General features: G+C 40.0%; 4 protein-coding genes and 1 long non-coding RNA gene across 6 annotated transcripts in view; 3 read left to right on the forward strand and 2 right to left on the reverse strand.

The window, feature by feature from the left end:
* LOC145478758 (centrosomal protein of 290 kDa-like) overlaps window positions 1–33,326 on the forward strand; it is a 40,620-nt gene extending 7,294 nt beyond the window's left edge. The window contains exons 11-69 of the mRNA XM_081456880.1: window positions 91–159; window positions 518–607; window positions 799–921; window positions 1,239–1,292; window positions 1,613–1,676; window positions 2,566–2,666; window positions 3,273–3,344; window positions 3,978–4,048; window positions 4,589–4,781; window positions 5,106–5,179; window positions 5,431–5,548; window positions 5,912–6,001; window positions 6,501–6,579; window positions 6,857–6,912; window positions 7,041–7,100; window positions 7,667–7,771; window positions 8,048–8,090; window positions 8,183–8,289; window positions 8,970–9,059; window positions 9,739–9,867; window positions 10,666–10,896; window positions 11,687–11,860; window positions 11,990–12,101; window positions 12,430–12,518; window positions 14,106–14,219; window positions 14,306–14,366; window positions 14,489–14,719; window positions 15,344–15,591; window positions 16,001–16,264; window positions 16,771–17,094; window positions 17,384–17,446; window positions 17,930–18,076; window positions 18,721–18,786; window positions 18,862–18,969; window positions 20,291–20,335; window positions 20,610–20,764; window positions 21,146–21,233; window positions 21,491–21,616; window positions 21,791–21,856; window positions 22,223–22,294; window positions 22,442–22,549; window positions 23,061–23,177; window positions 23,419–23,574; window positions 24,298–24,491; window positions 24,583–24,673; window positions 25,111–25,242; window positions 25,617–25,706; window positions 26,124–26,183; window positions 26,454–26,537; window positions 27,321–27,494; window positions 28,115–28,234; window positions 28,339–28,422; window positions 28,659–28,781; window positions 29,635–29,727; window positions 30,671–30,744; window positions 30,895–30,994; window positions 31,782–31,849; window positions 32,205–32,262; window positions 32,637–33,326. Coding sequence (XP_081313006.1) covers window positions 91–159; window positions 518–607; window positions 799–921; window positions 1,239–1,292; window positions 1,613–1,676; window positions 2,566–2,666; window positions 3,273–3,344; window positions 3,978–4,048; window positions 4,589–4,781; window positions 5,106–5,179; window positions 5,431–5,548; window positions 5,912–6,001; window positions 6,501–6,579; window positions 6,857–6,912; window positions 7,041–7,100; window positions 7,667–7,771; window positions 8,048–8,090; window positions 8,183–8,289; window positions 8,970–9,059; window positions 9,739–9,867; window positions 10,666–10,896; window positions 11,687–11,860; window positions 11,990–12,101; window positions 12,430–12,518; window positions 14,106–14,219; window positions 14,306–14,366; window positions 14,489–14,719; window positions 15,344–15,591; window positions 16,001–16,264; window positions 16,771–17,094; window positions 17,384–17,446; window positions 17,930–18,076; window positions 18,721–18,786; window positions 18,862–18,969; window positions 20,291–20,335; window positions 20,610–20,764; window positions 21,146–21,233; window positions 21,491–21,616; window positions 21,791–21,856; window positions 22,223–22,294; window positions 22,442–22,549; window positions 23,061–23,177; window positions 23,419–23,574; window positions 24,298–24,491; window positions 24,583–24,673; window positions 25,111–25,242; window positions 25,617–25,706; window positions 26,124–26,183; window positions 26,454–26,537; window positions 27,321–27,494; window positions 28,115–28,234; window positions 28,339–28,422; window positions 28,659–28,781; window positions 29,635–29,727; window positions 30,671–30,744; window positions 30,895–30,994; window positions 31,782–31,849; window positions 32,205–32,262; window positions 32,637–32,801 — 6,663 coding nt within the window. The 3' untranslated portion in view covers window positions 32,802–33,326. The remainder of the gene's footprint in view (window positions 1–90; window positions 160–517; window positions 608–798; window positions 922–1,238; window positions 1,293–1,612; window positions 1,677–2,565; window positions 2,667–3,272; window positions 3,345–3,977; window positions 4,049–4,588; window positions 4,782–5,105; window positions 5,180–5,430; window positions 5,549–5,911; window positions 6,002–6,500; window positions 6,580–6,856; window positions 6,913–7,040; window positions 7,101–7,666; window positions 7,772–8,047; window positions 8,091–8,182; window positions 8,290–8,969; window positions 9,060–9,738; window positions 9,868–10,665; window positions 10,897–11,686; window positions 11,861–11,989; window positions 12,102–12,429; window positions 12,519–14,105; window positions 14,220–14,305; window positions 14,367–14,488; window positions 14,720–15,343; window positions 15,592–16,000; window positions 16,265–16,770; window positions 17,095–17,383; window positions 17,447–17,929; window positions 18,077–18,720; window positions 18,787–18,861; window positions 18,970–20,290; window positions 20,336–20,609; window positions 20,765–21,145; window positions 21,234–21,490; window positions 21,617–21,790; window positions 21,857–22,222; window positions 22,295–22,441; window positions 22,550–23,060; window positions 23,178–23,418; window positions 23,575–24,297; window positions 24,492–24,582; window positions 24,674–25,110; window positions 25,243–25,616; window positions 25,707–26,123; window positions 26,184–26,453; window positions 26,538–27,320; window positions 27,495–28,114; window positions 28,235–28,338; window positions 28,423–28,658; window positions 28,782–29,634; window positions 29,728–30,670; window positions 30,745–30,894; window positions 30,995–31,781; window positions 31,850–32,204; window positions 32,263–32,636) is intronic.
* Window positions 33,327–53,942: 20,616 nt separating this feature from the next.
* On the reverse strand, window positions 53,943–80,474 carry LOC145478762 (transportin-3-like). 2 transcript variants are annotated; one of them, XM_081456885.1, is made up of 31 exons: window positions 80,294–80,474; window positions 78,851–78,940; window positions 78,204–78,245; window positions 75,919–75,987; window positions 75,414–75,487; window positions 71,322–71,385; window positions 70,330–70,422; window positions 69,560–69,607; window positions 68,863–68,958; window positions 68,357–68,431; window positions 67,646–67,746; window positions 66,999–67,074; window positions 66,855–66,917; window positions 66,349–66,495; window positions 64,538–64,645; window positions 63,897–63,994; window positions 62,919–63,055; window positions 61,209–61,339; window positions 60,717–60,777; window positions 60,474–60,565; window positions 60,141–60,211; window positions 59,983–60,043; window positions 59,809–59,879; window positions 59,386–59,455; window positions 59,163–59,279; window positions 58,525–58,619; window positions 57,694–57,847; window positions 57,024–57,099; window positions 56,855–56,946; window positions 56,238–56,350; window positions 53,943–55,683 (listed from the first exon to the last, which is right to left on the reverse strand). In XM_081456885.1, the coding sequence occupies exons 1-31, from the start codon at window positions 80,405–80,407 to the stop codon at window positions 55,623–55,625; spliced, it is 2,760 nt and encodes a 919-aa protein (XP_081313011.1). In that variant the 5' UTR covers window positions 80,408–80,474; the 3' UTR covers window positions 53,943–55,622. The 2 variants fall into 2 exon arrangements, with proteins under 2 accessions (XP_081313011.1, XP_081313010.1); XM_081456884.1 differs by having other exon boundaries at window positions 57,685–57,847.
* A 264-nt stretch (window positions 80,475–80,738) lies between these two features.
* Window positions 80,739–85,950, forward strand: LOC145478759 (uncharacterized). The gene is made up of 5 exons (XM_081456881.1): window positions 80,739–80,881; window positions 81,835–81,890; window positions 82,387–82,534; window positions 83,495–83,589; window positions 84,699–85,950. Exons 1-5 carry the CDS (start codon window positions 80,797–80,799, stop codon window positions 84,849–84,851), a joined length of 537 nt encoding a protein of 178 aa, XP_081313007.1. The 5' UTR covers window positions 80,739–80,796; the 3' UTR covers window positions 84,852–85,950.
* Window positions 85,951–86,383: 433 nt separating this feature from the next.
* LOC145478760 (EF-hand calcium-binding domain-containing protein 6-like) lies at window positions 86,384–110,576 on the forward strand. Its single transcript, XM_081456882.1, has 37 exons — window positions 86,384–87,378; window positions 87,864–87,958; window positions 88,582–88,701; window positions 89,329–89,435; window positions 89,815–89,884; window positions 90,300–90,436; window positions 90,740–90,849; window positions 94,042–94,169; window positions 94,491–94,639; window positions 95,148–95,258; window positions 95,634–95,754; window positions 95,969–96,139; window positions 96,610–96,684; window positions 96,787–96,947; window positions 97,122–97,188; window positions 97,359–97,459; window positions 97,709–97,784; window positions 97,997–98,092; window positions 98,269–98,327; window positions 98,639–98,746; window positions 98,863–98,950; window positions 99,180–99,418; window positions 100,319–100,534; window positions 100,939–101,089; window positions 101,203–101,282; window positions 101,797–101,952; window positions 102,695–102,908; window positions 103,166–103,270; window positions 104,011–104,097; window positions 105,076–105,231; window positions 105,820–106,056; window positions 106,737–106,850; window positions 107,291–107,378; window positions 107,779–107,863; window positions 108,280–108,379; window positions 109,120–109,218; window positions 110,141–110,576. The coding sequence occupies exons 1-37, from the start codon at window positions 87,126–87,128 to the stop codon at window positions 110,312–110,314; spliced, it is 4,704 nt and encodes a 1,567-aa protein (XP_081313008.1). The 5' UTR covers window positions 86,384–87,125; the 3' UTR covers window positions 110,315–110,576.
* Window positions 110,577–113,688: 3,112 nt separating this feature from the next.
* On the reverse strand, window positions 113,689–116,831 carry LOC145478761 (uncharacterized). Its single transcript, XR_014048325.1, has 3 exons — window positions 116,003–116,831; window positions 114,972–115,120; window positions 113,689–113,844 (listed from the first exon to the last, which is right to left on the reverse strand). It is a non-coding gene; the product is annotated as an uncharacterized LOC145478761 (long non-coding RNA).
* Between the last annotated feature and the right edge of the window lie 4,461 nt (window positions 116,832–121,292).

A 121,292-nucleotide genomic window follows, 5' to 3' on the forward strand; every position in this document is an offset into this window, starting at 1 on the left:
GTTAGCTACATGCCAGTATTTAAAGTATAGCAAAAAGTGTAATTAAAACTGTGTGATTCCAAAAGTCATGTGCCTGTTATTGCCCTGCAGACCATTCTACAACAATCAGACATGATCATTGATGATATGAGAAAAGAAAGGGATGCCCTGAGAGCACAGGTCACTACATGTACTTGCTAATTGACAGTGTATTGTGCAAGCAGCAGATAACTGAATCTAAATAGATTTTATGATGTTGAAGGTTGAATGGTGATCAGATGATTCCTTGTATTGTTGTTAAAACATAAATAGCATGTTTATTTGTGTATTGACTTACATGTTGTATTAACCTATTACCCCTCTTACTTTTGATTAATGACCCCAACTACATGTATGTTGAAATATATTGCACCCATATCCCCTCATGCCTTTGCACCTCTCTTCAAAGTGAAAATATGTCCCTAGTGCTTGGTTATATAATCAAATTTGATAAATGCATGCAATGTCAGGAAGTGATTTCATTTGCTTTTTTGAGTAGGTTCAAGACTTGAGAATGCAGTTTGCCACAAAAACAGACACTGATGATCAAATTATGGTGGCTGTTAATGCTAAAGTTGATGAGTGGAAGGTTTGTGGAAATAGAGCATACAATTAAACAAATGACTGATGTTTAGAGATCAATTATTTACTGTGTTAACAATCTTCTCATTCTGTATTTTGAAATATGAAAGAACTTTTAGAAATTGCCAAAAGGTCGTTGAATTATTTATAGAAGTACATGTAATACTTACTGACTATTTAAATTGATCCTCTTAACAGGCTGTACTTGCAGCTAAAGAGATTGAACTGGAGCAATACAAGTCTTTAGTGCAGGATCTACAACAGCAGGTTACAGGTCTGCAACTGGACACAGACAAAACATCTCTGGCCATGCTACATCAGGTAAAATAAAGTAATGTTTCTAATTTTGTTACTCATCTTTGGCTCTTTTCATTCTGACTATTTTCTTCCTCCACGTTGGTCTTCTTCCAGTCGTGCCACGCCTACAGAACTTAAAATTTACAATATTATTAACAACTGAGGTGACCTTTGCTATAAGCCTTTTTTTTTTTTTTTGAGGTCTTCTCACTGCTTTATGTTGTTATTATTTTTTATTATTATTTACGGTGTGGCAAGTCAAAGATGGTGACGATGATGATACTGTCAATTAACTTAATCACAATACATTCTGTTACTGTTATATGATATATTCTTTACAGGCAATGATTGAAAAAGATGAACAAATTGAAAAGCTCAAAAAGGAATTGGAAAAGGTACCCTTTGCAGTTATGAGTCCATAAGAAAAATTATAAGGAGCCCATAAGTTCCTAATCATGAAATCCTGGGTGCCCAGCACTTATTGTTTATATGTAATGAAAAAAGCAATAAAATTTTTCCACTCACCTAAAGGAAAAAGTTAGTTGCCTTTGGCACCTGGGCTCTTCTAGAGCATAGCCCTGACAATGCATTGAATCAGCGACATCTACGTGAGAAAATATAGTATTGCCAGAGAATTATATGTATATTCTACGTGAATTCTAGATCTTCCAATCTTCTGCTGATTGTTCTTCTGCTGGTCTTTGTTTGGCTTTAGGCATCAAGTGAGATGCATGGAGTAGCTTCATATGCAGAAGAAGTCAAAGCCTTATCAGAAAAAGGTGCATGTTGTAAATAAACATTATATCTGCAACTTACAGCTTTTAATAGAAGATATATGTGTACGTTTCCATGTGAAAAGGGGTCTTGAGGTGATTTCAACAAATCTGTTTGTAGATGCTAGAAACTGGAACATCAGGTGAGGAGAAACCAGACAAGAAAGAGCTGCAAGACCAATAGAAATAGTAATTAGGCAGTATCATATACTTAGATACACAGCCTCTGCTCACATTGTGGCCTATCCTATACTGTTATATTCTGATTTCAAGTTACGACCCCATTACTTTTGGATTTAGAACTTTTTATTGCTGCCTGTACTTTTTGAAGGTTACAACTTTTGAAGAGCTGCTACTTTGAATAGCTAAAATGTGTACCGTTTATGAGCCAATCCATCAAAATAGCCTTTTTTGATTGTGTAGAGACATGAAACATATATTAACTGAAATTAAAAATAATCTTTGTATAGTTGCCTTCTGAATAAGGGTCAGTTAAAGAAACATAAGGTCATTTTGTGACAGCTTCTTGTATCCTGTTACATCTTGTTTCTTTTTCACAAAAAGTTCTTTTTTAAAGTTACATCTGAGGCCATTACTTTTGAGGGTTGTTGGTTTTGGAGGGTCTGTGTTTTTGGGAATTTCTGATGACTGTGATAGTGATATTTTATTGTTTCTTTTGGAAGGTTGCTACTTTCAGAGGGTATTATGTTAAAACTTTATAGTATAAATTTGAAGCTTCTAGTACTAGAGAGTCTGCAAGTAGTGAGTAAAATGAGAGCAAAATTTTTTAGATGTTGCAGTCCTTTATACAATTTATTGAATGCAAATTGTTATAAACAAACTCTATACATTACTGTTATTCTTCACTGATCATGAATCAAAATTATTTTATTAGGTGTTCCATCAGCATACCAACAGAAGAGAATCAAGGAACTAAATAGTACATTGCATAGGGAACAGTTAGAAGTGATGCAAACCAAAGACAGAATGATAATGGTAACAAAACCCCTGGTTGTTTGAAAGCCAGTTGACACTAACAAGTCAACCAAAGTATTAATTTTTCTTGTATAAAAATTGTTTTTGACTGCTTGAGTTTTGATTAGTTTGGGACAACTTTAGCTCAAAACTGAAAAACAAACAATATTTAAACAGAAAACCTGACTGAAAAGTTGCAAAACTAAAATCAAAATTCTGGCTAATCCTGGTTTAGGTAAATTGTCTTGTTGATTTACATGTTACCATGTTGTGGAGGCAGATGTGCACAGATCATGCAACAATTTTCCACTGGCCTTTTTTTTTTCACATAGGAAGAGAGACGCACTGTGACAATTACGTATCTTGTCTACATGTACTGTAAAAACACAATAATACAACAATAGCTAGGCGTGACGTGATCTGAGATCCAGTAAGCTACTGTAGGTATTGACAGAAATATTTAATTACCAAATATTTGCAGTGCTGAAAAGATCACCCTTTTAACGCAGTTCAAGAGTGGCCAGTGCTTATTAAGATGAAGATTAACAGTTGTAGCAATTTTAAGGGTCTGTTGTTGGTCTTTCTTTCAATAAAGCTTTCAACTGATTCATTGTTTGTCGTGAACAGGCAGAAAAGGCTGCAGCCATGAAGGACAAGCAGTTGAATGATCTGTTGGCTCGAATGATGCAATACGAAAGGGTGAGAGTTGCTCTCAGTGGATTAAAAAGTCATGCATTTACAAATTTTACTGAGTAGGTAAAATTGTTATTTTGTTAGCCCTACTTGTGTCATTCTGTCACAAAACAGCCTTATGCATCGTATATATTCACAGATACCATTCTCAAACCACGTGAGTTAAAAATTTCTGGAGTTACATCTTTTATGAACGTGGTAAACATTGGAAATCCGGCGCCGGCGCTCGCAAGCGAAGCTTCGTCAGATCGCGCAAAGTTTTGCGGCGTTATTGCTGCATTGTTAGCTTTACAATAGGCTATTAAAATCTCGCGAGAAGTTCAGGCAGCCGTACAAACAGTTTTTTAAAGCTCTCGCGAGGCGAGAGTCTCTCGAGACGGGAGTCTCGTCTCTCGAGACGAGGGTCTCGTCTCGTCTCGCGAGAAGGTGGTAACTTACTTTTGAGCGGTACTGTACACTCATTAAAGCCACTTACACAGGGTTGTTTACAGTTTTTGTAGAGGCATACAGTACACGCTAAAACAACAATAATCTTTGATGTAGAGGACATGACTGAGGGAAACTGTTATTCATCGTTTGTACATGTAGAGTTAAAAGTTTAAGCAAATGTCATGACATTTTTTATGTATGTCCTTTCAGGGAGAGTACGGTTTGAGTGAAGCAGTACAAGAAATCAAAGACTGCAAGGCTCAGATTCGCATTAGAGATCAGTAAGAAAAACAGCTGTTTATTTTGAACTCTAAATAAAATATTTTCTCAGATAATTGCAGGTATCAAAGGTTCTGCTATGAACTGGAAATTAATCTATTATGTGGTATAGACCCTATTCATAAATGGCTGCCAATTTGAAATTATTTTGTATGCATTTCAATTAGCCCAAACTAACCTCGTTTGAGAGTAAAAATTCTTTTGAATGATCAACCCAAAAACGAGGTTTGGTACTTTCGAAATAATTTTTAATTGGCAGCCATTTATTAATAAGGTCTATAGGTGTTAACAGAATGTTTCATTATATAGACAATTGCTCCAAGTAACAAAAAGTAATCCCATTCTGGAATTTACTATTGTCTAACTGACAACATTTTGTTGGTGACCAACAAGAACTTTCAATAGCAGCTCTTAGTCAGTCTTATATTAGCCTCTTCCAGGTATTCATTTAGTTGGGAACGCCTGGAAGAGGCTAGTGTTATGTGTGCTTTAGGAATTGGTTTTCATTTTTGGCTGAATCTCTTGCATTTCGTGCACTTTAGGAACATTGAAGACTTGACCAGCCAAGTGAACAACTTGGAGATTAAAGTAAATGACAGTGAGCTGGAGAATGAGGAGCTGCGAGAACGACTTGGAATGGATCCAAAAGAAAAGCTGGACATTGAAGATGTCAGAACCAAGAAGAAAGTGAAAGCTGAACAGGCAGTGGCACTAAACAGGGCATTAACTAAAGAGGTGACCCAAACATGGTCCAGTTTCCGCATCTTTAACAATTAAATGGGAATGCTGATATTCCACCCTGCGTGGGATACTAGTTCTTCATTGTTACTTGGTTGCCTTAGCAACTCGCCCAGTCTAGTTCCTGTTTGAGTCTTGATACAACGCAGGGAGGATTTGTGATGGATCAGTGCCTTGCCGTGTTTGTGGTACCTAACTCCTACGTGATAAGAGCCGCAATATGATCTGTATTCAAGTTTTTTAAATTAGCTCCCTTTTATGGCAGAGTCTTGCAAGATACAAATTATTTAATCTATTTTCTTCTCTTTTTTTTCTGTGCAGGTTGAAAGATTAGAGGAAGAACGGCTTCAACTCAAGAGACAGCTCAGAAAACAGGCTTTGCACAGAGGTGCTAGGTAAGTTAAAGAAGAGACAATTTTGAGTGGTTCACCGGCTTGCCTGTGTCCGTTGGTTGGGGTTTTTCGGTAGTCGACTACAAACTGCGCGAACAGACTATGGCAAAATTGAACAATTAAAGCTAATCTTGTATCACTCGTGACATACTTCTTTGAAGTAATGTGCATCAACCTCTTTCTGCAAAACGTGTGAAAGAGACTTTTTAGTAACGTGAGAATTCATAACTAGCATATAATGCTTTTTACTCCAGAGCTGTGGAGTTAGGAATCACGGCAGAAGACTTGATCATGGCAGAAGAACAGGATGTGGTCTCTTCACCCAGACGACTTCCTGTGGTGGATTCCGACAGTGAAGTCACCAAGGCTTTGGTATGTTTGTCATGTACATGAAGTGTCGCGTAGATATTACATGTTAATGACTGTAAACAGTGTCATAAAACAGGGTTTGTGCAGTGCTGTTTCAAGGTCAGTAAGCCTTCTGAAAATTTAGTGTCTGATCACGGAAATTCTAGAGTTCTTACCAAATTGAGGGATTCTTCATGTTTGTCAACCATATATTTTCACTGGCGTATAGGGCTAAACATTGCAATGGGAGTGATACTTGATATGAAGACGCCTTTGATACCCACTAGTAAGTACAGCTTAGATTTTATAGATAGTGCAACTTAACATCATAGTACACCATATGACCATATTATGAATATAAAAATGTTTGTTCGTTTGTTGTTTTAGAACAAGAGGCTTGAAGGCGAAGCGGAGAAGAATGAACAACAAATTGAAAAGTACAAGTCTAACATGAAGAAGGTTGAAACAGAAAATAAGGTGCATGTATACCATGTTTGACGTATGACGATTTTAGTATTGTGATAGAAAGCTAACATAGCCTTTGTAAAAGGCCTTGGAGGGGTGTAAAGGAGGTTCACTGTCTATTCTCACCACAGTCTATCAATCAAGAAAGCAAACAAGGACCTGTTACGATTGTTATTGATGAGATTTTTTTAAATTGCTTTTTCGAACAATTTCCTATAAATAAGGTTAGAATTACTACAATGTGATGTTTGGGTTTCAGCATGTCTATGCCCGAATGGTGGAAAACGAACGTCTTGTACTAAAGTTTGTTAGACCAACTCCCCAACCCCCTTCCTCGCCTCTACTACTTCAAAATTAAAACTCAAATTACTGCTGTGAAGTACATCCTTTTTTTCTTTCCATAAAGTTTGCTACTTAATTAGCAACCTGAAATAGCTAAACAATAAAGGACACTTTGTTTATTTGTATATTTGTTTTTTTCTCATTACTTTGACTGATTCCTTTCATGTAGGAACTTAAAGATGAGAATAAACAGCTGGAAGTAGGAATGAGAGAGATTTTAGCGCAGCTGAGAGAACACGCACAGAAAGGTTTGCTTATCTGCTGCCGATGTCTTCCTAGTGATGGTCATTCTTGTTCAATCTGTGGCACATTTTTTGTTTGCCCTGCTAGCAAGGCCTCAGTGATAGTTCAGCCAAGTTGTATTCCTCCATTAGCCTGCGAAATCAGCCGTCCTTCTTCGCTCCCGGCACACTCGGGTCGGTCGCGAAGAAGGACGGCTGTTTTCGCAGGCTGGTCCTCTATAATCAGCGTACAGTTCCTGCTTAGTGTACTGGATATTGATTTGTGTACTTTGTTGTGTTTTAGGGCCAGAAGAAAGAAGTCAATTAATTCAAGTGCCAGCTTTAGAAAAACTAATGGCTGTAAGTGTCTACCATTACCTGTTGTTTGTTTGAAATTCTCCCAATGTTCAGACCCGTTGCATATGAGACATTTTTTGCTGCTTAAAATTTGATATTCTAAAACATTTTCTTTTTTGTGTTCGTTAAAGATGATCGAGTCAAGAAATGCAGTTGGCCAGTATGATACCACATTACAGTTAAAAGCACAGGTACTTTATTGTGATTACACAGTAACAGCCACTCTTGACAAAAATGTATACATGTCTCAGGCAACTATCACATATATGTATTTTGTAATATTATATAGGGTTAAGTATACTCAACGTCAATTTGGGCCGAAGAATGCTTTGTTATTACAATATAATCTTGTAGCGATAACTCTATGCGTCAGTATTTGTTCAGACGCAACGTGAAGCTCGGCCAAGTCTGTAAATACAAAATAATACAGTCATTCATTCCATATACGTTTCAAAGAAAAAATGATTTACTACATGTACGTATAAACAATTCGCTCAGGTACACTAGCACCGTTTGTGTGAAATCCCTCCAGAGTTGACCAAGGAAAAAGAAAAAAACAGAACTCTTGATCGCTTTGATCGCGTATTATTAAAGTAGCAACAGCTATCGGGATTTATTGCTGGGCATGCTATCAGACAATATAACCTCGCAGTCAAACACTGTCTCTTCAGTAAAGTCCTCAAGCGGGACAAGTGCAAATCAGTTGGACTGTGATTGCTGAGTATTCTGTCGTCCTTGCGACGTATTTTACTTGTAGATTGAACAACTGAGCGGGCGGAACGAGGAACTGCGACATGAACTACATAACGCAAGAGAAGAAACGGCTAAAGCTATCATGCAGTTAGAAAGGAAAAATACCAAGGTGATCGTGGATTGTAAGACAAATCTAGCTAAGCAGAAAGTTCGGGATACGCTGAGACAAACATATTTTCTTTCGTGTTTTGCCTTTTTTGTGATTTTTCTGTGATTTTGTTTGTGTTCTGCCTAGATTAACCTAATGCTACAAGCTATATTTGTATTAATTTAGGATCTTGAAGAAGACAAAACTAGGTAATCAGAAAGTTCGGGATATGCTTAGACAAACATATTTTCTTGTTGTGTTTTAACTTTTTTTCTGTGGTTTTGTTTCTGATGTAAGATTGAGGATCTGGAAAAAGATGTGAAAGTGTTAAAAGAGATCGGTAAGTTTTATCGTGTGACCGAGAGGATTGAAGAGACAGTATGCAGGCAGAAGGTGTACGAGTGGATAATTCTTTTCTGTTTGTAATTGTAGGCGAAGGAGCAGTGAAGTTACAACCAATGCCTCTGCCACAAGGAATGACACCGTCATCAACTGAAATCATTGCTAGTCTGAATGAACATCTTGTACAAGTACTTCAAGTAAGCGAGGAATATTGATAACAGTTACATTAGCCATGGCCATGTGGACCTTAGTTACGGGACAACAGGAAACATTTTCTATGGTCCTTGCCACCAGGAAGTAAATCTGTAATAACGGCAAGAAAGAAAGGAAAACCTGAATGGGGACATGTTACGGAAGCGACAGAATACATTTTTTGGTTTTAATTTTCAAGTGTACTTTAATTACTGGCTTCACTTTAGAGAAAAAAACTAGCAGGAAGCAGTAATGGCGCAGTGTTGAGAGTGCTCGCCTCCCACCAATGTGGCCTGGGTTCGATTCAGGCCTGGTGCCATATGTGGGTGGTGGATTTTTGTGTCGGTTCTCGCCTTGCTTCAAGGGTTTTTTTCCGGGTTCTCCGGTTTTCTTCCCGCCACAAAAACCAACATCTCCAAATTCCAATTCGATCAGGACAGAAGACCCGCATGAAAATCAGCTAAGGCTAATGTAGCTTCCTTTCTAAAAAATAATCATAAAATTGTAATTTTATTTTATTAAGTTTATTAATTGTTTTATTTTAAGTATATGTTGTGTATCTCTTTATATTTCTTTTTTATTTAGCGACAATACATACCATCCATTTCCCCAACACGTCTATAGTTGGAGCTTCGGTTTCCATAGAAAGTTAATGGTGTTCCTTCTTTTTTTGTTTGTTTTCAAGGAAATATCACTAAAGGAACGATTGCTAGAGAAAATGGAAAAGGACCTTGACGTGTTCAAGAGGAAGTTCTCAGTGATTCTGCACCAAAAGGTTGCTACGACACTAGTCTCTATCAATACGTTTTTGTTTGTCTTTTACTCTAGAAACTCCACATAGTATGATCTACCATTGTTGTTCGGTAATAATCAGAAAGAAAGGGAATTGGATGAAGTCCAGAAAGGAAGACATGCTTTTTTCCTTTATAACTTCAGCGGGGAGCGGGTGCTTCCGAAAATAATCCCCCGTACTGTAAAAGATGGCGGCTCTCACATTTACTCATAATTCTTAACAAACGAAAACCCTAAAAACGCTCATAAGTCTAAAAGGTTTAAGCTATAGCGTACACAATTTGGTTATTACGGAGATACATTTCACAGAAAATAAGACTTTTTACGTGCTTAATGGCTGTGTTAGGTTCGCACGCTATTATGGTAAAATGTACAGCTGCCCGGCATCGTTTTCCATACGTTAAATTGTAAAAAGGAAACTCAATGGTGGAATGATGAAACAAGTTTTTCGTTTGAATGATACAACAATTATTGAATCCGGTTTTGGCAAAACATGCTAATTTGTCATTGTTTGCTAACTAGTTTAGAAATCGCGATAATTTGCTCGACCTCGTCTAGTAAATTTGTTTTATTGGTCTGTCTGGCAAATAGAGCAGAGGTTTCTTCAAATCTCAAAAATGACATGTTAACGCTCGAAGGACTATTGATATTGTTATTTGTAGGGGCTTCTATATAATGACTTTCTGAAAGAAAAAGAGAAATGGGAAGAGGAGAAGAAAGCGATTGAAGAAGACAAAGCTGCAACTGAACTGGCCAGAGAACATGATAAAATCAGGCTCTTAGAGTTTGAGGTACTGAGGGATAATCTGGTTAAGTAACCAGCTTGCTGTCTATTTGCTTATGGAGCACGATCGCGCTCGTGTTGCCCTTAAAAAAAAATTTTCTTTGGTTTTGGGGCTTAAAATACGTAACATTGTAAGTTTCGCATTTCAGAGTGTCTACAAAAACATTTAGACTGTTCGCCTGTTCGACTGTTTTCTCTGGGCGATTTTGGACATAGAAAACTAAGGCTCGTAGTCTAATTGTAAGTAGCAGATGAAGTGAAGTATTTCTTGGGTACGAAACAACAAAAACAACAACAATAGCAATCTTTATTTTTCAATCAAGTATAAGCAGAAATTAAACGGAGTGTAAAGTAATTAATTTGATAAATCCGTTTTTCAACCGTTTACAATCTTATTTACTGCGTCTTTCAATAATATGCGGACTCTAAAATTCAGAGCTCAAATGACAAATGCGTTTTTCGCTACCGTCAATCAAATGTTCGGCTGCTCCTCCCAGCTTCCGACTACTGCCGAGCGCGCGGTAATCAAATCGTTGAGCAGAGTTCAGACAACGAAACAGTGCTCGACAGTAGTCGGAAGCTGGAAGGAGCCGCCGAACATTTGATTGACGGTAGCGAAAGACGCATTTGTCAGTTGAGCTTTGAATTTTAGAGTCCGCATGTTATTGAAAGGCGCAGTAAGACAACGAAATCAAATTTCTTGTTTGCAATTGAAATGTCCTCTTACCAGCTATGCTATGTCCTCTTACCAGTGTATTAATATTGTTAGGAGAAATAAGATATTGGTCGCACTATTTTCTAACAGCGGTTGCTCGATACACTTGAAAAAGACGAGGATAAACAGAAAAAGAGACTGGGCGAAATGACCAGAAAGATAACTGTGCTGCGAGTCAATGAGAAGTCGCTATCCAGGAGATACACAGCTATGCAGGAAGTAGAAGCTGCTCTCAGGAAAGAAAACAAGAAATACAAGAATGATGTTGTTGCTATGGAGACCGCCATTACGGAACGTTTAGGTTATCTTCAGAGACACAAGGTACGCAGTTTGTTTACGTTTAGACGCGTTTGGTAAATGTTTTGCTTCATTTTAAGTTCGTGTACAATTTTTCTGTCACGCCTTTTAGACAGCGCCTTTTGGACAGGTCCTTATATCTGGAGAGGTGCGGTGGTCTAATATTTAGTGAATTGGGCTCCAGGTGGAGCAGTCTGGTCTGCTTTACCTTTTTTTTATTTATTTTTTTAATTTTTTTATTGCAACACAAAGGACACTACTAACGAAACAAGACAGACACTACTTACAATACCACTAACGATAAGTTACTTCTACTACTTACTATACAATACTTCCGTAGAGTACCTTACCTTAGAATAGAATAGAATAGACCAGACTAGACTAGACAAGACTAGACTAGACTAGAAAGCCTTTATTTTAACACGATAAGTTTTAAAGCTAAAAGTTTGTGGGGTCGTGTATAAGATAAAAGAAAGACCTAATAACAATGTAATAATAAGTAAGAATTTAAATACTACTGACCTTGTAAGAACCTGATCTATAATACAATATTTACACGTCATAAAACGTTCAAATATAAATAACCTTACCTTACTTTTTAATGTCACGGTTGTTTGAACATGATTACCTGTACTGTCGAGCAACGGTCTCGGGAGTGAACAATTGTTTTCGTGCTCTCTTTTAGCTGTTCGATCTCTTTTTATTCGTGCTACTAGAAGTGTTTCTCATTTAGTAACAAACAACGCCTCTCCCCTCTGTTTTGTGCAACAATTTATCAATAAAATATTCTGACCTTTATTGGCATTTGTATTAGGAAATGTCGACTTACAAGATAGGAGTATTACAGCAGGCATTGGATGAGAGTGTTCCAGCAACAGAACTCGAGGCAGCAAACAAACAGTACAACGAACTCACAGCCAAGTACCGTGACATTATACAAAGGGAGAATAGCCTTGTTGCCCGTTCAGCCATAGTTGACAATCTCGAGGTAGGATTTGTATACCAAAATCATAGTTTGTTTTGTGTTTTCTTGTTTCAGAAGGAACTCTATATTTGGCAAGTCTTTTATTAACTTGCCTTTCTCGGAATGTGTTAGAAATGTACGGTTTCCCAACAGGCTGACAAGAAGGCCTTGGAAGAGAAAGAAACCGAGCTGAAGAAAGAGATGACTTCGTTAAAAGAACGAAACCACAGCTTGGAACAGATGGTGAATGAACTGTTATCAAAAGGTGATCGAGAGTTAATTTTGTTATGTTTCTTTGAACCTCGACGAGCTGTTTCTTTGAGTTGACATGCAAGGAAGTAAAGATAGTTTATTAACAGCACAGATGTTGTCGAATCCGTTCGAAAAATTAACAAGAAAATTAGAAGGTACAAAGTTTGATGTGGAGCAAGTCTTTGACCTTCAAGTTATACTCGTCCACAGTCTCCAGGACTATCTTCCATTTTTCTACTGTCTGAGCTATGAAGCAGGAGTAAAATATACGATTACATATCACAGACATTGAATTATTAATTACGCATTACTTACTGTATGGTGTATTTCGTGTTGTTCAGAGGGTGGGGAGGGTGGAGGAGATAATGGCATCGTGAGACAGGAGGAGATTGATAGAATATCAAGAAAGCTGGCCACACTGGAAATGAAGGTAAATCTTAACAGAACTCTAGTTACTAAATATGGCTTAAATAAGCCAAGAAATAAATGTTTTTTTGAGACAAAATGTCACCGTTTCGTCCTCGTATGATTTAAATTATAGATTTTCTGCCTATCGTGTTAAGAAATCGTGAGGGTTTTTCTTGGATTTGAGTAATAAAACTTACGTGAAATTATCTACAGTTTTCGCAAGACAGTGGCCGTTTTAGGCATAAGACGTATAATCCGTTTGGGCGAACTTATTATGCGTGATCTTAGTGTTAAGATTTTACTTGTAAGTCAAGACGAACTATTTGCTTTGATACGAGTTGAACGACGAACTAAAACACTAGAATTAGCTGAGACGGAAAATCTTCCTGTGTGTAGAGACTGGCGGACGGACATCAGACGAATTCTGCGTCTGCCTGGTGATACGTATCTGTATACGGGCACCAGTGAAACTAAAGGTCCGGTAATATGGGCAACATTTTGCTTCAACTTGTCTCGCAACATTGTTGCATTGCAAGTTGAAACACATTGTTGCGCGTATTACCACGTTTGTGACCTACTTGTCTCGCAGCAAAATACATTGTTGCAACTTGAGGCAACATGTTGCACAAAGTAGACTCGAGTTCTACTTTCTGCAACAAATTTTAGTTTTGCTGCTCGTATTACCACTGAAGCTACAACTTGTCTCGCAACAAATTTGGATTCAACACTTGTGATTGGCTGTCAAGAAGCGCGGCAAATAATAATAATAATAATAATAATAATAATAATAATAATAATAATAATAATAATAATAATAAACAAACAAGGCGGACGGTGAAGGCGAGCCTGAATTTGAAGTAGACCAGTAACTCTCGGAAAGTCATAACTTTGTCCTTTACAAAGACCTCGAGGGCTATCATAGTCTTTGGGACACCTCGTTTGTCCCTTCAAAACAAGCAGGAAAAAAGACAAAAGGTTTGGAAGAACTGTCGCAAAAATGCAACTTTTCGCCTAGCTACCTGAAACGACACTGAGCTTCATACTGAGAGGACTTCGCTGGCACGAAAATTAAGAAGAAAATGACGGCCAGAAGTCGAAGTGGAACTTCGTCGAAATGCTAAATTATATTAGAGAAGGCGCCATCTTTATTTACACGCGGTTAAGCAATTATAACTGTAGAATTCTGCAGACTTGCAACACCGTATTTTGCTGCGAGATAAGTTGGTCACAAACGTGGTAATACGCGCAACAATGTGTTTCAACTTGCAATGCAACAATGTTGCGAGACAGGTTGATGGAAAGTGTTGCCCGTATTACCGGACCTTAACTGATTTTGTGCATCTTGAACCGAACGACTTCTCGCGTTAACCCTAGTCGCATAAAACAGTAGACAAATCATTCCTCTGGATGTATTTTGCGTCTCCAGTCTGGAAAGAGTAAATTGCAGACTGACTGTCGGGGTTGATGCCAACTGACAACTTATTAAACAACCATTTGTGTAACAAATAAACAGTATCAATAAGTAAACCGTTCCCTGAGCTGTGTTCTTAAGAATACCGTGAAAGGCACATGTATTCCATGTTTTTGTTATTCTTTCAAACCTCACCAGGAACTGAATGAAAGAGAGCGGGCAGAACACGCTACCAGGAAATATGACCAATTACAGTCTCTAGTCAAGCAACTGGAGGACAGGAATGTTGAGTTAGAACAGAAATTTGCAGAGGTTTGTTCTGTTTGTTAATGGAGAAAAACTGTTATTTATTTGGAAAGACGACAGATCGTAAAAGTACTCTATTTTTCACCTTACAGATCAGTAAGCTGAATCTTGAATCGCAGCGAATAGAGCGGCAGCTTAGGGATGAAATCTCCAGTAAGTGCTGCTATTAGTCGAAGTTACTCGATATACACGACTTTTTTAATGAAGAAAAAGCATTACTACTGGGAGCAATAAACGGTTCATAACGAGAATTTTGTGTCACGCGTTTCATCTAGATTCTGTCACGCAAGAGACGCACATGGCGGTCACGCGTCGTATCCAGTCCCTAGAGGAGTCCGAGTCCAAGCTGAAGGTGGAAGTGTCACGACTGAAGGAAGTGGCGGAAGTGGCGTCACACCAGACAGAAGCCATCAAAGCACAACAAGAATCACAGGACAGGGAGCTGACGTCTCTCAGAAAACAGCTCTACGACATGCAGATGGAGAGCGATGACAAGACAATTATAGGTCAGTGTGTTTAGTGGATTCACTTGAGTGTGAACAGTCTTGTGAGGTAGCTCAGTTGCTATTGAAACCGTTGTTTACTGAGGTTGCTGTATGGTTGCGGAATTTAAGTTTCTAAGGAAACTGATTTACTGTGTAGGTAGGTGTCCAGGCGCAAAATAAATTGCCTTGCCGATGACAGCATTTTTATTCTTTTGTTAAGTCTTAGGTATCTTTAAGCCTTATTGGCTTCCCTGGGCTTCCTTGCCTTATGGATTGATATTTTGTAACAATATGGCATAAATAATGATGAACTAATTTAATAAACTAAGTCGGTGAAATTGTTCGGTGGCTGGTATTAGAATCAACTTCTACTCAGGTTGCTTGTCTTTTAGTAGATCATTTTTACGATTTGTTACAGTTCTTAGCTAGGATGTGGAGGAATTTCGAGCGTTTTACAGTGAAGCGCTTTCTTTTTGTTTCCATTAGTTGCTCGTTAAACCCATCTGGATCATCTAAAACCAATTAGTCCATTTTCAAATTGTTAATTTTAACCAAAACCTCGCCTTCCCTATATACATCTGTATATTTTTTGCCTGTTCTATACAATGTCAAGTTTTCTGAAAAAATATGTGTAATTGTTTTCAGGTAAGTTGCATCACCATATCGTGGCCCTTCAAGTGAGTGAGGGTACAGCCGTGAGGAAACTGGAGGCGGCCACACAGAAGTTGTCCAAACAAGAAGCTCACTTGTTGCGTCTGGAGAGGAAAATAGATGAAAAGGACCAGGCTCTTTACCACGCAAAGATGGAAGCTAGAAACAAGGCAAAGTTCCTTAAGAGGACCATTCAAGATCTACGGAGGCAGTATAGCGGAGCCTTACCTCTAATGAAACAGGTACAATAACATGCGTATTACCTTCTCAAGTGAACTTAAATCATGCTTTTTTCACGCTCGGAACGGATAGATCTGAAGTTGGCAAATGTGCACAAAGTTGCTTTGATGCGAAACTCCTCGACTTACCTATCGTTGTGATTGAACAAAATAAAACCGCGTTTCTTATTGAAGGAGATAATAGCTGGTAGGTTTGCGAAAATCGAGCATCTGATTTGAATTTTGTGTCTTCATTTGCGTGCTTTTTTCTAACTGGCAATATCTAGTTTTCATACGTAGTAGAAGAGAAGACAAAACAATTGTTGGACTGTTTCCCGTCAGTTACAAAGGAGGTAGAACATGGAAATCAAAACGAATTCTATAAAGCGGGACGTTTTGCTAAACAGTGATTGTGATTACTCTTTATTTGCAGGAAAAATTTGCAGACACCATGCGCTCGCTACACGAAGACAAACGTAAGCTTGAAGGAGAGTTAAAGAAAGCCAGGACTGACAGAGAAGCTGCAGAAGATAAGCTTGCTGAGCTCAAACTTCAGCATGACAGCTTACAAGAACTCATGGCCACGTTAAAGGACGGCAAAGGAGCTGCTAAAGTCACTGAGTGGCATGCAAAGATGGGAGAGATAAGACTACAGGACCTTAAATTGAATCGCGCGATTTCAAGGCTACAGGAAGAGGTAATGACTTAGCGAGTTATGTTCGTGCCCCCGAATTGGTTGAAATAGATCACGTGGAACATAGAATGGGAATCGGCTGGATGACAATTTCTATCCTGTGGTTGAGAGACACTGGGTTTTGGTCAAGCTAATATTTTAGCGTTATTCTCCATTTTACTGTTTAAATCAGATTGTTACTCGCGATTTTAACGTGAAGTTTACATACGACGTCAAGAGGTAGAGCACCAAACAGTTATTAATATTGAAGGGGTTGCATGCAAAAGGAATCTTCATTGAACTTTGGAACACTGAAGTAAGGATGAACTTGGGCAGGGTTGTCACTAGGAAATAATGAGTGGTCACGGTAGCGGCCAAGCACTGGAGGCGGAAGCCTCCAAGTGGGAGGGTAGGTTGCCGGCCACTGATTAGCGGTATTCGTACTACGTTCTAGTGTTGGCAAATCAGTGTAGATTTTCACTCAATACTAGTGGTCAAGTGTTCAAAGTTCGTTTTGTTTCTTCTTCCAGCTGAAATACCTGGAGAACATCACGAAAGTCCATGAACGTACAATCTCCGACTTGGAAGATGAAAATGTCCAGCTTTCTAAGGAGCACGAAGAGCGGCAGTTGCTATGGGAACAGAGGGAGGTGGAGCTAGAGCGCATGATTGACAAATTAGAAAAGCAACAAGAACAACTAGCAGACGCGGCTGCTAAGTTCGAGGAGGCTACAGGCTCGATCCCAGACCCCAATCTGCCGGTGGCCAATCAATTGGAGATGGCCATAACAAAGATTAAGGAACATATCAGGATCATCGTGGGAACGAGGGAAGAAAATAAAGTTCTTAAAAAGGTGTGTTGTAGGCTTGGGAGAGTAGTCTTTAAGGTGGGGTGAGAGACAATGATAACAAGCGGAATCTAAAAGGAATCCGGCTCCAAATTGATAGATCATACATGTCAGAATGTATGTGTGATTGGATTTGGAGAATGAAACGTTTTGCAGAATTTTTACATAAGCAAAGTTGAAATATTTTGTGGATGAAATCGTACACTTGTGTCCATATTACTTTTGGAAAATTAGGAATTTATTTGACCCATCCAACACCAGAGGTAACAAATGAAAAAATGTATTTTGATTACAGAAACACGAGGAGCTGGATCAAGCGTTCAAACAGTCTGAAGAAAGGCTAACTCAAAAGGACAAGGTGATGCTTTTGTTTGTCTTGTTAAAGAAAGAGTCACCGTAGTGGTATGTGGCATATACATAACTAAACTGTTTCTTCTTTCGCGGGGCTTAATTTTGGTGATTTTAACTAGAACTCTGAAATAACGCCATTTTCTTCATTTTTTGACATATAAAAAGAATGCCATTTAATCGAGTTACCGTTCATGCTGATTTGAGTTTTTGGTCGCCCTCACTTAATTCACAAATGTGTGTTTAAGGTAGTCTTTTTCAAGAGGAAAAATGGCGGATATAATGAGATAAAGAATTTTCTCTATATCCAGAGTTACGATCATAACAAGCATGTACTGAAAGCGGAGAAAAAATTCTCACGACATTTCGAGAGCGAGCTTGTTCAAATCGTGATTGCAACGTATGAAAACAACGTTGGAAATTCTTTTCTACTGACTTCGGCTGTTGTTAGAGACAACAATGTAATATTTGACTCTTTTTCATTTTGTTGTAGCTTATCAATGAGCTCCGGTTGCGCCTTCCTCTGTCGGAGCGTGAAGAGATCACATCAGAAGCTAAGAAGGCGGCTGGGTTAATAGAGGAGGATTATGAAGCCAAACGAGCTCTCAAAGTGGCGCAGGCAACAGTCTCCAGTCTGCAGGTATGAAGAAACTCGTCGCAAGATGAGCCTGGTAAAGGTGCTTGTCTCATAAATTTGGTGGGACATGTAAGATTCAGAGCAAACACAGGTCTTTGGATGCTTTGAGAGGCAGTCAGCAGATTGTTTGTCACTAAAAAGAACGAATCAAATTTGAAACTGTTCAAGAGGAAATGTTCGAAGTCTCCCATCACGAAGACGCTAGGTCACCGTTTCGCACCTTGAAGATTAAAGCTTAAATTTTTCGAGTTCTTCGTTTGTAATCCGTGTCGATCTTTTCCATCCTTAAACATCCTTGTTCTCTTATGGTATATTATAATCTCTTTGGTGTTTTTCTATCTTACGAAACTATTATTTTCAGGTTTCCTTCAGCTTAAAGGTAATTTTGTCCATGGCCAAAATAACTCATAATGCCGTGACTGAGCTCCTCTAAAAAGTGTTACCCACACTTTTGTTTGCCTAATAGTAAACAGCTGATGGAAAACGTGCAAAGTAGACAAATTTGAAGGGAATACTTCTCGTTTCTAAACTTTCCATTTAACACAAACGCTCTTTGCAGTGATTTGTTACTTGATCTTTGTATACATTCAGCTAATCAATTTTCCGTTTGTGAGTGTTTATTGTTTGGTTTCTGTTAATAATTACAGCAAATGCTGGCTCGTAAAGAAGAATCACTGACCAAGTACCAAGAAATGTTGAAAGAAGCACGAGAGGTGAGATCAGAGTGAGGTGCAGTTATTGTACATGTCACGACGTTTCTGTAATATGTTCTTGTTTATTAATTGCAGGAGGCCAAGTCTGAAACAGAGCAACACAAAGCAGAAATCCAGCTCCTTCAAGACCGATTACATTTAGAGACAGACGAGACGTTTAAAAGGAAGAAAATCTTCCATATGGTCAGTCTCTTACGAGGTTTTTGTTTTGTGCTTGAAATAGCACACAAGTGGGAGGCGTGGTGGATGGAAGCTTGTGTCGGGTTGGATCTCGTGTCTAACAGACCGGGCTTTAGGACGTTCGCGCTGATTGTTTCTGCGCATCGTTACTGCGCACGCAAATTCACACGCCACGTCATGCATGAGCGCACGCTAAGTAATAAAATGAACAATGATAGGGCAGCTGGCCATTGCTACAGCTTTGCCTGGATTTAACGATCTTGGACGTTCGGTGACCCCTACTTTTCTTTCCAGAAACAGATTTTATTTACAATTATTTCCACATTGTCCAAAAATGAACAAAATATCAGTGTGGGAAGTTAAAAAAACAAAATTCAAGATTTCTGTCCATGGGACATCGAATCCTGCCATCTTGCGGCTGCAAGGCGCGTGAAACTAAGGTCGCTAAATGTGAAGTTGTTCTTTAAGGAAACTCACCAGTTGACTAGATTAACTTAATAGGTCCACTTAAACAATATTTGGCAGAGAACATTTCACTTCAAAGATCTGCTTGCAATATTTTTGGGCTTACAAACACTGCGGTGACCCCCCATTTTTTTTTTTTTTTTTTTACACTTTTGACATAACTAACTCATCATCTTAAAGTGGTGAAATCTCAGAAAAAAATCAAGTTTGGAAAATTTTCGCGCGAACGTCCTTAAGTCTGTCCAGGGACATTGTTAAAAAAAATTTATACTATCGAATGTTTTTAGAGTTCTATAGGCTTAGCTACACCTAGCTAGTTCTCAGGCATGCCACTTAAACTGAAAAAAAAAAGTATTCAAATATTTCAAATAAACATAATAGGCTTTAAAATTGTGTGGTGTTCTCGGTGAAGACACTTTACTCTCATTGTGCTTCTCACCACCCGGAAGTGTAAATGTGCAATCTGACTCAATGCTTAGGGTAGAGGGGGGGGGGGGGGGGGGATGGGTATGAATTATCAACCTGTCCAAGGAGAGTTGCAATAATCGTAGTTGCAGCGGTGAACATTTTGGTGAGTGTAAGACACCCTTTGTTTCCGGTATTTACTCATGTACAAATGAATCTAACATAGGCGCGGAACTGGAAAGAAATGGCTTCGTCCTTCAATTACGAAAGCGTAAGCTAAGATTTGTCTCTTAAACGCCATTTCCTTCTTTGCTGCGTTAAGGATTGTAGAGAGTCCGCCCATTGTCTATAAGACACTGACCTGTTTTCCTCACATATCTGATTTACGCGTTTTCTGATGTTCTCCTGTCAAATTATTATTATTATCGAACTTTCTGTTTTCCTTGTTTATCAGGATTCAGTGAATGCTGCTGGTCCGCCAGTCCCTACTCACAAGCAGGTTTGTTATAATACTGCGCATTACTTGTATTTCGGTCAATAGGGAAGCTTAAAGGGTTGTAGTCTAAGCAACGCATTGATGCTTAGGAAAAGTGCAAAGACACTTGCTACACACTTCCTAATTTCACTACGTTTGGTAACAATTCACTAAATACTTAAAATGTGATGCATAGCCGTTAATGACAGTTCTCCATGGAAAGCTGACTAAAGTCAATTAAAATGCGATGATTTTACAGTTCATTGTAGTTTTGTTATTTTATATTTTTTTTCTACAGTTGTCACGTTTGTCTGAGCTGGAGGAAATGGTAGCAGAGCAGGACAATGCTTTAGCTGTAGCAGCTGAGAAATACAAGAAATCACGAAATGAGATCAGTAAAATGAAAAAAGATCATGAAGAGGAACTTAACAATCTCAAACAACAAATGGCCAGGTGAACAAAAGAGTTTTATTCAATGTGAAGCCTAGTAGTCATGTTTGTTTGTTTATTTGTTTGTTTATTTGTTTGTTTATTTGTTTGTTTGTTTGTTTGTTTGGGTGGCTTGGGTGGCTTAAGGAAAACATCACTGATGTTACTGATTATTTTTTAACTTTGCTTATGGCGTTTTTAGTTCTCAGAGTGAATCAGAGGAAATCGGTGTCCTTTCTTTCTCCTTATCCACTTAACTTGTAATTTAGTTATTTCTAATCATCACCGCTCATGGAGACGACAAAAAGGACTTGAAACCCAAGACAAAAATGTTCCATAGTTTCAGCGAGTTTCAAGACTAGTACACATATACGTATTGCATACCTGTTTTTACTCACCTATCAGGAAGAAGGAGGCGCATTCCAACGAAGTGAAGAAACTAAACAGCGAGAAACTGGAGCAAGATGACAGAATAATGGAACAGAGTAAAGCGGTGAGCTGTGAGATTTTTTGTTCATTTTTAATTGCTCACTTCCTTCTCTGCTGTGTGACACATCATATCACAGGCTGTGTGCAGTCGCCTACCACTTCGTCTGCTTCATACGACTGTTATAGAGACTTGAGAGATCATCACAATTAGGTACGCAACGAAGGTGGTTACGAAAATGAAGCCTGAAAACATTATATTTATTCACTTGCACATCATATCGTTTGTTGTTTTATATGTTTTTATGTCATATTGACCTGTAGATTGAAGTGCTAAAGGATGAACTGGAGACAGCGAAAGAGGCTGCACAGCGTGCGCCAAGTAAAACCATGAAGCATTTGGTGGAGAGACTTCGCAATCAACTGGCCCTCAAGGAAAAACAACAGAAGGTAGATTTGAAATATAGAGACTGCAAAATAATTGCACTACAAAATAGCTCCTTATTGAATGCAGGTCCTCCTAAATTTATCCCAACCCTTTTATAAAGTATGCGTGTGTTTCTTTGGCAAATATTCTTCATTGTGCTATTGACTGATTAATGATGTGTTCTGTTCGCTCTGCAGTCCCTGAGTCAAGCTCTCCTGCAGCTCAGAGCTGACATGGTATCAACTGCAGAGGAAAACGTTCAGGTAGGTCAATTCCATTCAAATGTGTAGCGCAGACTTATCATTTTTCTGCTTGCCAAACGACGTTTTTCTTTCCCCTCCCCTCCACCTTACAACCTTCTCTTCTCCCACCCTCACTACCTTTTTTCTCCCCCCCCCCGCCAATGCCTTCCCTCTCTTCCCCCCACAACCTTTTCTCCATCCCCTCACTATTCTCTCTTCCTGCCCTCCCAGCCTTTCCTTTCTTGCCAGTCCCATTTAAATCAAAGGTAAAAACATCCGAATTGATGATACTGTGCTGTACCACGTCTAAAATCAAATATGTCAATAAGAAACTTAATCTTGGACGTCCTATCGCTTCACACTGATTACATATTTGTTTTTTCGTAGGCTCATGCAAGAAAAGCCGAACAGCAGGCCAATGTACAACACATTGTAGAAAAAGAGACTGCTGGATTACAGGTTTGTCGTGTGATTGTCCAACTTTGTCTAAAACAAAACTAGCTTGATACTATGTGATGCTTGTCCATCTTTCTTCAAATTTTAGGCTTTCTTTGTGTATCACTGAGCCGCACTAATTTGTCTTTCGCAATTTTTGTGAATTTTAAGGCGCGTATTGAGGAACTTCAAGAGAGAATGGAGAAACTCAAAAAGGAGCTCAAGAAACAGAGAGATAAGGAATCATCGTTGTTAGAAGAAAAGGACAGATTAAAGCAGGTACAATCATATTATTTAAGAGTAAAGGGCAAAGAGAATGAAGTATCAGACTTCTTAGCCTTACTTTACTCTTTGTCCGTCCTGAACAGTTTGTGATTAGTAGTAATTTTCTGTCCTGCGGATTGTAGCATTTCTAGCTTTTCATAACGTGTATGGCACGTTGTGTACGGGGCCAAAGAACGAACAACAACAACAACACTGTGAAGGAAAGAAGGGCAATAACAATGGGCCTTGTCCGGTTTCACTAGTTATAACCGCTCCCCAAATGTATAGGATTTGTAGTCACCCAATAAAGCTGAAGAACATCAGCCGTTAGTGATATACGATAAAAGAAATGACGAGATTAGGGAGACTGGTCACGGGTGTAAGAGTTCTAGTCATTCCTGTTTCCATGCTATTTTGCGGACTATTTCCTTCTAGGCGCTAAGCATTCCACAGCGACTTAACTTTGTCAAATTGACAAAAAAATGTCTTGATTTAGTGTTAAGTTTTCAATTTATTCCTTTTCTAGGATCTTTCTAAAAAGGACTCTGCATTGTTGAAACTTGGCAGTGAACTGAAAGAGTTGGAGACAGTTCAAGAGGAGCTTGAGAAAAAAGAGCAGGAATTAAGATCTGAAAGGAATACGGTAATGGATCACCTAAAAACGTCTTGGATACAAACTGTATGCAACAGCATAATTCTGTAATTTTTTTTTTTACCTCTCAGAGACTTAAACTGTAGGCGAAGTTGACTCTTGATCTAGGCTCTTTTTGAAGAAAATTGTAGCTAGAAGATACTCGAGTTGGAAACTTAAATAAAACTTTAATAGAAGGTATAATTTGATATTTCTTGGAAGGTTTAATTTGGTATTTTATCGCTGTCACCAGCTTGCTCAAGAACGTTCTGAATTAGAAAAACTACGAGAGAAGGTGAAAACGCTTCAAGAAAAACTAAAGCAACAGAAACAGAAGACTGTGGAGGGTGGTGAAGAAGGGACTGGTACCGAAAAACCTGTTGTTGAGGAGATGATCTCGCAAGACAGAGTAAGTGTAATAACACTGAGTTTACAGGTCCTGCGTGACAAGTTTTACGTTGTTTTGTTACGGTTGAACTCCGCTTTGCGGTCGCCCACTTGAGTTTTCAGTGTGGAGGTCATGGTTTTGGTCCCCAAGTCACTCGCCTCGTTGATACGGAGACTCTTTGTGGTCCTGTAGTGTTCGTATTGTTTGGCGACCATGAGATCTTCTTGTATATAGTGCTTCTTTTTTTAACAGTCACAACCAACTCAAATAATGGAGTTGACCAATGAGAATTCAAAGCAAAAACGTGCAATTAGTACTAAGAGTGGTTCAGTCAAAGGAACACAGCTCTGTGGTTCTGTTGTACTTTCCTAGTCCACATGTGACAGATAGTAAAAACAAAGGTAAAGTCTGCATGCGAGCCAAGTGGCCCATCAGGCCGGAGCTTATCCCGGTTTCTGTAGCATGAAGCGACTAGGAGTATTTCTACTCCCCCCCTGGATGGGATGCTAGTCCATCGCAGCATTACCCCCAGCATTAAGTTCGCCGGTACCCATTTATACACCTGGGTGGAGAGAGGCACAGTCTGTGAGAGTAAAGTGTCTTGCCCAAGAACACAACGCAATGTCCCCGGCCAGGGCTCGAACCCGGACCGCTCGATCCGGAGACGGGCGCACTAACCATGATGCCACCGCGCGGACCGTTAAATTGTTTGCAAAGCTAAATCTGAACCTGTTCATTTTGCAGGCGGCTGTGGTTACTGAGGGCGTGGCTCGATGGGAAGATAACAAGAAATGGCAACAGAAAGTGGAAACGCTGCGAGGAAAACTAGCAGAGAAAACACGCGAGCTGGAGAAAGCAGAAAAGACCATCACCATGTTACGAGATGCGGTCAGTAGGGCTGAGAAGGATAAGGCCGGGCTCCACAACAGGTTAAAAAGGTACTATTTCAATGAAACGAATTTCAGTGAACGCTTCACATGTGATACAAGTTTGTTTTTTTCATTGCACTGATGTCGTTGTTGGTTACAGTTCTGCCAAATCAGTGGTTGGTGGTCCGCCTATGGTCACAAACGAAGTTGTACAGGACCTTAAACAGAACATCTACAAGCTGGAAGAAGAGGTATCAAAGTTATTACAACTTAAAATAAATATACTTCTGGTTGTATGTTGTTTCTATCTACAACAACTAGGTTTTTCAAACAGCCCATGAAGCAAAGTTGTTAACAACAACTTCCTCATAAAAAGAGGAGTTTCCATTTGATTGTTGGTGATAGCTGGAGTTGGCTTGATTTTGCCATTTAACCTGTCCTATGTGAGGCAATGTAACTCTCTAGAGTTATTCCTCGGTCGTTCTTGTGAAAGCAAATTCAAGTTGGCTATGTGCTTAAAAATGTTCAATCCGGTTTCAAGATGCGAATTTTTCGCAGTAACCAGCACACAAATGGACAACAACCTTAGCAAGGAAATCATGAGTTACTTTCTTAGTTCTTCCTCTCTATTATTGGAAATTTACTCTGATCATGTTGTTGTTGACTTTGCACTGTTTTGTCGAGTCAGAATCAGATGTTAAGGCGACAGAAAGTTCTTGGTCATGACAGACAAATGGAAGCGTTGGAGGTTCGGAACAAACAACTAATGGAGTATATTGAAGGTTTAGAGCGAGACCTTGCTGGCCGCACGGCTGAACAGGTATTACTGAGAACTGTATCACATTTTCCCTTGTTCAAAGCAGTTTTCACTTGAGTGTCAAAAGTAATTCGCATTGCTTTGGTTTTGCATTACCACACTTAGCGATTGCTCTAAATGATATCTAAACCTGATAATCTTGTTATTAGGTAAGGGAAGGTCTGTTCACTGAACTTTGTAACTTTCTCTAATTAATTTTGACGTTCAGCTTAGTGACGTAAAAAAAGACCGACAGGGAATAAAACGCGAAGGAGGATTTTTTGCTTTTACTTGTGAAACAAGTTGACTTTTGCTGGCTGTCTATGAACCCTCGACTGAGCTCTCTCACGGTGAACTCTCTCTCTCTCTCTCTCTCTCTCTCTTCTTTTCAACAACAGCGTTCAGTGGATCATGCAGACGCTGACATGTATCGTGAATTATACCAGAGAAACCAATCCCTTCAGAAACAGCTCTTGGAAGCTAAGGAGGTTCGTCGAGGTTTATTTTTAATTTTTAATGGCAGTATTTTGAATGTCCGTTCAATTACAACTTCTCTTCTTGTTTCAGTTTACAAGACAACTTTCTAATGATACTTGTCACAGTGTAATTTTGGTCAAAACCGACGGTGTTACAAGAGATATTTCATTGTGGTTGTTACCAGCTTCCTTCCTGCCAAAACTAAACAATGCAACAATGGAATAAAAATAATACTCCTTTTTCATTGAATTCATGAAAAAGAATCTTGTCACATGAGTTTAACAATAGGAGATTGAAGGCCTGTGACGAAGTCAGTTATTGCCAGTTATTCATTTAGGCTTTTCATCTACAAGTTATCGATTGCAAGAGCAGAAATCCAATATGTATCTGCCAAAAAAGAAACAATCACTTATTTCTCTTACTTGCAGGAAAATATGGAGTTACGTTTCGACTACGAGCAAGCTAGAAAGGAAAACCCTCGCCTCAAGGTAAAAAAACGGACGGCCGTAACCATTTAAACCGAGCGTCATTTTTACCGACGAAGTATGTTTTCAACAACTCTTTTCAAAATGGAAGCTTTGTTGACTTCGTGTGGGAAGGCAAAAATGTAGGATTTTGAAATAACCACATCCACGTCATTTCTCTGCATGCTATGAGAATCTTGTATGTTGTTCAGTTAATAGGCAGTATCAAACCTTTTTTTGCTCCCTTTAAGTGTTATGTCTGGGTGCGTAAATGTACTCTGGTTATTATTTCAGGCCCGTGTGGAAGACTTGCAAGAGTACGTGGAAATTTTAAAAGCGGAACTGGAAGCAAGCAAAAAGAGAGAAAAAGCTCGAAAAGTGAGTTATTCGGATTCGCATAACGTATTTAAAGAGTGTTTAGCTAATAAGAGAACTTTATAGAAGCGCGATAGCGAGATGGTACTCTGGAAAACATATTACGCTGTCTGGCTTCGAACCCTGGTCGGAGTCATTGTGTTATGTTTTTACACTCACAATGTCTCCCACCACCCAATTGGGTACCGACGAATTTCATGCTGGTTACCTTGCGATAGACCTGCATCCCGTCCCCATGGGAAAGCGGCAACATCCTTGTCGCTTTGATCTAGCGCCAGTGTGAGGAGCCAAAAGGCTGGGGATTGCACAAGCGAGAGACAGGAATACAACGCTGCCAAACACTTCAAGAAACTCCAAGCCTTATACTCTCTAACCACTCGCGTTGTAAATTTGGTGCATAAGTGATAAGACGCAGGAGCGAAAATTTTAAACTCTTGGTCTTTAGTCACCATGTCTTTTTGGAACGTTTTGCTAACAGAGGGCTGACGAGGGGAAAAACCGTTTATCGCAACTTGCTTAAGAGAATAATGGATAGTCGCATATCTTTCTCCTGTTGTAACTAACTGAAGTTCGCGACTCTCTGGATAATTTCACGGGCTTCACTTTCATGGTTCGTTGGCGACTCTTGAATTTACTAGTCTTGACGATCAATTTCTACTGGAATGTATCGTCAGGTTTAATGTAATACAAAGCTGGAAAATGATGGTGTAAATGAAGGCAGTTTTCTCAAACTCTTGTGTGAGAACATTTCTGAAACCTCTTGGTACTGCCATTTTATCTCATCAGAAGAGCCTGGGTACTGGTATGGGTGGTCAGAGTGTAGAGGACCTGGAGCGAGTGATAGCAGCCATGAGGCGAGTGGTGGAAAGACTTCAAGGAGAGAATGATCACTTAAAGAAAACTGTTGGAGCAGGAGGACCTCAGTATGGCGAGGTGTTAAAAGAAAACAAACGACTCAAGGTTCGTCGCTTACTGTAGCTGTTATTAGCGTTTGTTGTCCGACGTTTATTATAGATGCCATTCAAATGTCAATGTAGGCCAATGTAGGTCAATGTTGCCTTTTGCCTCTGTGTCAAAACGAGTCTGTGTGAAACCATTCATATGGAATTGTGTTCCGTCTACAGGTTCATTTTCATGCAAATCAAACTCATTTTCATTAGAAAGGTTTTGCATCAAGACTCGTTGTGAAACAGAGGCACAAGGTAACTCGGAAATGGCCCATTCGCAAGTCAAACACAAGAAAGAGAGGAAGCCCGATGCAGATATTCTGAACAAAATTATATTCTAATGATTGCTTTTGTTACTTTCAGAAAACAGGTAATGAATCCTTATTTGTCTTAGCGGAAACTCCGACAACACACTCTCTTTTATCGGACATCCCCTTGCTTTTCACAGCCAAGCAAACAAATGAACATTGCGATTGTAACCTCTCATAAGTAAACACGTCCATAAGAAGAGGACGAGTAATTGAGTAGAGCTATACACTCACAAGACCTGCCTCCCTGAGCCATGTTTTGTGCTCATTTCTTTAGTCTCCAGATTCAATCCTTACTTGAATATAATGTTCTTGTTTATACCAGCATGAATTAGAGAAAGCAAAGACCAGTGACAAGACCCAGTCCATGCGCGGAGCTAGCGGTCAAGGCAACACAGCCAAACTGATGACTGAAAACGAAAAACTACTCAAAGATTTGAAAAAGGTAAGAATCATTGCAGTCATCAGTCGTGCGTTTATGATTACTTAAACATGGTACGCCTTTTCAGCCTGTGTGTTATTCCACTTGATTTGTTTTTTTCTTCTTAGGAAATGGAGGAGGTAGAAAAACTAAAAACAGCAAACGCTAATCTGGAACAAAGAAAAGAAGAGCTGGTGAAAGAATTAGAACAGGTAACTAACGGTTAGCATAACTTATCACTTGTGCAAGATAAGCCTGAAGACGAATAGTAAAACTATTTGAAACGTCACTTTAAAAAATGTCCCGTTGGAACGCAAGAACTTTAATTTTTTATATATATCTCACGATGAGAGGTAAAAATCTCAGATACGTTAATTAGGTAAAGTGACGGTGGGAGAAGAGACTTTCAAACAGCTTTTTAAACACTTTGTCGTTCACTTTTTTAAAGCTACAGCAGAAACTGTCCGATTCAAACTTGGAAGGGCTTGACAGTAAGGAATGGAAATCAGTCGTGTTACCAAAGATATACGAGGAAAAGATGCAAAAACTGGAAGCAGAATTGGAGAAAAAGGTAAGGGTCCTTAAGTGTGCTTCATAACTTAACCATCTTTTAATTAGACGTTAGGGGCAACATTTATAGGTGCTACGTCACGCTTTGCGCATCTTGAAAAGTTTAGCCTAAATGTCTCAAGTTCGTCGTTTGTAATTCGTGTCAATCTTTTCCATCCTTAACCACCCTTGTTCCTTTATGGTTTATTATTATTTCTTTGGTGTTTTTCTATCTTAGTAAACTACTGTTTTCAGGTTTCCTTCCATTTACAGGTAATTTTGTAAGTGACCAAAAAAGAAAGACAAAACACCGTGACTAAGTTCCTTTAAACATTGGATTAAGGTCATTCCACTGAAATAGAACCTGCACTGAGATTTTTGTGAGACTTTGCCTATTGATTGTTTATATTATAGGAACTTAAATTTTGAAATAAAAATGAGGGGTCCCCATGTTCGTTTAGGAGCAACAGCACCTTGTTTACACCCATATAAATCCTTATAATAGAACCATGATTGTAGTCACGATTGCTTGCTAAATTCACGTTTCCGACGATTGCTTTTTGTTCTACACTGAGAATTGGTCCATATTTATTTTACACAGAGAAATTTATTACTCAATTTAAAACAACAGAAAAAAATGATAGGTCACCATACTCGTTTGCGAGAAAATGACGATTTACCTCTATGGCGAGGTCCAGCTGTAAAGAAAAAGCCGCCATTTTTTAATGCGCGCGCTAATCACGCGTGAAATCATGCGCAGTAGGGATGCGCAATGCAATACTGGGGAATAACCTTAAATGATCAATGGTTTCATCTGTGATATATTTGCTTCGATTTTCATCACGGGATAACTGACGCTCGTTTATCTTATTTAGACAAATCTTTTGAAAGATATCAAAACGTATTTAAAAGCTGCTGCTAACAGAGAAACCGAATTGATGAAGAAACAACAAGAGCTAGAGGAAAAGGTAGGTTATTAATTTTGAGAAGAAAAAAAACATTAAGACGTTGTACAATAAATAGCACTAGTTTGATGCACAGCAGATCAGAAAACATCTAGCCCTCTACGGACGACAAGAAATTACGACCGTAAATTTACTTTGTGCCAAAAGGCTAACACGTTGTCATTGGCTGAATGGGGCTAGTTAAGCGTGGTAGTCATAATGCCATGTACAGTAACCCCCATTTTATGAGCATTTGTGGTCTTCCATGACTATTACCCGCAACAACATTTATAACATTTTATAAGTTTTTTTTTCTCAAATATGAGTCGGTTATAATTGTTGAAAAATAGCAACAAATTATCTTTGCAAGATGTCTGTAGTTAGAGGTTTGTTCTGTGTTCAGCAACTTCGAGTGAGTTATATTTAACAATCCATTTTATTTGATTTGGCCAAAGAATCGCGGGAATTTATGATACCAGGCGTGAACAAACTGAACGCCGTCTGGTCATCTTACAAATGGTCACTTTGACGAGTTCGTTTCTTATTATGTAAGCTCGTACTATCAGGGTCCTATCCCTAAGCCCTGTCCAAAAGGGGTAATGTTTAGCGATCAAACATTGGTCTGGTGACCAAACATTTTCCCGTTTGGACACCTTGTTTGATCATGTTTAATCGTGTTTGATAAAATTTGAACGACAACAAACATTTGATCAAACATTGTCAAACATTTTGTTTGTTTGAACGGTGGTCAAACATGTTTGATACCGTTTGGCCACTCTGTACAACATCAACATGTTTGATCGTGTTTGGTCACCAAACATTTCCCGTTTTGACAGGGCTTTAGAGTGGATTTGGTGGCTTTTTTTCTGAGGCTTCAACACTGTGGAAGCAACCTTTATCGTTTACTGATTTTATCCGTATTGTTTCTCATTTATAGTGCGTAAAGGTCAAATTTTCTTGTTTGCAGGTTGCAATCTTGAAGAGATTTCCCACAAATATTAAGACCGATAGTGATGTAGTCAAAGAACTTCAACAAACAAGGCAAGAAAACTGTTCCTTATTTGCATAAGCCTCTGGAAATTCGGCCTCCATTTTACTTTCAAGTTGATTTCAGCTGTTTGTACTTATTTTTTTTTCTTTGGGATTGACTGTATAGTAATTTAAGCTGATGGTAAACTTGTTGTTACTCAGGTTAAGGTTAGCAACTCTTGAGTCGGAGAAAGAAGAGATGTTACACGAGGTGCGACAGCTGAGAAAAATGGGTCAGGCTGGTGATCTACCACGTGACTTGGTATGTTGTCTGCTGGTAAATCCTGAGAAAATGATACACTTTAAAATGCTCTGCTGGCCTGGCATTGCCGGATGAACTCAAGAAAAAACTCTCTTCAGTTGAGTCTGATGTCGTAAATCAGCACTCTTCAATTTCAAGTTTGTCCATATGGGAATCCCGTTGCAATCTCTGACGTCACCCAAACTTCCAGTCCTAATGCCAATTTCAGGTGCCTACAAAGGAAGATTAAACGAGTACGACATTACGAGATATGAGCCAGTACCCGTAGAACACGATAAGCCTTAATTCAATTCAATTCAATTCTTTAGTTACGCCATATGGGGCATTTAGATACATTTTATACGGTAAAGTAATGAAAATAGTAAAAAAAAAAAAAAAAGAAAGAAATAAGAAACATGAAGCCGTAAGAAAATAAAACATATATGTGAGCGGTGACCAAAAATTAACCTGGGTTAAATTAACCTAATAAGAAGACGCAGCAAGATACCTTCTGTTGTCTAGAAGGCTGCATTTTTGAGCGGACAGGAGAAAAAGTTTGACGATGAGTACCCAGTCCAACTAAAATGTAAAACTCGTTACATTTGCTGATAACGGTAACTTGTCTTAATCTTAGTATTTAAATTTCGATTTCGCGCCGTGTCCTAAACTGTGTTATTTCACAGGTTACTTAAAGACAGTTTATCCTTCGAACATTCTGGCATCCCTTGAAAATTTTAAACATTCACAGTAAGGTTTCCTCACTCTTAGAAATGAAATTTGTTAAGGGTTTAATTATATTCCATATTAGGAAAATGAAGAAGTTCTTGAAAAGTTACGAAATTATGACAGAATGATGTCTGATGATGTGGAACTTAGGTAAGTTTATTAACACTCTATCCATGCCCGAAAAGTGAAGTAAGGAGTGAGGAATAAAAGAGAGAGAAACAAAGGTAAAACAGTAGTAGGCGCGGTTACCAGCCGCTGTTTTGGGAAATAAACCCGCGCTCACCCTCCCCCCACCCCTCTTGAAAAGTCCCTTCTCGATGAGGAACACGACTGGTCCTGAGAGAGTGGGGGAAATTGAGCCTAAAACAGAAAACGCGCGTACAGGGTGAATTCTAGCAAATTTTTCTCAGTTAATTGGTACTTTTAGAGAATTTTTTTCTCCAACACTGTTTGCTTCTACTTTGTTTCTTGGGTTTACTAATGTCTATTTGGATTTTTCTTGTAGAACAAGGTTAAAAACTGTGGAACTAGAGCGGGATAGAATGTCACACGAAGTCACAAAGGTACACCTTTCTTGAGAGAGTCGTGATATTTTTTTACATTGGAAGAATCAGTTTATAGCTGGAAGCATTGACTGCGCACGAGAAAATTAGGAAAAGATCATACAGTACGCCATTATACAGGGCGGGGCGGAGCAAAGTGTCCCATGCAGCCAAGTGTTGCGTCGATTATACTTTGATCCACATGCTTCTTTTTTTATGAAGCTCTGGTTTAATTACTTTGGGTGAAAGGGACGCGAAGAGAAGCGGGAAAATGGGAGGGGGTGAAGGAGGCCCGTTCCTCTACACACCCTCCCCGCCAGTAATAGTCTTCCATTTAAACGCGTTTTAGTAGTGTATGTCTTGACGTAGGAATTGTTTTTTACCATTTATTGCAGTTACGAAAGGAACTCGGAGCCTTTGATCCTGCATTCTTTGAAGAGATTGAAGACTTGAAGTACAATTATCAGAAATCTGTGGAAAGGAATGTGTTGTATGAGCGACAGTTGAGACAGTTTTCCCGACAGTTTGGAGTCGATGTTAATATACCCACAGAGGATTAACCAACGTCGAGTGAAACCTGAATGAAAAACTAGGAATTCTCCTTATAGGACCACACAAACATGCTTACAAGCAATAGACGTCCGGCGGAAGTCGTGTGTTCGACCGAAGGTCGTGCGTCCAACCGAAAGTGTTGCCTTCGACCGGAAGTGCTGCCTTCGAGTGCATGCACTGGGACGGCAACTTCCTCCGCTATGGTAGCTTGCATGGCTGTCAGATAGGCTGTTTTTAGTCCAGGCATTCCTGCGTGGAGCATGCACACTCAACACACGGGCTTAATAAGTTAAAAAATATTAATTCTGCTTATAACTCATTCATTTGTCCAAAAATTGAAACTGTAAAAAAATGTAAATATGTATTTTAAGTCCTGAACATAAATTATTTATAATTTATTTTAGATTCTGTATTTTATATTGCGTAGGAATATGAAATTGGTGTGCCTCTGCCTATTAGATTTGTAATTTAAAATTTACGGAGACATTCAACTGGCTCAGGATATGACAATAAAAATAGGTTGGCAATGCGTACATGTGTCTGGTGCTAGGTAATTGAGTGATACAGATCAGATATAATAGACCTTTTTGATCATGTGACGCTTTTTCCGATTTGTTTGTTTGTTTGTTTTCATTCAAACAAATATTAAGCCTCACCGCTCGATTTACGAGGAAAATCTAATGTACATTTCTTTGTAAAAGTTGGCAAGTTTAGAGTCCCATATTTTCATGAGTTTGAAACGGATACTTATGAAACTTTCGCATATTTACTAAATCGGCTAGCCTGCATAACAGGCGTTTGGGGGTTGGAGAAGTGGGACCCGCAATACGCCTGCAGCGCAGGCTATAAATCGACATGATTTACTGATGTGGTTTTTTGTTTACATTAAAAATACGAAAAATTGTTGATACTGCGTAGCATCTTCAAAATGGTCCATTAAATTCTGTGATACTTATTCGGATTCAGAGTTCAGAATTGAGTGTATAACATGGGGCATGGAGTATACAGGAGTGGAGGCAAGGGTATGGCGTACGTGAAGGAGCGCGTTGAAAGTTTATTGCACTGGCGTCATGCCATTGCAGATGACCACAACTTGTTCATCAATGATTGGGCGTTTATGTGTTACGTATATTGCAGTATCACTTGGTAAAGAGTAGAAGTATTGATCCGTCAAAGTTCAACTACTGGAAAATGTTGGAAACTGTTGCCAGCCGTCGAAAGGGGCTACCCATGTATGATATTTAGAAAAGAGGTTCATTTTCAATTGTAATTGTTTAGCGTTACGTGAGAGGATTGCCATTTTTTACGAAAAACTGGGTTACAAAAGACTAGGGGTTTGGACCTTAGGTGGCGCCTTCCCGGAATAAACGTCGCTGTGCACCCTCAGCCCACCCCTGGAAGGGAATACTAGTGCCGTGATTGTAATCGGTATTTAATGAGCAAACATGATGGGGTTCTTCGACGGAAAAACACATCGGCCACCTAAATGAGATACAGCCATGGGGTGTCTGCACGGCTCTATGCGCCCAAGACAATCTTAACTGCGATTAGGGCAGTAGTTCTGCCTTCAATCGTTTTTACTTTCATCTTGACAAAGACAGGTAAAAAGATTTTTTCGCGCGAGTCTCACAATTGAGGAAAACCATCGCTTCTTGAAAATCCAATTACCTTGTAGGGGTGGACAAATCACTAATCGTCATAGGCGAGAGCTTTGTTGTTGTTTTACTTTGTTTTGTTTCTTCCACACTGATTGGTTCAAACGACTTAAGTTGGAATTCACTGTTTGTGTCCTGTTATCTGATTGGTCAGTTTTGTCCAAGTGATCCCGGTTAGTTTAGCTGCACCGTAAATGCTGGTATTTCAATTTTAGTTCGGCAATGAGGTAGATTTGGGCAATATAATATACATTTAGGTTCCTTCGTGCGATCAGCTTTTCCTTCATTTCAGCATAAACAATTTAATGGTATGATTAACAAATTGACGTCAGTTTTTTATGCGTCTGTCCTCTTATTGATGATAAATTGCGTCATAACATTGTCAAAGTGGCTGTGGAACCACGAGACGTAGGCGAGTGGTTCCGCAGTAAACTTGACAATGTTATGACGAAATTTATCATCAATAAGAGGACAGACGCATAAAAAAACTGATGTCAATTTGTTTTTTACAATAACAAGACCCTAAAATGGTTAAATGCCGGGAATAAACGAGGGGAAAAGACGCCGTAAACTTGCCGTAAACAAAGATAAGTGAATTTTATTCAAAAAGACGCGAACATCGTCAATAGATTTTCTCACTTTTTGATTGGCTACTTAAAAAAGTCCATAAAATCTCATTGATTAAAAAGTTGACAGTTTGACAGCTGAGAGTTGAACTTGAAAGTTTGCATAAATTAACATTTTATCCGTCTGTACTCTTATTGATGATAAAAATGAGCCAATCAGCGCGCGAGGAATTAGACAGTTAATGTAAAAATACGATTTGCACGCGCCAAATGTCACCGTAAGCTTTTGATTTCTTTGCATATGTAAATTTAATAGAAAAAAAATAAAATCGAATTTATGCGGAATTCCTGGCGTTATTGAGCTTGCTTTGGATAGATTTCCCAAATTTGTCACAAAAGGACTCACTTTTTGTAAAGTTTGGTCAGGTGATTAATTGGTGGCTTTCGATACTTTCAAGAGGGTTAACTATTTACTTTGCCAATGAATTGCCGGATGCTCCATTCTATGTCGTCAGACAATAAAACCAGAGTAGTCATTGTCTTTGGGTCTGTTTTAAAACGAGTTCATTTGATAAACCATCTAAAGAATGTGTACCGCTATGTTATTAAAGCAAGAGGACCGTTAAAACGATTTGTTTTTGGTTTCCTGATTTTTAGATATTCTTTATACAGATCTGTCATTTGTGAGTAACAAGTCCAGTCCTGGATTGGGAGTCTAGTTGTCGTGAATAGCCTGGGCTCTAGTATTTCAATGGTCACCTTACTGTCTTAGAAGTGTAAATTTTCTGCTCTTATAACTTTTTATGCAGTAGCTTGGTAGTTTTTGTGTGGATATCAAGATATACGATTGTGACGTAAAACTTCATCTCTCGATGGTAGAATATTATCTCTTCAACGGGTAAAAAACAGAATGATGTCAAACATCGGCAGTTGTAGTCTGCTATGGCCCCCATCCTGAGACGAAGGCCAACATTTCAGAGCTCATAGTGTTTTTCCTCGTACCTTGCTAGTTTTTTTTTTCTTTACACCAAAGCAGTCTACTGTCGCCTGAAACTTCATCTGTCAGTATAAAAATCCCATCTCTTTGACGGGTTAAAAAGAGGATGAAGTCCAAAAAAACAACCATGATAGTCTAATGTGGCCGCCATCTTGCAACGAAGTGTAAATTTTCTCGTCTAATGACGTTTACTGCAGTAGCTTGGTGGATTTTGTGGGGATATTGTACATTAAACATTGTGCCACATTGTGCCACACTGTGCCACATTGCGCCACATTGTGCCACATTGTGCCGAATTGTGCCACGTTGCCCCACATTGTGCAACATTGTCCCACATTGCGCCACATTGTGTCACATTGTGCCGAGTTGTGCCATATTGTTCCACATCGTGCCACAATACACAACATTGTGCCACATTGTGCCACATTGCGCCACATTGTACGACGTTGTGCCATATTGCCGGACATTGCGCCAAATCGTACCAAATTGCAGCACATTGTGTCAAATTGCGCCAAATTGTGACAAAATGTGCCACATTGTGCGACATTGTGCCATATTAGGGCACATTGCACCATATTTTGCCACATTGTGCCACAAGGCGCCACCTTGTCTCGCAATGTGGAACATTGTGCCATATTACGCCACGTTGTGCCAGAATGTGCCTCAATGTGCCACATTGTTCTACATTGTGACACATTCTGCAACTTTCTGCCACATTGTGCATATTGCTTTACCTTGCGCCAAATTGTGCTACAATGTGCCACATTGTGCCACTTTGCGCCACATGGTGCCACAGTGAGACTAATCGTGCCAAAATGTGCCAGATTGCAGCACATTGTCGCACAATGTGCCCAATTTTGCAACATTAGCTACACTGTGTTACATTAAGCCAAATTACGCCACATTGTGCCATATTGCGCCGAAATAAGCCAGACTACCCCAAAATGGGCCACAATGTGCCACATGGTGTACATTTAGCCACATTATGCCACATTGTACCACATTGCGCCATATTGTAACACATTGCACCACATTGCGCCACATTTCGCCTCCTAGTGCCACATTGCGCCACAATGTCCAACATTGCGCCACATTGTGCCACATTGTTTCACATTGCGCCATATTGCGCCCCATTGCGCCACATTGCACCACATTGCGCCACATTGCGCCATATTAAGCAACATTGCGCCTCATTGTGCCACATTGCGCCACATTATACACATTGCGACCCATTGCGCCACATTGTGCTACATTTCGCCACATTGAGTAGCATTGCGCCACATTGTGCCAGATTGTGCCAGATTGCGCCACATCGCGAAGCATTGCGCGACGTTGCGCCTCATTCTGACACATTACGCCACGTTGCACCACATTGCGACCAATTGTGCCACATTGCGTCACATTGCACCACATTGTCTCACATTTCACAACATTGAGCAACATTGCGCTACATTGTGCACATTGTAAATGGTTTGAACCCAGGAGTATCAGTACTTCCTATAGTGTGATAACTCTGACTCTGAAGATGACTCTGAAGATGACTTCCGCTCAGGTTGTCGAAACGTCAGTCACCAATTAACAACAGTTCTTTTCAGCACTACACTCACCCGGACGATCAAACTATACGAACTATTCTGCACATTGTGCCACATTGCGCCACATTTTCCCACATCGCGCCACATTGTCCCACATTGCGCCACATTGCGCCATATTGTGCAACATTGCGCAACACCGTGCTCCATATCGCCACATTGTGGCACATTGTCCCACAATGTGGCACATTGCACCTCATTGCGCAATATTTCGCCACATTGTACTATATTGTGCCATATATCGCCAGATTGTGCCTTATTGTGCCATATTGCGGCACATCCTGCCAAATTGCGCCACATTGTCCAACATTGCGCCACCTTGTGCCACATTGCGCCATATTGCACCATACTGAGCCACACTGTGCTACATTGTAACACATTGCGCCCGCTTGTGCCACAATGTGCCACATTAAGCCACAGTGCGCCACATTCTGCAACATTGCGCCACATTACGCCACATTGTGCTACATTGCGGTCCATTGTGCCACATTGCGCCATATTGTGGCACAATGCGCTACATTATGCAACGTTACACCAAACTGCGCCACATTGTGCCACATTTGCCACACTGTGCCACATTGCGCCACACTGTGCCACAGTGCGCCACATTCATCCACATTGTCCAACATTGCGCCACATTGCGCCGAAATGAGGCATATTGCGCCAAATTAAGCCACAATATCCCATATTGTGCTACATTAAACCAATGTGTGCCAGATTGCGCCACATTTTCCCATATTGCGCAAAAATGGGCCTCAATACATTACATTGCGCCAAATTACGCCACATTGTTCCACATTGCGCCATATTCTGCACATTGCGTCCCAATGTGCCACATTGTGCAAAATTAAGCCACATTGCGCCACATTCTGCCGTATATCGCCACATTGTGCCACATTGCGCCTTTTTGTGTCACATTAAGTCACATTGCGCCACATTATGTCACATTGTGCGACATTACGCCACATTGTGCCACATTGTACCACATTAAACCACATTGTGCGACATTGCGCCACATAGTGCCACATTGTGCCACATTAGGCCACATGGTGCCACATTGTGCCACATTAGGCCACTTTGTGCCACATTGCGCCATATTGCGCCATACTAAGCCACATTGTCCCACATTGTACCACATTGTGCCACATTGCGCCCGATAGTGCTATAATGTCTCACATTGCGCCACATTGTGCCACATTGTGCCTCAATGCGCCACACTGCGTCACATTTTGCCACAGTGCGCCACATTGTGCAACATTGTGCCACATTGTGCCACATTGCACCCTATTGCGCCACATTGTGCCACATTGCGCCACATTGTCCAACATTGCGCCACATTGCGCGACATAGCGCGATAACGTGCCATATTGCGCCAGTGTGCCACATTGCGCCTCATCCCGCCACATTGCGCCACATTGCGTCATATTGCGCCACATTGTGCCATTTTGCGCCACATTGCACCACATTGTACCACATTGCCCCTCATTGTGTCACATTTCGAAACATTATCCCACATTTTGCCACATTGCGCCACCTTGTGCCACATTGCGTCACATTGTGTTGCACTGCGTAACATTGTGCCAGATTGGGACACATTGCACCATATTGTGCCACATTGCACCACATTAGGCCACGTTGTGCACGTTGTGCTAAATTGTGCCAGATTGCGCCACATTGTGTCACTTTGCGCCCTATTATACTTTATTGTAGCACATTGTGCCACGTTGTGCTACATTGTGCCAGATTGCGCCACATTGTGTCACTTTGCGCCCTATTATGCTTTATTTTAGCACATTATGCCACGTAGTGCTACATTGTGCCACATTGCGCCACATTGTGTCACTTTGCGCCCTATTATACTTTATTGTAGCACATTGTGCCACGTTGTGCTACATTGTGCCAGATTGCGCCACATTGTGTCACTTTGCGCCCTATTATACTTTATTGTAGCACATTGTGCCACGTTGTGCTACATTGTGTCACATTGCGCCACACTGTGTCACTTTGCGCCCTATTATGCTTTATCGTAGCACATTGTGCCACATTGCGCCACATTGTGTCACTTTGCGCCCTATTATGCTTTATTGTAGCACATTGTGCCACGTTGTGCTACATTGTGTCACATTGCGCCACATTGTGTCACTTTGCGCCCTATTATACTTTATTGTAGCACATTGTGCCACGTTGTGCTACATTGTGCCAGATTGCGCCACATTGTGTCACTTTGCGCCCTATTATACTTTATTGTAGCACATTGTGCCACGTTGTGCTACATTGTGCCAGATTGCGCCAGATTGTGTCACTTTGCGCCCTATTATGCTTTATTTTAGCACATTATGCCACGTAGTGCTACATTGTGCCACATTGCGCCACATTGTGTCACTTTGCGCCCTATTATACTTTATTGTAGCACATTGTGCCACGTTGTGCTACATTGTGCCAGATTGCGCCACATTGTGTCACTTTGCGCCCTATTATGCTTTATTGTAGCACATTGTGCCACGTTGTGCTACATTGTGTCACATTGCGCCAGATTGTGTCACTTTGCGCCCTATTATGCTTTATTGTAGCACATTGTGCCACATTGCGCCACATTGTGTCACTTTGCGCCCTATTATGCTTTATTGTAGCACATTGTGCCACGTTGTGCTACATTGTGTCACATTGCGCCACATTGTGTCACTTTGCGCCCTATTATGCTTTATTGTAACACATTATGCCACATTGCGCCACATTGTGTCACTTTGCGCCCTATTATGCTTTATTTTAGCACATTGTGCCACGTTGTGCTACATTGTGTCACATTGCGCCACATTGTGTCACTTTGCGCCCTATTATACTTTATTGTAGCACATTGTGCCACGTTGTGCTACATTGTGCCAGATTGCGCCACATTGTGTCACTTTGCGCCCTATTATGCTTTATTGTAGCACATTGTGCCACGTTGTGCTACATTGTGCCAGATTGCGCCACATTGTGTCACTTTGCGCCCTATTATACTTTACTGTAGCACATTGTGCCAGGTTGTGCTACATTGTGTCACATTGCGCCCTATTATGCTTTATTGTAGCACATTATGCCACGTTGTGCTACATTGTAGCTTGATGGATTTTGTGGGGATATCAAGGCGTACGATTCGTACAATTGTACATTAAATATTGGGCCACATTCTGCCACATTCTGCCACATTGAACCACATTGTGCCGAATTGTGCCACGCTGCCCACATTGTGCAACATTGTGCCACATTGCGCCACATTGTGTCACATTTGTGCCGAGTTGTGCCATATTGTTCCACATCGTGCCACAATGTACAACATTGTGCCACATTGTGCCACATTGCGCCACATTGTGCTAGATTGTACCACATTGCGCCACATTGCGACCCACTGCGCCACTTTGTGCGACATTGTGCCACATTGCGCCACACTGCCCCACATTGTGCCACATTTTGCCACATTGAGCAACATTGCGCCACATTGTGCTAGATTGTACCACATTGCGCCACATTGCGACCCACTGCGCCACATTGTTCGACATTGTGCCACATTGCGCCACACTGCCCCACATTGTGCCACATTTTGCTACATTGAGCAACATTGCGCCACATTGTCCTAGATTGTGCCACATTCCGCCACATGGCGACCCACTGCGCCACATTGTGCGACATTGTGCCACATTGCGCCACATTGTGCCACATTTCGCCACATTGAGCAACATTGCGCCACATTCTGCTAGATTGCGCCACATTGCGCCAAACTGCGACCCACTGCGCCACATTGTTTGACATTGTGCCACATTGCGCCACATTTCGCCACATTGAGCAACATTGCGCCACATTGTGCTAGATTGTGCCACATTGTGACCCACTGCGCCACATTGTGCGACACTGTGCCACATTGCGCCACATTGCGCTAGATTGTGCCACATTTCGCCACACTGAGCAACATTGCGCCACATTGTGCTAGATTGTGCCACATTGCGCCACATTGCGCAGCATTGCGCGACGTTGCGCCTCATTCTGACACATTGCGCCACATTGGGCCACATTGCGACCCATTGCGCCACATCTGCGACATTGTGCCACATTGCGCCACATTGTCCCACATTTCGCAACATTGAGTAACATTGCGCCACATTGTGCACATTGCACATGGTTTGAATTCAGGAGTATCAGTAGTTCCTATAGTGTGATAACTCTGACGCTGAAGATGACTCTGAAGATCACTTCCGCTCAGGTTGTCGAAACCTCAGTCACCAAGAACAGTTCTTTTCAGAACTACACTCACCCGGTCGATCAAACTATACGAACTATTCTGCACATTGTGTCACATTGCGCCACATTTTTCCACATCGCGCCACATTGTGCCACATTGCGCCACATTGCACCAGATTGTGCCACATTGCGCAACATCGTGCTCCATATCGCCACATTGTGCCACATTGTGCCACAATGTGCCACATTAAACCTCATTGCGCAACATTTCGCCACATTGTGCCACATTGTGCCAAATATCGCCACATTTTCCCACACTGCGCCACACTAGCGCCACATTGCACCACATTGTGCCATATATCGCCGGATTGCGCCTTATTCTGCCATATTGCGCCACATTCTGCCACATTGCGCTATAATGCGCCACATTGTGCCCCATTGCGCCTTATTGTACCATACTGAGCCACATTCTGCCACATTGTGCCACACTGCGCCCGCTTCTGCCACAATGTGCCACATTAAGCCACATTGTGCCACATTGCGCCCCATTGCGCCATATTGTGCCACATTGCGCAATATTGTAACACAATGCGCTACATTATGCAACGTTACGCCAAATTGCGCCATATTGTGCCACATTGTGCCAACTTGCGCCACACTGTGTCACATTGCGCCACACTGTGTCACATTGCGCCACATTCTGCCACATTGCTCACATTATTCCACATTGTGCAACATTGCGCCACATTCTGTCGAAATAAGGCATATTGCGCCAAATTAAGCCGCAATGTGTCATATTGTGCTAATTTAAACCAATGTGTGCCAGATTGCGCCATATTTCCCTTATTGCGCAACAATTGGCCTCAATATATTACATTGCGCCAAATTGCGCACATTGTTCCACATTGCGCCATATTCTGCACATTACGTCCCAATGTGCCACATTGTGAAACATTAAGCCACATTGCGCCACATTCTGCCATATATCGCCACATTGTGCCACCTCGTGCCACATTGTGCACATTGCGCCCTTTTGTGTCACATTGTGTCACATTGCGCCACATAGTGCAACATTGTGCCACATTAGGCCACATTGTGCCACATTAAGCCACTTTGTGCCACATTGCGCCACATTGCGCCATACTAAGCCACATTGTGCCACATTGTGCCAAATTGTGTCGCATTGCGCCACATTGTGCCTCAATGCGCCACATTGCGCCACATTTTGCCACGGTGCGCCACATTGTACAACAATGCGCCTTATTGGGCCACATTGTGAGACATTGCGCTACAATATCCAACATTACGCTAAATTAGGTCACATTGTGCCACATTGTGCAACATTGTGCCATATTGCGCCACATTGTGTCACATTGTGCCACATTGCGCCACATTGCGCCACATTTTGCCAAATTGTGCCACATTTCGCCCTTTTTCGCCACATTGTGCCACAAATCGCGAGACTATGCACATTCTGCGCCATTGCGCTAGATTGCGCCACATTGTGCATTATTCTCTCACAATAATCCACATTGTGCCACATTTTGCCAGATATCGCCAGATTATGCAACATTGTGCCACATTGCGCCACAGTGTACCACATTGCGCCACATTCTGCCACATTGCGCACATTATACCACATTGTGGCGAAATGAGGCATATTGGGCCAAATTGTGCCATAATGTCCCACATTATGCTACATTAAACCACAGTATGCCAGATTGCTTCACATCGTGCCATATTGCGCCACAATGGGCCTCAATGTACTACATTGTGCCTTATTGCGCCACGTTGTGGAACATTGCGCTACATTGTGCAAAATAATTCCACATCGCACCATCTTCTGCCACATTGCTTCCAAATGTGCCACATTTCGCCATATTGTGCCAAATTGCGCCACATTTTGCGACATTGTGCCACATTAAGCCACATTGCCCCACATGCTGCTTTATTGCGCCACATTATGCCACATTGCGCCACATTGTGCGATGTTACGTTACATTGCGCCACATTGTGCCACATTAAGCCACATTGCCCCACATGCTGCTTTATTGCGCTACATTATGCCACATTGCGCCACATTGTGCCACATTGCGCCCTATTGTGCCACATTGTGCGATGTTACGCTACATTGCGCCACATTCGCCTTACTTGTGCCACATTGTGCCACATTGCGCCACATTGTCCAACATTGCGCCACATTGCGCGACATAGCGCGATAATGTGCAATATTGCGCCAAAGTGTGCAACATTTTGCCACATTCCGCCACATTATGCCACTTTGCTAAATATTGTGCCACATTCCGCCGCATTGCGTCACATTGCGCCACATTGTGCCCCTTTGCGCCACATTGCGCCACATTGTATCACATTGCCCTTCATCGTGTCACGTTGCGCAACATTATCCCACATTTTACCACATTGCGCCACATTGTGTTGCACTGCGTAACATTATGCCAGATTGTGACACATTGCACCACTTTAGGCTACATTGTGCACCATTGTGACATATTGCGCCACATTGTGCCTCATTGCGCCATATTGCGCCAGATTGTTCCACATTGCGCCACATTATGCTACATTGCGAAAGATTGCGCATATTGTGCAACATTGCGCCACATAGTGCCACATTGGGCCACATTGAGCAACATTGTGCCACACTGCGTCACATTGTACCACATTTTGCCACATTGTGCCACACCACGCCACATTGCGCTACATTGTGCTACACTGCTCCACATTGCGCCGTATTGTGCCACATTGTGCATATTGTGCCATCATGCGCCTCATTGTTCCACATTGTACCACATTGTGCCATATTGCGCCACCTTGTGACACATTGTGCCACACTGCGCAAGATTGTTCCACATTGTGAGACATTACGCCACATTGCACGACATTGTCCCACATTGCGCCACATTGCGCCACATTGCACCACATTGTTCCACATTGCGCCACATTGCCCAATATTCTGCCACATTTTGCCACATTGTGCCACAATTCGTCTTTTAAGTCACATTGTAGAACATTGCGCCACATTATGGCACATTGTACCACATTGAGGAAGATTGTGCCACATTGTGCGAAATTACGCCACATCGCGCCTTATTGTGCCACATTGCGCTACATTGTGCCACATTACGCCAAATCGCGCCATATTGTGTCACATTGTGCCACATTGTGCCACGTAGCGCCATATTACAACACATTGCGCAGAATTCTGCCACATGTTGCACCATTGCGCTACATTGCGCCACATCGTGCCACATTATGCCACATTGTGCCACATTAGGCGACATTGTGCCACATTGCGCCACATTGTGGCACATTGCGCCACATTCTGCCAGATTCTGCCCTACTGCGCCACCTTGTGCCACATTGCGCCATATTACGCCATATTGTGCCCAATTGTGCAACATTGCGCCACATTGTGCAACATTGTTCCCCATTGCGCCACATTGTGTCATATCGCGCCACATTGCGCTACATTGTTCCACACTGCGCCACATTGTGCCATATTGTCCCACATTGTGCCATATTGTGCCATAATGCGTCACAGTGTTCCACATTGTACCACATCGTGCCACACTACGCCACATGGCTGCACATATTGACACATTGTGCTGCATTGCCCCCTATTGCACGATATTGATCAACATTTCGCCACATTGTGCCACTTAACACTACATTGCTTTACATTGCGCCACATTGTGTTATATTGCGCCACATTTCCACATATTCTGCCACATTGCGCCACATTGTGCCATATTGCGCAACATTATTCCACATTGTGAAATACTGCGCCACATTATGCCACATTGAACGACATTGTACCACACTGTAAGACATTACGCCACATTGCGCCTTATTGTGCCACATTGTACTACATTACGCCACGAACCACCACATTGTGCGACATTGTGCCATATTGTGCAAAATAGCGCCATACTGCAACACATTGTACAACATTCCGCCACATTGTGCTATATTGCGCTCTATTTCGCCACTTGCGCCACATTATGCCATATTGCGCAACATTGTGCCACATTGCGCCACATTGTTTCACATTGTACCACGTTGTGCCACATCGCGCCACACCGCGCTATATTGTTCCTCACTGCGCCTCATTGCGACTCCTTGTGCCACATTGTGCCGTATAGTGCCACAATGCGTACAGTGTTTCACATTGTACTACATTGTTGAACATTGCGCCACATTGTTCCACATATTGCCGCATTGTGCCACATTGTGCCACAATGTGTCACATTAGGCCACATTGCGCCATATTGCGGCACATTTTGCCACATTGCGCCACATTGTGCCACATTGCGCCAAATTGGACGACACTGCGCCACATTATGCCATATTGTGCCACATTGCGCCATGTTCTGCGAGATTGCGCCCCATCGTCGCACATTGTGCCATATTTTGCAACATTGTACCTTATTGCGCCACATTATGGCAGATTGTGCCACATTGCGTCAAATTGCACCACATTAGGCCACATTTTGCCACATTGCGTCTTATTGCGCCAAACTGCGTTTCATTCCGCGAGATTGTGCCACACTGCGCCACAATGTGCCACATTGTGCCACATTGCACCAAATTGTGCCACATTCCGCCACATTGTGCCACATTAAGCACATTGCGCAACATTGCTACATATTATGCCACATTGCGCCTCATTGCGCCACATTGTGCCAAGTCACGCTACATTGTGCCACATTCCGCCTTGTTATGCCACATTTTGCCAGATTGCGCCACCTTTTGCCACATTGCGCCCATTGTGCCACATTGCGCGACATTGTGCCACCTTGTTTGACATTACGCACTATTGTGCCACATTGTGCCACATTGCGCCACCTTGTGTTACATTGCGCCACATTATTCCAGATATTGCTAGATTGCGCCAACTTGTGCCACATTTCGCCAGATTAGGCCACATTGTACATTACTGTGCTATATTGCGCCATATTGTTCCTCATTCTGCCACATTGCGCCACATTGCGCAACATTGTGCCTCATTGTGCCACATTGCGCCACATTGCGCCACATTGTGCCACATTTAGTCACATTGTGCCACATTGCGCCACATTATGGCACATTGCGCCGCATTGTGGCAGATTGCACCACATTGTTTTACATTGTACAACATTCTGTCATAGTGCGCCACATTGTTTCACATATTGCCATATTGTGCCACATTGCGCCACATTGCGTCACTTTGCGCCACATTACGCCATAATGTGCCACAATATGCCACATTGCGCCATATTGTGCCAAATTGCGCCACATTTCGCCACATTGTGCCACATTGCGCCATGTTGTGACACATTGCGCCCCATAGTGGCACATTGTGCCATATTGCGCCACATTGTTTCACATTGTGCCATGTTATGGAAGACTGTGTTACATTGCGCCACATCGTGCCACATTGTGCCACATTGCGCCACATTGCGTTACATTCCGCCACATTGCATTTCATTGTGCGACATTATGCCACACTGGGCCACATTGAGTTAAATTGCGCCACATTGTGCCACATTGCGCCTCATTGCGGCACATTGTGCCCTATTGCATCACATTATAGCACATTGTGCCACATCGAGCCACATTTTGCCGTATTGCGCCAGAGTTTTGCACATAGTGCCTCATTCCGTGATATCGTGCCACATTGTGCGACATTACGCAACATTGCGCCTTATTGTGCCATATTGCGCCATATTGTGCCAGATTACGCCACATTATGCCAGATTGTGCCACATTGCGCCATATTAGGCCACATTGTGCCACGTTGTGTCATATTGCTCCACAATGTGCCACATTGCGACACATTATTCCAGATTGTGCCAGATTGCGCCACATTGTACTAGATTGCAGCATATTGCGCCCTCTTGTGCCACATTGCGCACATTGTGCCACATTGCGCCAGAATATTTTACATTGTGCCAAATTGTGCCCAATTGTGCCATATTGCGTCACGATTTGCCTGATTACCCCACAATGGGCCTTAATGTGCCACATTGTTGTGCAGTGAGCCACATTATGCCACAATGTGCGACATTGTGCCACAATGTGCCACATTGTGTTACATTGAACCACATTGTGCCACATTGTGCCATAATGTACCGTATTGCGCTACATTGCGCCACAATGTGCCACAATGTGCGCTTTATTGTACCACATTATGCCACGTTGTGCTACATTGTGCTACATTGCACCACATTGTGCTATATTGTGCCACATTGTGCCACATGCCGCCTTATTGTTCCACACTGTGCTACATTGTTGTTAGATTGTGCCACATTGCGCCAGATTGTGCCATAATGTGTCAAATTGCGCTAGATTGCGACATTGTGCCACATTGTGCTACATTGTGCTACATTGCGCCACATTGTGCCACAATGCGCCCTATTATGCTTTATTGTGCCACGTTTTGCCACAAAGTGCCACATTGTGCCACATTGTGCTACATTGCGCCACATTGTGCTATATTGTGCTTTATTGTGCCACATTGCGCTTTATTGTGCTATATTGCGCAACATTGTGCCACAATTTTGTAGTCTAATAACTTTTTATGTAGTAGCTTGGTAGTTTTTGTGCAGATATCATAATATACAATTGTAATGTAAAACTTCATCTCCCGATGGTAGAGTGCCATCTCTTCAATGGTTGAAAAACAGAATGATGTCAAACATCATTAGTGTTTGCTGATATGGGCCCCATCTTGGGGCGAAGTCCAACATTTCTGGTCTAACAGCGTTTTTCCTAGTACCTCACTAGTTTTTGTTTTTAAATCAAGGTATTCTAATGTGGCCTGAAACTTTATTTCTCGATATTAGAATCCCATCTCTTTCAGTGGTTGAAAAGAGGATGAAGTCCAAAAAACGGCCATGATGGTCTAATATGGCCTCCATCTTGAAACGAAGTGTAAATTTTCAGGTCTAATAACTTTTTATTTAGTAGCTTGGTAACTTTTTGGGGGATATTAAGATATAAAATTGTAACGTAAAACTTGATCTTTCAATGGTAGAATCCCATCTCTTCAACGGGTGAAAAACACAGTGATGTCAAACGTGGGCAGTGTTAGTTTGATAAGGCCCCCTTGTTGAGAGGAAGTCCAACATTTCAGGTCTAATAGCGTTTTTCCGAGTTCCTTGCTAGTGTTTGTCTTTACATGAAGGCAGTCTACTGCCGCCTGGAACTTTATCGCTCGATATTAGAATCCCATCTCTTTCATGGGTTGAAAAGGGGATGAAGTCCAAACAATGGTCATGATAGTCTAATATGGCCGCATCATGAAACGAAGTGTAAATTTTCTGCCCTAATAACTTTTTACGTAGTAGCTTGGTAGTTTTTGAGGGGATATCAAGATATAGAATTGTAACGTAAAACTTCATCTGTCGTTGGTAGAATCCCATCTCTTCAACTGGTGAAAAACAGAATGATGTCAAACATCGGAAGTGTTAGTCTGATGTGGCCCCTGTCTTGAGAGCAAGTCCAGCATTAGCTAGCATTTCAGGTCTAATAGCGTTTTTCCTAGTACCTTGCTTTACATAAACGCAGTCTACCTTCGCCTGGAAGTTCATCTCTTAATATTAGAATCCCATCTCTTTGACGGGTTGAAAGTCGGATGAAGTTCAAACAGCGGCCATCACAGTTTAACATGGCCGCCATCTTTAAACGAAGTGTAAATTTTCTGGTCTAATAACTTTTTATATAGTTTCTTTGCTAGTTTTTTTGGGGATATGAAAATATAAAATTGTAACGTAAAACTTTATCTCTTGTTGGTAGAATCCCATCTCTTCAACGGGTGGAAAAAAGAATGATGTCAAACATCGGCAGTGTTAGTCTGATATGGCCCCCATCTTGAGACGATGTCCAGCATTTCAGGTCCATTAGAATTATATTAGAATCAGGAGCCATAATCGAGGACGGAGACCGTAAGTCTCGGGATTCGCGCGCACCCATGATATGGGACAATTTTTCTATTTTTAGAACAAATTGCGCCATCCTGACGTCATATATCCGCGCGGATTCACGCACATGTCAGGGGCTCTCGCGTGGATGTTGTCACGTTGCGTGATCAAATGGTGAGAGTTGAGAGATTCTCTTGCGTATTTTTCACAGCGATGGCAGGGAATAAGGCAGGGAATACGAACCAGGGCGCTTATAAGTAGTTTTATGCTCGGAGCTAACGGAAAAAGTGGGTTTTTCAGGGTCGAAAACAAGACTTCAATCTCGCGCTGGGAATGAATAATAAGATCTGCTCACGCTAGTTGTAAGCTTACGCGTATGCTTAAGAATATAGCAAGAAAACTCTCTACTCTGGTATCGAGTTAATTTGTGAGTTTCTCAGACAATGTTTAATCATAACTAAAACCTGTTTTGATGGTTTCTTATTGTCTCTGCTTGTTTGGTGAGTTTGCAAAAGTTTTTGAAAGGAAAGTCTGACGCGTACAATTAGCTCATTTGCATAGTGCATGCAGCTCGTGCACTTTCAAGTCCGAGTCGGTGTTTTCAATTGTCAACAAATCTCGACAAAGATTTCTTTCGTTATCTTTTGTGCTGAGATGCTGCAACAAATTTCACGAATGCAAAAAAGGCTACTAACATCATGTGTGTTTGTTCAACATAAGCATAGTGAAGTTTTACACTGCGAAAATGAAAATAGGCAAGGAGTTTTGATAACTCGATCATCAAAATCGAAATCGTTATTCCAAGTTGATTAAAGAAAAAGCGTCATCGTAACTTTGCTGATTGTTTCTGCTTTATTCACATATTTTCAGCTTAGCTTTTAATATGTTCTCAAACATTTATCAATCTTAAACATATTTAAAAACTATAGAGCTATTGTTTGAGTTCGATGTACGCTTTCACACGAAAGTGCGGCGCAAGTACAATTTGTCATGTTTACTGACTGTACAAAACACGCATCGGCGGGCGCTCTCATTCATCGATAACAGAGAATTTACTGGATTTTTACACGAATAAAACTGAGCAGTATCTACGGACGTAAAGTTATTAAGTCTTGATGAAACATCAAGCATTGCTTACAATTCAAGCGAAACTCAAACTAGCAATTATTTTGTCTTACTTTTCGGTCGCGATAGACTGACAAATTCCTCGCAAGCGTGTGGCAAGAGGAGCTAGGAAACTATGAAGTCCTGAAGCTCTGCTATATCTAAATATATCCAGCTAGTTTTTTGCTGTGTAATGGAAAAGCTGTTAATCTTCAACATATGTGAAATTTAAAGTGGAGTAATGTACAGCTCATGTAAAAGAAGCATCAGTCGGAACACAACTTGGTCAGCGATATATATAAGCTTACAGCGGAACATACCTAAATTCGACACAGTCTTACTTCACTCAAACTGGAGCAGCTTACGACGAAAATACTTAAGCAAAATTCCAACAGACGTAAACGCGTTGAGTTGTGGGGCAAAAATATGAAACATTTCGGGAATTTCGGACGCCATTTTCCCCGCGCGATATCCGCAAAAATCCTCGCAGCATGTACGCGCGTGTGCCACAGGTGATGGCGCAATCTGTTCTAAAAATAGAATTATTGTCCCATATCATGGGGACAACCCCAATACTTGAAATGGCGCGCGCTTACGGTCTCCGTCCTCGATTATGGCTCCTGATTAGAATTCCATTTTTTTTTACAGGTTGAAAAGAGGATTAAGTCCAAACAACGGCCATGAGAGTCTAATATGGCCGTCATCTTGAAACGAAGGGTAAATTTTCTTGTCTAATAACTTTTCATGCAGTTGCTTGGTAGTTTTTGTGGGGATACCAAGATATAAAATTGTAAATTAAAACTTCATCTCTTGATCGTAGAATCCCAGCTGTTCAACGCGTTAAAAACAGAATTATGTCAAACATCGGCAGTGTTAGTCTGATATGGCCCCCAATTGAGACGAAGTCCACTAGCTATTTCAGGTCTAATAGCGCTTTTCCTAGTACCTTGCTAGTTTTTTTCTTTACATCAAAGCAGTCTAATGTCGCCTGGAACCTCACCTCTCGATATTAGGTTCCCGTCTCTTTCACGGGAGCTCAGTTACGGTTTGCGCATACTGAAAAATTTAACCTTAATTGTTCAAATTCGTCGTTTATAATCCGTGTTAATCTTCTCTGTTCTTAACAATCCTTGTTTCTTTATGGTTTATCATTGTGTTTTGGTGTTTTTCTATTTTATTAAGCTGTTATTTTCAGGTTTCCTAACATTTAAAGGTAATTTTTTATGTGGCCAAAATAACTGAAAATACCGTGACTGAGCTTCTCTAAAAAGAGGATGAGGTCAAACTAGAAACGTAACCCATGACCTAAAAGCAGTGAAGAACATTTCTGTGCAAGAAAAAATTATAGCTCGGTTGACTTTTAATCCTGGGTTAGCGTTAACCACCTTCCGAACAACCTGGCCTTGATCGTCGTCCTAATAACAACAAATAAACCTGACATGAGCCCCGGATTCTATCGAAAGCCAGTCATTGATCAGCGGTCAACTTTAAAAAACACACACAAGAGCTTTTAACCTGAGCCCGTGATAATGTCACCTGATACTGGTCAGCGGATAGCTTGTTTTGACAGGTGTCAATTGACCATAACATGGATGTCCATTATTAAAGACATGCTGTAAACCAAGACCGCATGACTTGGTATTAACTGATTGCCGCCACGTTGTGCGACGTTGTCGTCGTCGTTGGGCGCACGCGATCCATACCATTAACCAGGTTGACTATATTATGAAAACACAGTTGCATGGGTTTCTATTTAAGAAATAGAAAAATGTACCGTGTTTCTATCGAGTTATAGAAACACGAGTAGAAGTTTGAGAGAACGAGAAATGCTGTGGAAACACTCGCCTGCGGCTCGTGTTTCCACAGCTTTTTGGAGTTCTTCTAAACTTTCACGAGTGTTTCTACTATACAATTAGATTATGAACTCGAGATTTCTATCGCGTGATAGTTGAACTATCACGCACAGAAATCGAGAGCGAATAATCTAATTGTTTTAGTATAAATCTACTATTCGTTCAATACTTTATCTAAATCCTCTTCACAGACACTTCGAAAACGCCAAGAAGCGGCCATCATTTTGTCAACAAGGGCACACTGCTACGCTACTCATTATCTATCACAGAATAGATGGTGGGTAGCGTAGCCAATCAGAGAACAGCATTCGTGATAGAACGTTAGTAGATTTATACTTAAACTCGATAGAAACACGGAGAACATGTTTTCTATTTCTTTAAGAAATACCGCGAGGAAAATAAGAAAAACAGCTTTACTTTGATCATCAAAATGTAAATTATTTTTGCTGGCGTCATCATTACGTCAACAGCTCGTGCTAGTTCTGTGTTTCCATCGCGTTAGAGAAACACGATTTTGAACCAATCAGCGCGCGTATTTTCTTAGGTTTGTTTTCTAATTCTATGCATGCACGTGGTTCTGTTCCTATAGTTATGGTGCTCCGCTTGGCGGCCCTTCTGGTCGCCGTTATTTTTTATGTCGTTATTGCCACTTGTTTTAATGTGGCTAAATATCATTTAGGCAAGGTTAAACTCGAGCAAATGCAGCCAGCTAGCGTACCCATCCAGCTAATATCATTCAGGCAAGTTAAATATGAGCTTATGCAGCCAGCGGTTTCCCCGTTTGGGAGTACATGACCTGTGGGGCGGCCTGTGGGTTTTGCAGGGGTTTATGGTTCATTGCATAATTGTTGTAACGTATTCTGCTGATTGTTGCGGATCAGTTGCACTGCTTTGCTCGCGAATCATTGCAGATTCTTGCACCCTCTCCTCCCTCCCGTTTTGTTCTTGGTCAGGGTAAGTATTCTTCAGGTTAGTAGTTTCCACTGGATTTCTTAGAGTCTAACGGTGCCGGTTAGCGGACACTCATTGGGTGGTTCCTGCTTTCCAGGGTTGCCATGGATACCTCCTAGCGGCTTATGGCTCTGGCACCCCGCTAACCTTTAAGGCACCAGCTCCCAAGCTCATCTATTTGTGATGAGTTTAATTGAAAATGGCACAGTATAATTTTCAGAAAACAGAGACATATAAACTCAGGCAAACTCGGATACTTATAGGAACCGCTAAAACGCGATCGACTGACGAGGAACATGCACCAAAGTTTAAAAGTTTACTATCTGCACTGGTAAAGAGGTTGCACCATAATAAAGATTTGGTAGTACCTACAGTAGCTTATATTATTATCCACGCTCCCAGTCTGCATGTACATAGGTAAAAAGCCTGGAGGTAAACCGCAAACAAAAATGAATTATTTACATGGAACATTTTCAGTGGAAACAGTCAACTCAGCATAGAATGTTCAACATCTGTTCCAACTTTAAGTTCTTGGTAGTTCTTGTATTAGGAAGGGTTTTTTTCAAGCCTCTGGGCTTGAGAAACATGCAAACGCCGAGCGAGGCTGAACCATAAAAACTTGTCAAGGACTGAAAGCAACAAACACAGACGCAGTAAGAGGTTGCTAATAAGCGCCTTGTGGAAAATAAGTATATTGCTTGGTCCTTGGGAAAATTGCTTAGTCTCGGGGAAACTAAAAAGTTTGCATGGAAAAAGTCCTTTTAAGAAGGCCCCGTTTTCTTGATGGACTCCTTACAGGTCAGCAGATTAAGAATTGTAGGCTTATGGAAGCGAGAAGGCACTTTTTCTGTTAACAGAATACTTTCTGGTGATTTTACACTACAAACGAATTAATAAAATAAGGTTAATGCATCAAAAAGCAAATAGCCCAGGGCTTACGGCCGCAATTTTACGATATACTCCTCTTGAGTAGTACAACATTCACTATGATAACCTTCGCGATACAACACTTTGTTAAGCTTGTGTCAAGAGAATCTCGCCGAACCTGCCGAATAAAGCTGGACCTCGGTGACCCTATTGTTAGAAGATTCGGATAGATTTCTACAATTTATTGCTCCATTTTCTCGTAAGATTTAGATTTATCGAACAGTCAAGACAGTGTCTTACACATATTCACACACCTCTGACGAAGTTCTTCAAAAATACTCAGCCACGCAGTTAGAAATGTGATGAAAACCTCTCTCTCGTGTTTCAAAAATTACTTTTCCTCACTAATTACTATTGGTCATATGTTAGTATTGGAACGAAAGAGTACACTTAAATTACTCTTTAAAATCTCCTGAATGGTCTATGTTGGAGGGGGAAGAGTTCAGGATTAAAGCCGAAAAAAAAACTGTTAGATTACATTAAGTTACACCTGTTATTATATAAATTCCAGTTTACTAAAAGATAACTTATTTAAGAAGCTACGTTAAGACAATACAATCCAAATGTCAACAGACAAAAAAAAAACTGATTCTGTTGCGTTTAGATAGTAAAAGATGCGTGGCAACCTTATCATAAAAGCCAGATCCATCAGTTTTGGTCATCTGTCAAGTCTAATGGATGTTCCTATTCGTTCTTTACTACATCTCTCTTCCTTGGCAAGTAACAGAACGCGACAAATATTAAAATCCAAATAAAGTTCCGCTTCTTTGCTTCAAAGAAGCAATGTGCTCAGATTCCTCCCGAGCATTTAAAATAATTATACAACTGCTATTCAGTTCTGTCCTTCTGAAATCGTGCTTCTCTCTCAATTTTTGCACAATCTTGACATGTTCCTCGACACTTCTTGCTTTTGAACGTGACTGGTTCCCAGGCCCTATGCTGGGCGCTAATCGCTGACGGTCTTTGACTGACTCTGTCCCAGCACTGTGATGTCACTATGCACAACATTCCCATTGCGTGGCTGTCCTTGTTACATCGACTCGTCTTGTCTCATCTGAACAGGCGAGAAAAGCGCTTGGATGCTTTCCAAACAGCATCTTGATTTGGAGAACTAAAAACGAACAATACACAGTGAGATTTGTACAGATTTTTTGACGACAAAATTACTCATTTTCGTGTGAGATTCTTGGCCTCAGTTAGAACCTTTTTCACTTTATCGTTGAAAAGCTACTACGCTACACAATAAGCCTCTTCCAAGTTATCTTCTGCCTGTTTAAAAACTAGTCTTCGTGCAAAACCTTGAAATGGGTTTCATTTGCATGAAAATGAACCCGTAGGCGGAACACATTTCCATTTGACCGGTGTCGCACGAAGACTCGTTTCAGCACAGAGGCAAAAGGTAACTCGGAAATGGCCCATTGGTTTGAAAAACTCGCGCCACCTTTTTTTTTTTATCCAATCAGAAGTAAAACCAAAACCAATCTTGCCACGGTTGTACACGTTTTGCCGCGCTTGGGGCCAGATTTATCTATTTATTTCGAGTTTTGATTGGTTCATTGCATTGTCTGTCTGCTTTGTGATTGGCAAGATGAATACTTTGGTTTTGGTTCACGACACCCAATTGAAAGCTGCTCTTTACCTGATCCACAATAAAAGGCTACTCACCCTATCAAAGCGTTATGAAACTCTTGAAGTTGTTGAGGAGTAGCTATCACACTGCCAGGGACAGATTGGGTTTGAATATTCTGGAGTGAAACTTGCACCCACTTGGACGTCTCCTGTGTGTTACATGAATAAAGATATATATTATACCGCTGACTAGCCTAAATTGAAACAGTCAAGGATCGGTTAAGCCCATAATTTACGCTTTAAGGTTTGGGATTTTAAGCTAACACGATTTTGCGCGGGGGAAAAAGATTTCCACCAGGGGTGCGCGCATACGAAGAGTGATTAAGGTAACATAGCTACTACAGGACAGCTAACAGTCGGGGAACGAAAACTAGATGAGAATGAATTTGGTTGAGCCAACGGGTTTCCACGTCACCGAAGTTGCTAAGCAACGTGGCGTAAGTGACCGTGCTTTGTTTTAATTGGATGATAAGAAAGAAAAGGCACTAGCTTGCCTGATTGGTAACCGCAATATACAAAGAAAGCGAATTAAACATGCAAAAAACATTCACAGAAAACTGGCGCTGGATGCTGTGAAGTTGGTTTTAAAACAAATATACCAACACAATGGGGCACTCTCAAGACGACACTCTAAAGTTAAAAAGAAGTCTTACCTCTCGACAGAATGTAAGGAATTCCCACAGAACTTCAGCTACATCCAACACCATGTAAGATGGCAGGGCACCAGCGCACGCCTGAATCAGACCTGGAAATACACATATCAAAATGACACTGACGAACTGCTAACAACAGCGAAATGACAAAACGCCAAACAGCCTTTACCTGTGATAATGTTTTGGCCGTGAACAGCAAGAATCTTCTGCACTAAGGTAAGCCTCTCTTGAAAATCATTCTGCGACTAAAAAGGCAAAGCAAAGATGAATGACAGGGCATCTCCTATCAGCATTTAAAGGTGAAAGAATCAAAGGCCAGCTTACACTTCTGGGGACTGGGGAAGACTACAACTTTGTTAAAATGAAGACAAGGCCGACATTGTTAGCTCACTCCAACCGGCCCAATAATCGTTCCGTCCGTGGGGAAAACGTGATTCGTAGATAACCAGAACGAATTTGGGCTCCAACGCCAGGGCTAGTTAGTCCCAACACCGCCGGTTGCTTTCCCCTTCCCTTTACGTCACTCGCTCAGACACATTACCCGACGGTTTTCGCGTCACCCAGATGCGTTTCGTTGCGTTTTAATTGGTTCATGGGGTAGCCTGTGTCCTCTGTGACTGGCCAAAGCGATCATTTTGGTATCGGTTTGGGACACACAATTTAAAACCTCTCTGTCTAATATCATGGGAAATATTTGCTTTCGAAACCATCGGCAAAGACAGAAGTGCATAACACGACCACTGAACCAAACAACAAGGAAATATTCCAGACCATGATCAAGACTATTCAAGAGAGGGTTAAGCTACGGAAACATGTCCATTACTGCATACCAGTTTCACCTTCTCTGAAGCACAGTTAATAAGACTTTTAAGAAACTTCATCACGGACAAGTTGGCGTCTCTGTGTTCGAGAGTACTGGCAACTACAGCACAGTGGATAGCAGGGACAGCAACTTCACACTTGAGAAATGCCAAAGGACATTTCTGAAGGCATCTAAGTAGAAACAAACGCAAAATACACGAAGATTAAAAGCTAGAATTATACGCTTAAGGAGCTCAGTCACAGTATTTTGAGTTACTTTGGCCACATACAAAATTACCTTTAAACCGAAGGAAACCTGAAAGTAGGAGATTACTAAGATAGAAAAACACCAAAAGGGATAATAATAAACAATAAAGGAACAAGGATTATCATGGATAGAGAAAATTGACACGGATTACAAACGACGAACTTGAAAAATTTAGGCCAACTTTTCAAAATGCGCAAGCCGCGACGTAGCTCCTTCAACAGCTGGAATTCGTTGGGATTATAAGGTCTGTATAATGGTGGCCGCAACTAAGATAGGTATTAGCTTTAGTCTAACGTGCAAAAATTAAGGTACAGTAAGCTTGAACTATCAGAGGAAATTTTGTTGCGTCCTGCAGTCTTTCTCGTTGCGAGGCCGGCTAGCTGGACTTCTGTGTGATTTTCTTTCATATATATCTTTCATATAGACATGTGATTCCGATTGCCCGGATGATAACGACAACAGAGTCGCGCAAAGAACACTGGTTTGAGGTGGTCCTTTAAACCGATTAGAAACCATTACATATTAAAGACTGGGTTTATCAAGGCGCTTCGTGCATTTTAATACGTACACACAAAAACAGACAAACGACTTTTTGCCTTACCTGCCACATAACCTAAATAAATCATCTATAGTGTCAGGATGTTCAATCATTCCTTTTTCTCGACTCAAAAGTTGAAATGCCGGCCCACAGAAAGCCTGAAATATCGCAGACAAACGTATGTTTAGATGAAATTTAAATCTATTTCGAATTTGCCAACACCTCCACGCACTGTAAGAAAACCACAACAATATGGACACAAAACAAACAACATAAAACTCCATCTTAAGAGATGCTTTATTATTATCGGTGTACTGTTTCCGTCCGGAATGTTCTGTTACATATGAAGATAACCGTAGTTCGGCAAATGCTATAGAATGCTAGGCGGCCATTATCGGTGATCCCGCACAAAAGGCAGTAACTGCATAAGAAAAGAGCTCAGGTTTCCAAGAGAGAGATTGCATTGGTTGGGAACACCGAACTCATGTCAAGACAAGAACTACCGAACGTACACTCACGAACACGGTGACAGATGTTACGTCAGCATGACTTAATCAGATTACGTCATGTTACTTAGCAACATCACTGAAAGCTCCACGACTTAGACAATTCTACATGGCGGGAGTTCAACTAACTCTTGCTAATTGCACTCTCTCAAGTTCCTCTGACCTGAATAAAGAGAGTCATCTTCAGAAACATACCATTGTCATGCCAATAAGTCCGGGAACACATCCAGATTCGTCACCATACTCATCAACTAATATACTGCCCAGGTACAGGAAGCACGAGTGGGGATTGGTACCGTATACACCCACCATCTGGTTAAAAACAAAAGTTAATTACAGTTACCATCTAACTCTTCCTTGGAAGATGAGAAATACTTGATACGAATTTGAGATAAACTCGGCAACTATTTCACTTTACCTGTGATACCAAAGGCGAGAGTAAGTTTATGGCTGATTTGCCGAGGCAGCGAATTGCAAATCTAATACACCTGAAAACATATGAAAACCAAAGAGCAAATATAACAGTGAGAGACGTATAACAAAAATAATTTATTTCGTAACAAATGACTGCAGGCCAGATTGTTCAAAGAGGGGATATCCTAACCAGTAGACTATACTGAGGGAACTTCAATAACCAATCCATGTTATGTGTGGGGTAATTCTTGACTCGGCCACTGTAAGTGGTGATTTAATCTTTGAGCAAACTGGGCAAGACCAAATAAAAGGCCCAAAAACAATTACAACGCCAATGATAAACACAATAACAACAACAACATACAGCATTAACAAAAACAAATATCAACAAGTTCTAAGCGAGTAAAAAGGTTCTTTCGTTAATTACCTGCAACATCTCTCAATGATCTTAAGGTCAGCCCGATATTTGTCACAGATACTAGACAGTATTGGCCACACCTACAACAACAACAACAACAACAAAAGTAGAACTGACTTAACTCAGTGAAACCAGCTACAGCGTTTCATTCCACCTTGATTTATAGAATCCAGAATTCCTTACCTCCTCCACAACTACCAGAGCTGGATGTACCTTTCCATTGTCTACTTTGGGATTAATATATCTGCAACAGAGCGAAAATTTAATTGATTCCCTAGTTGTTGGCTTTGTATATTCATGATTAGTAACTCGTATAAAGCCGCAGAGTCACGCGTGCTCACCTAAATGTAGCTGCTAGTCTGTCTAGCCAAAGGGTAGGGTCTGGATACGAGTTCACAGGTGCTGATAGAATCTTGTAAACAAAAAAATTAAAATTAAAACACAAGAATGCTGTCAACAAAGTGTCGTAAAGAATTTGCTAGTCCAAGTTTGTCTAAGTAAACGGAGGTCTGTATTAGCGTACTCAGTCCCAGTACCCCACTCGACTCCAAGTGATTACGCAGTTCTACCGTGTTTTTCAAATGGTTTTGGTTTCAACATCATTGGACCAAAACATCTGATTACATAGGGTTATCGATAGAAGCGAGTTTTGTGAATAGTTACGGCAGACTAACCTGTTTAAGAGACGTTATGTGAATCCTACATATAGAATGTAAGCCTTCGGAAAGTTTGTCATTGTGAATTCCTTCCAGAACCTTACACACCCCTGTAACGAAACAGAAAACAAAGTAGCAAAATTAATCTCTAGGATATGGCCACTGAGCGCATCGTCACCTGACATTATCAATCTTTAATTACAGTTAAAGCCGCAGCAAAAAGCTGGGCTTGTATCTTCTAGTTAAGATCAAACAGCTCACCTTTGAGGAGTCCAATATAAGAATCATGAGAGATAGATAGTGAATCAGCTGCAATCACCACCTACGATAAAGTGAAGGTCAAGATCCATTGAGACTAACTTAAGCAGAAGCTGGAAAGTAGAAAATTAACTCCAACTAATTTGGAGCGCTTGAAATATCAACCCAAATATTTCCTTCCGAGTCCTAGCTCGAGAAAGGAAGGGGGGGGGGGGGGGGGCACGACAAGGTAATGAAAAATTCTTTGACCTCAGTGGGATTTCATTTGAACCCAAAAATCACGTGTTTGCTGTCTTAAGACCGTGGTACACGAAGTTTCTGTCTTTCTTGTGTTACTTAAGATCTCATCCTTGGAATCTTTTTTGAAAAGTCTGAGAATTTCACAAGTTTGATCTTTCAACAAGCAAGCTACCATGAATCCCAAAAGTTGGTAACTACACGTTAATACAAAGAACTGAAGTTCACGGATCAGTTAAAGGCAGTTTTTTTTTTTACCTGAGCTAATACGTCAAAATACTTTGTCATCTGTGTAAAGCATGACAAGCAAAGGCTTTCTATGGCTGAGGCTGAAACTGACGACAGTTTAGGATCTTGAATACTAGACAGCAAATATTGTAGGACAGGATCTGTGAAAGAAAAATATAGCATAAAAGAAAATGTTTCGATTCTTTAGTATTTTTTGGACCACGATTGTTATTGAAACAGATAATTAATATTGAACCAAGCCTGCAAATAATTTTTGTCTATAGGCAGGTCATTTGTCAGGACAAGGACCAGTTTTGACCTGACAAAAAGCCAGTCTGGTCGGACAAAAAAAATTGTTTGTCGTTAGAAATTAAAAAGAGACATTTGAGACATTTGGGTATTTTAGTGTGGACTCTTCGCCAAAATATTGGTTGTAAATTCGAAAAGCTTATAAGTCAACTGAGTGTAAAATCGCTACTAGCACCAGCGAGGGGACCTTTACATTACTTCTGGTATTATTTTACCTGTTGAAAATTGACAAATTTACAAACGTTTATACCCCTAGTCACACAAGCGTTTCCAACATAACAAGTTTCCCAACACGTCTAAGGAAAACGGGAAAAGCGAGGAAACAATCCCCCGCGTGAACATTCAGAGACTTGAAAATTGGCTGAAATGAATTCTTCGACTTTTTCTGAAAGCAAGTTTCCTCTGGATGTTTTTGGGGTCAATTGAATAAAAAATTTGCGTAATTATTTAAAATGTGGAATTGGAGGTGGTCGTGACTATAAAGCGTGACTAATCTGTACATTCACGCTTTTCACAAAAACATTTCTGTGGTACGGAAACTATATTTCAACCACACTGACAGACGTAAAAAAAAACTATAAGAGTTAAAAATTAAACTGATTTTTGATCATACGGACTAGAAACGTATTTAGTCACGTTTTAGAGGTTTTAAAGTTTTTGAAAGCGATTGCATTCAGATAAACGAAACGTGAGTATCTGGGCCTTGTATTCAATTTCCACACTATTATAATCGGGTCAATGTATTACGACTGAAAATTAATTCCACAACACTTGGTAGCAACAAACAACGAGTAATTACATAAGACCTCAGTTTTTCGTAGTTTTTCAGATGAACGTAATTCAGACTAAATGGGACTTCACGATCTTTCACAACGCCACCGCAAAATGCGTAAATTAACTTGCAGGGATAGTGGCGCTGATGTGATGTGTTTACAATTCGACATAACATTTGAGACGGCGCGTGATAAAGTTCTCAGAATTGGAATAAAACAAAACCGATAACAAAGATTTTTGTGTAGTATTGTGTGGCAGTATAACAAAATAACTTGTCCCATATTCGGCCACAAATTTCCAGTTAAAATATTTTTCATTTTAGCAGAAATGCCCGGTCAGAGTGTCCGACCAGGCTAAGCTTTAACCTGTCAAAACCTCAAATTTACCGGACAATTGTCCTATGACCGACTGTTATTTGCAGACTTGTTGAACTATAGGGTGCTGTTAGGTCATCTTTGAGAACAAGTAATATCCTTAGCTTGCCAGTACAGAGATTAAATGGTTATAAATACTAGTTAGAGAAGAACAGAGAGACACCAAAATGACTTTTCCACGAGTTCCCTAAAACTAGAGTGGGGCAAAAAAAATTAACACACCGTTATGTGAAATTAAGAGCCAAAAACAAATCAAACCACACCATGTATAGGGCACACGTACCAAGATAGTCTGGATGCTTTTCTATCCACTCTGCTAGTTCACCCACAACTTTAATGTTGGTATGTCTAACAGCAACATGGCAGCTTGATGGTAAGTTTAAAACCACTGGCAGGACATGGCCAACTATTTCAAAATCCCTACAGGAAACGATGACAATAAGATGCAAAAGGCGTAGTAATTGTGAGAGGTTGAGTATCAGTTAGATGATGGAACAACTCTACGGTACAGATAACAGGAATTCTGCGTTGGAAATCGAGTAGATTTAGTAATGATCGCTATCTACAAAAAAGTCGAGGAGGGAAACTAACCCTCCATCCCAAAGCCCAAAATGTCAATTAAAAATAAATTGTTGTAAATGATTGCAATGCATGACAGTTTACGACTTATTCTTCTCCTACTTTATGCACTGATGAAGTGCTGTTGTTCAAACTGTTAGCCTGCAAACAGGATCACCTTTGAGTCCCACGCGCGAGCGGCAAAGTGCGAGTATCCGGCGGGAGGAGTCTGGTGCGGGAGAAGCGTGTGCTCCTTCAAACGAGAGCCTGTTCGCAGGCTATCAAAATGTGAGCCTCGCATGCTCGCTATAACGGTTACAGTAAAGACACTCTATCCATGAACACCTGACTTTGCACACGTTGTTTTGGTCAAAAAAGACTGAAGGCTATTCAGATAATGTACAAGATTAGTATCTTAACAGTGTAGAAACGCTAAATACTCTTGTGAATACGAAGAGCCCTCATTCCATAGACACTAACGCAATGTAAACAAATGTCAAATGTTCAGGACCCCAGTGCCCTAACTGTAATTTAGCTTTATCAACTTCAAGTTGACGAATTGCCTAGTTCGCCTACGGCTTGGTTCGTCTCTGAAAGCAGTGAGTTATGACGACATGATCTCGTTATTATCAGTTAAAAAAAACCCTGATAACCGTACGAGCAGCAATTCATGAATGAAGCAAGTCCATTTGAATCATCTTACAGTGGTACATTCCTAGCAACTGTTGACATCACAAACAAAATGGCCTCTGATGCTTCCCAAGGTATTGTGTTTCCTTGCTGAACAATGCTGTTGTACATCTAGGAAAAGAAAATCGAACCTGTCAACAACTTTTCATCGAAAATTTTAGATATTTCCAGGTGGTAAAAATTCTAGAATTTATGTTCGATGATGAAACTGAATAAACAAAATAAAAATTTAAAATCTTCAAAGTACACTATGCAGGTTTACCATTTCGTACCTTGCACTTGATGTTCTCTTACACGTATGTCTGCCACACAAGAACGACTTATTTACTAATACTACAGTAACAGCAATTTTATTCTCCAATCACACAATCGGAGTGATTACTGTTCACTATACAAATTATTACCGAAAAAAAAACATTATCTTTTGGCAAGGAAACAGAAAATGGTCCTGTTCTTGAGAAATGTCTTGTCCATTTTGTAAGCTTTTAAGTTAACGAGACACAATTTCGAGTCTTCTCTTTTGCTGTCCGCTTCTTTCTAATAGATGTGTTATTTTTGTCTCGTTGTTTCGAGGTTAGTAATGCAGAACACACACATGTATATAATGATCACATAACACACTATTTTGGACCCGCTTTCTCCTAGTTTTCTTACCTGGCTGAAACAATTTCCTGATCCTACAATAAACACACAATCCTTGATAAGATCTGCTACCCTGAGACGAAACTCCCCAAATTCATCACTGTCATCTGGGATTCCTTGCTACAAAATGAAACACACTGTTGTTCAACTCACCAGGTGGGTAAAGTTTTAAAACACTTCCATGCAGAAAGACTATTTGACAAGCCAAAAAACAGGAAAGCTATATATATATACACAAAATGAACTGAAATGAGGTCAGTTACAAAACAGACTGACGGCCAATATTCTCTTAGCATGGTTTCAAGCACGCTTGGTTAAGGGACCGTTCATTTTTTATCAGTTAGGGGGGGGGGCTGGTGGGATTTGGGGGGGGCCATGCGAAAAAAAAATGGCTTTCGAGGGGGGGCCATCCCAAAAAAATAAGGGAAAAAGGGGGGGTCACGTGAAATATTTTAGTAAAACTTTAAAATGGCATAATGTTTGAATATCAAAAAAATTGCTATAGAATAAGCATAGAAGGCAGGATACAAATTTATTACAAACTTTCCTTCTGCTTTAAAAAAACGTTTGGCGACAAAAAGCATTTGTAGCTACTGAAAAGAAGTATTTAACACTGTTATTTTCGAACGCAACTTTCACTGGCACTCATCTTCATCTTCGCTGTCGTTGAGTTCTTCGTCGCGGCTTGTACTGCTGTGGGAGTCTCTTTCACTGATGCTGCAAGAAGCAGCAATGCTTTCCGTCAGAGTGTACTCTTCAGGGTACATGAAGGTGTAAACATAATCTCTGACTTCCTGCTCAAGGTTGGTGGTGATTCTGCTTCTTGCAGCATTGGTGAAATAATTCCCTTCCAAGAGCTGTGCGATGTATGGCCCATCTCTTCTAAATAACGACGTGGCAACATCCTCAACTTTAATACACTCTTCCGGGACGGCCGTTCTAGGAGGGTACACAAGGCATTGTGGAAGATCATTTCCTAGCGGGTTTCCAACACAGATTCCATAAACTCGTTGGACGTTGTTTTCAGTCCGCTTCCTCTTTCTTTCATTTGACTTTCTGCGGTTTTCTTTTTTCCTTCTCCTTTTGTTGATGTGCTGTTTGAGTATGCCCTTGAATACGCTGTTATAATTGCTCTTATTTTCTAGTGCTTCCATGTCCTGCGTGACCTTCGTCAACTTAGCTTCTATACATTTGATCTGTTTTACATTAAAACTGTCGGCATTCATCAATTCAGATGAGGGAGATGCCAATGAGAGGCCAAATGCCACACGCTCAGGGCGAGCCACAACTAGGAGATCCGAAATTGACTTCTCTTTCTTTTGATTTGTTTTTCAAACAACAGCTCTCTGTAGTATAGGGATTGTAAATATTGTCTTCACAGTGAGCACAAAACGTGAAGTAGGGGGATAATAGAGAAATATTAAAAAAGTTGAAATCTAAATATTGTTTGTTCAATTTTTTTTTTTGGGGGGGGGGTCATCCCAAAAAATGACCGCTATAAGGGGGGGGCACGTGAAAAAATTGGTAAGCTGAGGGGGGGGGGGTCATGCGATTTTTAAATGGTGCTTCCCAAATCCCACCAGCCCCCCCTCCCTCATAAAAAATGAACGGTCCCTAATAAGACATTTTTGATCGGACTTCATGATTGAAAAAGACCTGTGAAAACTCCATCTAAGCCAATAGGAAAATATTGGACTTGTAACAGAACAATCTGACTGATCGAGTTTAGTTATTAACCCTTATGTAGGTAATAAAATTCTCTTATATACAGTGGCAGAGTAGTAAGTAAATTTAACATAGCTTTAACACAGGAGGGTACGTACAGCATCAGTTTCTAGTCGGCAGTGGACACAAAGTGCTTCAAACAGGCTTTCAAAATACGGTCTGAAAAGGGCTGTCTTGGCTTCGTCTTCACCCTTGAATAAAGCCTCCGACAGGCGATACCAAAAGTTGAATGTAACCTCTGCAACCTGACATGAATACAAATACGTAAGAACACAATCTAAGAATGCTACAAAGCCTGACTCAAGTTGTTTGCATGCAAGATTTCCTGCATTGCCTTGACGATTATTCAGAGTTTTGAGGGAACTGAGGAGTCTGATTGCACAATTCATGTTGCATCTGATTCGCCTACTTAAAGCCCTCACAGGCAGCTATCAACCTTTGATTCTGGGGTCTCTGTTAGTCTGTACATAGCAGATAACTACAAACTAAGCAGCATGACTGACTGTTTAAGGGTGCTGGATTTGAAATCTGGAGGTAAATAAAGTTAAAAAAAACTGAGCAAAAAATAAAGTTAAAAAACTAAGAAGGTTACAGTAAATCATACCTCATACTGATAGTGTTTCACACAAGCCAGTATAATACTGAGTGTTCTTAAGTCCCCAAGATCCTACAAAAAAGGTAAACAAAGCAGCATAATTCAGTGTAAAGACTTTTATCACTGAACTTGGGTAATGCATTGATCTCTTACCCTTCCAGGAGACTCAACAATAACAGGTAAAAATGACTCTCCCATTTCAGTGAAAACTCTGCACAAGTTAAGAGCTCTGTAAAAGGAAATAAAGGAAATATCAAGCTTAATCTTGATAAAATAATATTTACACCAAAATATTACCAATTGGGTAAAGCAAACAACAAGTTGTAATGACAGGAAGTTGTTGTGATATCCAGAATAATCAAATCAAAGGTTAACTGGAAAGGCATCCACAGTCCAGTGGCAATCAATACCTCGATCAATCTGCGATTGACATCTTGATTGACACTCAATCAACACGTGATCAACATCTCCATTGACACTCGATCAACAGCTGGTCGATAGTTGGCTGAGCGTCGACCAACTCATATCACTATGCATCAATCGAAAATTAGTTAACTCTGCACTGACTGTTGGCCGTGATGTTGATGGAATGTTGATTGAGTGTCAACTGAGCTGTCGATGGAGTGTTGACTGAGTATCAACTGAGTGTCGATCAAGGTTCAATCGGGGTTATCAATCAAGGGTATCAATCGACACTTGACCATGGATGTCTTAAGTACACATGATCCAGTTAAATTACATGTACATTCAGAGTTCTCAACATAAAAGAGAATTACACATTGCCTTACTGAGCCATTTACCTGTCAAAGTCCTCACTTTGTACAGCTTTCTCATAAGCAGTTGGTAGCTCCATGACAAATTTAAAGAGTCCTTCAGCTAACTGCCGCTGTTTGTCAAGGTTCTAGATAAAAAGACAGAAATTGTGACACAAACAAACAAACAAACAAACAAACAAATAGGTTCCAGTTCATTAGTATGAAGGAATTATTAGTACAACAATGGTTTTAGTAAACACCCTGTAAGAAAGTGCCTGAACTTAGGTTCTGTTTCTTTAACTCTTCTTCAGCATCATTAACTACATGTATCACCTCATGAAAATCTCACGCTTATGCAATCATGTATTGGTAAATGGAATGAGAGTTTGGGAGATGAGGAAACACTTCCCTGTGGCCGTAACTAAGTTAAACTAGTCTGCTCTAACTTGGAACATTATAAAATAATCTATTTTTATGGTCAAGTAAGTTCCAAGGACATGGTGCACATACACAACTTGCATATGTTGTGGTTCAAACCTTGTATTTTCACTTATTTTAACCATAACTGATTGATAGACCTCAGTTTGAGAGCTCAGAAAACTGGATACAATGAAGTGATCAATTTAGTAAAGTTAATTTATTGTCTGTGAAATTAAAACTGAGAAAAGGCCAACCACAACACCACGTAACTTCACTTCATCAACTGAAAGAGGAAATTAAACCATATTGATTTAAAATAAAAAACTCAACACCCACCTCAGATGTATAAAGTGAGTTGCAAACAAAGTCTGCAGCTACTTCATGTAACATATCACTGGAATCTGCCTCATGCTGAAAAGAAGGGACAAAGGCACAGATTATCATGAGTAGCTGAAGTACATGTCTATGCTAGGATTTATATTTGAAATTCTCCAGAGACCAATGTCTGGCATATGGCACAAACAGACACTACAAAATGTCCTGAGCATGTCAGTGTCTCTGTTCATCAACGGAGCTATGGATTGAAAAACTCTAATTTAAAAAATGTATTATTAAATTATTAAAACATTTAGTCACAATTCGAGGGTTTTAATCAAAGCTAGAAACTGGTAAATTGATCAGCTGTGAGAATGATTTCTCCTTCCTGGTTTGACCATTGGGCAGAACATTTTTCTTATTAAGAAGTTCAGTTCAATTTAAAGTTTTGCGTGCTTGTGAAAACCTGTTCCCTTCCTGCTGTAAACGTTAATGAAACCCCTAATGATGACCATTACTGAACTCACCAGTGTGCTGAATGTTGACTTGAGCAGATCACTCTGTACAAATTCAGCTGGTGGAAATGCGCTTAGCGTCACCCAACTACCAGCACAACGAAACATCTGGAAAACAATCATTGTGGAAGTTTTAAAATGTGCAAAAATAATTGATGGTTCTGTCACCTACGTGTAATATGAATGAACTGAAATGGTTAACTTCGTTTTAATTTCAAATCAGATGTCTGGGAAAAACTTGCTCCGTCAGTTCTCTTATAAAGCCCATTATCAAAACTATTATTATCTGATTTGAAATTAAGACAAAGAAGTTTATAACCATTTCAGTTCATTCATATCACACGTAGGTGGCAGAACCATCAATTAGTTTTGGCTTACATATTGCTCATATAATGATCCACTCTGTAAGATACTGAACACTCTGACAAAATTGTTGAGAGCTTCCTTAATCAATTACTTTGCAGGCCACTTTCTCTGCTAGTCAACAAAGTAAATGAAAAAGTTACAAAATTGTTGCTTGCCTGACAAGCTTAAAAGGTTTGAAAATCTACATTTACATGTAATAGCCAACTGGAAGAAGTGCAACTCTACTCTAGCACAATGCAAATCTAATATTTTAAAATTAAAATAATTGCTTTTTCACGGCTAGAGACATAAATTGGGTTAAGATATGGAACATAACAAAATTAATGATAGAAACTTTACCCACCCTGACTTTCACATTTGAATCATTCGGAAACTGGCTCACACATGCTGTCTGTAGTAAGCACAATGCTACTGTTAGTATTAAAAACAAATGCATATTCACTGACATTTATATTTCAGAATATTTACTATTATTAATGCTTTTTAAATATAATTTTCAGGTCTTCATAACAAACGTGCTAGACCAGGGAAGTTTGAGATTGGTGCAGTACTTGTAGAGAATGATTTACATGGCAAAACTCTGCCACACACAACTCTTGTGATGTGCACCGCTCATGTCATGCAAGAAGCACATACAGTACTGTACAATGTTCACATGATGGAATAACACCCGAGGCTACATATATCATGATAGCATTTTAAAACTTTTTCAAACCTCTAAAATGTTCTGTGTCATACAAAATGGTCACAAGCAGGTTGTAGGTGTGACTAACAAGAAATAACTTGTGTCACACTTGCCGTAAGGTTGTCACATGTGGCAAAGTTGTATTGTCCAAATTGCACGAGAGATACAGTTGGAACCCCTAATTCAAACTCGGCTATTTTGAATTCCCCATTATTTCAAACTCAAAACCACTTCCCTTGGATTTGCCCTTCACTCATTTACTATCAGTTATTCCAAAATCCCACTATTTCACACCACTTTTTGTTTCCTCTGAGAGTTGGAAACAGCAACATTCAACTGTACTTATTGCATTAACAATTCCCATGTTTTTTAATCATTGCACCAAAATTCTACACTCTGCTACACTCAATGAACACAAGAATACTTACAAGGAGACTGAGAACTGTAGCAGCTGAGGCACGGAGTTCATGTATAACTTCCTCTCTCCTATTTGCTCCTACTCTAAGGTGGTGACTTCCAACCTACATGTATCAAGACATCACAACATCAATATGTCAGCATCAGTTTGTTATACATGTATATATATATTAGCAACACATTTCTTAAGGGTGCATGGAGGGACCCAGGCAAGGAAGCAATTCTAATTCATGCAGTGGGTCTCAAATAAATAATAATCTTGTCCATGAGCTCATACATGAAAATAAACACGAGATCTAATGAAAAATGTGTCACCTAGCAAGTACAAAGTTAATGGTCTAAAGAAAAGTGATTACTCCTACCATGCAAATGAAAAAGCTAGGACTATGACCACAGGGGGTCAACAGTCATGAGGAGGTGCAAAGGCCTTCTTTTTAAGTTTGAAATTTGGGAGCTAAGGACTTGTTTGGGTTAGAAATTTTGCAGTGACCTTTTTTGGGTAGACGATTTTGGGTTACGTAGCAGCTCTGGCAAGGTCTCACCCTTTGAGAGAATACAACAAACAACAGAAACAGTTGCCCCTTGCTCCAAGAGAACAATAGCTGCTACACTATGACAACATAAAGAATATCACTTCTGAGATTTTGGTAAGGACTTTTTTGGGCTCTCTCTGACTTTTTTGTCAAAAAATTACATCAGTTACTCATGTGACTCCTTCATATATTTTTTTTCTCCTCTCTTTCAAAGAATGACTGCAGTCTGCCTAAAGTTTGAGACAGATCATGGTGAATAAACTGACTGTAGATGCAAACCCCTGTCTGGAACTCTCTTGATGGCTTGTTCTTGAATCGTTTTAATGCAGAGGAAAAGGGACATTTTCCTGTTCAACAATTTTATATCAGATTTTAAATAATGCCTTTTTGGCCCCTAATTTCCTATTAAAACTAAACCACAAGGTAATATAACATAACATTAAACCAATCAACTAGAGTCAGAGTTTTACCTCCTCAGGAAGAACTGTTAAAATCTCAAGTAGCACAGGTAGTCTCTCTACTGTTGTGCCAAATCTAAAATAACCAATTGAAAAGAATACATAAGGTGAAAGGTAAAGTCTGTATACAAGCCAAGTGGCCCATCAGGCTGGTGCTTATCTCAGTTTGAGCAGCATGAAGCAACTAGGAGTAATTTCACTAGGTTTCTTAGTTTCATACGTTTCATGGTTTCATGGTTTCAAGGTTTCAGGGGTTTCAGGATTTTCAAGGTTTCAGGGGTATCAGGGGTATCAGGGTATCAGGGTATCAGGGTATCAGGGTATCAGGGTATCAGGGTATCAGGGTATCAGGGTATCAGGGTATCAGGGTATCAGGGTATCAGGGTATCAGGGTATCAGGGTATCAGGGTATCAGGGTATCAGGGTATCAGGGTATCAGGGTATCAGGGTATCAGGGTATCAGGGTATCAGGGTATCAGGGTATCAGGGGTATCAGGGGTATCAGAGGTATCAGGGGTAAAGTCTGTATATAAACCAAGTGGCCCATCAGGCTGGTGCTTATCTCAGTTTGAACAGCGTGAAGCAACTAGGAGTAATTTTACTGGGTTTTTTTGTTTCATACGTTTCATGGTTTCATAGTTTCAAGAGTTCATGGGTTTCAGGGGTTTCAGCTGTTTCAGGATTTTCAGGATTTTCAGGGTTTTCAGGGGTATCGGGGTATGAGGGGTATCAGGGGTATCAGGGGAATCAGGGTATCAGGGGTATCAGGGGTATCAGGGGTATCAGTGGAATCTGGGAATCAGGGTATCAGGGTTATCAGGGGTATCAGGGGTACCCATGGAATCCGGGAATCAGGGTATCAGGGGTGTTAGGGGTATCAGGGGTATCAGGGGTATCAGGGATATCAGGGTATCAGGGGTATCAGGGGTATCAAGGAATCAGGCAATCAGGGGTATCAGGGTATCAGGGTATCAGGGTATCAGGGTTATCAGGGTTATCAGGGTTATCAGGGTATCAGGGGTATCAAGGTATCAGGGTATCAGGGGTATCAGGGGTATCAGTGGAATCTGGGAATCAAGGTATCAGGGGTATCAGGGGTATCAGGGGTACCCGTGGAATCCGGGAATCAGGGTATCAGGGATGTTAGGGGTGTCAGGGGTATCAGGGATATCAGGAGTATCAGGGTATCAAGGAATCAGGCAATCAGGGTTATCAGGGTATCAGGGGTATCAGGGGTATCAGGGATATCAGGGTATCAGGGGTATCAGGAGTATCAGGGTATCAAGGAATCAGGCAATCAGGGTTATCAGGGTATCAGGGGTATCAAGGTATCAGGGTTATCAGGGTATCAGGGGTATCAGGGGTATCAGGGGTATCAGGGGTATCAGGGGTATCAGGGGAATCATGGTGTCAGGGTATCGAGGGTATCAGGGGTATTAGGGTATCAGTGGTATCGGGGTATCGCGGTATTGGGGTATCAGGGGTATCAGGGGTGTCCGGGTATATCAGGGGTATCAGGGGTTCAGATTTTCAGGGTTTGAGGGGTTTCAGGGATTTCATGGGTACAGGGGTTTTTCTGGGTTTCAGGGGTTTCAGGATTAAGTTTCAAGGTTTCAAGGGGTTTCGGGGTTTCAGGGTTTCAGGGATTTCAGAATTTCAGAGGTTGAACAGGATTATTTTCCAAGGTTTCAGGGGTTTCAGGGTTTCAGGGTTTCAGGGGTTTCAGGGGTTTCAGGGGTTTCAGGGTTTCAGGGTTTCAGGGTTTCAGGGTTTCAGGGTTTCAGGAGTTTCAGGGGTTTCAGGGTTTCAGGGGTTTCAGGGGTTTCAGGATTTCAGGGGTTTCAGGGGTTTCAGGGGTTTCAGGGTTTCAGGGTTTCAGGGTTTCAGGGTTTCAGGGTTTCAGGAGTTTCAGGGGTTTCAGGAGTTTCAGGGGTTTCAGGGGTTTCAGGGTTTCAGGGGTCTCAGGGTTTCAGGGGTTTCAGGGGTTTCAGGAGTTTCAGGGGTTTCAGGGGTTTCAGGGGTTTCAGGGGTTTCAGGAGTTTCAGGGGTTTCAGGGTTTCAGGGTTTCAGGGTTTCAGGGTTTCAGGAGTTTCAGGGGTTTCAGGGTTTCAGGGGTTTCAGGGTTTCAGGGTTTCAGGGGTTTCAGGGGTCTCAGGGGTTTCAGGGGTTTCAGGGGTTTCAGGGTTTCAGGGTTTCAGGAGTTTCAGGGGTTTCAGGGTTTCAGGGGTTTCAGGGGTTTCAGGATTTCAGGGGTTTCAGGGGTTTCAGGGGTTTCAGGGTTTCAGGGTTTCAGGAGTTTCAGGGTTTCAGGAGTTTCAGGGGTTTCAGGAGTTTCAGGGGTTTCAGGGGTTTCAGGGTTTCAGGGGTCTCAGGGTTTCAGGGGTTTCAGGGGTTTCAGGAGTTTCAGGGGTTTCAGGGGTTTCAGGGGTTTCAGGGGTTTCAGGAGTTTCAGGGGTTTCAGGGTTTCAGGGTTTCAGGGTTTCAGGGTTTCAGGAGTTTCAGGGGTTTCAGGGTTTCAGGGGTTTCAGGGGTTTCAGGATTTCAGGGGTTTCAGGGGTTTCAGGGTTTCAGGGTTTCAGGGTTTCAGGGTTTCAGGAGTTTCAGGGGTTTCAGGAGTTTCAGGGGTTTCAGGGGTTTCAGGGTTTCAGGGGTTTCAGGGTTTCAGGGGTTTCAGGGGTTTCAGGGTTTCAGGGGTATCAGGGTTTCAGGGTTTCAGGGTTTCAGGGTTTCAGGGTTTCAGGGTTTCAGGGTTTCAGGGGTATCAGGGGTATCAGGGTTTCAGGGGTTTCAGGGGTTTCAGGGGTCTCAGGGTTTCAGGGTTTCAGGGTTTCAGGAGTTTCAGGGGTTTCAGGGTTTCAGGGGTTTCAGGGTTTCAGGGTTTCAGGGGTTTCAGGGGTCTCAGGGGTTTCAGGGGTTTCAGGGGTTTCAGGGTTTCAGGGTTTCAGGGTTTCAGGGTTTCAGGGTTTCAGGGTTTCAGGGTTTCAGGGTTTCAGGGTTTCAGGGTTTCAGGAGTTTCAGGGGTTTCAGGGTTTCAGGGGTTTCAGGGGTTTCAGGATTTCAGGGGTTTCAGGGGTTTCAGGGGTTTCAGGGTTTCAGGGTTTCAGGGTTTCAGGGTTTCAGGAGTTTCAGGGGTTTCAGGAGTTTCAGGGGTTTCAGGGGTTTCAGGGTTTCAGGGGTCTCAGGGTTTCAGGGGTTTCAGGGGTTTCAGGAGTTTCAGGGGTTTCAGGGGTTTCAGGGGTTTCAGGGGTTTCAGGGGTTTCAGGGTTTCAGGGTTTCAGGGTTTCAGGGTTTCAGGGGTTTCAGGGTTTCAGGGTTTCAGGGGTTTCAGGGGTTTCAGGGGTTTTAGGGGTTTCAGGGGTCTCAGTGGTCTCAGGGGTCTCAGTGGTCTCAGGGGTCTCAGGGGTCTCAGGGGTCTCAGGGGTCTCAGGGGTCTCAGGGTTTTCAGGGGTTTCAGGGGTCTCAGGGGTTTCAGGGTTTCAGTGGTCTCAGGGGTTTCAGGGGTCTCAGGGGTTTCAGGGGTTTCAGGGGTCTCAGGGGTTTCAGGGGTCTCAGGGGTTTCAGGGGTTTCAGGGGTTTCAGGGGTCTCAGGGGTCTCAGGGGTCTCAGGGGTTTCAGGGGTTTCATAGGTTTGTTTTAGTTTCATAGGTTTTTTGATGGTTTCGTAGGTTTCCTGGTTTCATAAGTTTCCCGGTTTCTTAGGTTTCAAGGTTTTATAGGTTTTATTGTTTCAATGGTTTCATAGTGGATAGGTTTCCTAGTTTCCTTAGTTTAATAGGTTTGATGGTTTCGTAGGTTTCTTAGTTTCATACATGTAGATTTCATACTTTCATGATTTCCTAGGTTTCATAGTTTCACAGGTTTCATGGTTTCTGGGCTTAGGGTTCGGGGTGCGGGTTTTCTCCATCTCTCCCTAGTGGGTATGGTAGTCCAATGCAGGGTTACCACCTCCTCCCTCCCCCCCCCCCCCCTGCCATGTACCAGCATTACCCATTACACTCCTGGCTGGTGAGAGGTATTGCGAGAGTAATCAAAAGTGTCATGACCATGAATCATTTAGTTTATATATGTTATGTTCTGTACATGTACATAAAATACTGACAATACCTCTGAGAGAGATCATTGACAACCTCCTTCCATTGCGGCATTTGAACAGCAAGATCAGCAAGAGTCAGACACAACTGTTGAGAAGAAAGTGCTTGCTATTCAGAACTTTTACTTTTTGATTCACTTACTGTATTTATACCATGCCATAGAAAATACAGCCAATCAGAATACAGGAAAGCTGTTGTATATTCTACAGCATTACACCTAACCTTCCCATCATGCGCCGCGCGCATGGTGCATTGATTGTGTTGGCCACTGTATTTTCTATGCCTTGGTATAAAATAGCTATGCAATGTTCTTCGTAGTAGGTGAGTGTGTACACCAAGCAAATACAAGTGAGTTGGGAAGAAAGGTCTACTTCCAGCTATTGTAACAGGAACTGGGAGTTCAATGCTACACAGGTAGATCCCCTAATTTCAAACAGATTTAATGTTCAAAGTTAAAGGCAATGAAAAACCACAACTAGGAGATTACTATCTAAGAAAGAGGTGCAAATGTTGCTTACCTGAGTAACAATTGCATGAGAGACACCATGAAGAGTAAAGAGATGATCCAGAAGTGAAACTTTTAAGGACTGCAAGAATAATCAGTCATAAAATATTTCATAAACGAGAGTTGATTACACCTAACACCTACATAATTTATACTGTGTACTATAAAGAAATTCCAGTGTGAGCGAGAAGAACCCCTGTTAGCTCAGCAGGTAAGTATTTAGCAGTCAGTGTATATGTTATGGTTCAAGTTTATCCTTGGTACATACTAGTTATACAACATTTTTGAGTGGTATACCATAGAATACGCCACGAGTGACTTGAATATTCTAGATATACACACGACCTTTAAGGCGAGTGCATTTATCAAGATAATACAAGTGTCAAGTGGGATAGCATGAGAGAGTGTTGCATAACTATTTTATACCATGCCATAGAAAATACAGTGGCCGACACAGTCAGTGGGATGTAGGCGTGGTGCATGATGAGAAGGTTCCAGGGTGTAATACCATTAATATACAATGGCTTTCCTGTATTCTTATTGGCTGTATTTTTTATGGCATGGTATAAAATTTGATATTTTCCTTTGTCTGGTGAAAACTAATACATGTATATGTATAATGCATATGACACAAAGGAAAATATCAAATTGTACCAAGGGGAATATTGAATTACAACATAATTATAAAAAGTACTTCTCTTATGCCTACTTAAGAGAAAAGCATTACTGTACCAATTTCATTTTAAAACAAATAATTAACACTGATGTAATAACCTGTACAGATCATTGTATCCAATTAAAGTTAAATATTCATTTGATTAAAATGGAAATACCAAAACCCAGCATATACTCAATAAGTTGAAAAACTACTGACCAGCATGCAAAATACAATCAAGACTCTGTATGTTCATTGGGTTGATTTAAATTATAACAATTCTTGTCACACGTTCTGAAATTTAAAGCTGCAATGAATATACATGAAGCCATGTGACAATGCAGAGCTCACTTTGCTGAATAACACTGTGAGATACGGTCAAAAGCTTTTGCATTGTATTATTGCTTTAAATTTCAGACCCTGTGTCAGACAAGAATTGTTATTACTTAGTTTGCAAAGAAAATACTTCCAATTATTTCTGACTAATTTTCTTGTTTCTCTCATTGCTCTCCTATATCCCAGCTTCTCTCATTGTATCGAATAGATGTATGGGCTATTGACCAAGTGTGAGGTCAAGATGGCTGGATATTGCCCAAGTTCTTTTTTTGCGTGTTTATGACTGAGGTATGGAGTCGAGGTCCATAAACTCGCAAAAAAAGAACGAGGCCAATATCCAGCCATCTTGACTAAACAAGCTTGGTCAATAAAGGATTTGTTACATGACTTTCGTGGAAATTTTTATTGCGGGACACGGCAGGTAGTCCTGAGTGGGCAAGATAGCTCCATCTTGCCTGCTCGGGTAGCCAATCACAGCGCAGGATTTGATTCATCTTGGCCGCTCACAGAGCTAGCCATATAATAAAGCTGCTTAACCCATTGACTCCCGTGCCACCCGTAACTGCCCGTGATGAGCCTTGGCCTTTGTTCCACTTCTGACGTCATCAGCTTTGACCAAAATTGGCATCATCTATACTCAACTTCTGCAGGAGAAAAAGATCTTTCCAATGATACCCAGATCAGAGTGATCAGCTCAATGGAGCCTGAAATATGCACGGAAATGCTCAGAAATTTGAGTGAAAAACTCGGAACAAAATTTCCTGCCACTACACGTGGCTACTGCAGGGTAAAAATTGCCTGTCACAATGATGCTTTCTCAGACTTTTTTAAACTGGAAGCAAGCCCAGTAGAAGGTCAATCACTGCATCAAAAAGATAAGAAAAGGAGAAAAAGGAAAGGTGAAAAAAAAAATGAAAAAAAATGAAAAGCCCAAAGACTTAGGTCACTTTCTCTAAATTTTGATTTCTGCGCATGCCCGAGCAAACATGTCGTAAAAAGTGATGCTAGTGGAAAGAAAAGCATGCTGTCATGTTGCAAATGCCTTTTTGGGTAGATTGGAGCTAATTTGGCCCATATTCAGCCTGAAAATCTCCAAAATGTCCAAAAAATGCATTTTTGGCAAAACATTCTGGGAGTCAATGGGTTAATGTTTTTGTTGTTGTTGTTGTTGCTCTCTTAGTATTATATATCTGTGCTGATAAATAATCACTACTTAGCTCTAAAAAATAATAGTATTGACTAATATTCCTTTAATCTCAAAATGGTTATGTATGGTAGACATTTTGATAATGTACACTATGTCTTACCTGGTACTGTGCAGGTTGCAGTTCATGAAAGTAGTATTGAACCTATGTATAAGCATAAAAAATTGATATATCGCTGACATTGTCACTAAATCTACAAGAATATTAAAATATGCCTGTCTGAACTATGATAATTCATCAGTTTTTGTCACTTTCTGCTCTTTTACTGGCAGATGCACAATGGTCTTCATTGATGGTTACTACACCAGTTGTAGTTACCTAATCAACTCTAAATCTTTTAGCACCTAATAAGAATTAATTGTTAATGATAGAATCCTGATTGTCATAGGCAACCCTTTTCATGGGTGAAGTTTGCAGGGGGTTTTTCAACACTAAGCACATGGCACATTGACCTCAAGAGAATACACATTGCATTGGCTGCTTTCAATATCTCAACAAACATGTTTGGTTTTTACAGAACATAATCTGTAAGTTAAATAATATTATAGTCGTATAAGTTACAATCCTTTCCAGGTGTACTCACTAATCTGCTGTATTCCTAAGTGAAATCCAAATAAAAATGATATGTGCAGGGGGAGGGGGGAGGGGGGCGTCAAATGAGTTACTGCTGTTGTTAAGACCTCACATATAATTAATGAAAATAAAATGAATGTTGACCACTGCTAAAAAGTTTTTGGAGTATTACATACCTTTGTGCGCATAGTCTGCGCAGCAAAATAACTTGTTTCTACATTGATGTTTAGTCTCAAAAGCTGGTCAGCTATTTCCCAGGCATAAACCTAAAGAGATAAAGAAATCATGTGGAAAACTACTGCATGTACAGCAATTACTGTAGTGCCACCATAGTCATGCAGAATATTGCACCTGCGATGGAGCAATCTGATTGGTTGATTTTGGTTACCAGCCTCATGAGCTAACTTAATTGTGTATGAAACTATTAGGTATAATGGCAAGATACAAGTATATGGCGGTCAAAAGTAAGAAATAGTTGTTTAGTTAATACTGTCTAGGCTCAGATAAACTGCAAGGAGTCAAATTAACACTGCATCCGTTGGGACAAGTTTGAAATAAACCTTGTGTGAGGGGTGAAGAAGGGGGAGGAGAGGAGTGGAGGGAGAGCATTTAATCAAGAGAGTTTTGTATGCTTACTGACCACATTAAATCATGCAACATTTTGTGGAGAATTGTTACTTTATCTAGATAGAAAGATAGATAGATAATCTTAAACGGTTAAAAATTTGTCAGCTAAAACTACTAATAACTAATAGTAAAAAATAATTAAATAAAAAAAAAGCTGCTTTCCATGAATGACATGCCTTATATATAGTTATATCTCTTTTAAGTAGGCGTTTTAACTGCCTCAGGGACTCTGCTTCCCTTAAGTCACAAGGGAGACTGTTCCAAAGAATGGCGCCACTCTAGCTAAAGCTGTTTTCATAATAGTTTGTGTGTGGCAATGGAACATTAAGTTTATTCTCAGAGTCCCTTAGATTATATGCGGTTTCTCACCTCTTGAATTTAGCTAACCCATACAAAGACTTATAAACATCGTAGATCTTTCTTAAAACAATACATTCATGCATATGAAAATGATCAACTTGAAAGAAAAAGCTCTCAAGAATAGACACACAAATTGAAATGGGATGACTAACAACAAAGTTACATGAGTATGGATGCCATCCAGGTGTGCATACAGCTGTACAACTGCCACTGGAAACTGGCAGCATTGCCTACTCTTTATATTTCTTTCTTTCAAGATATTTCACAGTAAGTCTCCTGTTACGCTTGACAACTACGAGTTCTACGTGTTTCCTAGCTTACCAAGCATACTTCACTTGAGAAATATGAAAAAAAGTTATTGGGGGCTAGATTTTGTTACTGGCTTGAAGTGAGGGAGATTCGCATGTAATACACGCATTATTCGAGATTTTTCATCACTAAACTTCATTGAATTACATGTACCTTCGACTCATACAGAATAACTATTAACTTTAGAATTAGGAATAAAAGAAAAATGCCAAGGCAGTTAAGTCTTGAAAAAAGTCCATCTGGAAACTACCCACTGTATTTCAACATTCAGTCCGTCGCGTCCCTTCTTGTAAACCTAAGAAGAGTAAGGTTGCGATACATACCGAACGCTGAAGTTCTTGAAGCCACTGTGAAGCCTTCTCTTTTCCACCTGGATCGGAGTCATTGTACAAGGCGCTAATTACAGCCCTGACTTGATCTACTGATGGTCGATTCATGGTGGTCAAGTCGAATACAACTTCTAAACTCACGAGTTCCTGCCTCACGTCGCCGCCATTTTCGAGAGTTCCGTGCATTCGAAAGAGACTAGGGACTAGTGTATTCCGCGGTAAATGATTACAGCGGGTAAAATGACGCCATGTAAGACATGTTGACGCTTTTTATTCAACTCGATGTTTTTGAAATACCTAGATCAGGACAAATGTTTGCTCATCTGAAAGCTTTTTATCGTTCTTTTGTGCAGTTTTGTTTTTTTATATGTCAATATTTCACAAAAAAGCTTAAATGGAACCAAGGAGACATTTCAGGCAAATGACATGACGAGTTGGTTGCCCTCTAATTTATTGGCGCCAAATTTTCATTCAGGTCGATTTCGTCGCGTGCAGAAATGCCTTCCAACGTGGAAATCAAAGCAATAGTCAAAGATTTTGAAGCATTCAAGAACAAGGCAAGAGAAATCAGTGCTTCCGAAGGTAATGTTTTTGCTTAACGTGATGTTTATAGTACAATCTATCAAAGGTAAAATATTGCAAAAAAAGAGGCATTGTCACTTTTTGCAGGTCTGTGTTACAATGAGCTAAAACCATCCTGTAATTAAGATTTGTGCTCTGTATACACTACTGGTCTAGAGTTTCTGCGGCAGTGATCATATTATTTATGGAGAGGTTATGCGTAAATAAAGACACGTCATCAAAATCTGACATTATATGTGCATATCACGTACAAAAGGAAAAGAGGGGCACGCGGAGGGTGTGTTTCAAGGTAGTGTAATTAAGCTTAAGTTCCTTAAGTAAACATTTCCTTGTAAACTTTTAAAGCCCTAGTATTTTTTGATAGTACAAAAAGGATGATTTTCTGTTCTATTTATAATTTTTGCTAGGTACATGTACATGTACATGTACACCCCTGGGGCAAGGGACATTTGATCACTTAGTATTATTCCTACTGATTCTCATGCCTTGGGCACGAGTCTCATGCCTGCAGGTTGAATACATTGACTCAGGCCTACCAACTAAAATCTGTTGTCAAGATGAAAGATATTATCTGTTACAAGTTCCGGCACCTTCAAATGCCTGGTGGCTGCCTAGTTACAAAAGGGAATAAACTTTATTTAAACACTGAAAGCTACAAGCTTGTGGTGCCGTGTAGAGAAATAAATTTTCAAAGCTGGAGGGGATATTGCAGTTTATAACTGATTGAAACATCAAGGATAAGTTTCTTAAAAGGTGTATCCTAGGAAGACCATGTAAACATGATACAATGTATAATTAAATAATAAATATTATTGACTGACTGAGTAACCAACTGATTGTTTGAATAGTTGCATTGCATTGTATTGCATTGCATGATTGCATTGAAGTGAATTAACATGCCTCAAGAAACATGAAGCTAAAATAAAGCTCCAGCTTATAATTATTTCATTTAGGTGAGGTCATTGAACAGAAAGACATATTTTTCAATGTACCCCATGGAAGGCTCAAGGTACTTGAGATTAATGATTTATCTTTCCTATATTGTGGCAACTTAATGTAGTTGTTGATTTGACAGAGTGTACCTGCAAAGTGTCCAGTTTGTGTTAAGGGGAAGACTTTTGGTTGTGTTTTGTTAGAGTAGACCTGTCAAGTCCAGCCATTAGCATACCATTCTGAATGTGGAATAAATGATAACCTATTAAAAATATATATGTTAATATAGAACAGTGATACATCATATCAATTGCTGATTTTTAAATGGACTCCTTTGTGGCCGTCCTAATTCATAAATCAATTAGATTTTTTTCAAATTTTAATTTTGATGGTGTTTTTCACCTGAAGCTCCCATTTGACTCACTTCTCTTCTGACCATTCTTCCTCCCAGATTGTAGTACTTATTTGGCCAGTATCAGTCATTATTCTATCTATTTTTGACCCTTTTTAGTAAGACTGAAATGCATTAAGTCATGCATCTTTCAATCATTTGACTTCACTGCATCTTTCAGCTACGGTTTCTTCAAAATAAGCCTTCTCAGCTCATTGCCTATGAAAGAGATGACAAAGCAGGTCCAAAGATGTCGGAATACCATGTTGCTACAACAGATAAACCTGATGAACTGGCAAACGTTCTTATGTGTGCACTGGGTGAAAAAGGTGGAAAGTCAACTGAAATTGAATATAGTTCTCTGAATCAAAGACGTACACTTCCAACACCTGCATGAACATAACATGACTTATAAGCCATCAAGTATTTTTGCGTGCGCGCAGTTGGTATACACGCGTCACATGACCGAATCTTCCCCAGCTAAAACTGGGGAATATCTGAGAAAATTACCCAATTTTCCAAACTGCGCGTGTTGCACAAAATATTTCAAGGATAATAAACACAATAGCCTCCATTTGACTTTGAGCATATGCTCGCATATTTGTCCACGGACATTATCTGTTCCTCAAAGCTCACAGTTTTCCTTCAGCTATGCTCTTGGAAAACTGTTCGCTTCTCGGAAAAGATAATGTCGGTGGACAAATATCTGAGCATTTTCGCGCCAAGTGAAGGCTACTGTTTATATAACATAAGGTAACGTAATGTAACGCAACATAATGTAACATAACGTACCGGTAATGACGTAGCAGCAATCATAATTTTTCAAAGAAAATGCATTTATGAGTAATCTGCAGAACAATAAATATTTATGTTAAATAGTCATGTAGGAAGCTGTAAAATTTGAAACACCCATAACCTTAAGACTGAAGTTATATGTCATATATAAATGTTATTACCACATGATAAATTGTTGCAATTAGATGTGGTCTTCAAGAAACCAGACCATGTTTTGCAGTTCACCTAGGGTTGTATTTTCTTTTAAGTCTCAAGAGCAAGCAATTGAACAGGCCCATCCATAATCTCTAAGTACTTGTGAGGGAAGGGCTTCAAAGTGATAGATTAGCAATCCAGCCCAGATGGGATGAGTTACTATATGTATAAATGATAGTTCATTTTTCTGGTCATTACTGTGTGCTATGGGCAGTAGGGATTCCATTGGAGTGAGGGACTAGAACTGACATCATTATCTCTGCTTCTTTCTCATAAAATGAGTATATTTTTATTCGCAGGTATAGTTAAGAAAAAGCGTCTCCTATATCTTGTGGGACAGACCAGAGTGCACTGTGATGAGGTAGAGGGTTTAGGATGCTTCATGGAATTAGAGGTTTGTTTCTGAAATTTACTTTCAGCAAAGGGATTAACTTTGCTAGGCTCAAGAGGTGTGACAGATTCAGCCATACCTCTATAGGAGAATCTTTGTTTACAATATTTGCCTCATTACCATATGCGATACAGTTTCTGATGGAGCTACAAAGAGATTAATACTGAATATTGAAAGGGCACAGCACAATTAACCCCCCTGTCCCAAGGAATTTGAGCATGATGTATCGAATACTTTTTGTGTGACGAGGGTTTAAAAGCTCAAAATTTTACAAAGAATGTACGAGCTCATTAGCGCTTTTGCCACACAAAAATTTTGAAAGCCAATTTCTCCTCGAATATTACACCCAAAGAGCCAAAAGTTTCACCACTTACTAAGTTTCACAAGCTCTTTAAGTTTTTCTAGTAAAATCGTGTCTAGCATGATGCCTTCTATGTGCAAAGGTGTATGTTAATGAAGAAAAATGGAAACAATGACGTCGGCAAAGATTCGCCTGTAGAGATCCATCTGACTGACTTTTAGGATTTGATGCTGCTTGGGGTTAAATTTCTGTGCACAAGTAGGAATAACCTGTGATAGCAGTTAACTCGTGGATCCCTGTAGAGTTGACTAAATTATCATTGAAGCAGTTTTCTGGTTGAATTCCAGATGTCTTTTCAGAAGAGAGTGAATCAAAAAGCGAAAGGCATGTAACAACCATTAGTCTATTAGCCTTCTGGTGTGTTTGTTTTGTTCAGATTTGTGTATAATTTGTAGGTGAACTTTGATTCAAATGAAGCTAAAAGTCAACATAAAGCGGTTAACCTGCACCTCTTTAAACCTCTATTTTGATTCATTCTTGTTAATCTGTTACCTATAAATTTTTGTTATTTGGCAATGGTGTAGTTCGCCCCACATAAAGTGGCTATGCCTGCAGCCCTTCAATTCATCACATAAAAGATATGCATATTGATGATTCAAGCTAGAGATGATGGAATTTTTATCATAATGATGATGTTTGGAAGTAGTGCATTTGGTGTGCAATGGGTTGGCATAACTTGCAGGTCCTATGCACGCATTGCATATCTATGACGGCACCAAATACCACTCACACTCAGCTTGTTCCATTGTAGGTTGTAATGAAAGAAAACCAAAGTGCAGAAGAAGGAGAACAAATTGCAAGAGACTTAATGTCAAAGCTAGGAGTTGAAGAGGCACATCTCATTAAGGGAGCATATATAGACTTGCTTTGCTCACGAAATGAATTAAACATTCAGACAAAGTGACATACACTGGCTGTGGTAGGTAGAATAGCAGATATTGTGTGATAGGGGCATTTAAATACAACTACCACAATCCCTTTTGTTTTTTCTTTTGTTATTGAAATTTTGAAGTCCCAGGCAGTGGGGTTTAAATAACAATGGCCCTAATTAGCATAAGAAACAGTACTTAAAAGTGAAGGATTCTGGCAGTTGTAGTCATATGATACCATCAGGCAAATTTCTTATTGTTCTGTATTCACTATTAGGGTAGGTCAATATCTTTTAGAAAAGAAGTGTATTTTCACTGAAAAAAAAAAATTTAAAAAGCTGTTTTTTGTATTTTTGGTAGGAATATATAATAAAATAAGAGGACATTCATATTTTCAAGGAAACTGTAGACCTATACACATAGATTAGACTGTTTACTAGTAAGGTTCTAATAAATTAATATTTTATTACACTGTTAGTAACAATACATAAGTATTTGTGGAGTGTTCAATCCTGACATAGTTGAACCTTGCTATCTTGAACTTAGTTATCTCAAATTAAACTCTGCACTGCCTCAAACTGGATTTGCATGCTTTCCTTCCTTCCTTCCATCCATCCATCTGTCTGTCCGTCTGTCCATCAATCAGTCAGCAGTCATTTGTTCTTTTGTTCGTTAGTTTGTTCATTCATTTGTTTGTTTGTTCATTCTTTTATAGTTAGTAGGATTTGTTTGTCTTTTGTTCTTTCGACTGTTCGTTCAGTCATTTACTGATGGGCAATCTGAAACTATTTTTGTCCCTTCAGAGTTCAACATACTGGGTTTCTGTTCCATAACAGAGCCTTTTTATAGTATCCATAACGCTGCTCTTAAACAACAGAGGATTTAAATTGCATAAGAAAGGAATTCATTCTACAAAGGAGAAAACATTCATACGTTGTTGACACTACTATGACCAAAAAGACAATATTTTCAGGTCTGTGAGGGCGCTTTTTCAAACAGGGGTGTTAATGCATAGTAGCGTGGACTAAGAGAAAAGGGCGGGGTTTGAAAGATTTTTTTCATATCTTCCCCCGTTTCATATCCATCCTCTTCCCCTGCTTCTTGTCACACCTTACAGTCAAAATGGCTGAAGCGTTCCGCTTAAAAATAATTAAAAAGAAATTCAAATTTCGAAAAGTCAACTGAATAACGAAAATAATTTGATTCGAACCTCAACTGAAAAGAACTTCTTTTGATAATCAAGATTGTCCGCGCTGCTTTCAGACGTTCAAGCGTAATTTTGGTAGACCACGTTACAAGTCACAAGTTACACGCGTGGCATTTGGCGGTAACGAAAAAAGACCGTAAACTACCATTAAAAAGGTTGTAGACTGCTACAGACTACGAGCTAACCTGAGATCAGGCGTTCTCTTTGTTTTGTTTTGTTTTTTGTTTTTGTTTTGTTTTTAGATAGATAGATAGATAGATAGATAGATAGATAGATAGATAGATAGATAGATAGATAGATAGATAGATAGATAGATAGATAGATAGATAGATAGATAGATAGATAGATATTTTAGAGGAAAAAGAATGCCTGATCGCAGACTTGCCACCAGTCGACCTCATGAGTTTCAGCGCAGAAAAGTTGTTTGCAAGCCTTCTGCTATTTTACAAAAGTATACCTTTAAGAACAAGTTGCCGCTAGATTCTCCCAAATCCACGTTTCTATCACTTTGACCCTTACAAAGTATACCTTTGCCCGGACGTTTGTAATTATCTTTTTTTTCCGATTCGTCTGGTCGCACAAGTGGAAAACTCAGAGAGCTCAGAGAGAGGGAGGAAGGCTCAAACATTGAGTCAGAAGAAATCAGGGAATAAAATCTCTTTTATACTCTTCTTGATCTTTCCACTTCAGGCATGAAAGTTCCCACAATACTCTTTGGATCTATTTACAGATCCGGCGTAGGGACGAGGCCTTAATTTACATTTCGAATGCGCAGATAGAGAAGAAAAAGAAACTTTTCTGTGGATTATAAGGAGATGACGGGTCGAGAATCAATGAGAAAAAAGGAGAATCTAGAGATTCGAAAAGGGGAGGCAAAAAGAGTTAAAGTGTCTGAAATTAATTACAGAATATATTTCCCGGGAAAAGAGCAACCAATTGACTGCCTAGCAACGGCGCCAACGCCGAGTGGAGTCGGTCCGACATAGCAACAACACAACACGAATGCCAAAATGGCCGATCGAATGTAAGCAAAATCCTGGCCAAATTTCATAGTGGTTTACATCTATATTGCCAGTTATATTTACAGATTTCGTCTTAAAAGATGGCCAAGGTTGCAGTTGTTCCTGCAGTTTATGGTTTTTCGGATCTGCGGCCGTCTTCGCGTGCGCTAACAATAACCCCTCGACCAGCCTCCAGAAAGTCAACTGCATTTGGAACACTCGAACGACCGTCTTCTCGCAACGTTTCTCGTGGAGAAAGTGACCTAGTTGTTTCACCACGTAGATCAAAAGGGGTTTCGTCGAGTGTTTTGATCATAACTCCTGGAAGGCGAGATTCTTCTGACTTGAGTTTAGGTGAGTAGCTTTTTGACCTTTGCATGTTTCTCTGTTGCTCTTTTGTTTGTTGAATAACTGAGCTGTCGCTAAAGATCATTCGAATTCATTTTGATTTGATTCTTTTTTTTTTTCAATGGTCCTGCCAAGGAAATAAAAATGATTTTTTTTATGCGTGTGTGTTTTCTTTGTCAGTTTTGTTTCTTCATTTTCCCGATAAAATAAGTTTGCAAATGCAGCATTGTAACAACGAGCGATCAGAATGCAATTCACCAATCGAATATTCCATTAGAACACTGATTTGTTTGGAAGATTTAACAAGCGCGAGCTTATTAGGTTTGTTGTATGTCATAAAGTTGTATTTTCTTCGCTGTGTGTACCATCGAACTTCAATCTTGATTGATTCATAGATCTTAGTGTGCAATGCAACATGAATGCTTGTTTTTCGACGGCTTTTGCGTTGTTGAACGTCAATGATCGTGTGAAACTTGTTCCGTGTTTCGCAGGCTCGCCAAAGTCTCCAGACGCAAATTTGAGTTTCATCGAGATCGAATCACGTCTGAGGGAGAAGATTCGAGTGAACGCTGCAGAATTACGCCAGGTTAGTGACCTTCATCGGTATTATCAGAATTCAGTGTTTAAGAAGAATCTCTCCGAACGAAGGGGATCTCCAATGGATGATTTCATTAAGAGTGCAATTAGTAATTAACCTCGTTTGATTTATAAGTAAGACATTATAGTAATACAGTTAAACTGTGAGACAGTTATGTTGAAATATTTCGACTTTTTTTAATTGGAAACAAGGGTATGATGAAGAAGGATGGAAGAGGGATGGGTGTCAGTCCTTGATTGATCCCTCAAAAATGGTGTCTTGGCTCTGGTTTTTCCCCCTTCTTTTCCTTTTTTGTGTGTGAACCTCACACAGTAGACTACATATACTACAAAATAAGATGGGCTGTGTACATGTATATCATGTATGGAATCTGTAGTCTGAGCATACGAAGCAAGTTAATTTTTGAAGTCAAGTTCTTAGTCCCTCAGGGATTGCATTGTACAAATCATGTAAATTTGTAAAACTACTAATCCACATATACTGCACTGATTAAGAGTGAGAAAGTGAAAAAAGCAAAATATAAGATAAAGATAACTATTGCACACTGATCATTGTCTGCTGTTTGTAAATTCTAAAATGCAATTTATGATCATTTTCATTTAATTTTCCAGGCCTTCCAAACATTTGATGCAGAGAAGACTCACACTGTTACTCAGAGTGAATTCAAACGAGCTCTTGAGTCATTCTGTATCCCTCTCACAGAGGACCAGTTTGACAAACTTATTAAAAAGGTGAAAATTTAAAACATCACTCGCATTTGTGCATGTACACACCTTTGCCTTACTAAAGACCATCCACTGGATAAATCACTATCCAATGGATAAGTGTCAACTTGACAAAACAAACTGTGCTATCCACTAGAAGTGATTTAGCCGTTGGATAGTGTTATCCACCTTTCAAACATCCCAGGCCAGCCTTCCAACTTGTACTTCTTTAATGTTCTTTCTCCTTGGCAATGATGACATGTTTTCTGATGTGTAGCTTGAGTGATGCTGCTGGTCTGCTACATGTGTAGGTCATTTTTAAAAACTAGATAGCTAACTTAATTTACCCAAAAAGTTTTGTTGACAGTTTCTGCTCAAATGACTTCCTATTAGTTGTAAAATCATCAGAAACTGGTAATATTTCAAAACTTCTAAAAGTTTTGTTTTAGCTACCAAGATGTATTTTATATCTTTTAAATCTTAAATTGATTGTTATTGTTGTTATTTAATTAATCTAGTTATATGCATAAGCGATTAATGGCCCGCCTGCTATCCGCGGGCCAAATACACGTAATTTTAAAATGAAGGAAAATAAAGATTGTGGTTGTTGTTGTTGGTATTTGACATCACATTTTTGCTTTGTGACTGTACTAGGTTGGTACAAACAGAGATGGAACCATCTCCTATTTAGAGTTCTTAGAAAGGTACCACCAGAGAGGAGGAACACCAGATGGCTTGCGATTGCTTGGTGGTTTGCATAAGTAGGTTTAACGCTAGCTACACTGTACTTTTGTTCTTGTTGCATTCTTTAAGTCTAGTGCGAGAAGCCAATGAATGCTTAGAATATTATCGATCTTCCTATTTGAAGACATGCAGTGTGTACAAAAGGCTTTGCAGCTTTGGTCCTATGTATGCAGTTTGTGCCTTTGATGCTAGATAACTAGATTTTATAAATATTTCTGTTTTTATAATTCATAACATTCTGTCTCCTACTACAAAACAAATAAACCTTCCCATGGGGATATTGATTTCATAGTGTGGCAAAGTGAAGAATTCTAATACTTAACATCCAATCCAAATGTTTATTAAATATTAAAAGAAGTTGACTTCTTTTTACAGTAATGTTTTATTGTAATGCAGATTTAACCAGACCAAATCTCCAAGAGATGTACTGGGCATGGATGAGATTGAGAGTCAATTAAGAAGAAAGGTAAATAAACTTATTGTACAGAAATATCTATACCCACCCCAGAGAGGGTGATTGGAAATTCTGAGGGGGAAGGAGGTCTCATTTAAAGCCAAAACATATAAAGTATGAAGCCTGGAATTTCTTTAGGTCTAGGAGGTTTCTAACCATGAAAAATAATTTAAAAAGTACATGGGGTATGGATGTTTATGTACATTTGGGAGCAACACAATGATCACTGTTAGGCAGCTTTTCAAGTTTAAGTAGAAACAAATAGCTGTTGTGTTGTGCATGGTGTTAGTCAGGTTGTGACTTACGGATTTGATTGTGAACCCAGCCTTGTGATCAAAGTTCAAATCCCATGCAGGCCTGTAGAAAAACTATTGACTAATTTTTGACGATGTCGCATGTACATGTATTACAATGTTCTTCTTTTTAGATGGGAGGCCAGCTGCAAAGTGTGATGAAGGCTTTAAGACTCTTTGATTACAACAGAGATGGTCAGATTCAGAAGCATGAGTTGCGTCGAGTCATAGAGAATTTCTGCTTCAGGCTAACAGATGAACAGTTTAACAAGTAAGTTAAAATTTGGTAACATTACGCAGTTGTTTATCAGTATTACAGAATAAGTAGATAGGTTCATTTTCTCAACAGACATTAAATAATAAATTAGGATATGGATCATGTATTTTTACATGTTATTCTGATTCAATCAGGAGTCATATTATTTAGAGCTTTTTAGTCAGCATTCAGTTTAGTTTTTTTGCTGTGTTTACAAGCCTGTCAAATTTTCCATTTCATAGGCCTGTTGAAAGCTTACTTACAATTCATGATCATCTGTCTATGATTTAATTTTGCTGCCGTTCATTATTGTTTTAGGTTATGGTGTAAATATGACATGACACGTAACGGTCACACTCTTGAGTATATGGACTTCCTCAAGCGACTCGGAGTAAGCGCAAAGCCTAAGAATCAAGTCAATAAAGGAGGTAAAATAATATAACTTATTAATGATCCAGGCCTAGTTAATGTTGTATTAAGGGTAAATAATGTTCTCCACTCCAGGTAAATTGCTATCCACAGGGTAAATTGCTATCCAGTGCATAAAAGTCAACAAAACAAACTATAGTGTCCACTGGATAGTGTTTTATCTGATGGATAGTCTTATCCATCCTTTGAACTACTGGTAAACTGAGGTAATTCTATGTCAGGCCAGTGGCCTATACCACCAGAACTTATCCCAGTTTCTGTAGCATTAAGCAACTAAGAGTATTTCAACTCCCAGCCCTAGTATTAATGTGCTGGATAGGTACCAATTTATACACCTTGGAGGAGAGAGGTGCTGTGAGAATGAACTGTCTCCCCCAAGAATTCGACACTGTGACCCTGGCCAGGGATTGAACTAGGATCTTTTGATCCAGAGTCCAGTAAACTAACCATTAATCCTTTTCATCTCCACTTGAATAGCGTGGTGGCCTCATGGTCAGTGCACTCATTTCCGGATCAAGCACTCCGGGTTCAAACCCTGGCTGAGGACATTGTATTGTGATGTTGGGCAAGTCACTTTACTCTCATAGTGCCTCTAGCCTCTCCACCCAGGTGTATAAATGGGTACCGGCGAACTTAATGCTGGGGGTAACCCTGCGATGGACTAGCATCCCATCCAGGGGAGAGTAGAAATACTCCTAGTCGCTTCATGCTACAGAAACTGGGATAAGCTCCGGCCTGGTGGGCCACTTGGCTCTTGTACAGACTTAACCGTACATTTTTATCTCCACTTGAATGACTTGGACTATGGATAGTACTAAATAGTTCTTCGTAATATAATTTTGATAAATATTAGACTTACTGTACACATAACATGCTAACACTGACTGTAAGTTTACAGTTCACATATACAGATATATAGGTTAAAAGAAGCAAATCACAAATAATAACAGTTTAACTGTAAAACAAATTACCTACTTCAGAAGTACATTGTCTTTTTTTGATCTTTTTTACCTCAATTATTATAGATATTATGTGCTACCACATGGAAGCTATAGTATCAGTTGGTGAAAATTTCTTAATGTTTTTCTAATTGATTCAGACTTGGTTAATTCGAAAGCAAGAACACCAATGCTTTATACAGATCTATGATGTTCAAAATTTCTATAGAAACCTTTTTTTATATGGAGTTACTCAATTTTTGCAAGTACTAATTATTTTTCAATTCATTTACCTTGGCTTATACATGTAGTTGTAATTTTTATGACACCTTTAAATCAGCTCTTTTCTTATCCTTTTCCTACACACTGCACATTGTCTTTATCAATTTTGTTCTTTGGTTACACTGATGTGATCAGCTTTCATTACAAAGTATTACACATTTTAGTATTTAATTCCTCTTGTACTAGCTAGTCTTTGGTCCAGCCATATTTTAAATATTCACAGCAGCAGTAACTGTTGTGATTAAATATTCATAACATTGACACATGCAGGTGCATAATGTAACATGACTTGTTGTTAAGCATGATATATATTAAATAATTTTAAGAAACTGAAACTTTTAGTTAGGCTAGTAACTTGATGAAATGTGAATCACTACGTGAAAAACAAATGTTGTGAAATGAACTTCTTTTTGGTATAAAATACATGTTCATCGGTAACATTGTTTTGGCATTACATTGTGAATTTAGCAAATTGCATCCAATTATTTTGAAAACAAATTACTTCTCCTCTTATTAAAGGTAAATGAATTAAATATTAATTTCTCCAGATTTGTTGCAAGCCATAACAAAATCTCAAAGTAACAAATCTCCTTAGCAACACTGAACTTAAATAATTTAATTTCCATCTTAACTACCAGTCAGTTGACAACTGTATGCAGATCTACAGGCATCATTTATTGTGACACATCTTAGTTGATCGGTTGTCAGTAGAGTCATATCACAATGTACTTGGCTATGGAAACCCCTTTCAGACTCAGTGTACAGCTTAGAAGACCAAATCAAGGCTATGCTGTTGACAATTTAAAAAACAATTTTACATTCTATATGCCCAGGAAACATCCTCTGTATAATACAAGGATTCATAAAAGATCCTGTACCTTCCCAAGTATCAAGAAAAATGCACCTCTACGACAAATTTTGCTACAAGACCACTACAGTGGGGAAATGCCTTTTGTCTACTCATTAGAAGGAAAGAAAATTATTCATGAAATCAGTAGGCAAACGCCAGAAAAATCTCCAAACATCCACCACAGAACTCTGATGAGTATGTTTAACCTGACGCTTCAATTGAGTACTAATATGTTTGTTCAGTAGCACTATGTAATTGATTAATTACAGGTGTAATTTTACTCCTGATTAGCTTTGAGTTTCTCTTACTATTACCTCTGAGCTGCACTGTATTAATGCATTTAGTTTTCTAGTGTGTAACTTGTTCCATGATAATTCCCTATCACATAATCATAATGCTATTGTGTGGTGGTAGTATCATGTTTGTGGCAGTTTTTATTGCCTTCAACTGACAGGAAAAATCCATACAGGAAAAATGCATGTATAGTGTATGAATGTTGTCCTCTGACCTTTCTTCTGTGTGGATATTTTTTGAATATGTGGTACCCATGTTAATAGAGGGTGGCTGTCAATCATTTGCATATACAAGAACAGAGACACACAAATTCCAAGCATTCAACATTTAGTGTGTTCCACCTGTCAGAATGTACATGTACTTTCAAATTGAAAGACTACAACTGAGCTGATTAGCTATGTGCCATTCTCAACATCCCCAGATGCCACATTCCTTTGGTCAGTTCCAAGAATCCTAAGCTCTTGGTGGGTCCAACACTGAAAGTCTACAATTTACGGACAAATCTGACAAACCTGATTGGCTGAGAACACGAAATGAATGCTTTGCCCATGCTCAGAAAATCAGGTCCTGTTGTGTGAGCCAGAGGTCACAATTATTCTTGGTGCTGAAAAAAAGGAACACAGCCTCTGTGGATGTGAATGATTACGCGCATGGTTGGAAACTGACAGAATGCTTGAACTGGTATTTGCATGTACATGTGAAAACAAAGTGTTTCCCAGTTGAGCAAACTGTACTATTCTTGCCAGTTACACATTTTAAATGTCATACATGTAAACAACTCCAATTTTAAACATGCATTCTTCACTTATTACTAACTCTTGTCGCAGGCCAAGGTGAAGGTCAACAGTTCGTGAAACTAGCTGCAGTTAACAGCAGACCAAGATCAAGTCAAGACAGAAAACAGAGTCCTCCAGTTCTTACATTAACAGAACTTGAGCACAAACTCAGAAAGAAGGTGATAATCTGTGACCTACATGTGTTCTTAGTACCGTTTTTCTAGACGTTTTCAATGTTACATCCACCTGCTTTCAAAATGTTTATTTTCACTAGGAATGTCTAATTTCATGGAAACATTTGTATCCAGTGGAATTCACATAGTTACATGTATTAAGTAAATATGCAAATAATTAATAAATTGATGAAACTAGTAAATTTAATAGAAACCAAGTTTTCAAGAGCTAAAGCTGACCACTGAGATCCTATTAAGCCAAGCAATAAAGTGAAAATTTATTTAATTAATTTCTAATAATCATAAATTTTACATTTCCTATTGTAGATGATTGAAAATCATGGAAACATAAGTCGTGCATTTGTAGCATTTGACAGACGTGGAGATGGTTTTGTTACCTTGGATGAACTCAAAAGAGTGCTGTTTAACTTTGCCTTTCCTATGTCAGACAAGCTGTTTGTGGAGCTAATGGATAGGTATCAAAATAATACCTACATCACTGAAATTCATCATCTAAGCCTTTGCCACAAATGTAACTTCAAATGTAATTTCAATTTTCTTTTACATTTGACTGCTCTGATCCCTTGATCCTAGTATGGTATGCCAAGGAAGAAAATATAATTTAGTCTTAAGCAGTGGTTTTCAATTGAGTGTCGTAAAACTAAACCAAACCAATTACTTACCAATTAGACTACTCAGCCAATCTCAAACCGAAGTAAAACCAAAAACAAAACCAAAGTAATTGGCTGAATAGTTTCAATGCACAATTGAAAACTGCTCTAATGTGTTATGCATACAGTTTTTTTTTCATATGAGTGTTGAAAAGTGATTGGCACTGGCTGTTGAAAAGTGGCGTGAGTCACTTTTCAACATTTTAGTGTCTGCTACCTGTTTGTCATGTAAAGGGAGTGTTGTTTTCTGCTTGTTATCAGTAAGTTTTGAAATTTCCTACAGCTCACAATAGTTTTGTACCTAAATTTTCAGGTGTGGTATCCGTGCTAATCACAAGATATCTTATGAACAGTTCCTTGAAAAGTTCCAGATGCCAGTAGCAAAAGCAAATGGCCAAACTATTCCAATCAAGCCCAGTCACAAGTATGTTGATCACTTTGCATCGATCAGTTCTCTGCACTAGTACTTGTTAAACTTTAAACAGAAAGTCTAATTTAACAGGGGCTTGCTTAAAAACACAAAATGGTGAAATGACGAAGTGGTACTACAAGTTAGATTAAATGTGGGATACAGGTGCCTGTTAGGGTTAATCTTTACAATTATTGAGAGCAAGAGAGCTATTTAGGATAATCGGAGCACTATTTAGGCTAATTATAGTGCAACTATGTTATTTTGCCAAACATTCAAGGTGTTTTTTGAAAACATGTCCAATAATCAGTTGAGTTTATTAGACAATATGAAAAAGAAAAGCACATGTCATACATGTATTAAGAATTCATTTTTTATTTTATTTTACAGATACAATCCAGTTCGTGAGGCAGAAGAAATGCCATCCACTGATGACATCTGGAAACTCCTGCATTCCAAGATCATGAACAGTTTTTCATCTGTCAAACAAGCATTCCTTGTTTTTGATGATGTAAGTGAGAACTGATTATGCCAGTTGCTTATGTGTGACCAAGTTTTTTTCTTTTTTTATGCAGAGGCAAAGGCTTAGTGGCTGTGAAATGTGAATTTTAAGCTTCTTTAGAATACGTCCCAGGATCATCATAAGATGTTAACGCCTTTGTTGATTATTTAAAGGCTTGCCACAATAGGTTTAATTTCATGTAGGCATATCTTTTGTATTGCAGAATAAAGATGGGCGTGTCACCAAACGGGACTTCAGACGTGTGCTGGAAAGCTTCTGCTTCCGTATGAGCCAAAAGCAATTTCATGAATTGATGGCTAAGATTGACCCATACAGCAAAGGCTATGTGTCCTACTTAGATTTCTTGGACAGATTTGAGCAAAGAGAAACTGAGGTTAGTGGATAAGCAATTATATTTTAAAATTTAATGTTCTATGAAGTGTGCCAACTTGTAACTGAAATACAATTAAGTTTGAACTGACAAACCAGTTTCATTAGTAATGGCATTCTGATTAATAGGTATCTGAATCTGGTCTGCAAATTATTAGCATTGTCTATTGTACTTAGTGTATCCTGTCAGTTTGTTCAATGTCTCGATGTTTTTTTGGTCAAAACTGCAAGTTACAGTTGGTCTTTTAGACCTAGCTTGTAAATAAGCTCTACATGACATAGCCTGAAATATCTGTCACTTCCTGCCCTCAGCCTAATCCTCAGGCATTAGAGACATGTCTCTCACCCAGAGATTGGGCTGCAGGTGGGAGATAATGAACATTTCAGGCAATACTTGACACCCAATTACGATCTTTTTTTTTATAAACAGGTTGTCTATGAGTGTTAATTGGACTGTTAACTTGTTGTTTTCAGGGTGCACATCCTTGGCTTGTGTCAGACCATTCACCAAAAAGTGTTTCTCCTCCTGCCGTCATGGCCTGGTCAACTGTAAGTTTCTATATTTTTTTTATTGTTAAGAGTAAATGGTTTGAGCACAAGAAACTTTTAACACATTAACGTTTTCTGCAAAATCAAATCGTTTTATTTTAGGTGGAAGACATCTTGCAGGCAAAGATTACAGACAATTGGAAGGCAATTGCCTCAGCATACCTTGGTATTGATGGAGACAGAGATGGGTCCATATCACGTGATGAGCTGAAACACCTTCTTGAGAAATACTGCCTTCCGGTCTCCGATGATCATTTTGATTTGTAAGTATTCATATATTTCAAAAGTAATAATTAATGACGTACATAGTCTTTTATAGACATTTTCACACAAAAAAAATTGTCAGTGTTGGACAAACATAAGTTGTTAAATGGGTTTTGTCCAAGAATCCAAAAGTAAACCTCAGCCTCTTACCGATAATATTCCATGATTTTCAGAATGTGGAGTCGCGTTGATGAAAATACAGATGGAACTGTTGATTTTCAAGAATTTCTCAGCAAACTGGTGAGTACATTGCAAGACAGCTTTGTATATTAAGTTATACAGAGCAGCTAGTGTAGACTTGTGAGTTTTGTTCCAAGTGCGTTAATTGCAAGAAGTGTATTTTTAAGCCATTGCAGATGGATTGATCTACTTTTAGTTCACATCGGAATGTGTTTTTGATAACTTTTTAGGGTGTTGATATTGTTGGAGGTGATATTAATGGTTTGAGTACAAGAATTCATGATGAAAGTGAAGCCAAGGCGGAGTTCATGAAACAAGACCAGTCTACGAGGTAAAAATGTCCTGTTCATCTTAGGAATTGAGGAAGGGTGACTCCACAATTTCGTATGCCGATTCATTTGGGTGTGGGAGACGAAAAGGTGGAATGTTCACTTATCTTTGAGATGAGGGGTGGGTAGCCAAAGAAGTACGAAGAAAAGTTTAAAGAGTGAAGCAAAACACACAACTTAGGCTTAGAAGTATGATTAGCTTACTTTTCTTCGTTTGTAATTTCTTTTCCAACTTATTGTTGCGTTTATAGATTAGAGTTGGCGGAAGAAAGAGCGCTGAGCCTAACAGGTCAAAAAACAGCCAATGAATGTATGGACATCCTCAAGGTAATGGAGGCTAAAACGTAAAAATCACAGTAATTTGACCGTAGATGTTTTTACATCAATACAAAAGAATCAATATTTGCCACTTTGCGCGTTTTATTACCTGATAAACGTGAACTCTTTACTTACAACCTCCTTGCACAAGTTTTGAACTGTTGAACATGTCTCGTCCACTTTTAATAAAATGTCAACTTAAGATTGCTTCTTCTTTTCAGGAGTACATTGCTCAGAGGTCGCCTGACTTCAGAAAAACATTTGTCAAATTCGATGGCGATGGAGATGGGAAAATTTCAAGAAAGGAATTCAGAATGGTATGTAAACTTCTCTCTTTATTAGCTTTGTTGTTGTTGTTGTCGTTTTTTACGAGCCATAACGGATCAACTGCCCTGTTTAACAATTGCTGTTGGAAAGGTGGTATTTTTTTTTTGTTAAAATATGTTAGAGTCGTGAACAAAAATATGTTTAGTTTTATTTCTCAATTTCTCAGGTTTTAGACAGTCTTGGTTTATACATGACGGATGATCAGTTTCGCATTCTGAGTGCCAGGTAACCTTTTGTAAAATTCCATATTTATATCCTGAACCTCTCTCACCTAACCAGCCTGTGAAATGGCTTCTTGGTGAGCTGTAAAGGAGGCTTCGGGCAAGAACAATCTGGGACCAGAAGCAGAGCGAGCCCGGCGAGCGAGATCTGAGGAGGACGATCTCGTTAATCCTTTCTGCAAGAACTAGCCTGGTTCGACCGGCTTTCCGATTAAATTGTTTTCGTCTAACCCCCGCCCCGTGAACTAATGGACAGCGTTCCTAGATTAATTGACGAAATTGCAGTAGAATAGTTAATTGTATGCTTGTTTTTAGGCTGGGATTTCACAAAGGGAAGCTCTCCTATATGGAATTCCTGGATAACTTTCAGGATCGTCGCTCGTTTGGTGTGGGAGAGAGAGTGAGCGAATACCTCAGTCACAGGTATCAAGGATTTTTGTCTTGTTTTTCTTGTTTATTATCTTGTCTCTTTTGTTTAGTTTGTGCCTTGGTCGACCGGCGTGAACCTCAGTTAACCTCGCAAATATTTCTTTTCTCAGATACAACCTTCCAGTGCCTCAGGAAGAGTCCATGAAAGCAAGTGTCGTGGAGGCCAGACTGAGAACTAAACTCAGAGAAAGCTTTCAGGTTAGAAAACGGCAACAAATGAAGGCACAGATATGAATACAACATTGAAAACAAAAATCATCGAAGTCTTTAGTTAATGCCGTGATTTACCAAAGTTATGAAGCACCATCTGCATAAATATCACAAAATGTGGTACTCGAGAAAGGAGCAACTGATATGGGAAGTGTTTGTTCTTGGAGAACTACTTTTTGTATGTTTAATGTTCCCGTTTTCCCTTTTTCTTATGCAGGATTTACGTGCAGCGTTCCAGAAAATCGATTATGATCGCAATGGGTTGATTACTAGGCCAGAATTCAGGCGAATTCTGGACTCGTTCATGTTCTTGTTGTCGGACGAAGAGTTTGATAAGCTCATGTTAAACCTCGGTATACAGAAAGGAGCCAAACTGAACTACAGAGAATTCCTGAAACGGTTTGAGCACGTGGAGACTGTTGAAGAGGGACACCCTTGGCTGTATTCTACCCACAGGTACGCTGTGCTAAGAACAAGAACAAGCTAAAGGGACTTCTTGTGAATATCATATTAAGAATGAGCCAGTGAAAGTTTTTCCCATTTTGTCGCCTGTTATTTGCATGACGTGAGCTTTTGGGGGTCTCCTGTTCATAACTATTTTTTGCGGCAAATCAGATTGTAGAGTTGACTTAAAGCCAACGCAGTTCGTTCTCTGCAAGGGTAGAGTGGTTTTCATTGGAGTATCGAAAAGTAATTGTTGTTTATCAACTAAGCCACACGATTGGCTTAAAAAAACTGGCGCCGCTTTTTCATTCGATCAGAGTTAAACCAAAACCAATAGCTGATATTGCAGTTGAGTCTGCGGTCAAACATTCTTTTGTTTTAAATGGCATGCAAACGAGGCGAAAGGGTCAATACAATGCAGAATTGACCCTTGCGCCTCGTTTGTATGTCAAGCCGCTGATAACTGCAATAACAGCTTTGTGACTCACGCGCACTCCTTTTCCCACGCTTCAGGTCAGCTACATGTAATAATAGATACTTCGAGTTTTTGATTGGTTCACTGTACATATTGTCTGTGTCCGCTGTGATTGGCTGGAATTAATACCTTGGTTTTGGTTTTACGACCCTAATACTCAATTGAAAACCGCTGTTTGCAAAACTGATTGTGACAAAACCTACGAGATTGACTTGTGTTGTTGGTGTTTGGTCTAACGTGATAAATTTCCAAAACTGGTTCAAACTGGTCGTGTTTTAAGCGTTGCTCTTGTTTTGTGTTATTAACATTCCTGTTCTCAGTTGACATTCAGTCATTCATCGGAGTGCTCTGACAAACGAGGCACGATGACACCATGGCGTCCTTTCCTAAGTTCCTGATCCAATTTTAACATGTGTGATATTGGTTTCCTTCTTCAGCTTCAATGAAACTCAGGATATGAATTACCTGACAGCCGAGCAGGCAGACCAGATCATTAGAAGAAAAGCTTGGGAACAGAATGAGGATTTGTCAAAAGCTTTCTTGGCTTTCGACCGCGACGGAAATGGAATTGTTACCAAGAAAGAGCTTAAGAAAGTGCTCTACCAGTTCCAAATCCCACTCAACAAAGAAGAATTCAAGAAACTGTGGGATAAGTAAGTAACAGCTAGGTTTTTAAACACGTGATTTAAGTAGTTTCTTATCAGCCAGCTCTGATGTGGTGGCGACAAGTTATTTTTTGGGGAGCTGGATGGGCATATCAATAGTCACTTTTCTTTTCTCCAAGGGTATAGAGTGCTTGTAAATGGCTCTATTTTCCAGAGCGCTTAGTTCACATTTGCACTGTACACTGTCCAAAAATGCTTCCCAACCTTGCTCACTCTCTTTTTCCCCTCGCCTCCCTTCCCCCTTCCCTTCCCCTCCCCCCACTTCATGCACTTTTTCTCCTCTTTTTCCCCTCTCCTCTCCTCCCCCACCCCGCTCTCATACTAGAATTCCTGCCTATGAACCAAAGCAGGCTATAAAGTATTGGTTGCTCATTGCGTGATCCATTCTGTAGGTATGACACTGACAAGAATGGTTATGTGGATCATCGCGAGTTTTTAGCCAAGTTAGGCGGGGAGCTTGCCCCTGGTGATATTCATGGCCCAAGTACACTGATTGCTGAACAGAGTCAGCAAGTGATGGAGAGTATGTACCAGAAACAACAGGTGAGTTAAGATCTGTTTAATCAGGTTTTGTGACGTATAAAATGGCCTTTAAAGCAAAAGAAATCTTGAAATAACAATTTTCTAAGGTAGAAGATTTTTTCCCGTTTTGCCAGGACATGCACGTGGCCGCCACGTGGAATCAAGCACAGGCTGCCTCGTTCTTATCAGCGCTTGAAGTGGAGCAGCAGTTAAGGTGAGAATTTGTTGATGCTTTTTGCCTCCAAACATACGTGTTCTCTACTCCGGTAATTATTCTCTGCGTTAAATTGGTCAGTTGAGGGGTTTTTCTAACGACGGTCATTACACCAAAACCAAAGGGAATGTAGACGTAGACCCAATCACTATGGCGGATTATAGCTATATAAACTACGCAGAAATAAGAAGGAATGAGCAAAAAATTCAAAAGATGCGTGACACTATGTAATAAATTAAATTCGAGGCCCAAAAGGCCAAGCCCGGAACGTTTAGTTTACAAGTAACTATTTGACACTTTTAAGAGCCTTTTGAGCCTCGTATTTATTTTATTTTACGGAGAAATAATGTCGGTTTTAATTAATCAGCACGTTGTACAGTTTCTTGAACCAATTAAAGCTCAGCAAGCACAAAACCCTGTTAATGTTGGTAGGTCTCATTAGAGCGGTTTGAAAACTGTTCCGTTGTTTTCACCGATGGAGCAACGCCTCAAAATCATTTTTGTTTTGATGTAGGGATCGGTTTCGTGATGGATACGAGAGTTTAAGGAAGGCATTCGAGACAGTCGACACCAACAGGGACGGCTACATATCAAGAAACGAACTGAAAAAGGTTCTGTTTGACTTCCACTACTTTCTGGATGACGTGCAGCTTAATATTCTACTGGACAGGTCTGTACCGAAAGTTTAGCGAAATACTTAGGTCGTGTATTGTGGAGATCAACCGTTTCAACCGCAACCGGTTTGGTTTTATACGGTTGACGTTTCTCCACAGAACACTTTTCCATTCGTTTTCGGTTGAAACGCCGTAAATCGCTGCCAATGCTTTTTCAAGCGTTTCAATCTGGTTTGAAGCCTGGAGGGTCACTGCCATATATGGGCTATATAGGTATGTGCCGCTGTGAAGGGTATGTTTTTCAAGCAGTTTTCTCTAGGATAGGGTATATAAATCAGAGCGTTTGGGTCAAGACTAGGGTATAATTTTTCACAAAACTGACTAGTTGGTTGAAGATTTTATCTAGACTAAGGAAACCAGGAATTGCCATTCAAAAATATAAAAAAATCAAATCGGCAAGTTTAAATGTAGGCAAATCAGCCTCAACAGTGTCGATAGATGGGGAGATTTGGGGAGTTTACTCTAGTATAGGGTAGCAAAATTCAGCTGAACTAACTCTGGTATAGGCTAAGGGTTCTAGGGTCCCAGCGGCTCATCCCCGCCCAGAAATTCCCCAAGTACCCCCCCGGAGTTTGAAGCCGGTTGAAAAAGTTGATCAACCAAACGAACCGAAAACAGGTTTTCTCCAACCAGAAAAAGTTGATCCCAATAGAACACGACCTCAATCACATATCTTTCTAGCGCAAGTTCTCTTTATAGGGCGTACTTATGTTTTATTGTCACTCGTGCCTTGCGCAGGTGTGGGCTGTCCCAGAAGAACAAACTGTCGTATGAGAGATTTCTCAGCGCGTTCCAGGACAACAGACATGCTGGTTATGGTCGTGTTACTCTGGACACGCCAGGCAAAGTCGTCACGCCTGTGGTGTTTGAGAGACACGAGTCCCTGTCACCAGATGCCGCAATCAACAGACTGAGAAACAAGATCGGCGAAAATCCTGAGACTATCCAAAGGGTAAGTAATAGGCTATTTCTGTGCCTCTGTTTTAAAACGAGTCCTCTTGGAAAAACCTTTTATGTGAAAATGATTTTGATTTGCATGAAGTAGGAACACATTTTCTTATGAATGCTTTCGCATGAAGACTCCTTTTGACACAGAGGCAAAAGACAACTCGGAAATGGCCCATTGTACCGTTTGTAATGCTATTTCGTGTTAAGCACATTGCCAACCTTTTCGTGTCATTACATTCACAAAATTTCGTTGATCTCTAGGCCTTTGCGGCGTTTGACCGAGAAGGAGTGGGACTGATCAGCAAAGACGACTTACATCAAATAATTAATGCGTTTTGCTTTGTGATGTCCGAAAAACAATTTCAGGTAACTGTCTCGTTTACTCAGGTAACATTACAGAACTATAGATTAGAACAAAGCCGTTCTAGTCGTAATGCCGGCTACAGAGTATCAGTGCCTCTTGCACCAAGTACATCATTCAGATTGGAATAAATGAGCTCGGCACAGCATTTTGCGTTATTTTGGCCACATACAAAATTACCTTTAAATTGAAGGAAACCTGAAAATAGTAGTTTACTAAGATATAAAAACATTAAAGAGATAATAATAAACCATAAGGGAACAAGGATGGAGAAGATTAACACGGATTGCAAACGACGAAATTGAAAAACTTACGCCAAACTTTTCAAGATGTGCAAACCGTGACGAAGCTCTTTTAAGGCAATTAACGCATGCAATTTGCATTTAGGCCAAATTTGATAAAAATTTTCAGAGATCGTTGCAAAACAAGCAAGTGGAATCCTTAAGTAACACATTTTCAGTTTACCCTTAAATTAGTGTCTGTTTTCGCCTTGCAGTCCGATTAAAATTCCCATTTTTAGCCGGTTTATTGAAGGTCGTGTTAATTTGTTGAATCTACTGCTGACAGGCTCTTGTTAGTTCAATTAAAGCCTTTAATCCTGCTGTATTCATGTAGTTGTCACGTTTACTTACGAACCGGACTGTTGATTGTTGGACGTATAGTAGAACAAATCCTTTGTTTACTTAAGAAGCAGACTGTTGATTGCTTTAAGGATTGTATTATTAATCTGTTGTCCCCTTTACAGGCGCTGCTAAAGAAAGTCAATGTTGGTGAAGGAGGCTTGATTTCCTATGATGATTTTCTGAATAGCTTTCAAAAATCTGACGCCGAGGTGAGAATAACAGTGACTGCTTTTACTATGAATTTTCAATTTCAGAGTATAGTGACAGCGAAATAATGAAAAAACTAGTTTTCATAGATTTTTGTTTACTTCCATTCTGGTAACGCTTTGAAACATTTTAGAAAGTTATAATTCCCTATTCGCTGGAAGATGTTAAAATCCTTACTTCTATGACTTTGTTTCTCTGAACGGAGTAGGTTCAAAGTCGCAAGAGCAACAATTGGACTGCCAAGCACGCTAACTTTAATTTCACATCACAATAGATCTGCTCCCAGTAGCTTCGTATTTCCGTGGTATAGTATTACTATGGATATGCGATTTTTGTGTTTACCAATCCAGCGGGACCTCGGGTGTTATATATATCTTATTTAGTATATACATACTGAGATTTACACACTGAAAAGGCGCGAAATAAATTCTCATTCACAAGCCAGTCTAAGTTTTACCAAGCGCGTAGGCCGTACTGGGAAAACATCGGCCCGAGGTCTTGATAATACGGACCGAGCGCCGCGAGGTCTGTACAAAAAAGACCGAGGGCCGATATCCTCCCGGTACGGTCCGATGCTAGTTTGGTAAATAAGATATTTATCGCAGAACTGAAAATGTTTAGAAAAATGCAACGATCAGGGACTTAAAAAACAACGCAAATTTCAAACACGCAATTCTGACTGGGAGCCGAGTAGGCGTGCACTCACGTCTAGTCCGATCACGGATGTTAAACAAAATATAAGGGAAAGAGAGGTAGAGGAAAAGGAGCAGTTTATTTGTAAGCAAATTCTTTCAGAAACGTAAGCCATCTAACTACCAGGAAAGGTTGTGAGTGGTCGTGCGGGATCGTTCCGGTCCAATAGTTAGAGAATATCGGACCGGCAAAGGAGCAACCTGATTGGTTGATTTTAATTATTGGCCCTCTGAACTAACTTAGTCGTGTAATAAAATGCAATCCTGTATGTTCTGTTCTATTCCCAGGCCAGTCGCAGGTGGCTGGAGAATTTATATCCCTCATCTGACAAACGCCAAAAAACCGCTGACCACGTCACGAGACGACCACGTGGAATGAGTGAAGCTGAGGTTGAAAAGAGAGTCCGAGAAGTTGTAGTGGCCAGATTTTACAGTCTTGCTAAGGTGAATATTTATTTGAGAAATAGAAACACGTACCGTGTCTATCGGGTTTTAGTACAAATCTACTAGTGTTCTATCACGAATGGCTTTCTCTGATTGGCTACGCTACTTACTATCTATTCTATTGTAGATGGTGAGTAGCCGAACAGTGTGTGGTTGTGAACAAAATGACGGCCACTTCTTTGTGTTTTCGAGGTGTCTGTGAAGAAGATTCAGATAGAGTTGTTAACGACAAGTAGAAAATTAATATACTAAAACAATTAGATCATTCGCTCTCAATTTCTGTGCGTAATAGTTGACTCGGGCTGCGCCCTCGTCAACCATCACGCGATAGAAATCTCGAGCTCATAATCTATTGTTCAGTAGAAACACGATTTTAAACCAGTCAGCTCGCGTATTTTCTTTGGGCTATTTCCTAAAACACCTTGATGTATAAATGTTTATTCGTTATTTGGAGGCTGGTGTCTTCATTGGGTCATTTCGTCTAAAGAATGTAACCCCAACTAGGTGATTTTCTTTCAGATCTTTTAAATTTCGTATTATGCGTTTTCGCTGCGATTTTTTGAAAACATTTCTTTTACAATTCGTTAGGCGTTCACAGATGGGGACACACATCACAGCGGTACAGTCAGCGCCAGCTCTCTCCATGAAATCCTTAACGAGCATGCGTTCCGTATGACCAGCGATCAGTTTTACTATATTTGGAATAAACTTCCAAAGAACCCGGATGGAACCGTAGATTACAAGGATTTCCTTAAGATATTTTCCACACGGCCTGATGTGTCGCGTGCAGCATCTGCAACATCGCCACAGTCACGTGATAGAAAGGTAAGAAAGTAGATCAGGGAAGATCTCTTGCCAGAGCTCGAGTAATCCCCATCACCTGGTTTTCACTAGCGCGTAAGTATCAACAGACGCAGTAAGTTGCTGTTGAGTAACGCCTTTTGCTAGACAAATTTCCTGTGGATTGGAAGTTATGTTAAAAAGCAACATCAGATTTTTATGAGAAAGCACAAGGACAATGTCGCTAAAAGGCGCTGCCGGGTACTGTGGCTCAGGTTTACACCTCATGGAGGTCACATGTTTTGTTTTTAAGTTAACCGCTGACCAGTTACTGGTTTTCGACTGATCACAGGCTCAAGCCAGGTTAATTTCTTTTAATCAGGAGCTCCGCTTTTAAGCTTGGTTAAATCTTTATATCCAAGTGGAAGGTAATCTTGTGTCGGCTTTATTCACATGAATATTCTGTGTTTATATTAGAGTTCAACTTAGCCTGCATAAATGTTGTTATTTAGTCATTTATGTTATAGGGCAGTGTAGTCTAAGTGCGACATTCTGCAAAAAGATCATTTAGGAGTCAGCTAAGAAAATCGACTGGTGGAAGGGAGGTGTTAGAGGGAGGGAGAAGAACTGATCAAATCAAGTAGTATATTGTTTTCCCCAAAAGAGGATGACTTCAAACGCAGCTATGCATTTTTGCTTTTATGACGTTGGTGTTTCTGTTTCAGGCGTCGTATGAGCCCGCAGTGTCCCCTGTACGTTCGCCTGTCAGGATTCCATCACCTGAGACCGTGACTCCGCCCCCCTCAGCCAGTGACGTAGAGAGGAATATAAAAGACGCGGTAAGTACGTCTCGTAATGTGGGAAACTTTTGTAGGAACGTGTGGCTGGCAATTGATGTATGTGTTGCCTTTTGGAATTAACCAATAACCTTTTTGGTTGTATGACATGGCAGATCTCTGCTGGAAAAAACTGTAGAGCGTTGTTAGTCACGTGACCAGCACACATGCAAATATTTGGAACAAAACAAAGTGTTTACATAAGAAAAGAGTTCAGCTCCCACAGGATTGGTTTGGGACAACAACATGGCCGCCGTGACGTCATGTGAAAAAACTCTACAGCGATCATTTGTTTGACACGTACTTTTTGCACATGCTCTCGACCAATGATATGCATTCAGTTTTTTGTGTTTTTGTCGTTATTTCACTGTAGGGGTTATTTGCTCGATAAAACATCTCGGTCGTACTTAATTGCTCAGATTTTTATCCAATCTTACTTTTAGATTTGTCGTCGCTGGCAGCACATTCAGAAATCCTTTAGAAACATTGACAATGGGAACAAAGGAACGGTCAACTTTGAGCAACTCAAAGGTTTGTTTGAAGTTTCAGATGAAGTCCATACCATAGCCAACCACGAAACAACTTACATGTGTGACTGTGTTGCTACAATTTAGACAATTTAATGTTAAATATTGCAAACCTAGTATCGATTTACCTCCGTAAAAGCTTAAAATCTTGAAACCCTTTTCTTCGGGACTTAGTTTTGTGTAAATCTTGTGGCACGAAATTGCGTTGCTATCTTTAGAGAAGTGTTTCCTTTTTTTAAATAAAGCTGATGTGCACAGGTTTACTACTTAGATCTACTTAGACAGCAAAACACAACCGCGTTGACCACATCTTCACATCACATCATGCTATTGGCAGTTCAGTCGATTTCATTCATATAAACTACGTTCCAGTGAAATAAATATTAATGTCTGTCTTTTTAAAGATGTTTTATGGAAGCATGATATTCATCTTGGTCCAAGCGAGTTGTTATCCTTGTGGAAGAAACACAGCAATGAAGAAAGAGGAGGGTAGGATGTAAAGTAATATATTAGATACGGGAGGTTGTCTTATCTCATTTCTAAACACCGTAAGGCAACACAGAAAAGCAACACGCAGCTGAGTATTTTTCTACAAAATTTGAGGTGTTTGGAAAGGTGAAATGTGAAAACTCTCTCCACTGTTTAAATTCTGTTCTGAGGAATCACACTTGCTTTTAGTTTTAGACTTGATACATTATTAATGAGATTGAGCGCAGTTTAAAATAGTTCAAGAAATAAACTTTTCTTTCAAGGTTCAGTGGCTCAGCTTCATTGAACTGTGCTCTTACATTAACGGAAGGAAGACATGAAAATCTCCTTGAGATTCCCGTGAAATACAGAGCTTTATTTCTTTCATTATTTTATTTATGTATCGAATTAACTGTGCATTCCGTTTCTATTTTCAGAATCGTGTACAAAGATTTTATGCGACATTTTGTGTTAAATCTGAAGTCTCAAGATAGCAGTTCTCTCGCCAGGCCCAAACTGCAGCCAACCAGAGTGCCAGTAAGTTGTGGTGACTGAGTGATGTTGAAAAATCTTTTTTGTTAAGACGCCATCGAAACCATCAAACGTGTGATAAGTTGTGAGAATAGAGCGGTTTTCACCTGAGGATCGAAAGTAGATTCGCATTTACTTTGGTTTTGCATTACTACGTTAAGCGATTGGCTTAAAAATCTCTCGCAACTTTGTCATCCAGTCAAAAGTCAAACCAAAACCATTTTACTCTCGCATACGTTTTCCCTCGCTTCGGGTCGACAATATGTGTTTACCTCGAGTTATGATGGGCTCACTGGATTGTCGGTCACCTTTGTGATTGGCTAGAGTGACTACCTTGGTTTTGGTCTCACGACTTTCAATTGAAAACCGCTCTATTATGCTTACCTTTCTTGTGCCAATACATACTATACACGATTTCTATCATTACAATAGCTATAGGCTTAACTTTCCAATTCATGTATGACCGCGCACTTATTTATGGTTCTATATTACCCTTAAGCTTAATTATGGAGTTTGCCCCTTGCTGCTCTTTAGTCAATCACTTTTAGGATTTGAAATCTCCCTTGAGAGCAGAAATCGACCTTTTAAGGCGTTCGGTTCGTATGCCCATCTGAGAGTGTGTATACCTTTCAGTTTCTTGTTAATGGAGAAAATTGGCCATTTGATACCAGACTGAATGTTAATTTCATGTTCTTTGTTAGTGTTATATTCAAATTTGTCGTTTATCAGATTGATTTGTGTTTCAGACGAGCCCAGGATTGATGAGTGAGCGTTTGATTGAGCTCATGGCCACTATTCGGGCACCAATCCGGCGCGACTGGAAGGAAATGAGAAGAGCATTCAGGGTAAGGCTTGGCATCTCATGTCACGTGCTCGGCTTGGTACCTTGACTCGTTGTGTTCCTTCTTAGTATGCAGCCACGTTCTCAGGGTTTTTGTCATTCTAAATAGAAAAAAAGCCTTGGAAGCGAGGCTCCCTCCCCCCCGGTCCCCCCCCCCTTCCCGTTGCCTCTGTGAAAATATGACCTGGTGCAGAGCTGTTGAACTATGAGTTGTGTCAGTACTTCTGTGGCTTAGGTCCAGGTCAACCGTCGAATTTCACATGACACGAACTAAATTACAATTTGAGTCGATCCGAACGGGTAAAGCTCTATCGTTGAGTCAGAACGTTGAACTTAATTCGAATTTAGTCAGTCGGAGTCAAACGTCGAACTTATCATGAACTTCCTTCGCTCTGTTTTGTTCGTCTTATGTGAATTTCGACGTTTGACCTGTTTTGACCGTTGCTTTGAGCTGTCATCCTGAAAGGGTACCAGAAGCTTGGAGACAATGAGACCCATGTGTCCACATGTGTTTGGAGACTGAGCTGTAAACATACCTGAACAGCGTTGATTCCCATACTCAACGTTGACGAGTAAGGATAAAACTGCTGTCTACGGCTAGATTGTGGTCCTCTCAGTCTTGTGTCAAAATGTACCTTTATGAGGCGGGTGGTTCGGAAGTTGGAAGTTCAGGAACCCTAAATTTCGAATCAGTATTGGATCACAAAGTTATCGATAAACAGTCTACTCAGTCTGATGACTGTTGTTCTGGTCTTCGTCTTCGGCTTCTTTGTTGTGTGTGGTGGTGTTGTTGTCGTCATTTCCCTAGTAGGAAGCCTAGGATAGGAAGCCTAGGATAGGAAACCTAGGATAGGAAGCCTATATTTCGACACGATGATCATGAAATGTTTTAACTCAAGCGTCAACGTGTCTTCTTCTCTCCACAGGCGCTGGACAAAAGCGGCGCCGGTACTTGTTCACTTCCTGAGTTCAGGCAGATGATGAGAAAATTCAAGATGGACTTAAACGAGGAGGAGTTCTTCCACCTCTTTTCATTTTACGATAAAAACATGACGGGGAGGATTTCTTACAACGACTTCCTCAGAGCACATTTGGAATGAAAGAGGTTCCACCTTGGAACTTGGTGAAATATCAGCCAAAGGAATCCAAAGGGGATAAAGTGCCCTACAGAATTAAGATTTGTTTTTGTTCTTATTAACCAGAACGCAAATTCACGCTGTCGCTGTTGAACATTGTACGTATCTAAGTGTGTAAAAAGAAAACTTGAAAGGTTAATTTAATTATAGTAGTGATCCGTACATAGTGTGAGAATCTAACAGGCAATTGTAAATTAGATATCAATTTGTCAAATATAAGTGTTATAAATGTTGTAGAAATGCTCTCCTTGTCGTTCTTTAAGCCTGGTTTTCCCTAGGGACGGAACCATAAGCGCCAACACAAGCGCAAACACAATTCTTATTTCACCGTGAAAACGGCCTTGACGCCGGCATAAGCACCAGCGCCAGCACAAGCACAAGGATCAAATTTTTTCCTTTTCTTGTGCTTGCGCTTGCGTTTGTACTGCAACAAATGAAAACGAAATACAGCTCAGGTGTAGCGCAAGCAGAAGGATATTTCCCACACGTGGTTATGTTTGGGCAATGAAAATACTGGATCCAGACTACCTCGCGCCAAAACAGTTTGGAATGTTCGGATGATTTTGCTTGTGTTTGTGTTAGTGTCGAATTTCGTTTTCACTTGGGTCATCCTTATTGCTTACGCTTGTACTTGCGCTTGTGCTTGCGCTTGTGCTTGCGTCGCTAGTGAAAACCAGACTTTAGTCTCTTAGTGACACTGCATTTCACGAAAAGAAAACAATGGGGTTTAGTGATTCAAGTAAAGTTGTGTTGGCTTAGTGGTTATTGCGTTAGGCTCTGGTTAAGTGGCACGGTTTTTGTGCTCTTTGGAAAGACTTTACTCTCACAGAACCATCACACTCTTATATAACTACACTGCTACAGATTGGATCGTACCCAGTGTTCACCCTATGTACTGTTGTAAACTGTACGTCAAACGACTGGTTTCCGGCCTGTTGATTTTGTTCCGAGAGATCTGGAAACGAGTGTCAGAGGGAGATCTATAGCAGCAGTCATTCGAGTTACTACGTAACTGTAGTTTGTTAATCGTGCTATAACAATGATAACGAGCTCAAGATAAGTCAAATGTCGTGGAAGTGACCGCATTAACTCTGACTGAATCCTCAACTACGTGTTTCTCAGTTACATGTAGGCATGCGCAATAGATCATATTCGTATTCTCGGTATTGGACTGGAACTAGCTTGTAACTGAGGCTAATGCGGACAGTCTTTTCAGATACAAATTTTTGAGTTATTTTTTTGTAAAAAAAATACCTCTTAGTCGGCGCGTCGGGTATGTTATGGACGGGTCAATGGGTGAGTGAGTGAGTGAGTGAGTGAGTGAGTGAGTGAGTGAGTGAGTGAGTGAGTGAGTGAGTGAGTGAGTGAGAGATGTATGTCACACCAATCAGATTGGATCTACTATAAACAGCCAATCAAATTTCTTATTGTAAAGGTAAATGGTATGTGAGAAGATTTGATCCCGATAGAGTTCAGAACGGCCGTATTCATTCTTTTATGAAAGAGGAGGAAGTATTCATATATTGGGTTTACTTCGACATTTTCTGTGGGTTAGGCTGAGGATTTTAGTTAATGAACGAGATGAGCCTTGAGGTGTGAAACTGTTCGTGAGTTAGTAGTATGCAAATGCAACGAGATATTTTTATTTTTAGTTACAAAGGTAACTTGATACTTTTGTTTTTCACGAGGAGTAAATTCAATTAGAGGTCACGAATCGTCGCGTCTAGTTCTTAGGACATGTTTTAGAGGGTACGAGACTAGATTTGAAACAGTTCTAACGTTTACAATAGTAAGTGCGGGTAACGATTGTTTTCTTCTTGTTGCATGCAAATATAACAAGATATTTCTGTTTTTTAGTTACAAAGTGTAATTTGACACTCTTGTTTTTCACGAATCGTCACCACTCTTTCCCTCGAGATGTTTGCTATCTTTAGTAACAAATGGTAACTTAACACTTTTGTTTTTTATATGGGAGTAAATTCAATTAGAGCTGACAAGTTATCGGCTATTGTTTCCAGGATATTAAACAAAAAAGAAGCTTTCATTTCCGGAAGATTTTTACGTCTCTGCAGTAGCAGTTTAATAGTTTAATTTGATGACATTCATTTCAGTCCGATATTTTTAAAGGTAAAAAGTATGAAAACTGTTCAAATGTTCTTTGAAGACTGCGTGGCACCAAGTTAAAGTGCAATTTAATTAAATCAGACTTTCAACGTGTCAGAGGTTTTTTTCTCTTTCTTTCTATTTTCGGTGAAGTTGTGTTGTGTTGTGTTGTGTAAAAAGGTAAACTTACGACTCGTATAAAATGCGAAAAAGTCTCTAAATTAAGTTGAGTATTTTTGAGCAAAAATTCCTCTTGGGGGTTGGAAGGGTTATGTGATCGGTGAGTGAGGGAGTTATGCATGCGCGTGTTCACACCAATCACAGTGCGGGTTGTATCAAAGAACGAATCAAATTGCCTGTTAGAAAATAATATGGTATCTACATTAATCTGGAGACGTGTCAGATTACTGTAGTTTGTTCAGTCAAACATTTTATGGCTTACTATTTAGCGATCTTACCATGACCGATGTAACATCGCAACCAAAAAAACCTTGTCAAATTAACCAAATCATTACTGTACCATGAATGCTTCTATCTCCAACACTTCACACAAAAAAATAACTCTCGCACGCCTTGCGTGCCTATGTTTAATTATTGCCGAGAGTACGAATATGGCTTATTCAAACGGAAGTCCAATATTTTTGAACTATCAATGAGAACTGTCCTGCATTTTGACTGCTAGTCACGGAGAGTCTGAGTACGAGGTTGGATCAAAACACTATTTCACTGCGAGCAGGCACAGTATCTGGTGTCCTCGACTCGCGAGTAAATTTACCCATGATTAAAGACAAGGTCTTCATTTGTAAGAAATTGAACATGAGAGTTAAACTCGTTTTCGCTCTAAAACACGCTTTAAAAAGAGATTCCAAAAATAGCTTGGAAAAAACTGATGACTCCAATAGTTGTAAGGTCTCTGTTCTTTCGGCTACCAAACCTACCTACTCCTTCCTTTGTTCACTTTGCTTCCCGCTTCCCGCATCCTGACCTTCCCGAAAAGCAGTGCCGTGACAACAAAAAAGGCTGTTATCTTCAGCAAGTCTTGATTTCTTTTCTGCTTTTCTTTTTGCGTACGTAAATGTTTACTGTTTACAAATGGCGCTGGCAATCAGAAGCAGCTAGAAGCCGAGTTATGAAAAATATCTAATCTACCAAAAGCGCTTGCCAGGGTCCTTGATTGATATCAATTACACAATGACTCGGTACAGTAAGTAACCTCACAATCGTTTCACAGTATTTTTCTGCCACATTGTAATACTCCATATCCGCGCAGTGAAGGCGATATTCTCTTCCTGTTGTTGTCATACAGATGGGATGCTTCTCTTTGCACACTTTCTCTTTTTTCTCGCCGGTCGCCGTACTATCGGCACGGCAAGAGTGACACTTGAATTCCTCTTTAAAAGGAAAGACAGAAAAAATAGGAAAGTCAATCACAGTTGTGTACACTACGAAGCGAGATTTAACTCATCTCCGTGCTCCCAGGCCAACCATCAAGGACCGCGCTCCACCTCCCAAACGAAATATAACGGTGCCTTGGGACGAGGCAGAAGAAACATGGTCTTTGAAACAAGATCAACTAAAAAGACCATTTTACAGTTGTCTGCTAGGTGACCTGGCCTTTGAATGGCAGCGAGACTGGAGGTGACCTTGCTGTGAGGCCTGTATCAAAACAAGGTCACTTCCAACCTCGTTACCATTCAAAGCCAGGTCACCGAGCAGACAGCTGTAAAATGGTCTACAAAGTACAAGCACACGATCACACAAGTATCAGACCTCCAAATAATAGCGAAGTGAAAATGGTCACATAAACAGAACAGATTGCAGTGTGCTGGTTGGTTTATATCAATTAAGGAGACGTGACAAACCTAGCCTGAAATGTCATTCATCTCCCGTCCTCAACCTAACCCTCGGGCGGGAGATAACTGACATTCCAGGCCAAGACAAACCTTTGTGAAAACACCAGTTAACATCTCTAATGCTGTCGTCGAAGCACCATCCTTTGTTTTTGCATTCTTTTGCGGTTATTCCTGGATAACCACAGTCTTACCGTTTTTTAGGCGCGATGCCAGTGCAGCTTTCTGTTAACAGAACATTAGAGGTTAGGCAGAAATAATGGCAGAGGAACTTATGAGGAACCTTGCCGCCTTTAATAATGCAATGGTCTTAACGTTGAATTTGCAATGGCCCGACTATAGCTTTATTGTAAAGGTACTGTGTGTCTATTCTCTCTAGCAGTAGTAGTGGCAGTGGCCGTGGAAGTGGCAGTACTAGTGGCTAACCTTCCAAGATCATGCATCAATAAATTCATGCAATTGTTCATTTTGTTACTAAGCATGCGCGCTTAATGTGCGATGTGTGGTTACACTGTATCGTGCATTGCTTGCCAAGTTAGGATCACGCAGACAAACAATGTAATTATGTTAGTGCGACAAATGAGGTCGCTTTTAGTTCCCGTAGGGGTGAGAATGTCTTATTTTACTGGGAACGAAGAAAAGTTTGCAGTTGTAAGGAACAGTCTTACCCCGGCTCTTTTGTAGACGAAATTTTCCATATTGTCATCGGAGTGATACAGTCCGTCGTCATATTCATGCTTGCGTGATTTGGCCAGAACCAACGCCAATTGGACAACGACCATCGCCAAAATAATCTTATAAATGCACGTCATGTTGACTGGAAGGAAAAACAATTATTTCAGTAAACTAATAAGAATTGAAATTTTAGCAACACAAGAGAAATACGTCCTTAGTAGGTCAAACAGCTTTGTGACAATTATTTTTAAAAGAACATGTTGTTGTTGAGGGGCGGCGGTTATCAGTCGTGGTATACGAGGGCGTGGCGAAAATTATTTGGCCGTGCTCGGCAAACGCATCATGCTCTCTCAGAAAGAAATCGTTCATAATCACTATATTAACGATTTCCTTACACCCGTTGTAGAGCGCAGCGGTTTCAATAAGCGCCATGGAGTTGTTAAGGTGCGTGGTTATTTCTTAGTCTAACGAGGCAAAAAAATTACTCGAAACAAGTTTAAATCAAGTCCATTCACTGTCTTATACTTTGGGTTTTGTTCAAAATATAATTATTTGGGGATTAACAAAGACATCATTCTTAATTTGTCAAAAAGAAATGGTTTCGTCTTTTTCGCAACTTAACCATTCATAATTAGCGTTGTTTCGGCGCCAAAAAAAGTGGCATCGTACACTTACGTTGGGAAATCGGCTTTTTTCACTTTACAATGTGTTTGGAAATATCAACATTCTGTTGAATGAGCTATGACTGCAAATCAGTGATAGCTAGAAATTTTATCATCCTTTAGCAATGTGGATATCTTTTTACATGTAAGATTGTCCTAGGATGAATCGATCGAGAGATGAATTTCAACAGCCAAAGAAAATTGTGAGAAACCATGAAGGGCAAGTAATGTTCAAAGAGTGTCGCACAATTTCAGTTAGATCTGGTATAACAGGAAACATGATGTAAGAATCAGCTATAAAATTTTCACCCCTATACTTTTTGAAGGCAATGTATAAAAACCTAAGAAAACATTTCTCTTACCTTGGTATGACTAGTTTGTAGAATGAACAGAGAACCCTTGGCGGAGCAGCCTCAGTACAACTGAACCAAGACTTTTTTTGTAAGGCTTATTAATGAAGGTATCATTGTTAATATATTCTTTTGAACTGCAGTGAACAATGTGGTAATGAAAAGGCTGGATTAATAATTTTGCCTGTCAAATAGAGTGGATCTTACGAATAAAGACAAACAAAGGTACAGAACAACGGTGGAATAACAGTGTCACGGGCCACAGTTAATAGTAAGAGGGGAATGGTTATGAAACCCGACAAAGTTCTTTGTTGTATGTTTTTGTTTGCTTTTTTGGCCTTGACCGTGCACAGAACACAATAGTTGTTTACTCCGTACTGAGGAACTAACCAATAGAAACGTGTTGGTTACGTAATTCATGCATGTATGAGCGCAAAACAAAAGACATAAATACATAAATTTTGGCATCTTTGTTTGCTCCTTTGATGTTTGCCGTCCCTCATAACCAGTCCCCTCTATTAACTATGCACGGTGTCACAGTGATTTGGGTATCCCCGTGTTTTGGGTACCCCCGTACCCAATGGAATCGTGAAATGCACGAAAATAGAGATTTGATCTAATCATCAAATCCATTACCAGGCCAGAGTGTAAAACACGCCCTAATTCAAACCTAAGTGATCAAATTTTCTGTTCTATTTCGGAGCAGAATGGTACAAAAACCATGTCCTTTCGCGTTACACCATTGTTAATAGAGGGGCCTGGTTATGAAGCCGGGCAAACATCAACGGAGCAAACAAAGATGCCAAAATTTATGTTGGAAGGTCCACGACCGTGCACAATCTTTTTTGTGTGTGTGTGTGCTCTCATACACCGTGCATGAATTACGTAACCAACACTTTTCTATTGGTTAGTTCCTCAGTACGGAGTAAACAACTATTGTGTTTTGTGCACGGTTAAGACCAAAAAAGCGAACAAAAACATACAACAAAGAACTTTGTTGGGTTTGATAACCATTCCCCTCTATTAACTATGGTTACACCTATACAGGTTAAATTATTCAAGGCAGTAGCTCCCCAGCCCCCGCCTACTGACCCAGATGTACCGTTATGGATTGAAAGCGCTTTGAATAAGCACCATGTTTTTGTTAAGATGTGGCGGTTATTTCTTAAAATATAAGTTTATGGAAGTAAATTTAATCCATGCTTAGTAAAGGGAAATAAATGGTTATGAAGCAGGACAAAGTTGTTTTTAGAAGTTTTTGTTCGATTTTTTGGCCTTAAACATGTTTACTTCTGAGAGGTAGTTCATTCATAGTGCATAACCGTAAATAAAAGACTGTGCACAGACGAGGACCTTCCAACAAAAATATCTCCATCGTTGTTCCCTTGAAGTTTGCCTGTATTCATAACTATTTCCCTCCGATAACAAAGTTCAAAGAAAGTTTATTTACTGTCTAACTTCACTTCAATTCATTATCTGTTTGCTCAAAATATGCTCATTTAGTGCTTTAAAAGCCATCATTCTTTCTCAGAAAGAAATCGTTTTGCTTTTCTGAAACTTTACGGGAGATTTTCGCGGTTCGGCGCATGCCCAAGATTTGGTGCGAGAATAAAGTACCGTTTTCGTTTTCTTGATGAACCACACAGGGATCAGCAATAGCAATCAATCACAGACTATAATTTGGATAAGCAGAATGACTGATAACCATATTTCGCGCAAGTTATCGACATATTTACATAGAAAATGTCGGATTTGGTGTTGAACATCAAATATATTATTCGGGCCGAAGGACAACTAATTTTCAAAGAATATTCTACAATTTCAGTTAGATTTATTCGCCATTATAACAAGAAGTACGAATCAGCATTTTATTCCGACCGATATATCAGAAAACATATAAAAATCTGAAAAAACGTTCGCTTGCTTTAGTCTGACCAGATTGTAGAATGGACAGAGAAATTGTTTGGTGGAAAGGCCTTAGTACAACTGAAGTTATTAATGTTAATATATTTCATGTTGAACAGCGGTGAACAATGTAGTAAAGAAAAGGCTGGATGAATAAGTTTGCATGCCAAATAAAGTGGATTTATGCGAATCAAGAGAAACACTGAGATTGGCCATAAACGATTTTGTCTGCTGTTGAATAATAGTGGAAATTTCATTGTTATTCTGCCCCTCTATGGCACACGCGAAGATACTACGATATGGGCGAAAATAATTTCCGCGCATGCGAAGAAGTGCAGCAGGATGGAGGTTTATGTCGCTGAGGGGAGGTGGGTGGGGCAAAAAGCGAACTCTGAACAGACCTCTTGGGGCATGAACGCGTATAAATACTCTGCTCAATACCCATGGGTATTACGAGGGTCTCTAGAGGAAAAGTATGCTAATTTATGTAGCACGCGTCGCCATTTCGGCGCAATCATATCAATGAAACAGCAGAATGCTCAAGAATGGGACGTGGCATTATAAATTAAAGATTCTGCTAATTCACTCGCTGACTGAGCTACAGTTTAATCAACATTAAATGGTATATAGAGCGATAAAAGAGAAAGTGTTTACATAAGAAAAGAGTTCATCCCCCACAGGATTGATTGGTTTGGGACACCAACTGATGGCTGCCGTTTCTTTGTTTTGGGACACCTATATGGATGCCGTGACGTTATAAGAAAACACCATAAAAGCTCGGTCCTCACTAGCGACCCACAAGCATAAGCATAACAACCATTTATATGACCTCGTTCTCAAGCTGAGTAGATGTTTTGTCCCAGTTAACACTGGATCAGTTTATAGGAAACAGATTCCCAGATATTTAATGTAGAAATTAAATGCTTGGTTTTTCCATCTCGCCACTCCAAATAAAATCCAATCTTCGGCTTCACCTTTCTTGGACTTACTTACCTTTCTGATGCTCTGTATAGAAGCCATACCAACTGATATCCCATGGTATTTTGGGGGTCCGATTATTTCATGGGGGAGGGTTTACTCCCTTTGTAAGCCATATAGGTATGCGTCGTAGCTTGCGAGCAGGCTCACGTTTGGGGAGCACACGTGCGCCTCTTTCCTAGACTCCTCCCTGCCGGATCGCTCTTCGCCTCTCAAAGAGTGCATGACTCAAAGAGGATTGAAATAACGATTGAAAGTGACTCAAAGATGAGCCTGGGACCGGGGGGAGAGAGAGGGAGGGGAGGAGTGGTTATTTCAATCGTTTTGCGTAACTATTAGAAAATTTTGTCCAGAATGAATCTCTCTTGTATTTACGGCATGGTATCCTATGGTATATTAGGCAGTACTTGCAGGGACCCAACCTCTGAGTTTGTTTTATCTAATTTATCATTTTCAATCCTAATCTGTTCTGTGTACATATTCACAGTGAGTGCTGCAATGATATTTTTATGGCCAAAAAGGAACTTTCGTTGATTTATTATGGGTCGTCACTTTGGACGGCGATGGTCACATTTGTTAAAGAAAAATATTTGGTCTCTGTTTACCTTCTCGAAGGAAAACAGGCAGTCAAAACATGTAAGTAGACCGTAAGTAGTACTATCTTGTGCGCGTGCGTACTCTCGCTTGTTACTCGGCACTGAGCAAGGCCTTAGGTTAGCCCAGCTTCTTAAAACTTGTTAACGGTGCGGTACCTTTACAGTAATATTCTTTGTCTGTGTGGATTCTTGGAGCGAACTGATAAGACGAACGTTATTGCCACTATTAGCATTTCCCAATTGCGGTCAAAACTCAGTAGTACGGACTGCAAACAAAGAGGTGTTCGTATTAGTTGTATTATTGAGGTGTCCGTAAGGGAAGATTCGACTCTAGCTTTCTATTGAACGTGTTTCGGCGTTGAATGTGAAACAAAATTTTTTCTGGAGTCATTTAGAAATTAGTCCTTTCTAGATCCATTTATCAGTTGCTGGTGAGCTTTGCGATATACTTACTTAGTTTGAAATGGGTCGATGCTTAAACTTATTGCAAAAACTTTTCATAGTGATGCGTTTCGTATGAATTCGATTGTCTACACTTTCATTTATGCGAATCATGCAAACTAATCAAATCCCTGTGCATGTTCTTAAATGTATTAATGCCTTTGTTCAGGGCTTAAGTGTACTGTAATTTAAAAAAATGAATATTTTATCTTGTAGTCATCGTTGTGTGGAAACACTTTGAGGACACTGGACGTCACGGAACGAAGCTAGCAATGAAACTACAGGTATAATTTAAGTAAATCTAATACCTTTACAGTTTTAAAACCTTCAGATTTTGAGCAAATTGCAAACGGAGCTGTTAATTTGATGGTGTCAGTGGACATTGTGGAGTTACTAATATAAGAACGAAGTGATTTCAGTTTTGAGTTCACCACAAACAGATTGATTAGTATCACTTTACGTAACCAGATAACTGGTGAAAGCGAGTTTCGGAGTTGAGTAGAATTTCTGATCTGTTGCTTGTTGTTACAGCTCAGATATCCAGCAGTTTCAATTGAAATAGACTTGAAATGATCTAATATATCCAGGCATACCTTCTTCGATCTTTTATTCAACAATAACGTGCTGTTAACTGTCCTTGATCACAATGAAAGTAAAAAGAAAGAGAAAAGGAAATTTGAACAGGAATATATCAATCAATGGTAGCGAAATGAGAACAGATTCTTGCAAACAGCTAATAACAGACAATAAGTATGGTCCGTCGAGTCACTCCAGCGAAAGAACCCCGGACAGCTTATGCAAATGCCTTGCATGAGCAAAATGAATATGCGTCGCGACTTCTATAGAGGCCGGAGGGGTTTTCGGCTTAACCCGGGATGATGCTTATTCAAAACCGGCCCATTATTAAGATAACAGAAATTCTCCTGATAACAAAAACTGAAAATATTATATGATAGTCTCCTTTCCGACTCCTTCCGTAATTTTTGGTGAACGTTTACGTACTGCAGTAAACTAAGTCTCCCCCAGGTTAAAGGCCCATCTACCTGTAAACCAAAAAATACATCCGGTTATAAGACCCCCCCTCCCCCCCACCACTTTTTTTTTGAATTCGTTTATTTTGATGTTAAAAGCTTAATTAAAAAGTTAGTAAATGAAAAACCTATTTCAATCAACACAGTTACAGCTCGTTTCGCAACGTTTTTTTAATTCTGGTTATAAGCCCGCGCGGATATATATATATATGCCCCTCCGTTTATTAGCACATCTAAAAGCCCTTACGAAGTTGTCATGGTAAGCCCAGGGCTTATAAGTGACAGTTCACGGTATGTATGCTTTTTTTTAAACCCTTAGGTGATTTCAGAGCTGACCACCGTTAATTAGAC

The sequence above is a fragment of the Orbicella franksi genome, chromosome 2 (assembly GCF_964199315.1).
Source record: "Orbicella franksi chromosome 2, jaOrbFran1.1, whole genome shotgun sequence".
In the NCBI taxonomy this organism is placed as follows: Eukaryota; Metazoa; Cnidaria; class Anthozoa; order Scleractinia; family Merulinidae; genus Orbicella; species Orbicella franksi.

What these genes read in the sequence shown, in the direction of transcription:
- LOC145478759 (XM_081456881.1), top strand. Translation starts at nt 80,797, where the DNA reads ATGCCTTCCAACGTGGAAATCAAAGCAATAGTCAAAGATTTTGAAGCA. An exon ending in AGAAATCAGTGCTTCCGAAG is followed by an intron (nt 80,882 to 81,834) that starts GTAATGTTTTTG and finishes TATTTCATTTAG; the next exon opens with GTGAGGTCATTGAACAGAAA. An exon ending in TACCCCATGGAAGGCTCAAG is followed by an intron (nt 81,891 to 82,386) that starts GTACTTGAGATT and finishes TGCATCTTTCAG; the next exon opens with CTACGGTTTCTTCAAAATAA.
- LOC145478762 (XM_081456884.1), bottom strand. Translation starts at nt 80,407, where the DNA reads ATGAATCGACCATCAGTAGATCAAGTCAGGGCTGTAATTAGCGCCTTG. An exon ending in CTCATGCAATTGTTACTCAG is followed by an intron (nt 75,488 to 75,918) that starts GTAAGCAACATT and finishes TCTTCTCAACAG; the next exon opens with TTGTGTCTGACTCTTGCTGA. An exon ending in TAACAGTTCTTCCTGAGGAG is followed by an intron (nt 70,423 to 71,321) that starts GTAAAACTCTGA and finishes TGATACATGTAG; the next exon opens with GTTGGAAGTCACCACCTTAG.
- LOC145478760 (XM_081456882.1), top strand. Translation starts at nt 87,126, where the DNA reads ATGGCCAAGGTTGCAGTTGTTCCTGCAGTTTATGGTTTTTCGGATCTG. An exon ending in TTGACAAACTTATTAAAAAG is followed by an intron (nt 88,702 to 89,328) that starts GTGAAAATTTAA and finishes TGACTGTACTAG; the next exon opens with GTTGGTACAAACAGAGATGG. An exon ending in GATTTTACAGTCTTGCTAAG is followed by an intron (nt 105,232 to 105,819) that starts GTGAATATTTAT and finishes ACAATTCGTTAG; the next exon opens with GCGTTCACAGATGGGGACAC.